This window comes from Homo sapiens, chromosome 3, assembly GCF_000001405.40.
Source record: "Homo sapiens chromosome 3, GRCh38.p14 Primary Assembly".
Lineage (NCBI taxonomy): Eukaryota > Metazoa > Chordata > Mammalia > Primates > Hominidae > Homo > Homo sapiens.
Window position 1 is genome coordinate 149,114,501 of NC_000003.12, and position 116,099 is coordinate 149,230,599.

General features: G+C 38.7%; 2 protein-coding genes and 1 long non-coding RNA gene across 15 annotated transcripts, besides 8 other annotated features; 2 read left to right on the top strand and 1 right to left on the bottom strand.

Annotated features, from left to right (window-relative positions):
* On the top strand, nucleotides 15,138-59,232 carry HPS3 (HPS3 biogenesis of lysosomal organelles complex 2 subunit 1). 5 transcript variants are annotated; one of them, NM_032383.5, is made up of 17 exons: nucleotides 15,138-15,440; nucleotides 25,504-25,998; nucleotides 26,517-26,688; nucleotides 26,795-26,880; nucleotides 30,854-31,046; nucleotides 36,099-36,180; nucleotides 38,994-39,148; nucleotides 40,607-40,715; nucleotides 42,850-43,031; nucleotides 44,166-44,346; nucleotides 45,546-45,779; nucleotides 47,648-47,833; nucleotides 48,190-48,378; nucleotides 49,342-49,449; nucleotides 52,534-52,740; nucleotides 53,393-53,483; nucleotides 57,595-59,232. In NM_032383.5, exons 1-17 carry the CDS (start codon nucleotides 15,224-15,226, stop codon nucleotides 57,720-57,722), a joined length of 3,015 nt encoding a protein of 1,004 aa, NP_115759.2. In that variant the 5' UTR covers nucleotides 15,138-15,223; the 3' UTR covers nucleotides 57,723-59,232. The 5 variants fall into 5 exon arrangements, 4 of the variants coding, with proteins under 4 accessions (NP_115759.2, NP_001295187.1, XP_047305020.1 ...); XR_001740328.3 differs by lacking the exon at nucleotides 57,595-59,232 and having other exon boundaries at nucleotides 52,565-52,740; NM_001308258.2 differs by lacking the exon at nucleotides 25,504-25,998.
* Nucleotides 15,139-15,398: an enhancer, noted in NCBI's record as "active region_20679". NCBI's record gives its function as "activates an Ori minimal core promoter by ATAC-STARR-seq in GM12878 lymphoblastoid cells {active_cell/tissue: GM12878}" and the evidence as "EXISTENCE:reporter gene assay evidence [ECO:0000049][PMID:35858748]".
* Nucleotides 15,139-15,679: a biological region, named in NCBI's record as "H3K27ac hESC enhancer GRCh37_chr3:148847467-148847966".
* Nucleotides 15,180-15,679: an enhancer, noted in NCBI's record as "H3K27ac hESC enhancer chr3:148847467-148847966 (GRCh37/hg19 assembly coordinates)". NCBI's record gives its function as "activates a minimal SCP1, AML or CMV promoter by ChIP-STARR-seq in primed H9 embryonic stem cells {active_cell/tissue: H9 hESC(primed)}" and the evidence as "EXISTENCE:reporter gene assay evidence [ECO:0000049][PMID:30033119]".
* CP (ceruloplasmin) lies at nucleotides 47,914-107,329 on the bottom strand. 9 transcript variants are annotated; one of them, XM_006713499.4, is made up of 20 exons: nucleotides 107,147-107,329; nucleotides 97,951-98,198; nucleotides 95,667-95,879; nucleotides 94,711-94,884; nucleotides 92,863-93,117; nucleotides 91,668-91,839; nucleotides 87,602-87,741; nucleotides 85,212-85,364; nucleotides 83,867-84,078; nucleotides 73,552-73,702; nucleotides 72,020-72,232; nucleotides 70,739-70,946; nucleotides 68,966-69,105; nucleotides 67,505-67,633; nucleotides 65,056-65,162; nucleotides 63,915-64,131; nucleotides 63,340-63,479; nucleotides 61,750-61,912; nucleotides 51,446-51,550; nucleotides 47,914-48,375 (listed from the first exon to the last, which is right to left on the bottom strand). In XM_006713499.4, exons 1-19 carry the CDS (start codon nucleotides 107,290-107,292, stop codon nucleotides 51,459-51,461), a joined length of 3,273 nt encoding a protein of 1,090 aa, XP_006713562.1. In that variant the 5' UTR covers nucleotides 107,293-107,329; the 3' UTR covers nucleotides 47,914-48,375; nucleotides 51,446-51,458. The 9 variants fall into 9 exon arrangements, 7 of the variants coding, with proteins under 7 accessions (XP_006713562.1, XP_011510737.1, NP_000087.2 ...); XM_011512435.3 differs by having other exon boundaries at nucleotides 61,738-61,912; XR_427361.4 differs by lacking the exon at nucleotides 61,750-61,912.
* Nucleotides 81,760-82,555: an enhancer, noted in NCBI's record as "OCT4-NANOG-H3K27ac hESC enhancer chr3:148914047-148914842 (GRCh37/hg19 assembly coordinates)". NCBI's record gives its function as "activates a minimal SCP1, AML or CMV promoter by ChIP-STARR-seq in naive and primed H9 embryonic stem cells {active_cell/tissue: H9 hESC(naive and primed)}" and the evidence as "EXISTENCE:reporter gene assay evidence [ECO:0000049][PMID:30033119]".
* Nucleotides 82,556-83,353: an enhancer, noted in NCBI's record as "OCT4-NANOG-H3K27ac-H3K4me1 hESC enhancer chr3:148914843-148915640 (GRCh37/hg19 assembly coordinates)". NCBI's record gives its function as "activates a minimal SCP1, AML or CMV promoter by ChIP-STARR-seq in naive and primed H9 embryonic stem cells {active_cell/tissue: H9 hESC(naive and primed)}" and the evidence as "EXISTENCE:reporter gene assay evidence [ECO:0000049][PMID:30033119]".
* Nucleotides 83,354-84,149: an enhancer, noted in NCBI's record as "OCT4-NANOG-H3K27ac-H3K4me1 hESC enhancer chr3:148915641-148916436 (GRCh37/hg19 assembly coordinates)". NCBI's record gives its function as "activates a minimal SCP1, AML or CMV promoter by ChIP-STARR-seq in primed H9 embryonic stem cells {active_cell/tissue: H9 hESC(primed)}" and the evidence as "EXISTENCE:reporter gene assay evidence [ECO:0000049][PMID:30033119]".
* Nucleotides 84,150-84,946: an enhancer, noted in NCBI's record as "OCT4-NANOG-H3K27ac hESC enhancer chr3:148916437-148917233 (GRCh37/hg19 assembly coordinates)". NCBI's record gives its function as "activates a minimal SCP1, AML or CMV promoter by ChIP-STARR-seq in primed H9 embryonic stem cells {active_cell/tissue: H9 hESC(primed)}" and the evidence as "EXISTENCE:reporter gene assay evidence [ECO:0000049][PMID:30033119]".
* Nucleotides 109,370-111,829, top strand: LOC101927942 (uncharacterized). Its single transcript, XR_241588.4, has 4 exons — nucleotides 109,370-109,816; nucleotides 110,497-110,550; nucleotides 110,849-110,876; nucleotides 111,508-111,829. It is a non-coding gene; the product is annotated as an uncharacterized LOC101927942 (long non-coding RNA).
* Nucleotides 110,723-110,792: an enhancer, noted in NCBI's record as "active region_20680". NCBI's record gives its function as "activates an Ori minimal core promoter by ATAC-STARR-seq in GM12878 lymphoblastoid cells {active_cell/tissue: GM12878}" and the evidence as "EXISTENCE:reporter gene assay evidence [ECO:0000049][PMID:35858748]".

Below are 116,099 nucleotides of genomic sequence, written 5' to 3' on the forward strand. Positions count from 1 at the left end.
TCCTGCAGATGGAAATTCCTTTAAAAATTTCCCAAATTGAGAGGAGCAGATCCTGCTGTCTGGGCCCACAAAGGACACTCACCTATTCATATGCATATGTCAGATTTCAAAGACTGTTCTTTGTAGGCAATCAGGCACATACTTGGGGCTGGCAGCCACAAGGCCATAGACAGACCAGAACTTAACCTCCAGCCAAAATTGGGCGGTCAGCTGATTAGGAGGTTTTCCAAGACTTCCTGGCCCCATAGCAGCTGAGCAATGCATTCCAGGTCAGGGAATGAAATCTGTTATTGAACAGGGGTTCAATCTAGGTCCTGATGCTCACCTCACAGAAAGCCAGTCACTGAGATGATTATTGCCAAGGTTCAAGAAGGCTTTCCCAAGGAAGAAAGCTTTCAGCAGTCACTGTCCAGGGAGATGGGAGATCAGTCTCAAATCTATATTCCTGACCCACTAAAATTAGGGCTTTATGTAGCAGGGAAGAAATGTAACAATGTGTTGGAAAACAGAAACTAGGGAGGGGTAATGAAACAAAATGAGGGGTCTGGATTCTAATTGCCTGCATGTGGTGATCTGGTGAGTTTCAGTTCTTTGATACTTTTTAAGTGGCCTGGAGATCTTCTCGGGAGGAAGGAACTCAGACAAACGAAATATAACTTTCAAGTTTTAAGACCAGAGGGTCAGTTTCTATGTTTATCCAAAAGAACTATTTATGGCAGAAGTCCCCAGCCCTGGAGTGGCAGGCTGGTACTGGTCCATGGCCTCTTAGGAATTGGGCCTGTGCACAGCAGGAGGTGAGCTGCAGGCAAGTGAGCATTATTACCACCTGAGCTCCGCCTCCTGTCAGATCTGTGGCAGCACTGGATTCTCACAGGAGCCCGATCCCTATTGTGAACTGTGCATGTGAGGGATCTAGGTTGCGTGCTCCTTATGAGAATGTAACTAATGCCTGATGATCTGAGGTGGAACAGTTTCATCCCAAAACCATGCCCCTCCCCAGCCTCCTGCCCTAGTCTGTGGAAAAACTGTCTTCTACGAAACTGGTCCCTGGTGCCAAAAAGGTTGGAGACCGCTGGTCTATGGGACTACTGGATCAGTTTCAATATCCCCCTCTCATCCCACCTCCATTTGCTCTCCCAATTTGTGTCCCTTCTTTTCTTACCTTCTTTGTGCCATTCCTTAGGCTTTTCCACTTAGAATTTGTGCTTTTACAAGAAACATAAAAATATCATTAGCACCCATTGTGGGTATTTTTAGACCTCCTTAAAATATTTCTGGAATTAAACCACTTAAATAACTTTTTTTTTTTTTTTAAACAGAGTCTCACTCTGTTGCCCAGGCTGGAGTGCAGTGGCATGATCTTGGCTCACTGCAACCTCCACCACCTCCTGGGCTCAAGTGATCCTCCCACCTCAGCCTCCCGAGTAGCTGGCACTGCTGGTACGTACCACCACACCTGGCTAATTTTTTGTATTTTTAAAAGAGACGGGGTTTCACTATGTTGGCCAGGCTTGTCTCGAACTCCTGACTTCAAGTGATCCACCTGCCTTGGCCTCCCAAAGTGCTGGGATTACAGGCGTGATCCACCGTGCCTGGCTAAAAATATTTGTTATTTAGATAACAAATATTTTGAATAGAAGATCACTGTAATTAGTATTTCACTGTAATAAGTTTTCATATCTTTTGGCTAAAGGAAGTTGTGAGGTGTTTTTTGGAATTTAAATCTAAAATTCTTTCTACTTGCCTTCCAATTCAAAATTTACTCATCTCTTAAAATGAACCCTAAATAATACTGTAATGTATTCTCTGAAGCTGGAGGTGGGAAAACCCAAGAATACCAGCTAAAGGACGAACTAATAAAAAATGAGGCCTATACTTGGCCTATCTAAAAAAGATTAAGCCAGAGGCATGATAAATGGTTAAAGTAAGACCCTCTAGGACTTAGCAAAATTAGGGAGTTCTTTTCTCTCCAGGGTAGACCACCCTTACATTTTTTTCCACCAAGACTATTTTATTGCAATATCTAAGATAGTACTGAATATTTTGTATTCAATTTTTCATTTAGTTATTTGAAAAGTATTTATTGGTCAGCTCCTATGTGACACAGCCTTTTCTACTAAACACTGGAGTTACAGAGGTGACAAGTAGCTGACAATCTAGCTTATTTGGGTAGGTCTTAGTACAGACTGATTCAGTTCCAGGCTGTCATTGGAAAATAGATTGGACTACCCCATTGAGAGTCACCTGGAAGAATACTTCAGAAGAATAAATGTTCTGGAGCTATAAGGTTCTCTCAAGGGTTAGTTGCATAGGAGAGTTCTGCTGAGTGGTAGCCTCCTTTCCTCCACTGCCCAATGCACGTCTATCTGTCTTTCCCCCTGACACCCCTGATACTTGTAAGGAAACAGCTTGGACCTCCAAGATATCTCTGGGAACGTACTGCAGTAACAGAGACCTTTTCTATTTAGAAAGGTTTCCTCCATGTGTGGATATTCCTCAGGGACCCAAAGCCTCATACAATCCCCAGAGAAAACCATTCCTGAGATTTATTGTGCTATAGGTCCCCCTAGAATTACCACATACGTAGGAGCTGGCCCAGAAGGAGTTGTGTTACTGAAGACTTAAGTTGCTTCTAAAAGGAAGGTCACCTCTTCTCTGCTCCATCTGGGGTCTCCTCTATACTCTTCTCCACTTTTGATTGTAATAAAACCATTAGTACAGTTGTGCCAATTATTAGTTTTTTCCTGGAGGTACTTCCCCATCACCCAGAAAGGAGAGAGCCTGATTTTTACTTCTCTCTCCCTGTGGGGATCCCAGGGAGATCCAGGACATCTAACCTTCTATCAAGGACGTGTGCTACAGACCCCGTGGAGTCTCTCATCAGCTTGGCCAACGAGAATCTGGCATTTACTGGGGAAGAAACCTACCTTCCTTTGCTCAGCCTGGCATTGGTTATGGCCTACTTCTGCCTCTGGGTCAGCCCCAGAAGAAAATAGGTTTTTGGTTTCTCTGCCATTTCCCAGTCCACCCTTCAACAACATGAGTATGTATGTTGACAGTTCTATGGTCAGAAGGAGGCTGTGAATGCTTGTTAATTTTTACACCATAATCTCCATTTCGACAGATGTTCCCGAAGTTCCATGTTTGCATTTTTAAAGCCTGGAAGATATATTTATTTCAACCCTTCTTTTTGCTTGCCTTTGTACAGTCATCCTGGGTTCCTCTTTTGTAAGTGGGCATCTCTTCTACAGATGCCATTATCAATAAACACAGTAGGATTCCTTTAGTACTTAAGGCTCATTCTTAAATTCCACATGCTCATAACAATTGAGTGGTCCATTTGTAAGGAGTTGTCTTTTAGAAATTAAGCCAAAAGAGGCTAAGCAGCTTGCACAAGAGCTCACCATGAAGAGGAACGGACCCTGAGGTGTATAAAGGGAGGAGTGAGGGGGCAAGGACCTAGTCTGTCATTCCAAGTCTAACACAACCTCTGCATTTATGTCTATCAGTGCATTGCATATTATGTGTGTTCACATGCATATGTTGTGCAAATGGCTGGAAATCTCCTTCAATTTATTTATTCAAATGAGATAGTTTATAAATAAGGGCATTCTGTGTAAGAAAAATGGGCAACACGTGTGTGAATTTCTCTATCCAATGAGTGGCACCCACCCTACCCCCAGGGAGGCCCAAAGTAATCTACCATCCCCCACCCAATCGATGACCATTTTTTTCCCCGGCCTATCTCCTAAATACATGTCGTTGCCATAATATCGTCTCCTCTCCATCTCCACTGGTTCCACTCTAGCCAAGATCACTATCATTTCTTCCAAGAATTCCTGACCCCAATGTCAGTCATTCCAATCTACCCTCCACAATGGAAATGGATTGTTTTAAAATCCAATTTTGAGCAGGTAAGACCTCTGCCTAGAGTTCTAATGTCTCCATACTGTCCTAGGCACACAGTCCAAGTTGCTCAGTCTGGCTTTGGGTGGCCCTTCTCCCTACTTCCACCTCTCTCCCTGTTATCCCTTTACTCTCCCCGGCAAAGGTTTGTTCTGTTAACTCCTCTCTGGTCCCTCGGCCTGTGATACCTCTCCCAGAGGCCTTGGGCCTGCTTGTACGCCTTGCCAGCTTCCACCTTACAGGTGCCCCAGATTTCTGCTCGAACTTCAGTGCCTCTGGATAACTTTCCCACCCATGTGCTTCTGCCCAAGGCAGCAATTGTAACATGATGTGTTGTTGGTTTGCTTGTTAGCCCTTTCCAGATTGTGAGCTCTGGATATACTAAGTCCCATGCCACAGTAAAGCCTTAACGACTCCCGACAGAGAGGCAAACGGAAGGGTAACAGTCGCACCCACCCCACCCCTGGTGGCACCAGGCCAGCCTTGGGGGATGGCCACATGTGCCCACGTGGCACAAGATCAGGCCCCAGCCTTGAGCACAGTGCAGATGCCGAGCAGGTCATGCGCATCCGGAGCACAAACACTACTATTTCCAGGGAGCTTCCAAAATGCACCCTCTTCATTCGGGACTACACTTCCCTGAAAGCTCCACAGGGCTTTGCTCTGGGTTTCAAAGCTTTTCTTTCATCCAGACTACAGAGGCCAGAATTAATCCATATCTTTCCCTTTGCCGAGGGAACCAAGGCAGCCCCCGCCGGCTTTCTCCTGGCGAAGGTGTCTGCGAAGCCTCTCTTAGACTTGACAGTTTGGCACCTCATGGTGTCAATAAAGTTCCAAAAATTGAGACTTTGGATGGAGTGGAAAAGGTAGGACTCTCCACTGCAGCTGCTGGATTCTCCTGTGTCAAGCAGAGGCAGGTGAATAGAAAGGGATAGGAGACCCTATCTATCCCCCAAGTCTTTGCCTGCTCACACTGGCTTGAAACGTTTCTTGTTCTTTAGGGGTCCCAGTGCCCTGGGAGCCACACCTTAGGCACCTGCTACACAAAATAAGGTAGGAGCAGTGCAGCCACTGGCTGTTCTCTGTCTCTAGGGAGGACACCTATATAGGGCCCCAGCCTTCCCTTTTCTCTTGCTCCTGGATCTTCAGTCCTCAAATTCCACTCAGTTCCTGCTTCAGGAACTATTTCTCCCAGTCTAGGTTCAAAGATCCCTTCCCACCAGCCTGAATCTTCAGCCTCTGCCCTCCAACTCTGATATCCTAGCTTCTTTCAGACTACTTTTCCTTTGGACTCTGGCATCATCCGTTGTTACTTCATATAGAGAATGTCACACCTCTGGTGTCCCATTAGTGTTAGTGCTACAAGTCAGCCAGGGGCTTTCAGAAGCCTACCTGGAAAGCATAGTTCTGTACTTGGGTCTCAGTTTCCCCACTTGGTATGAAGGCCCTTGGATTCAGGACAGAGAGAAAGAACGTGTGGAGATAAGTGGTCTTGGCAATTACCTTCATTGGGCCTTAGTCCTCTAATTTGTTAAATGGGAACCATTATCCTTAACCAGAAAAATCAGCCTATATTTTGTCCCCATCCATCAGATTTTCCTACCCAACAGTGCAACTTTTTCCTTCTACCAGGGGGGAAATCAAAATCCTAGGGTATATAGGAGAGGAACCACCATTACTATCCAGATACTCTGGCTAAGGTTAGTCATGCAGCTGTGTTTGGCAGTTGCAGGCATCAACCAGGGTCATGCTTGGGAGCTAGAAAAAAACCCCTGGAAGCTATTAGTGAATGGTGGTGTTCCTTATAATGGGAAGATGTGAAGATGAGGCCACTCTGGGGGAGGATGCCCTTGAGAGGAAGTGGAGGTAGGTGGACCAGTCAGGTTCCAGTTCCACAGCTATCAATTACTCTCTGGGTCTCCGTTTCGCCTTCTGTATGATATGTGTATGTAGGGGAGGGGTGTTTTGGGGAGGGGAGTGGTCATTGGCACCTTTTTCCTGTGTTAAGAGTGGTCCTACACCAAGAAAATTAGATTATTTGTTTAGGTTCTCATCAGACCTCCAGATGTCGCTATTGACTAACAGTATTCGTCTGAAGAGCTATTTAGTCTGTTTAGAACTTGAGGACATACTTACATATTTTTATACACATTAGTTAGAAAAGTGAAACAGCACCTTAGAGTAAGGGCTTCGATATAGTCAGTGCTCTAAGCACAGAAAAAAGGGGTCTATAAACTCAGCGGTTCCTAAACTTTGTTGCAAATTGGAATCTTTAAAAAATACTGACTTCTGTGTCTAGAAATTCTAAGAGGGGTTCTGTGTCAAGGATGCAATGAAAGATAGTGGTAGGAAAGCTTGGTTGGAGGTTGGAGAGAGACACAGGCCAGATAACACAGGGCCTCACAGGTCAACCTAAGAAATTTTACCTTTAATCTCAGTATCATGGGAAGCCACTGGGATGTTCTGAGTAGGCAAGTGGCACTATCTCTTTCTCCCGCTCTCTCATATTTTAAATTCTTGAACAAATATTTATTAAGTATCTACTATGTAGTTAGGTACATATAGTGAGCTTTACCTTTAAGTAGCAGTATAATTTGGAATAATTTTCTTAGTCATGTGTCTTGTGGTCTTTTAAAAAAATTCTACATATTTTAAGTATATAAATTTATCCTTATAGGTATATGCATGTAATGTTCAACATATGCATATACCTATAAACCCATCACCAAAATCAAGATACTGAACATATCCATCACTCCCAAAAGTTTATTTGTGCTCTTTTGTAATCTCTCCCCCTCTCTCACACCTCTGTCCCCCATTCGGACCCAGGCAGACTACTGCTTTCTGTTACTATAGATTAGTTTATATTTTCTAGAATTTCATATAAATGGAATTATATGGGATGAACTATTTTTTTGTCTGGCTTCTTTCACTCAGCATAATTATTTTGGGATCCATTTATGTTGTTGTGTATATCAATAGTTCATTCCTTTTTATTGCTGAGTAGTATTTCATCGTAGGGATAAAACACAATTTGTTTATCCATTCATCTGTTGATGAACATTTGGGTTGTTTCTGGTTTTTGACTATTACACATAAAGCTCCTATGAATATGTGTTCACAAGTCTTCTTAAAGACAAATGTTTTTACTTCTCTTGGGTAAATACCTAGGAGATGGAATGGTTGGATCATGTGGTAGGTGTATGGTATATGTTTAATGTTGTAATAAACTACCAAATAGTTTTTACAAGTTGTTGTACCTTTTGGATACCTACCAGTAGTGTATGAGAGCTCCAGTTGCTCCCCATACTCATCTACACTTAAGATAGTTAGTCCTTTTCATTTTAGTCATTATAAGTTTGTAGTGGTTTCTAATGGTGTTGTTGACTTGCATTTCTTAAATAATTAATGATGCTGAGCATCCATCCTTTCGTGTACTGATTTGCCACTATGTATCTTCTTTAGTGAAATATGTTTAAATCCTTTGCCCATTTAAAATTTTTTTTCCATTGTAGTGTTTAAAGACAGTTCTATGTATTTCTGGAAACAAGCAAATATTTTCTTCTGGTCTTGTCTTTTCATTCCCTTAGCAGTGTCTTTCAAGAAACAGAAATGTTCAATTTTAATGAAATCCAATACATATTATCCTATATATATATATATATATATATATATATATTTTTTTTTTTTTTTTTTTTTTTTTTTTTTTTTTTTTTTTTGGAGACGGAGTCTCGCTCTGTCACCCAGCTTGGAGTGCAGTGGCATGATCTCGGCTCACTGCAACCTTCACCTCCCAGGTTCAGGCAATTCTCCTGCCTCAGCCTCCCGAGTAGCTGGCATTACAGGCGCACACCGCCACGCCTGGGTGATTTTTTGTATTTTAGTAGAGACAAGGTTTCACCGTGTTGCCCATACTGGTCTTGGAACTTCTGAGCTCAGGCAATCCCCCTGCCTCGGCCTCCCAAAATGCTAGGATTACAGGCATGAGCCACCGCGCCTGGCCTATAATATATATCAATTTTTTTCTTCTCTGCATTGTATTTTTGGTGTTGTATCTAAGAAATTTTTGTCTTACTCAAAGTCACAAAGATTTTCTTTTATGTTTTCTTCTAAGAAGTTTTAGGTTTTACATTGTCTACTACCTATTTTGAGTTAATCTTTATATGGTGCAAAGTTTCAAAGTTTACTTTTTGCATATTGATTTTTAATTGTTTTCATGAATTACTTGAAAAGACTATCCTTATTACACTGAATTGCCTTTGTACCTTTGTCAAAAATAATGTCAATATATTTTTTATTAAATATAGTGAATTATATTGATTGATTTTTTCCAGATGTTAAGCTAACCTTGCATTTCTGGGGTAAACTCTTCTTTGTTAATATATTATTCTTCCTATATATTGTTAGATTTAATTTGATAACATTTATTTAGAATTTTTGCATCTGTTGAGGTACATTGGTTTATAGTTCTCTTTTCTTGTGATGACTTTGTTTGGCTTAGTCATCAGAGTAATGCTGGCCTCACAGAGTAAGTTGGGAAGTATTTTCTTTTTTAACATTTCCTGAAAGATTCTGTAGACTTGGTATTTTTTTTCTTCCTTAAATATTTGGTAAATGGATACATGAAATCGTCTGTAGGTATTAGTTTTCTTTTTGAGAAGGTTCTTAGCTACAAATACAATTTCTTAAATAGATACAGCTATTCAGATTATTTCTTTTTGAGTGAGCTTTGGTAGCTTGTGCTTTCAAGAGTTTTTGTCCATTTCATCTACTTTGTTCACTATATTAGCATAAAATTATTTATAATATTCCCTTATTATTGTTTTAATATCTGAAGAATCTTTAATGACGTCACCCTTCTCATTCCTGATACTTGTAATATGTATTTTTATTCTCTCTTTTTTTTCCCGATAAGTCTGGCTAGAGTTGTACCAATTTTATTGATCTTTTCAAAGAAACAGCTTTTGGTTTTATTGATTTTCTCCAGTGTTTTTCTGTATTTGGTTTCGCTGAACTCTGCTCTGAACTTTATTTCCTTTCTTTTGATTACATTGGGTTTAATTTAGTCTTCTTTACTCTAGTTTCTGTTTTTTAAATTTTTTCTTTTTAAAAATCATCTTCCCCCATTCTGAGATCACTTTCTTAAGGTAGAAGCTGAGGTAATTAATTTGAAGTCATTCATCTTTTCTAATGTAGGTGTTATGTTTTTTTGTTTTCATTTTCATTCAGTTCAAAATATTTTCTAATTTTCCATTTGGTTAATTCTTTGACCTATGGCTTCTTTAGAAGTATGCTATTTAGTTCTTACATATTTGGAGATTTTCCAGACATCTTTCTGTCATTAATTTGTAATTTCATTCATCATAGCATCTTCCTCAAATTGCATTGGTCTGGCCAGGTGCGGTGGCTCATGCCTGTAATCCCAGCACTTTGGGAGGCCGAGGCGGGCGGATCACCTGAGGTCAGGAGTTCAAGACCAGCCTGACCAACATGGAGAAACCCCATCTCTACTAAAAATACAAAACAGGGTGTGGTGGCACATGCCTGTAATCCCAGCTACTCAGGAGCCTGAGGCAGGAGAATTGCTTGAACCCAGGAGATGGAGATTGCGGTGAGCTGAGATTGTGCCATTGCACTCCATCCTGGACAACAAGATCGAAACTCTGTCTCAAACAAAAAAAAAAAATTGCATTGGTCTGATGTTTTCCTCATTATTAAATTCAGTTTATGCAATTTTAATAAAAGTATCTCAGAAATGATGCTGTATTCTTATTCCTTCCCATCACATGATACACAATTTCACTTTTTCCTATTGACTAATTCTGATTTTCTCCTTTTGGTAATTATACTGTCCTTTCCTCTGCCGGCAGTGAGAAACTTGCCTTCCACTCTTCTTAATATACTGTATTTACTGAACAGATCAACCCTCCATGCCAGGCTGCCCCTCTCACATGAACACCCTCCTCACCCTGCGCTGGCTCTGACATTCCATCCTGGGCCACTCCTTCCCCCTGCAGGGACACTCTCTGCACCCTGCTCAGGCTCTAACACCTCAAACAAGCCCACCCCACGTATGGATGCCCTCCTCGTCCTGCATGAGTGCTCTCCTCACTAATCAGGCTCTGACACACCATAGCAATGCCCTCTTCACCCACTGTGGCCTCTGACTCCCCACACTAGGCCATACCACCCCATCATGGATGCCCTTTTCATTACATTTGGCTCTGCCTCTTCACTTGCATGGCTTCCTCTTCCCCCAACTATGGTGATCTTACTTTACTCCACCTAATAGTTTAAAGATGAATTTTTTGGGTGATAGAGAAAAGGAGAGGGAAGAGAAGGTGCAGTACTTTTTAAAAAAGTCTCTGGCTATTCTATGGAGAATAGACTAGAGCGGGGCAAAGAGTACAGCAGAGAAACCAGTTAGAAGGCATTTGCTTAGGTAAGAAACAATGGTGACAGGGACTGGGATGGTAGTGGTGATAAGGTGAAAAGTGGTCAGATTCTAAAGGCAGAACAGACAGGACTTGCTGATGGATTGGATGTAGGGTGTGAGAGAAAAACATGGGTCAGCCAGGCACGGTGGCTCACGCCTGTAATCCCCGCACCTTGGGAGGCTGAGGTGGGCAGATCACCTGAGGTCAGGAGTTTGAGACTAGCCTGGCCAACATGGTGAAACCCCGTCTCTACTAAAAATACAAAAATTAGCTGGGCATGATGGCAGGTGCCTGTAATCTCAGCTACTCGAGAGGCTGAGGCAGGAGAATCGCTTGAACCCAGGAGGCAGAGGTTGCAGTGAACCAAGATCGCCCCATTGCACTCCAGCCTGGGGGACAAGAGTAAGACTGTCTCAAAAAAAAAAAAAAAAGCAAAGAAACAGGAAAAGGTGGGCCAATGATATTCCTGGGCTTTTGGCCTTTGGCCTAAGTGACTGGTGCTAGTTACCTAGTTAGGGAAGATAAGAGGTGGATGCAGGGCATGAAGGAATCAGAAGTTTAGTTTTGGACATCTTAAGTCTGAAAATGACAGAGAATAGAGATGTTAAATTGGTGACATAGTATGGATGTGTGCCCCCACCTAAATCTCATCTTGAATTGCAATCTTCAATGTTAGAGGTGGAGTCTGGTAGGAGATGATTGGACCACGGGGATGGATTTCTCATGCATGGTTTAGTACCCTCCCCTTGGTACTGTCCTCGTGACAGGGAGTGACTTCTTGAGAGATCTGGCTGTTTAAAAGTGTGTGGCACCTCTCTCCTCTCTCTCTTTTTTTCTGCTTGGGCCATGTGATATGCCTGCTCCCCCTTCACCTTCTATAATGATTGTAAGTTTCTTGAGACTTCCCCAGAAGCTGAGCAGATGCCAGCATCATGCTTCCTATGCAGCCTGCAAAACCGTGAGCCAATTAAACTTATTTTCTTTATAAATTACCCAGTCTCGGGTGTTTCTTTATAGCAATGTGAGAACAGCCTAACACAATTGGATATTCCAGGTCAGAGCTCAAGGAAGCTGAGAGCTAGAGATATAAATTCAGGGGTTCTTAGTATTTAGATAATTTTTAAAGTGATGGGATTGGTTGATTTCACTGAAAGAGTGAGTATAGATGGAGAGAACATATTCATCTAATTTTAGAGTTCAGAGAAAGGAGGGATAGGATCCAGTAAAGGAGACAGAGGAGGAAAATCAGAAGTGGACTGTCAGAAGCCCAGTGAAGAGAATGACTTAAGAAGAGAGAGTGATACAATGCTGCTGACGGGTCAAGATGAGAGCATTAGTTTTGGCAATGTGGGAGATCTTAAAGGCAAGGATACCCTCTAAATGCAGCAAGCCAGGAAAACTACAGAAGTGGCCTGCCTGTGCCACTTTGGCAAAGAAAACTAGGGAAGAGAGGGGAGAGAAGAGGAGGCTAGGGAAGAGAGAAGGAGGGCCATTTGGAGCTGTCGTTTCCACCTCCTTACACCCCACCAACTGCTCTATCTGAAGGCTGAGGGCTGGACACCTCAATGCTGGCACCTGATTTCCCCAAGTGCCTTGGGCTTCTCTGACAGTAGTGATGGTGTTGTTTAGAGATGCAGAAACCACTTCATCCATTGCTCTGAGAGAGTCACGTTCTATTCTTCAGGAAGCATGCTTACAACACCAACCTAATTTTTAAAAAATCTTTCAGAGGCCCCTTTTTTAAGATGCAAAAATAGGCCGGGCGCGGTGGCTCACGCCTGTAATCCCAGCACTTTGGGAGGCCGAGGCGGGCGGATCACGAGGTCAGGAGATCGAGACCATCCCGGCTAAAACGGTGAAACCCCGTCTCTACTAAAAATACAAAAAATTAGCCGGGCGTAGTGGCGGGCGCCTGTAGTCCCAGCTACTTGGGAGGCTGAGGCAGGAGAATGGCGTGAACCCGGGAGGCGGAGCTTGCAGTGAGCCGAGATTGCGCCACTGCACTCCAGCCTGGGCGACAGAGCGAGACTCCGTCTCAAAAAAAAAAAAAAAAAAAAAAAAAAAAAAAAAAAGATGCAAAAATAATGGAGCCACCTATGCAAATAGTGGTCAGCTACCTTTTGGGAATTCCTATACACTTTCCTTGTTTGTTTTTTGTGACTTTTCCAGAAAGAACTTTGAGGAAATAAAGAAATAAAAAATGAGAAGTAAATGGTATTTTGTGAGTGACTTTCTCAACACATTCTCTAAGACCAATGCAGATATCCCGAGGTACCTCACAGATGGGATAGGAAATCAGTGCTCCAGAGATCCAGAATCCTTCTTTTCTAGGCTGGTTGAGTAGAGCTCTTTGTCCATGTTGTTGCAGAACCATTTTTGTAGCCATCCCCAGTGGTGTTGTCACCTAGAAGAAACTTGGGGGAGCTTTTTACCCACATAGCACCCTCAATCTCCCCAGCAAATACAGCTTAAAGAAGTTCTAGGGCCAGGTGCAGTGACTCATGCCTGTAATCCTAGCACTTTGGGAGGCTGAGGTGAGAGTATCGCTTGAGTCCAGGAGTTCAAGATCAGCCTGGGCAATATAGTGAGACCCTATCTCTACAAAAATTTTAAAAATTAGCCAGGCATGGTGGTATGTGCCTATAGTTCCTGCTAATCTGGAGGCTGGGATGGGAGGATTGCTCGAGCTCAGGTGGTCAAGGGTACAGTGAGCCATGATCACACTGCTGCACTCCAGCCTGGGTGACAGAGCGAAACCCCATCTCTTTAAATAAGAAAGAAAAGAAAGAAAGAGAGAGAAAGGAGGGAAGGAAGGAAGAAAGTTCTCAAGACAACCCTTTTCAACAGAGTGCTACCCTAAGTGCATGTGCTATGGGCTAAATTGTGTCTTCCCCCCAAATTCATATGTTGAATCTGTAACCTCCAATACCTCAGAATGTGACTGTATATAGAGATAGGGCCTTTAAGAAATAATTAAGGTTAAATAAGATCATAAGGGTGGGTCCTAATCTAATATGGCTGGTATCTTTATAAGACAAGGGAAGGACACCAGGGATGCAGGCACACAGAGGAAAGACCATAGGAACACATAATAAAAAGGTAGTCATCTTCAAGCCAAGGAGAAGGGGCTTCAGGAGAAACCATACCTGCTGACATCTTATCTTGGACTTCTAGCCTCCAGACCTGTGAAAATGAAATATCTATTGTGTAAGCCACCCAGTCTGTGGTGTTTTGTTATGGCAGCCCTTGCAAACAAATGCAACCTCCCGCAAGGAATTGATGGTGTGCCATTGCTGCCCCTGCATTCGTAACAGGAATACAAGTGGGCAGCTCCTGCTCACAGCTCCTGACAAACGTGGAAACCAGACACATGCCCCACCTTCCCTTGGGTAGCATGTCTCTTCCCAAAGAATCTTAGATGAGTCAGGTGCAGTGACTACAGCAAGGAAGAAGACACTATCTCTAGGAAGGAATGGGGTTCCAGGTTTTGAGCAAATCTCACTTCTTTCTCCAAAACAGACATTCTTTTTATGCAGGTGAAATTACACTAAAGTTAATATCAGTCTTCATTAGGAGAAAATTGAATTAGGATAATTAAGTCTTGAAGAAGAAAATTAAGCCAAAAAGAATAATATGGCAGATACTTGTGGAAAGGAATCTTTTTTACTATTGATTTTGATATTTGCTCTTAAGTTTTGTATCTAGAACAAATAACTTGTGGACTATTAGTCTGGTTGTTTTCCATAGGAGCCTTCTGTGATTTTTTGCAGCCCTAGTTCCTGACCTGAGCTACCTCCATGTTTACTTCTCTAACTCACTGAGTTTGACGAACCTGTTGTTTCCCATTACTTAGAGGTACTTTATTCATCTGAAGGGCCTAGGAAAGGGAGGCAAGTTTAACTTCAATCCAATTGCATCTAATTTACAAATTCTGAACTGGAAACTGACTGAAGAAAATGTTGCACTTTCATTTATGTCCCTGTGTGCCTAAATAAAACAGCATCCCTCAATCCATGCTAACACATATATTTTCTAGGTGAACTGGACAAAGTTATACTACTTGTTTTATCTAAATCTGATTTTTTTAGAAAAGGGAAAGTGTTGCGATCGTGAACTCCACGTTGAGATGTCAGGAATAGATAATTTACTGCATAGTTTTAGGAGCACTGGACTGAAAGCCAGGGGATTTCCCTCCTAGTTCTTCTATCCTCTGGGGCTCAAACTAGTCTTTTGTCAAATGCCTACAAGATGAAGTCCATGGATTCTTTCTTTCAACAAATATCTTTTTGCCAAGCACGTTCAAGGCTTTGCTCTTTCCAGCTGAACTATTCTAGAATTTCCATTATTTTAAAGCAACTCTTCAGAGTGTTTAGCCCCGAGTTGCACCCCATTTCAGTTTTTGCAACCCCATCCTCCAGAAGCTCAGGGACTACTGAAGAGACATGAATAACGCTCCTCAAAGTAAGTACAAAATGTTACAAGATAGATGATGAATTGTCAGAACGTACTCAAAAGCCAAAACATACCGCCTGGCCCAAAGCAGTAAAAGACGAAAGGCAGGGACCCAGCGGTCCCCGCACCCACCGGCCACTGAGCATAGAGCAGTGGCAAGCTCGCGCGGCGGAGTGGGAGGCGCAGAGACCGAAAGCACTGCAGCGCCAGAGCGCGGGCTGACCAGGCTGGCGTGACCGCTTTCCCGACGCCTGCCACGCCCCGCGGCGGCCTCTTTAAGTAGCGGAGCCGCGGGCGGGGCCGGCTGGCGTTCACGTGACCCGGCGTCATTGGCTCGCTCGCGGAAGTAGTCCTACATTCGCGGTCAGCGCGGGGTCTCCGGGCGCCCTGCAGGGCGGGCAGGCTGTGCCATCCCGCCGGACGTCGGGATGGTGCAGCTGTACAACCTGCACCCGTTCGGGTCGCAGCAGGTGGTGCCCTGCAAGCTGGAGCCGGACCGGTTCTGTGGCGGGGGGCGTGACGCGCTTTTCGTGGCGGCGGGCTGCAAGGTGGAGGCGTTCGCGGTGGCCGGCCAGGAGCTGTGCCAGCCGCGGTGCGCCTTCTCCACGCTGGGCCGGGTGTTGCGCCTGGCCTACAGCGAGGCTGGTGAGTAATCTAGAGAGCCAGGGGCCGCCTGGGGTCCAGCTTGAGGCCTCCTAGCTAGCGGACCGAACGTCTGGGCTGTAGCTCTAGCTAGGGATGGGACTTCTTGCTTCCCGGAATTTGCCGGATGGTCTCCCTGGGTCTGGCCGCTGATTGCTTGAAGTCGCATTGAGCTATGCGGTTGTCGCGGCAAGCATAGGTATGAGCTTGCTTCTGTCGGGGCGGAGACGCTGACATCTCTTCGTCTTGGTTTTCTGCAGAAAGGCCTCTGGCTGGATTCCACTCATCTCGGATACTTAAGCAAACAACAACAAAAAACTCTTTAGTGCATCAGATTTCAAAGACTTACCAAAAAAACAAGTAGGAATAAGGAGACTAGTACTGTATCCCGGAACCTCCAAGTACTCCCAGCTTTAACAATTATTCCAACTCTTGGCAGTTCTTTCACATCTGTACCTCCATCTACTTCCGGTCGGTTTTTGAAAGCTCACATTATGTGTTGATTTTTAAATGTGTGTAAGTAGAACTCAGACTGCCCCCCTCTCTTCTCTTAAACATCTGTGGCCGGGCGCAGTGGCTCACGCCTGTAATCCCAACACTTTGGGAGGCTGAGGCAGGCGGATCACGATGTTAGGAGTTCGAGACCAGCCTGGTCAATTTATTGAAACCCCGTCTGTACTAAAAATACAAAAATTAGCCGGACGTGGTGGTGGGCGCCTGTAGTCTCAGCTACTTGGGAGGCTGAGGCAGGAGAATCGCTTGAACCGGGGAGGCGGAGATTGCCCCATTGCACTCCAGTTTAGGCGACAGAGTGAGACTCCGTCCCAAAACAAACAAAAACAAACAGTTGTAAGAGCAGCCGTTACTCTTTCACACCAGAAATGTGAAGCAATACCAAGGAAATACTGTGTGGGTGAATCCTATTTTAGAAAAATCCAACATTTAAAACTAGATCCCTTTTAGATTACAGAAGAATTTACCATATAATTCCTTTAATACACTTACCTTCGATTCATACTTTACAAGATGGGTGTAAAGTTCAGTATTTACGTTGCAAAAGCTGGTGGCTATGCTATTAATGAAGTGGAGAACTTGAACCTGGAAGATTGGAGATCTCTCTCTAATCCCTACCCCGCAGCTGGTTCGGTGTGAGTTTATAGAAACCTTGGGGTCTGAGTTTATGTTAAAAAAAAAAAAAAAAAACAAAAAGTTGAATAAATAGATCAGTGATATCCAGACCCTGGGATTTCGTGGCTCAATTAAAAACTGTGGGGTTACCATACATAGTATCTGACTGCTTATTTTGTCAAGTAAAGACATATACAGGCATACCTTGTTTTTTTTGCATTTCACTTTGTTGTACTTTGCCGATACTGCGTGTTTTTTTCTCCCCAATTGAAAGTTTGTGGCAACTCTGTGTGGAGCAAATCTACCAGTTCCATTTTTCACACTGCATGTGCTCACTACATGTCTCTTGAGTCACATTTTGATAGTTCTTGGCAATATTTCAAACTTTATCATAATTATTGTATCTATTACGGTGATCAGCAATCTTTGATGTTACTATTGTAGTAGTTTTGGGGTGCCATGAACTGTGCCCATGTGAGATGGTGAACTTAATTGATATGTGTTGTGTATGTTCTGATTACTGCTCTGATCGTCTCTGCCTGCTCAGGCTGCCCTAGGCCCTGAGACACAACAATATTGAAATCAGGCCAATTAATAACCCTACAATGTCTTCTAAATGTTCAAGTGACACTTGGACGTCTCTCACTTTAAATCAAAAGCTAGAAATGATTAAGCTTAGTGAGGAAGGCAGGCGTGTCAGAAGCTGAGATAGGCTGCACGGTAGGCCTCTTGGACCAAACACTTAGCCAAGTTGTGACTGCAAAGGAAAAGTTCTTGAAATTAAGTGTTACTCCAGTGAACACAAATGATTAGAAAGCCTTATTGCTGATAGGAAAAAAACTTTGCTCTAGGTAGAAGATCAAGCCAGCCAAAATACTCCCTTAAGCCCAGGCTTAATACAGAGCAAGGCCCTCTGTTCAACTCTGTGAATGCTGAGAGAGGTGAGGAAGCAGCAGAATAAAAGTTTAAAGCTAGCAGAGTTCAGCTCATGAGGTTTAAGGGAAGAAGCTGTCTCCATAATATAAAAGTGCAAGGTGAAACAGCAAGTGATGATGTAGAATCTGCAGCAAGTTATCCAGAAGTCCAGAAGATATAGCTAAGATGAGTTTATGGAGGCAGCTGTGCTAAACAACAGATTTTTTCAGTGTAGACAAAACAGTCTTAAATTGGAAGAAGATGCCATCTAGGACTTTCTTGGCTAGAGAGGAGAAGATAATGCCTGGCTTCAAAGAACAGGCTGACTCTTGTTAGGGGGTGATGCAGCTGGTGACTAAATTGAGGCCAGTTCTCATTTACCATTCTGAAAATCATAGGGCCCTTTTAAAAATTATGCTAAATCTACTCTGCCTGTGCTTTAGAATGAAAAAAGCCTGGGTGACAGCACAGCTGTTACAACATTGTTTACTGAATATTTTAAGCCCACTGTTTTGATCTACTGCTCAGAAAACAATATTCTTTTCAAAAGATTACTGCACATTGACAATGCACCTAGTCCCTCAAGACCTCTGATGGAGATGTAGAAGGAGATTGATGTTGTTTTTATGCCTGCTAACACAGCATCCATTCCGCAGCCCATGGATCAAGTAGTAATTTTGACTTTCAAGTCTCATTATTAAAGAAATACATTTGGTAAGGCTATAACTGCCACAGATAAGTGATTCTTCTGATGGATCTGGGCAAAATAAATTGAAAATCATCTGGAAAGAATTCACTCTTTCTAGATGCCATTAAAAACATTCAGGATTCATGGAAGGAGATCAGATACCAACATTAACAGGAGTTTGGAAGTAGTTGATTCCAACTCTCATGGATGACTTTGAGGGGTTCAAGACTTAGGTGGATGAAATAACAGTAGATGTAGTGGAAATAGCAAGAAAGCTAGAATTGGAAGTGGAGCCTGAAGATGTGTTGGAATTCCTGCAATCTTATGATCAAACTTGAATGGGTGAGGAGTTGCTTCTCATGGATGAACAAAGAAAGTGGTTTCTTGAGATGGAATTGTTTCTATTGAAGATGCTGGGAACATTGTTCAAAAGACAACGAAGATTTAGAATATTTCATAAACTTAGTTGATAAAGCAATGAGAAGGTTTGAAAAGATTAACTCCAATTTTGAAGTTCTGCTGTGGGTAAAATGCTATCAAATAGCATTGCATGCTCCAGAGAAATCTTTTGTGAAAGGAAGAGTCAATTGATGGAGCAAACTTAATTGTTTTATTTTTTTATTTTATTTTATTTTATTTTATTTTTTTGAGACAGAGCTTCACTCTTGTTGGCCAGGCTGGAGTGCAGTGGCGTGAACTCGGCTCACCACAACCTCCACCTCCCAGGTTTAAGCAATTCCCAGCCTCAGCCTCCCAAGTAGCTGGGGTTACAGGCATGCGCTACCACTTGTGGCGAATTTTGTATTTTTAGTAGAGATGGGGTTTCTCCATGGTTGGTCAGGCTGGTCTCAAACTCCCGACCTCAGGTGATCCACCCGCCTTGGCCTCACAAAGTGCTGGCATTACAGGTGTGAGCCACTGTGCCCGGCCCATTGTTGTCTTATTTTAAGGATTTGCCACAGCCACCCCAGCCTCCAGTGACCACCACCCTGATCAGTCAGCAGCCATCAGCATCGGGGCAAGACCCTTCACCAGTGAAAAGATATGTCTCGTTAAAGGCTTGGATGATCGTTAGCATTTTTTTTAGCAATAAAATATTTTTAGTTAAGGTATGTACATTGCTTTGTTTTTTTGTTTGTTTGTTTTTTAGGTATAATGCAATTTCACACCTAATAGACTATAATCTAGTACAAACATAACTTTTTTATGCACTGGGAAACCAAAAAATTTATGTGACTCTTTTTATTGCATTATTTGCTTTATTGCGGTGGTCTGGAAGCAATCCTCCAATATCTCTGGGATATGCCTGTGTTTTTTTTTAAAAAAAATGAAAAGCCTTACTATTTACTGTCATTATTTATAAAAGAAAAAACACTTAGCATCAAACATTGGATATCTTTAGCTTTGTGAACAACTTACTCTGCTGTCATTGGTTTTTTGTTTTTGTTTTTGCCTAATGACAACATTAGCAGGGGCCTGCACTGGGCCACGGACCTGTTTGAAAAACCTCTCATTAACTCTTTAAGTTCCCTTTCAGCAGGAATATTCCAATTTTGGTATTATAAAATCTGTCTTTAATGGTCATACCTGTTAAAATATTGGTAGTTTTCTCTACGTCACTCCTTTTAAGGCATAAGAGTTCTCACTTTCAAGAGTTCTACTGAGTAACAAACTCACCACTTTCAACTTTTATATGTGTGTGTGTGTGAGAGAGAGAAAGAAAGACAGGGACAGACAGGCATACACACAGACAGATAATATGTTTACATGATTTACTTCATTCTTCCAAGTGGATGTTTATTTTAGAATTTGGAGTGGCAGGTATTATGTAAACTTCTAGCTTTCTTACCTGTCGGATCCTTGGATGGCCACTACCTATGCATACGAATCACTTGGGGAGTTTTTAAAAATCTCTATGCCTGGGCCAAACCCTCAGAGATACAGTAGTAGTTTCCCTGGAGTGAGGACAGCATTGGGGTGAGTCAGATATTTAATCAGGGTTGAGAACCGCTGATCTAGAGCAGTACTGGCTGCAGGAGGCCATGAGTAGCATTGTAACCTCATTAACGAGGCCTTGAACAATAAAGATGTTTTTATAATCCAGTTGGCTGCCTTACAGCAGGTTCAAGAGTCATGTGGGATGGAATTAGCATCACGGGTCATGTAGCTCAAGGGTAAGTTTCAGTCCACAGCTTGAACTTCAACCCCTGGGTACAGCTCCTATTAATGCACCCACAAATGAACATAAATAGAGCTGACTCTGGCTATGATGGTATCCAGATAACTTGTTTTCCACTTCACAGCTTTTCCCTTTTGGCCCCTTCCTTCCATTCACAATAACTGGGACATGAGGATTCCGGCTCAATGCCCAGTGTCCTCCTCTGTAGCAAGTCTCCTCCTCAAAAATGGAAAGAATCTTACATCAGCCATCTATGTTTACTAAAAATGCTTTTCAGGTCTCTACTCAAGCAGAAAACATTTTCAGGTTAAAAAAAATCTCAAATTAGCTGAAAGTTTTTAAAATAAAATTTGGGGGTATTAGGGAGAAAGCAGGTAGAAATTTTGAAGGATGGGGACCTCTGACATCGTCATCAGTAAGGGAAAATAAATTTAGGCTTTGTGTGTGATACGGTTTGGCTGTGTCCTCAGCTAAAATCTCATCTTGAATTGTAGTCCCCATAACCCCCACGTGTCAAGGGCGGGACCAGGTGGAGGTAATTGGATCATGGGGACAGTTTCCCCCATGCTGTTTCTCATGATAGTGAATTCTCATGAGATCTGATGGTTTTTAAGTGTCTGGCATTTCCCCTACCCACACTTATTTTCTGTCCTGCCGCCCTGTGAAGAGGTGCCTTCCACCATGATTATAAGTTTTCTGAGGTCCCCCCAGCCATGCAGAACTGCGAGTCAATTAAACCTGTTTTCTTTATTACCCAGTCTCAGGTATTTGCTTGTAGCAGTAATGTGAAAATGGACTAATACAGTGTGTAAAGCAAAGAAGAGGGGAGACCTGAGAACTCCTCACTCCTGAAAGAGAAAGACCTGGTGGCCAGGGTTGAGTGCTGTATGGGGACCTTTGGTGGTAGACACTTGTTTATGGGGTGTCTAGGGGTGGTGGGGCATGGAGGATGCAGACCACAAGGCTGTAATTGCCTGGCCATTAGCACAAGTGTACTAAACCAGCCCCAGCCCATCTACCCCTCCCACAAGCCCTACTTTCTCTCAGTTTTCCTGGAGTCATAAAACATATTTAGATGCCTTATAAATTATTTCTGCCTTGTGATTCAATTTTGTCATAGGAGTACAGCCTTTGATCTGGTATTACTGTTAGCCATGTTTGTGATCTTGCTACATAAAAGGGAAAGTTTACTTATTTTTAAAAATCAGTAACTCTAAGCTCAAGAGTAAAAATGAGAATGATTTTTCAATGTACTTAATAAAGACAGAAGCTGAGCCTGGGCTACATAGTGAAACCCTGTTTCTACATATGTGTGTGTGTATATATATACACACACACATTATAATATATGTATATACATATATATATACACACACACACACAAATTAGCCAAGTGTGGTGGCTCACACCTGTAGTTCCACCTACTTGAGAGGCTGAGGTGGAAGGATCACTTGAGTCCGGGAGGTGGAGGTTGCAGTGAGCCAAGACAACTTGGGCAACGGAGCAAGACACTTAAATTTAAAAAAGGTAAAATGAGGCACTGCACACATAAAGCTTAAAAAATTTAGTTCCCTTCTCTTTTAAAGGGTTATAGCCTCCACAGACTCCTGTAGAGTTGTATTTCCCTTCTATCAGTTGGGGAAACAGCATTACTGGGCAAAGAACATAAACTTTTGAGCTAACCAGATCTAGGTTTGAGTCCCAGTTTCCTAATTTGTTCGTTGTGTTGCCTTGGACAAGTTACTTTGCTTGTCTGTGCTTCAGATTCCTGATGTATAAAATGAGGAGGGAGATTTGTATCTTAAAGGGCTGTTGTGAGAGTTAATTGAAGGAACTCTAAAGCTCTGATCATAAGGATTGTCAGGCAGGCACATTTAGCAAGTGCTGGATCATCATTTAAAGACCAGGTCATTAATCTGAAAGCACACAATACAACATGGACACTATCTACAATTTGCATACTATAAACATTAGTTAATATATGAATTTTATAGATGAAATGGGCATGTATTTATAGGTATATGAATAAAAAGGTTTTATTGTAATTAAATATTCTTAGTTTTAAAATTTATTTACTAAATTATGATACCAAAAGTATAGGCAACAGAAGAAAAATAGATAAACTAGACTTTATCAAAGTTAATGACTGTTGTATATCAAAAGACTCATCAACAGATTGAAAAGACAACATGGAATGGGAGAAAATATTTCCGAATCATATATCTCATAAGGGATTAATATCTAGAATATATACAATAAAGAACTCTTACAACTCAACAACAACCAAAAAAACTTGATTAAAAAATGGGCTAAGGACTTGAATAGACATTTCTACAAAGAAGAAAATACATAAACGGCAAAAAACATAAGAAAAGATGCTCAAAATCACTGATAATTAGGGAAATGCAAATCCAAACCACAGTGAGATAGCACCTCACACCCATTAGTATGCCTGTTATTAATAAAACAGAAATTAACGTGTTGGGGAGAATGTGGAGAAATTGGAACCCTTAAACGTTGCTGGTAGGAATGTAAAATAACACAGCCTATGTGGAAAACAATATGGCAGTTTCTCAAAACATTAAACATAGAATTACCATATGATCCAGCAATTCCACTTCTGGGTGTATACCCAAAATAATTGAAAGCAGGGACTTGAATGGATACATGCACACCAATGTTTGTAGCAAAATTATTCACAAGAGCCAAAAGGTGGAAACAGTCCAAGGATCCATTGACAAGTAAATGAGTAAATAAAATATATTGTATGAACATACAATAGAGTATTATTTGGCCTTAATGAAATTCTGATGCATGCCACAACCTGGATAAATCTTAGAGAAGTTATGCTAAGTGATACAAGCCTGATACAAAAGGAAAAATACTATATGGTTCAACTTACATGAGGTACCTAGAGTAGTCAAATTCATAGAGATAGTATAATGGTGGTCTCACCCTGGGGAGAGGGAGGAATAGGGAATTATTATTTAATCAGTGCAGAGTTTTTTAGTAGATGAAAAAGTTAGTTATAGAGATGGATGGTAGTGATGGTTGCATAGCAATGAGAAGATACCAGTGCCACTGATCTGTAGACTTAAAAATGGTGAAAATGTACATTTTATGTTGTGTGTATCGTACTACAATAAAAAAAATTTATTTATTTACTGGGGGAATTTTAGGAAGATGGAGGCCTCAACTTCATCCCAACTCTGTCCAAACTGCTTCCCTGGAAAAGTGAACAAACTTAGGGCACCTGCAGGATCTCTTTAGGCATTCTACGATCTCCAGGGAAAGAACAGGTTCAGGCTCCATCTCTGTGGCATAAAAAGAACCATCATCAGGAGAAAGCTTGCTACCTGTAGAAGTCAGGATCATTTTGGAGGAGGGAGCCTGGTCAGCCCAGTGAATGTCTGCAGAAAGGGGCAGCACCTGTTTGCTTGCCTCATAAGTACATGGGAAGTCAATGTAATGGCAGCATTTCAATTTCAATTCATCGGAAAAGGGCCAATTTGCTTAATAGTGTTAATATAATAGAGTCTACATTTGGAAGAAGTGACATTAGATCCTCTGACTTATCTCCTTCTTTACCCGCAAAATTCTAAAGATTAAAAATGTATATTTTCTAAACCTCCACTAAAATAGAAGAAAATATAGGAGCATATTTATGTAATTTGGAGGACATGGATGGGAACTCAGAAGGCAAGGAGGAAAAGATACATATAGTATACTCTAAATAAAAAGGGTATGGTAAAACATGCCATCAGCAAAGTCAAAATCAGAAAATAGACTCTAAAACCATTTACTATTTATAGACGACAAAAGGTTTATATCCCTTTTAAGTAGAGAGCTACAGTGTCATGATAAGAAAAACAAATGAACAACTTAATAAAAATTGGACATCATGCAGAAGAGAAACTATACATGGCTGATAAACGTAGGAAAAGATGGCCAGCTTTATAAAAAGGTCTAGGAAATGTAAATTATAATAGCCGTGAGAGTCCATGTTTCTCTCATTGTGTAGAGTCAGTGCTAGTGAGGATGTGGGGAAACAGGTGTGTTTAAGCACTGCTGCTGGTAACATGAATTTCTATTATCTAATTGATAGTAATTGGGCAATATTGAAATTTAAAATGCCCATGCCCTTTGGCCCAACATATCTCACTTTTGGGAATCTGTACCGTTAAAATAAATCCCCCAGTAAATAAATATATAGATATAAGCCTATGTATTACTATGAAACATAGTGGCAAAAAACCCTGGAAATATATTTGAATGCTTATCAGTAAGGGAATTATTGAATAAATTATGCGTATGTATGTACATATGGGATGTTGAACATATTGAAAAGGATGTTAGATATCCATGTATCAGCCTGGAGGGAGAGATTTATTAATAATTTTTAAAAGTTGCAGATTGTTAAATATATTTAATATGATTACATTTTAGTTTTTGTTCATTTTTAAAAAAGACAGAATACCTCTCTGTGATCTCTGTTTATATGAGAGAAAGGTGTTGAAAGGCACATACCAGGCTGTGTGTTAACATTGGGTCCTCAAGGGGGAGATCATTATGCTTTTCATTTTGCATCTCTTTACCACGTTACCATTTTGACTTCCCACAACCAATATATGTTTATAAGTTAAAACTTATACAATCAACAATTTAGAGAAAATTAACTTGGATCTGTATTTTCTTTGCTATTTCCAACTTTATCCTGTTTCTCAGACTTGTGACTTGTGGGAAGGAGAGGGTTTGAAATGTAAATTCTGCTAATCTGAGAATTCCTTAATGTATACCTAATTTTGGTGTCACCCTAATAGTGAATTCTGTGTCAGTAGAGCTTTGTTAGAACTGCAGATTTAGAGCTACAGTAAACACTTAATTTTACATTTTATTCCTTATATGAACTTTCTGTATGTTACATGGGCAATTAATAGGTTGTCTTAAGACACTCAGATGGGAGAGATTGCATTTCAGAACCTCAAAGCCTAATGTCAGTCAAAAATACACCTAAGATTTTGTTACTTAGGGTTTTATTCTATTCAGTCTTTAATTCGACCATTTGTGTTAGAATTCATTAATAGTACTCATGTCAGCAAGGGAGGTGGTTGTATTTCTAATTACAAATTCTCAGTATAATCTTCATTCCTTCTCAGGAGATTATTTGGTAGCAATTGAAGAGAAAAACAAAGCTACATTTCTACGTGCTTATGTGAACTGGAGAAATAAAAGGACTGAAAACTCTCGTGTGTGTATCCGAATGATTGGGCATAATGTGGAGGGACCATTCAGCAAAGCCTTCAGAGACCAGATGTACATTATTGAAATGCCGCTTTCGGAGGCCCCCTTGTGCATTTCCTGTTGCCCTGTGAAAGGAGACCTTCTCGTTGGCTGCACAAATAAATTAGTCTTATTTAGTTTGAAGTACCAGATCATTAATGAGGAATTCTCACTATTGGACTTTGAACGTTCTTTAATTATACACATAGATAATATCACTCCTGTTGAGGTTTCTTTTTGTGTTGGATATGTTGCTGTCATGTCAGACTTAGAAGTCTTAATCGTAAAACTGGAGTCAGGCCCTAAAAATGGAGAGAGAGTTCACCACCATCCACATAAGACCAACAATCGAATAAGACGGACAGAAGAAGGTAAATAATGAATTTGACTTGCTTTCTTGTTTTAGGAATATAGAAAACCTTCACCTTTGGCAGTCTGAAGGTCTGTGGTATATATGGTGCCCGGCCATGTTATTTATAGATTTAGTTATTCCTATTTCATGGGATTTGGTTTTATGATCTGGCTGTCCATAGCTTACTCTGTAGCATGTGAATATATTTATCAGTAGAAGTAATGGAACAACCACTGCTAGATGAGGGGCTTCTAGTCCTAGTCCTCATAGTTACTAGTTGAATGACCTTGGGTTAATAATACCATCTCTGAGTTTCAACATCCTCATTTGTAAAATGGGGATGATAATACCTACCCTGTTGTACTTTATCAGTTGTGGAGATTAAATGAGCAAGTGCTAAGTCTTTTCACAACCACAGTGCCTTGTAAATGTGTGCATATTATAAATAAATGAAATTACTATATGTCTAATTGGTGAGAGGATGTTGTAAAATCTAATTTTCATTCAAGCAGGACTGTTACATTTTATTTTTTTAAGGCATCAGTAATGAAATTTCACAGCTTGAGTCAGATGATTTTGTCATCTGCCAGAAGCCCCTGGAACTTCTTGGTGAAAAAAGTGAACAGTCTGGATTATCTGTTACACTGGAGTCTACGGGATTAGCTGATGAAAAAAGAAAATATTCCCACTTTCAGCACCTGCTCTATAGGTATTATAGTGCTTTTTTTTTTTTTACCAGCATTTTATGTATATATGCCTGCTTAAAGTACATGGAAGTTATATTTTTCCCTTTCTCTGTCTTTTTAAACCCACAGACGTTTTGCTCCTGATATTTCGTCCTATGTCTTGTCTGATGACATCAAGCTACATTCCCTCCAGCTGCTACCCATTTACCAGACCGGTAAGCATGACAGTGCAGGAGTGCGACAGTGCAGCAAGGTGAAAATGCTCTGTCTGGGCTGGGAGTGAAGACCCATGTGGGTAATAGGTTTGGTGGTTTGGTTCTTCCACTGGAGTCTCCTTGTGGCCCTTTAACAAAGTTTTTTTTTTTGTTTTTTTTTTTTTTTTTTTTTGAGACTGAGTCTCGCTTTATTGCCAGTCTGGAGTGCAGTGGTGCGATCTCGGCTCACTGCAACTTCTACTTCCTGGGTTCAAGTGATTCTCCTGCCTCAGCCTCCCGAGTAGCTGGGACTACAGGCGCCCGCCACCAAGCCCGGCTAAATTTTTTTGTATTTTTAGCAGAGACGGGGTTTCACCATGTTGGGCAGGATGGTCTCGATCTCCTGACTTTGTGATCTGCCTGTGTTGGCCTCCCAAAGTGCTAGGATTACAGGCATGAGCCACCACACCCGACCTCTATTTTATTATTATTTATTATTTTTTTTCTTGAGACAGAGTTTTGCTCTTGTTGTCCAGGCTGGAGTGCAATGGTATGATCTTGGCTCACTGCAACCTCCACCTCCCGGGTTCAAGTGATTCTCCTGCCTCAGACTCCCGAGTAGCTGGGATTACAGGAATGCCCCACCACGCCCAGCTAATTTTGTATTTTTAGTAGAGATGGGGTTTCTCCATGTTGGTCAGGCTGGTCTCGAACTCCCGACCTCATTGATCCGCCCACCTCGGCCTCCCAAAGTGCTGGGATTACAGGTGTGAGCCACCACACCCGGCCCAAAATCCTTAGCAAATACCTATGAGTACTAGAAAGGGAAGTCATACCTGCTAGGAGAAGCCATGGAGAAGGCATGACAGACTGAACTCATTTCCCTTTTTGAAATGGCCTCTAGGCCCAAAAAGGAAATTGGAGACCTGTTAGAGCCAAGGTATGTGTGGGTTCTAGCTGGGTATTTGGCCAAGCTTCTTATGATTGGCTTGTGAATTAGGTGTAAAAATGTGGACTGAATGGAAAATAATTTAGAGCAGTTGTTTTCAACCCTGCCACACAATGGGCTTACCTGAATGCTTTTTAAGATATTGATACTCAGGCTCTACATGCAAGATATCAGTTACAGGGCCTGGGCATTAGTATTTTTTAAAAACTCCCCAAGAGTCTAATGGGCACCATGATTGAGAATCACTAATAGGCCCTGCACTCAGTTCTGGCCTGATTAACATCTTTAGATGTTATCTAGAGAAAGATACAAATATTATTCCGATTAAATGTGTTTCTAACCTTCATTTTTTTTTCTTTTAGTAAATATTTATTGAGTACCTACTATGTTGAGCATTGTGCTGAATACTAGGGAACTAACAGTGAGTGAAGTGCTTGCTCTTACGGAGCTAATTGTCTAGTGGGGGAAGGGAGACATTCGAATAACGGCAGATTCACAGTTGTACCCTGAAATGAGTGATCTGTGGTAAACCTCCCTGTGACAGCCTATAACAAAAGACCCTGACCTCATCTTGAGGTCAGGGAAGGCTTCCTGAGAAAGAGGATCTGAAGGGCGAATTGGACTCACTTGGGAATAGGGTTGGGTTGGTGCAGGGGAGGGGAAGAGAGCCTTCCAGGCAGAAGCAGCAGCAAAGGCTCTGTTGCAGAGGGAGGATCACATCTGAGAAACTGAGAGAAGCAAAACTAAGGGGGCTGCAGTGAGACAGGGCTGGAGACCAGACAGGGCCAATAGCCATATTAGAGGGTCAGCTAAAGATCCAGTGAGCTTCCCATAGCACTTGGAATAAAAACTCCAAATCCATTCCATGGCGTATATGACCTTAACTCTAAGCCCATCGTGTCCCACTCTCACCCTGCTTACTATTCTTCATCCATAGTGGCCTTTCCCTCTTCCTTAGAGACGCCACAGGCACGCTTATCTAAGACCTATTATTTGCTCTTCTTGTGCGTAGGGTACTCCTCTCAGCCTTGTGTGACTGGTGCATTTAAGTCATTCAGTTCGCAGCTGAAGTGTAACTTCATGACGGAGGACTTCTCTGACCTCTCAATTTAAAATATCCCTTCTCCACTCACACTGGAGTTTACTTGTTTACTCTCCATCCCAATCCCCATCACTAGAATGAAGGCTCTGTGAAAGCAGTTACGTTGTTTTGAACACTGTTGTATCCCTAGAATCTGGAACAGCAGCACTTAGTAGGTACCTGATGAATGCTGACTGAATAGACGAATGGATGGGTCATATGTATTTGAGCTGGGCCGTAATGGATGATAGAGATTTTGGAAAGATATTACATAATGGGAACCAACATTATATGAGGTGTAAAATTATGTGTATTTGGAGATTCGTGAGCAGTTCTCTTTGGCCAGAGCACAGATATATGTTAAAAAAGAATAGGGAGAAAAAAACTGGACAGTTGACTTTCAGCCAAATATGGAGAGTACAGAATTGGACTTCTGCTATTAATTGGTGTCCTTCAAGGGTGTCAGTCAGGGTACTTGTTAAACAACTTTGGTTATGAAAAATTACAGCCACATGTAGATAGAAAATAGTGCAGTGAACCCCCACGTACCCATCAAACAGCTTCAACAGTGTTGCTCCATGCTACATTATTTTGATGCACATCCCGGAGTTCATACCATTGCATTCATAAATATTTCAACATATGTCTCTAAAAGTATTCTTTTACTTAAACCCAAAATGCTATTTCACATTATAAAAAATTTGTTGCCGGGTGCGGTGGTTCACGCCTGTAATCCCAGCACTTTGGGAGGCTGAGGTGGGTGGATCACAAGGTTGGGAGTTCGAGACCAGCCTGGCCAATATGGCGAAACCCCGTCTCTACTAGAAAAAAAAAAAAAAAAAAATTAGCCAGGCATGGTGGTGGGCGCCTGTAGTCCCAGCTACCTGGGAGGCCGAGGCAGGAGAATCGTTTGAACCCGGGAGGTGGAGGTTGCAGTGAGCCGAGATCGTGCCACTGCACTCCAGCCTGGGTGACAGAGTGAGACTCCGTCTCAAAAAATAAAAATAAAAAAAATTTTGTTGATACCACCAGATATCCAGTAAGTGTTCACATTTCTCTAATTGACTAAAAAACTTCTGTAATTCATTTGTTTGAATCATATTCCAAATAAAGTTCATACATTGCAATTGATTGCTATGTCTTTTAAGGCTCTTTTAATATCTAGGCTTTCCTTCCTCTCTTTTCTTTGCATCTTATTTAACAAGAAATTAGACTCTTTACTGTAAAATTTCCAACAATCTGAATTTTGCTAAGTGAATCCTTACGTGTCATTTAACATGTTTCTCTGTCCACTGTATTTCCATTTGAGTTGGTAGATGGAAATCTATGCTGTTTAGTATGGTAGCCATTAGTCACATGCCGCTATTAAGCACTTGAAATATGACTAGTCTGAATTGAGATATGGCATAAGTATAAAATACACACTAGGTTTTGAAGACTAAGTACAAAAATGTATATAATATTAATTTTTGTGTTTATTGCTTCTTGAAATGGTAATATTTTTGATATGTTGGGTTAATACAATATTATTAAAATTTTACTTGTTTCTTTTTACTTTTAAAAATGTGATTACTAGAAATCTAGTAATTGCAGATGTGGCTCACATATTTCTATCAACATTGCTGGTCTATACTCAGGCTTGCTCAGATTATTTATTATTCTTTTTATTATTTTGAAACCCAAGTAGTGTTGAGCTCTGCCAGTGGACTCTTTTTGTGATGTTAACAGCCATTGATGATCATTACTTAGATCTGTTAATTTAGTAGGGGTTGTACAATGCCGATATTCTAATTATATTACTCCTTTTTTATTTCTTACCAACATTCTTCTATAAAGAGCAACTTCCCCTTTGCAACTCTTTGGTTACCCACTGATACAGTTTGCATAGCAAAGTCAATATATGATTATTTCCCCCTTTATTTACTGGTTTCATGGTGTTTTATTTCTTTCATTTTTGCATGCAGGTTCTCTTACATCTGATGGAAAAAATTTGTCTCAGGAAAAAGAATTGCTGAGTCTCTTTTGCTTTTTCTCCTTACCTCATGTGGGCTATCTCTACATGGTTGTCAAATCTGTTGAATTGATGTCAGTCTACCAGTATCCTGAAAAGTCTCAGCAGGCAGTACTCACGCCACAATTTTTGCACGTCATTACAAGGTACTGTTAGAGGGTCACTTGCTGGCCTGTGAGTCACTTATTTGTAAATTTTTGAGGTACTTCCTAAATCTGTGAGAATTGTGTGAACTAGCATAGAGTACTATAAATGCATGAGTTACATGTCATTGTAAGTCTGTCTTTTGATGACCCATACCTGCCTTTTCAATGTCAAAGATTTAGACTCTGGTTTTGTCTTTGTTTGTTTCCCTAGACTGGATAGGGGTCCCTGTAAGGAAGTATAAGGTTCTTCATAAAGGAAGACTTTCATAGGGAGTTTTAATGAAAAGTCAATGCAGCCAGTCAGAGCGTCTCTTTAAGTTTCTTTTTAGATTTCCTAAATTTTTTTTCTCACTGCTACCATATTTTTCTAGTATAAATTGAGTTATTTATAATAGTTTAGAACTGTGAAGGGGCCAGAGAGATGATCTGATTCTCTCCTTGATTGGCACAGATAGGGAAGTTGTTACAGAGAGGTTAGAATTGGCCAAAGTCATGTGCTAATTGGTGGCAGATGTGTTGAGTTGCCTTCCCCTATTATGCTGGCATGTAAACTGGGTTCACAAGCAGTAGCTTGATTTCATTTCCTTTTAATCTCAGCAGCATATGATGGTTTTGGTTCTATTTCCTGTTTTTTGAGCTTAGATTATGTTCAGGGCACTTCCTTGTGCCCTCTGACCATGCAACTGTGAATAAGATACACCAACCACTTTCTAAAGCAACAATAGAAGAGAAGGTTAGAGAGACACACAAGAGTCACAGACACTAGGAGATTTGCGAAAAATGTCTTAAGACCTCATGAAAGTGCCATTGACATTGGGAGGAGGGAAGTTACTTCTGGCTAAGTTGTATGGGGAAGTTGTGGATAGCTGATTGTGTTTGAAGTGAAGCATGAAAGCTAGCTAGAATTTTGGTAGATGAAGATTGAAAGAGATGTGCATTATAGATTGAAGGAAGACTATAAACAAAAACTGTATCAAGTTTTTAGGAACATCCAAAAATTAATTGCACAGGACAGAGATCACCCCACCACTGAGTGGTAGTATCACAATCTCTAGCAGGTGCTGGAGATTCCAAACTGCATAGAACCAATCTGGAGATTCTGATATCCACTCTTAGTGGTTGCACTCCCTTCTCCACCTGATTTCTGGCTTAAGGAGAAATGCTGCTGATGGCAGTGTGTTTCTTAAGTGAACAATGTGGAGGTAGCTACTCTTTCCAGTGTCCAAAGTGTTGTGTAGTGATGTTCTTTAAATATGAAGAAGCTGAAAAGTAGACAGGTGGTGAAAACAGTGCTTGAAAAGAGAGCTCAAGGATTTGAAAATTAAACTAAGGACTTTTTTTTAAAGTTTTAACCAGAGAAAGTAATATGATCAGAACATTGTTTTAGGAAAATTAATGGTGGCTGTTGTGGAAGATGGATTGAACATAGATAAATAAGCTATTGGAATAGTTCAGGCAAGGATATTAAGGGGCGGTATTCAGGCATGGTAGTGTTAATGAAAGGAGAAGGGAGGATGCATGGGAGAGGCTTCAGTGGGAAAGTTAAAAGACTTGTCTGATGGGATAATGGGGATGTAGGAGGCATGAAAAATCCCACCAAGGTTTTGCCTGCTTTTATGAAACAATGGAGGCTGGTGAAATGTGGGGCAAAAGAGATGTTTGGTTTAGACATTTGAGTTTGAGATGCTTATAGATTATCAAGACATAATGCTAAGTAGGCTTTTGGACACATAGAACTGTAGATTAGGGTAAAGAGGAAAGCTTAGAAGTTTTACTACCGCCAAAAAAAAAGTTGATTATTAAAGTAGTGAGAGTATGTAGATAGTGAAAAGTTATTAAAGAATTAAACTCTGGTGAAGGTCTTGCTCAGCAAGCAAGAGGAGAAAGACAAAGATTTTTAAGGATGCAGAAGAATCTAGGAAACTATACCATCTCAGAAACAATGGAAAAAGGGAAAAGAAAGGAATATACTAATTTCTGTCCCATCATATAGATGTAAAAGACTATCCATCTTTTTCCCATCTGATTGCATATACTTGAAGTACACTGAGAATTTAGTGAGTGGACCCACTAAATCTGTTGCCCCATCTCTCTTATTTATAAGTTATGTACATATTTGGAGTGTAGAGCCCTGAAAGCATTATATTATGGGTTTGAATGGACTTGTAATGCGTGGGTTTTGACTGCCTCCAGACAGGACATTTTTGAGCTTTTCTTATTATCAGCACTAAAGGAGACTGACATCATTAACTTCACTGTGAAACCATTAGACATTAGAATAGCAGTTGTTTTATGTAAATTCAGATTCTTAATAAGAATCTCCACTCCTGTTTTTCAAATCAAATCGGAGTTTCTCTTTTGTTGCCCAGGCTGGAGTGCAATGGCGCGGTCTCAGCTCACTGCAACCTCTGCCTCCCGGGTTTAAGCAATTCTCCTGCCTCAACCTCCCAAGTCGCTGGGATTATAGGCACCTGCCGCCATGCCCGACTAATTTTTTTGTATTTTTAGTAGAGATGGGGTTTCACCATGTTGGCCAAGCTGGTCTCCAACTCCTAACCTCAGATGATCCACCCGCCACGGCCTCCCAAAGTGCTGGGATTACAGATGTGAGCTACTGCGCCCGGCCCATCTTTTTTATTTTACCCGATAGATAAATGTTTCAAAATCTCTTGTCCCATAAGGTGGTCTTGAAAAGTTTCTGGAAGATAGGTATACGCCTAAAGAAAGCAATAGAGATTTTTTTAAGAAGCAAAGAACAAAATAAAATCATGTAAAATGCCAACTTTATAGAAACGTGTAAGTAGGAAAGCCCCCCATGAAATCCTATTCTCCCAGAGTTAAGCATATCAAGACTTTTTTTTTTTTTTTTTTTTTGAGATGGAGTGTCGCTCTGTCGCCCAGGTTGGAGTGCAGTGGCGTGATCTCAGCTCACTGCAACCTCCACCTCCCTGGTTCAAGCAATTCCCCTGCCTCAGCCTCCTGAGTAGCTGGGGTTACAGGTGCCCATCACCATGCCCGGCTAATTTTTTTGTATTTTTAGTAGAGGCGGGGTTTCACCATGTTGGCCAGACTGGTCTGGAACTCCAGACCTCAGGCAATTCGCCCACCTCAGCCTCCCAAAGTGCTGGGATTACAGGCATGAGCCACCATGCCCGGCCATTTTTTTTTTTTTGTTGTTGTTTTTACAATGCATGTACTACTATGCCTTATTTATTACAGAAATTGATCATGCTCTGTCCACTGTTCAGCAACTTGCTATTTTACATAGCAGCATATCTTGGACATCTTTCAATGCCAGCACATTTCAGTTTATTCTTTCTCTAGTATACATTTCTGCTTAGGATTCCAACAGTAGCCAATAGACTGGATTCCTACAGGTGGAGGTAAGTCAGGGAACCCTGCCTTTTTTTTTTTTTTTTTTTTTTGAGACAGAATCTCACTCTGTCACCCAGGCTGGAGTGCAGTGGCACGATCTTGGCTCACTGCAAGCTCCGCCTCCCGGGTTCATGCCATTCTCCTGCCTCAGCCTCCCGAGTAGCTAAGACTACAGGCGCCCACCACCACGCCCAGCTAATTTTTTTTTTTTTTTTGTATTTTTAGTAGAGACGGGGTTTCACTGTGTTAGCCAGGGTGGTCTCGATCTCCTGACCTCATGATCCGCCTGTCTCGGCCTCCCAAAATGCTGGGATTACAGGCTTGAGCCACCACGCCTGGCCGAAACCCTGCCTTTTTATCTCTAAAATCTAAAGGCTATTTGTTTTTGCGGTCATAGCTATTCTCATCTGTCCTTCCGGTCCCACTGCAGGTGCTTTTTTGCTTCCCTCTCTCTCAGTTTACTTCCCAAGGTTGCTAACTCTACTCCAGATTTGTAAGTGGTAGTGCTACTGTCCTAGTTATTGTCAGGACTCCAGAGGTCATTTCCTAGAACGTTGCAGAGATAGACAGAGATGGCTGAGGCTGAAGTGGAAGCACCAGCAGATGGAGAGAGGCCTGACTACCTCTTAAATTGTGCTAAGCCTCCTAACTGAAAATATCAGAATGCCTTTTTTTATGAGGACATTTTTTAAATTTAATATTACTGTTAGGTTTGCTTTAGTCTTTTTTTTTATTTTAAAGAGTTCGTTTTTACTTCTCCCACTTTCTAGTTTTTTTAAAAAGGGAGGGAGAAGGAAGGAATAAAAATATCAATTTCTGTCCCGTCACATAATGGAACAGAAATATACATCATTGTGTAGCAATTTCTAAGTTAATTAACTGTTTTTAATGTCAATATTCGAGGGTTGACCTAGATAACAACCACAGATGACAACCAGGCATCTATTGTGCACTTACTGTGGAGTCCCTAGGTCCTTTTTGTATGCAGAAGCAGCCTGGAGTTGTGGAAAGAGGTAGAGGAGTGTGAGGGGTCAGGAGACCTGGGATCTAATTGGCTCTACTCTCCAGAGAGGCGGTGGACCAGTCATGAACCTTTCATGCCCCAATCTTTAAAACAAGCTGCTGGACTAGGTAATTCTGAAGATGCCTTCAGATGGTCTCTCATTTTCAATTCGACCATTGGATTTGAGTTTGCATAGTCTGTGTTGTCCAGCATAATCCAGGATGGATTTCATCATGAGGTGGTTGAGGAAGAACAACAGTTAAGAAATGGATTTTACTCTTGGTTTTGATAGACACCCATCTGTACCTTGGGCAGGTACTGGGGGCATCATTTGTCTGTAAAATGAAGATACTGACCCAGATCCATGGTTCCTAACTAGGGATGCACATCAGAGTCACATATGGAGTTTTGTAGAAATGTACACGTCCAGATTCAGCCCCTAGAGATTGCGATTCACTAGGGGTGTTATGGGGACCAGTTGTATATTTTTAAAAACACACCACAGGGATTCTGAGGCATTCCTCTTATTGAGAAGAAGTTTAACTTGGCAATATTTGACAAATACTTGACTGTCACCCCTGCCCATTGCCCTGTTTGCCTGTGAAACCCTCCCTGCTGTGGGTATGTTGGTTCTTGGCCTCACTTTGCTCAGCAGCCTGTGTCTTCCTCCTCAGTAACAACCTGCAGTGTTTCACTGTGCGGTGCAGTGCGGCGGCAGCTCGTGAGGAGGACCCGTACATGGACACCACCCTGAAGGTAAGAACTGGCTTATGAAGATAGTGAAACCTTAAGATCACAAGGGAGCACATGAATACTCGTAGATTTGCTCTCAGACCTAAGCTAGGCAAGAACAAAAGAGCTTAAGGTTGTCTAATGTATTGAATTAGAACTTTTGGATGTAAAATAGTGAGGATTTTGTGATTCATGGCTTAGTTGACAGTTTTTAAGATTGCTTTGCAAACATTTCACTCCGAATTGATTTAGTGCATAGTTTTTAAAGTTTGGTAAAGAATATAAAAAGTGTGAACTGAGAGCAGTTCACAACTACTGTATGCTACAATTTTATTTTTTATTTTTTTGATTTTAACTTTTAATTTTTTCGAGGCAGGGTCTTGCTCTGTCACCCAGGCTGGAGGGCAGTGGCAAAGTCATAGATCACTGCAGCCTCGAACTCCTGGACTCAAGTGATCCTGCCACCTCAGCCCCTCAAGTAGCTGGGACTACAGGTGTGCACCACCATGCCCTGCTGATTCTTTTTGTATTATTATTATTATTATTATTTTTTTTTCTGCAGAGACAGGTTTTGCCGTGTCGCCCAGGCTGGTCTTGAACTTCTGGGCCCAAGCGATCTGCCTGCCTCAGCCTCCCAAAATGGTGGGATTACAGGCATGAACCACCATGCCTGGCCCAATTGTATTTTACTAAATGGAAATACTGGTGGCAGTTTTACAGAGCTGTTAACAAAACAGTCCAGAAATCAATATACTTAAGAGCACAAAATTGAATACGATGCATTAAAATGATTTATTTATACTATTATCAGCTATGCCTGTAATTCTGTATTTTATAAGCCTTTGATAACCTTCTATACTTAATCGAAGAGTTAATGGTTATGGTAGATCAATAATCTCATTTTTAGTGAGAAGTAAAGTGCTTGGTTTCTAAAAAAAAAAAAAAAAAAAAAAAAAAAAAGCCTCTTGACCACAGAATAAATGTAGGCATTATTATGTTGAGATTCGGTGTTTTCTGACTTTGAATTTCTGTTCTCAGAAATACACTGATCATTTACATTATATTGATCTATGTTATTTTACTTCTGAAGTATAAGCTATTTGAATTGGATATTTGTTAGGAATATACATGCTGCAAGAAGCTCCCAAATTATCATGCTCTGTGTTTCAAAAATTGGTTTATATCTGTCTGGAAACTGGAATACCTTTTTCCAGAAGGATAAGCCTTCAGTAATGGTGGTTATCTTAACAAGCCAGCCCCGACTTAGTGCCTAATGTGTCTGAGATACTCTTTCACGGTCACTGTCACCCAAACTGTGTCATATGATAGTGTTTTATGGCAAGCATGGTCTCTGAGTTCCTAGTGACCCTTTTTAATGGCCTGCCTGTGGTTTTCTGTTGCTGACCAGGCTTACTGCCTGCTGTCAGCCTCTTGGGAAACCAGAACCACAGATTTCCTGTGCCTTTGTTTGTATAAGATACACACATGGCCTTTTTGAGAGATTACTTTAAAATCAGGATTATTTCCTTTGTAAAAATAGAAAAGTAACAGATTAAAAAAATAAAACTTCCATTCTTTGTCCTCTTCTTTCCCCTCCTTGCGTTTTCAAACCTCAGAAAGACATAGGCTTATATAGGGGTGATGGTGTAATTTAAAGTACCTAATAGATTGAAGTAGGATCAATGTACCTTTGGAAAAAAAATAATTCCATGTATTTTCAGAGTCTTATAAAAGGCAGAATGAAGGAACAAGGAAGAGACAAAGGGGAGGGATAAGGAGAGGTGGGCATCTGGTGGAGGTATGCTGCCCTTGAGGCCAGTGGAGGTAGGAGGGGGAAGGCATAATCACACCTCACGGTTCCTCCTTTCCTGGGACTCCACCAGTTCTGAAGCCCTAGGTGCCAGTTAAACAAGCACACGTTTAGCCCACCTGCTGACTCAGGCTTTGGAGCTGTGATGTCTGAAAAAAGTTTCACAACCTCAAGAGTCTGGTTGAAAGTGCTTGTGGTCTGTCTCCTTTTCCTCTGAGATTCTGACTCCTCAGCACTAACCAAGCCACCTTAACTATTTTTACATGGAGGTAACAATGAAGATGACCTCAGAATCAAAACAGCATGCATGGACAAGAAGGCAGGGTCCTGGCAGCATCATTTTGTGAGCTCCCAGAATAGAGCTCTTCCATTAGTTTTCTTATTCATTCTACTTGAATTAATGGTCCTTTACAAGAGCAAAAGGCTGGCTCCTCTAGTTTACCTGACATGTCCCAGCCTGTCCGCCATTCCAGGCACTATTCGTACCTAACAGACTAACAGTCAGGGGCCATCGGAACATACAAGCATTTCTTTCACACACACATCCGCAAAGAAACCATTTTATGTACTCTACAAGCAGTAGAATGTCCTTTCATAGTGTCTGGTTTTTCCTAAAAACCCCATTTGGGCGTACCCCCAACCATCCTGCTAGTTGTGGGGGTTTCCCTGGGTGGCAGAGTACCAGCTTCATCTCCTGGAGGTATCTGTGGAGCCACTCTGTGGGGCACACACACAAGTTCCTGCAGCTGTGGGACCCTCTTTCCGTATTTATTCAATCAATCAATAACTGAGTTTGTTGGCTGAGTAGCTCTATGGAATACACTATTGGTTACATAGGTTTAGATAACCTCTTCTGTTAAGAATAGGAATCTGGGTTGGTCTTTTGTTTGTTTGTTTGTTTTTTGGTGGTGGTGGGTATGGGATGGTGGCAGCAGAAGAGATTTGATCAAATAAACTGACTGATTTTTGAAGATTGAAGTGCATGTACCTTTATTTCTTGCTTAAATATGTGATTTTCCTTTACTAGGCTTGCCCACCTGTCAGTATGGATGTCTGTGCTTTAAGAATACAGCTTTTCATAGGCTTGAAAGCCATCTGTCACTTTAAAAACCACATCATACTTTTGACTAAAGCAGAACCTGAAGCCATTCCAGAGAGAAGACAGTCACCCAAGAGGCTTCTGTAAGCATCCCCTTGCCCCAGGCATTCCTGCCAGTTTCTGGAATGAGTTGTAACTGGTATATTTTGTGTTTATCTTTTTTCAAATCATAACTTGGAATGATCAAATGGCTTTTTTATGGTGGTCTTTTTCCAGAGAAAGAAAAGAAGGTTCTAACAATCTCTGTAATACACTTTATAACTGACCTGGAAACTTTTAGGAGAAAATGGATTATAAAATAGTTTCAGTAAAAATCAAAGGTGTTTTAGATTAGTTAAAGGCCATGCTTTTCTGTGTAATTAATGAGAAAGACTGAGCCTATAATGCTAATTGAAACTACAGGACTTTTTACTGTCTTTCTTCTTTGACCCTTTCAGTTGTTACATTTTTATCTAAAATTATTTTCTGATATTATGAAAGAAATTAATAATGTATGTCTTACCTTAAAGCACATTTATGATCTATAGATATGTGCTCATGTATCTGAAAATAAAGTTGTATTTTGATAACATTCATCTCTTGTTATTTATTAGGTTTCTGCTTTCCCATTGTTTAGAATAGAATGCTTAATTCCAGACTAGTTATGCTTCTATTTGATGTTTTCCTACTTAGTGGTAGAGAATGCAATCTAATTTCTCTAAGGAAAATTTAATCAAGAAAGAAATCTCTTCAGGGAGTGAAGCATATAGTGTATTTCATATCAAACATGGGTTATTTTTAACATAGATTTTTACTTTTTCAAATTGTTAGTGGCTGTGCTTTGTTGCATCAACAGGAATCAGAGGTTGACTTTGGTAACTGATCACTTTGAGTGTACACAGAGTGGTCTGGGGCTGACTGATCCTAAAAGCTTTCTGGGGAGAGGAAAAGCAGTTTGTAGTCTTGCACATTTGACATTCTAATAGTATAATTTTTTAAATGATGTTTTAAAAATTCTAATTCATTTGAAAATTCATTTGATAAACAATTATAAAAGATTGTACACTAAAGAAAATGTATCACATAGTGAAAGCAAGAGATAAGATAGTGCTTTAAGCAGACTTAACAGTTTTATGTGTCTTCATCATATTCTCAGCAGCCATGATGTTGCTTCTGCTTAGATTTGTGGCTCAGGGCATGCTAGACTCATGAAAGTCAAATGCAGAAAAGAGCCTGGGTATAGGGACTTCCGCAGTCAAGGATCTTTTCCTCTTGATGGGACTTGCCTGTTCTTTGAACTTACTGCTCATTTGAGAATACTTGCAGAGTGAATTGGAAGCAGTTGGTTTATCATTACATGAAAATTACAGAATATTAAATGCAGTTAGCCTATGTAGTATTGTGAACTAATATTCCATAGAAATAGAGTGTACAGTTAATCACTGAGGAAAATAGTAAATGAAAATGATTTTATAGTTATTTTATATCCAATATTTACCATTTACAACTACCATTTATTAATAATGTCATTTTAAAATTCTTGTCCTTTGTTTTGCTTTTAGTTCGAGAAAAGATACCAGTGTTAAAATCAAAATACCTCCTGTAGCTGAGGCTGGGTGGAATTTGTATATTGTGAATACGATCTCACCAGTGCAGCTGTACAAAGAGATGGTACTCTTTTCAAACTTCTGATTCTTGTTTGTAGATATTTAGAGTGAAATTAATGATCAGAAATTGATTCTAATTATCATACATTCAGGATGCCACAGCCATTCAGCTTCCTGGCTCTGTCTGACAGTGGAATGTATATCTCTCTCTGCCTCCTCATTGTTACAGCTTCTGACATCCGAGGAACCAGTAGAAATTCCCTTCACTAGCATAAGACTCCCTTATTCATACCCACTCTCCTAAGAAGATCGATTGGCCAATCTGAACATAGTCTTTGACCTTAATTTGAACTCTAGCAAAGATAGCTAAGAAATGGAGCAAATAAATAAATAAATAAATAAATCTAGGATTATGTATCCCTGTCCCACTCTTCTTATTTAGAAATGTTAGCACATTGTCCCAGGGCACCACAGCTACTGCAGCATTGTCCTGGGGGGAGGGACCCAGAGGGAGCATCCTTACTGATCTAAGAGTGACAGCTTCCTACTCATCCCTGGCAATTATTTTAACTCTTTATTTTGAAACAATTTCAAACTTACAGAAAAGTTGCAAGAATAAGTATATTCTTCCCAACCCTTTGGGAGGCTGAGGCAGGTGAGTTGCTTGAGGCCAGGAGTTCGAGACTAGCCTGGGTAACATAGTGAGATCCCATCTGTACAAAAAATTAAAAAATTAGCCAGTTGTGGTGGCACATACCTGTAGTCCTAGCTACTTTGGAAGCTAAGATGGGAAGATCACTTGAGCCCAGGAGTTCAAGGCCACAATGAGCTATGGTCGTACCACTGCACTCCAGCTTGGGTGACACAGCAAGACCCTGACTCTTTTGACTCTTTTTTAAAAAAGAAGAATATTCTATATATTCCCATTCCCCACACAGATTTCTCCACAGTCAACATTTTACCCTATTTGCTTCTCTCTCTCTTTTATGCACTCTGTGCTTTCTGTGCACACAGATATACATACACTGTTTTCTGATTCTTCTTCGGGAGGTAAACTGCATACATCAGTCTTTTGCCCCTAAGTACTTCAGCGTATATTTTCTAAGAATAAGGATACTCTCTTGCATACCAGAATACAGTAGTATGCTTTAATAAATTTAACATTGACACAGTGCTTTATCTGGTTTATGGTTCATAGTCTAATTTTGTCAACTGACCCAATGGCTTGATAGCATTTCCCCTTCTCCAGTTCAAGACCCAGTCTAGGATCAGGTAGTGTGTTTAACTATGATGTCTCTTTAGCCTCCTTTGAAGCTGGAATATTTCTATAGCCTTTCATTATGTTTTATGACATGAGCATTTTTGAAAAATATAATTTTCCCCTCTACTTTTTTTTTGAGAGTATTCCTTATTTAGGGTTTGCTTTTTTTTTTTTAATGGTTAGATTCAGATTATGCATTTTCAGCCAGAATATTGCATAGGTGATTTTTGTGTTAAGGGTATCACATCTGGAGGCACATGCTGTTCATCTACCCCTCTTTGGTGATGTTAATTTTTGGTCATCAGGTCAAGGTGTTGCCTGATTTGTCCCTGCCAATAATTTAATGCCAATTATTATATTAGCTGTGCCCTGTCTTTTCAGTCTTGCTTAATTGAAAGTCTTCGTTTAGGTGATTTGACCGCTAGAGTCTGAATATATTGATTGAGTCAGATTAGCTAGTGATAATTTTTATGAGCCCTCTATGAGTTATGGAAATAGATGTAGTAGAGCCTAAACTTACCAATCAAAACTAAAATAAGGGAAGAATACTCAGTCTAAATTTGAGAAAGAATTAAATCACAATTTTTTGAAGTTTATTTCAAATATTAACATGTTCACTAGTCTTACTGAGATCAAATTGTTGCTAAGTTTACAGTATTATTAGTATTACAGTATTATTTGGACCTCTGTAATGATTAGAGCTGTTTAACAAGGTATTATTTATAATCATGTATGTATTAAACTGGCTCATAGATGGTGGGAAAAAAGCCCTACAGCTAAGCCCTTGTCAGAATGGTGAATAACCATTTTGTTTACTTTTAGGGTTTAATATGTCCAAATGTTAACTTTACTAACAAAATATATAAATGTTTTTAAGAACTCAGGAACTTTTGAGAGTCTCTCTTCAGCAACATTAGTGTTTGTCTTTTTTGTTTAGGTAGACTATAGCAATACCTATAAGACTGTCAAAACCCAGAGCTGCATTCACCTTCTCAGTGAGGCTCATCTGTTAGTGCGAGCTGCCCTGATGGATGCCAGTCAGCTGGAACCTGGAGAGAAGGCAGAGCTTTTGGAAGCATTTAAGGAAAGCTGTGGGCACCTTGGGGACTGTTACAGCAGGTGGGTGACACCTCTTGGAACCTTGTTACAGAAGTCATCTTGAACTTTGGGTACACTTGTTAGCTTTTCCATCTCTGGTAGTTACCTGATAAATGGGAAGGTGGTTCATTTATTCCCTTCTTCCACAAGCATTTGTTGAGCACATACTCTGTTAGGCACTGTGCTAGGCTTAAACATACAAAAATGAATGTGACCCATTTCCTGCTCTCAAGGAGTCACAGTTTAGAAGATGAGCAGTAAGTCTCAAGTTTGTGATTTTCCCACCATTTAACTTAGGACTTTGACATTTTTCTCAAGCTTTGAAAATCCCTGACATTAAAAACATATATTTTGTTAGTAAAGTTAACACTTGGACATATTAAACCCTAAAAGTAAACAAAGTGGTTGTTTTCCATTCTGACAAGGGCTTAGCTGAAGGACTTTTTTCCCACCATCTATGAGCCAGTTTAATACATACATGATTATAAATACTACCTTGTTAAACAGCTCTAATCATTAGAGAGGTATGACTAGTTTATTGTCTGCTACCTTAAGGGAGAGCTGCCAGTTGGACAGTCTGTGATTTTGATCTCAGTAGTCAGTGCTTTTATGATATCAGAAAGGGACACTGGTATGAATAATGTTTTTATTTTTGAGAGTAATGTTTACAAATTTTTTTGCATATGATTGTTTTCAGACTTACTTGATCCACATGAATGGTTAAAAATTAATAAAACAGACTTTTCCTCCTATAAACACCATTATTTTAGAGTCCGATCATGAATATTAGAATTAACTTAAATTGTTGTTTTTGTTTCTATTATGAGCAGGCAAAAAGAAACTGCATTAATTAGAAGTTTGTAAGATAAAACTTAGGAGTTTGTTTCAGTTACTAATGGCAGTAGAAAAGCATTTTGGAATTTCTATCTTCTGGAAAGCATGATATATTCTGTTATAGAATGTTTTAGATATCCAGGTTTAAAAATTCCAAATTTGACTAGGCATGGTGGCTTACACCTGGAATCCCAGCACTTTGGGAGGCTGAGGTAGGATAATCACTTGAGGTCAGGAGTTTGAAATCAGTCTGGGCAACATAGTGAGACCCCGTCTTTAAAAAAGTGACAAATTTGAGGTTTTTCATTTCCTTCCCTTTAGGCTTGACTCCCAGCATTCTCATCTCACCTTGCCATACTATAAGATGTCTGGTTTGTCTATGGCTGAAGTTCTGGCCCGCACGGACTGGACAGTAGAGGATGGATTACAGAAATACGAGAGAGGATTAATCTTTTACATTAATCATTCACTTTATGAAAACCTGGATGAAGAATTAAATGAAGTGATTATAGTTTTCTGTTTTCTATCTAATATTTTTAACATTTCATTTTAATGGTTTATTTTATGTAGTACTGTTTAGAAGTCAGATTCCAAATATTTTTCTTCTTTGATACTCTTTTTCTAAAAAAGTAATGTGACCTTTTCTTCATTAATGAAGATAGAATTATAGCTTGGAAAAGAACTTATGGATAATCTTCTCATACTTTCTCATTATACAGACAGGGACATGTGGTCTGTTGTAGTCTCAACACCTGCCCAGTGACAGTAGCATGTCCTCAGTAGAGCTACACAGAATGCGGGCCTTGCCTTCCATCTTCTCATCTGCAGTCCTTCCCGCAACCCTAATTGTCCCTTACTCCTTGTGTCCTAAACTTCACTTATAAAACTCTGACCTTAGGCCAGTGACCTAAAGACATTATTAAGGATTATTTTTAGGGCTGGGCACAGTGGCTAGTATCTGTAATTCCAACACTTTGGGAGGTTGAGGTGGGAGGATCACTTGAAGCCAGAAGTTTGAGACCAGCCTAGGCAATATAGCAAGATCCCATCTCTACAGAAAATTAAAAAATTAGCTAGGCTTGGTGGCATACACCTGTAGTTCCAGCTACTCAGGAGGCTGAGGCAGGAGGATCGCTTGAGCCCAGGAGTTTGAGGCTACAGTGAGCCACAATTACACCACTGCATTCCAGGCTGGGCAATACAGAAAAACCCTGTCTTAGAGAGAAAAAAGAAACGATAACCCCTCATGTATTTTATACATAGTTGGATGCAAATATGCCACATTAGAAATTGTGGTATCAAATGTTTTAAGGTTTTGAAATGAAATTTTCTCATACAAATTACTTAATTGGGTATATTTTGAACTAAATAGTAGTTTTTATGATGGATTTTTATTGTCATTCAATCAAATGTTTATTTTCTTCTTCTGAAGTGTTAAAATTAGAAACGCTGGCCATAACCTGGTACATATTTTCATTGCTTTTTCTTCCTTATAATCAGCAAAGATCACTTCAGGTTATCTCAGGCCTCCCATGTATTAGTATCAGTTTTTGTCTTTTTAAAATTAAAACATAATACTATAATTTTATCTTACTTGGAATGTTTGTGTCTTGGCTTTTTGCACATATGTTTTGCTGATTTTGTTGCTTTCTTCTGGCTGACTGACCTTTTATTCCTTTTATTCCTTCGTGCTCACCAAAGGAATTAGCAGCAAAAGTGGTTCAGATGTTTTATGTGGCTGAGCCAAAGCAAGTGCCCCATATTCTCTGTAGTCCTTCTATGAAGAATATTAATCCTTTAACTGCCATGAGCTATCTAAGGAAGCTGGATACTTCTGGGTTTTCATCGATCTTAGTGACATTGACCAAGGCAGCAGTGGCTCTGAAAATGGGAGATCTTGACATGCACAGAAATGAAATGAAAAGCCATTCAGAGGTATGGAGCTCTGCCCGGTGCTAACAGAAGGCTGAAATAGGACCTGGTAATCCTGAAGTGTTTAGCTGTCTTCTGGCTTCTTTCTAGCTTATATATTCTTGGTTGTAATGGAAAACAGACAATATTAGAAACAAAGTGATCCAAATGGGACTTCGGATCTGGCAAATGAAAAATAAATAAGACTGATAAATGACAGCAGTGGATATACAAAGACTTCAACTTAGTGTCAAGTGCGTTCAGAGCACTGAGCTTGGTACTAAAGAACAGGCTCTGCTCCGAGGGGACGATGTGATCTGGCATGAGGGATATGGTGTGTGCACTGGAAAAGCAGAGTAGTATGTATTTAAGAACAGCAAAGGGGATATTAGCCATGAGCTTTAGGAGTCTAGTAGTTGCAGAAATAGCCCCCGCTTGGGAAAATCACAGATTAAGAGGATTGGACATTTGAATGGTATACCAAGAAACACAGGCTTTCCCTTGGAAAAGAGGTCATTTAGGGACACTACCAAAGGTGTTAATCATTTAAGCGAAGAAAATAGGAGGTAGTGTAATTGAACACTTATTATTTACCAGGCCTATTCTAAGCTCCTTGCATATATCATTTAATTCTTAATACTGCTATAGGGTAGGAGTATTATACAAATGAGGAAATTAAGACACAGAGAGGTTAAGTAACTCATCAGGATCACACAGCAGTTAAGTTGTAGAGCCAGAATTGAATCGGGCAGCCTGATTTCAGAATCTGTGCTCCTGCACTGTTTTCTTGCCAGACTGGCCAAAGCCCACAGTATGACTTGGGTTGCTAAAAAAGGAAGAACGTAAGTGCTTTATCACTATACAAATGACATGCTTTGTTATGATGAGGAGAGCAAGTCAACATCGGAATGTCTTCTGTTTTGAAGAGTAGAATTCTAGAAAAATGAATTTTATCTTCATAATTTTGAAAAAACTTAAGATATATTAGTCATCACTTGGTATTTATGGGAGATTGGTTTCAGAACCTTCTACAGTTACCAACATCCACAGAAGCTAAAGTTGCTTATATAAAGTGGCATAGTATTTGCATATAACGTATCTACTTTCTCCAATATACTTCAAATCATCTCTATATTACTTATAATACCTAATATAATGTCAACTGCTATGCACATAGTTGTTAATACTGCATTGTTTAGGGAATAATAATAAAATCTGTACATGTTCAGAACAGAAGCAGTTCCCCCACACCCTTTTTTTTTTTTTTTTTTTTTTTGAGAGCCTCGTTCTGTGGCCCAGGCTGGAGTGCAGTGGCGCAATCTCAGCTTACTGCAACCTCCACCTCCCAGGTTCAAGCGATTCTCCTGCCTCAGCCTCCCAAGTAGCTGGGATTACAGGTGTGTACCACCATGCTTGGCTAATTTTTGTATTTTTAGTAGAGATGGGGTTTTACCATGTTGGCCAGGCTGGTCTCGAACTCCTGACCTCAAGTGATCTGCCCTCCTTGGCCTTCCAAAGTGCTGGGATTACAGGTGTGAGCTACTGCACTCAGCCATCCCGAATATTTTTGATCTGTGGTTGGTTGAATCCATGGGTGTGGAACCCACGAATACAGAAAATTGACTGCATTTTCAAATCAAGTAGACCTAAATATAAAGCTCTCTACAAAAAATAGGACACCTTGATTCTTAGTTAAATGTTAGTAACTTCTGTAAGACAGTCAGTGGTGTCCTTTGGATAAGAACTAGCCTTTATAGTCAAAGAAAAAATTGTGATTAAATTATTAATAGCTTAACCATGCATTGTGAATGCACTAGCATGTTTAGTATTTCTAAAATGGACAATCTAAATACAATGTACCTTTTGTTCCTAAATTTCTTTCTTATCTGAAGATGAAGTTGGTATGTGGCTTCATTCTGGAACCTCGGCTGTTGATTCAACAGAGAAAGGGACAGATTGTTCCAACCGAGCTTGCACTTCACTTGAAGGAAACTCAGCCTGGATTGCTTGTGGCTTCAGTTCTGGGCTTGCAGAAGAACAACAAAATTGGAATTGAAGAAGCAGATTCCTTTTTTAAGGTTTGTCACTTTGAAAATGTGATTTTTCTGGATGGCCTCATTAAATTGGTGGTGGGGAGGGACAGAATAAGAGAAGTGAGTTTTTCATTTGTTTGTTTATTGAAAAAACAGACATACATAATCAGTTTATAAGATAAAAGTACTAATTAAAAGACTATATCTGTAGAAACTTTATTTGTACATCCTAGAATCTGTTTCCTTTTAAAAATGTCTAAATTTGCTTTTGCCATGGCGCTAATGCTAATGGTAAATTATTGATTGCGTGGCCCATGTGATGCTGTGATATTCAGCCCAGCTGTCGCTTTATCAGTGCTATATTTATCTGGAATATAGAGGCTCCTTTTACTGTTTTTAAGGTGCTTTGTGCTAAGGATGAAGATACAATTCCTCAGCTCTTGGTAGACTTTTGGGAAGCTCAGCTAGTGGCATGTCTCCCAGATGTGGTACTTCAGGAACTCTTTTTCAAACTCACATCACAGTACATCTGGAGATTGTCTAAGAGGCAGCCTCCTGACACCACACCATTGCGAACATCGGAGGATCTGGTAAGATAATGGAATAATACCTTAAATTTAACTCATGCATTGCCCATTACAAAAACATACCTTATTTTTAATAACTTATTATAAAATCTAACCTAGTTTTCTATTACCAGGTATCTTATTTATGCAGGAGTTAAAAATACACTTAAAATTTGTCTTTAACTGAAGTGGCCTACATTTTAAATAATTTTGTACTCTAAAGAATGTCCTCTACTTATTAATGTCCCTCACTTAATTGCAGTGGTAGCTCAGTTGCCAAAGCATGGAGAAAGGGACTTCTTCCAGAACATCACCTCATCTGTCCTTCCTCAGCAGAGGATCATTAAGTGGAACATAAGAGAGAAGACATCTGCAGACCTCCTTGGTGGGAGAGGAACTGCAGAAGGCTGTGGGAGGGAGACTGCCTTAGTGGGCCCCCATTTCCTGTCTGTTGCACATACAGGAGCTGTTCTGTGGCACTTGAGGCAGCCAGTAACAACTCTTTCTACCCTTCTTGCTACCGTTCTTGCTCCTAGCCCATTTCTGTCCTAGCTCATTAGCCATGGCTAATGGAGGGTTAAGTGGAGAAGTTACCAGCTTCTTGAATAAGCAGGGCTTCTTGGGGATTGTCTTGAGAATTTATGAAAGATATTTTGCCTTCTAAAGAAAGTAGTATTAATAAAAATTATTTCCAATATTCTTTTTAGGTATAATTGGCTTAAATGCAGTATTGCTCTTTTTGCTAGAAAGTGCCTCTTTGGAGTATTTACATTTTAAAATATAAGGAAATATTTAGTGTAGAAGCAAGCAAGACTGAAATATTTTCCAGGGGAAAAATTCTTAAAAACTTTCCTTCCCATTCCCAGGAAAGTATATACCTAATTCTATGACATGGCAGAGAATTAATGATTGCTTTGCTCTTTGTGGAATGGATAAGCAAGCTTTTGTTGTTATATTTTGTTTATGAGAAATTCTTTTATGTTTTAGATAAATGCCTGTAGTCATTATGGCTTAATTTATCCATGGGTTCACGTCGTAATATCATCTGATTCTTTAGCTGATAAAAATTATACAGAAGATCTTTCAAAATTACAGGTAAGTAAAAATACCTCCTTTTCTTATGAAATTGCATATTACAATATAGTGTAAGATTAAATTTGCTGAGACCCCAGGTGTCCTGTTAATCTAGAATGTAGAATTTTGAGGGACAAAATCCATAGTTAGGCATACTCAGGAGACTTGGAGGGAATGCCTGCCTCTGCCTGAAACTGATGATGGTTGGAACACCTGTGCTGAGCGGCTGGTTTTGTTGTAGGTGGATGAACGAACTTCACCAAGTCTCCTGGCTGATTTCCTCATTTTCAGGATGGGCTTGAAAACACTTTGTGAAATGAAAGTGTGGCAAATGTTTAGTGGTGTTTTTATTGATGTAGTTTGTTTTTGTTAGTGTTGACTTACACATTTTAGGTCTCTAACCCAAGCCAGGCACTGCTATTTCTCTTATAGGAAACAGGTCAAAGTAGTTAGTTTATCCAGCTCCTGAAAAGGATTTTTCAGAAATGAGGGGGATGATTAGAGAATGTGGATCATCCTTTAATAATTCTGACTGCAACAGTGTTTTGGCTGGCAGTGAGAATTAAAGTCCACATTTGACTTGGTGGATCAGGCTGGGCCACATGAGCATATGATTTTATTTAATGTAGTTCAGTGGCCCAAAGAACGAATATAATTCCCACATCTGTTTTCTTTGGTCTTCCCAGTGTAGGTGCTAACATACAAAACTTAAGATTTCCTATTAAGAATTCTGAGTTTCAAGTCACTCTTGAAAAATTTAGCAGCTCCGTTAACCCAAGGCCCTCATTGCTTCTGACCTGAGGGTTGGGGCTGACCCGCAGCCCCTCCTTGGGCAGTGCTCACACTGTCCTCCCGCACAGTTATCATCTTTGTGGCATCCTGACCCAAATGCTGAGTGTCTGTTTTCCTTATCCTAGCTGCCCTCATGCATCTTCATCATTTGATTGGCCTCTTTAGGCTTTTGAATTTGCAATACCTCATTTACACTATGGGAACTACACTATAAGTGTAGTTGTTACTTAGTGTCAAATTGGGAATGGGGCTTAGAGGAGGGAAGCTGAAGAGGCCATATTGCTTAGACTCAGCCTTCAGGTGGGGCTGTGGTGTTCCCAGAGATGGCATTATTTATGTGCTTCTTTAAAAAATAACCAAAGAAGATTCTTCTTGTCTCTTGTCTCTAGTACTATTGTGATACAAAGGCTTCTGAGGGGCTAGCCTCAGATTTTGTTCATTTCACGAATATTGCTTGAGCATGTGCTGTAGATGTATGGGGAGCATTGGACAAGACAGATGGAGCTTTGCCTTCCTAGATCATACACACTAATTACATATTTAAAATTGTAATTGGAATAAGTGCTATTAAATTTTCCCTGATAAAGCTTTAAAGCATATTTATAATCATTGCTTGAAAAAGTATAATTCAGTGATCTTTTAAAATTTGTTTTAAAATATTTTAAAAGGAAAATATTTGCTATTAAAGGAGGAAAATCTTTGCTATTAAAGGAGCAAAATCTTTGCTGTTGAAGGAGAAACATAGTCTGCCTAAACTTTTATAATTTTTTTTTTTAGAGAGACAGTCTCACTCTATTGCCCAGATTGGAGTGCAGTGGCAGTCATGGCTCACTGTAACCTCCAACTCCTGGGCTCAAGCAAGCCTCCCACCTCGGGTTCCCAAAGTTCTGGGATTACAGGTGTGAGTCACTGCACCTGACCTTACTTTCAAACTTCTTGATTACATGGATAAAACTAAGTAAAAGTTCATGGGTAGTTGAAGTTATGACTACTTTCATTTCAGTCATAATTTGGTACACATGCTTTGCTCCTTCCTACTGCCCCCACTCCCTTCCCCATTATCTGGATTAGTCAAGAGTTAAATATAGAGGTAATCTATTTTCTCCCATGTTGGGAGACCTTTTGAGTGAGAGATTATCAACCTTATTTCATCTCTGCCATCTGATTGTCAGGAAATTATTCACATGAATAATTTATTAAACTTGCAGGAAGAAAAGGTACCAACCTTATTCTCCTGGTCATTCCTTGGTAGATATTTGGAATAAAATAATCACACTGACTGTGATTGGGTAGATCACATTCCATATTCTCCTGTGAGTCTCAGAAGATGCTGTAGCAAAAAGGGTACAGGGACAAGAAAATTAGGACATGACCATCTCATCTTTATCCTGGAGAAAGGGAAAGTGGAGATTATTTTGGTGGTAGAATCAAAAGTAGTATTTATAGTTTAATTGCTTGAAGTAAATATTGGTAAAGTTGTAAATTCTGAGATAATACTGCTCCCTGTTATTCATCTTGTGACAAAGTGGTATTGATAACAATGATTAGTTCTAAACAATCACTTTAGTCTTATTAAGTGTTAAATTTTATTTTTGCATATGTATGTAGCACATGCTTATAGAAAATTTGGAAACTACAGGAAGGGGTGTAAAGAAAACAAAGAGTAGGCTTTGTTGTCCCATCCTGTGTGCTGTTTCAAATTGCCATGCTCTTCCGACAGTATTTCTGTATGTGCATTTACCTATGTAGATTTTATAAAACTGATCATGTTCAGAATATAATTTTGTATTGAAATTTTTTTACTCATTTTATCATAAACTTTTTTTATTAACTAGCCTTTGAAAACATAGTTTTGATGGCTGTGTAATGTTCCATTATCTGAGTGTGCCATATGTATTTACTCATCCTTTGTTGTTAAACATGTAGATTACTTCTAAATTTTCAATATTGCGAATACTCTTGCGGTGAACATCATTGGACGTAAATCTTTAACCACAATGTTGATTATTCTCTTAGGATAGAGTCCTAAAGAATGCCCATTGGTTTTAATTTGCAGTCCACACAAAGCAAATAAAATCATGTTATTTAAAAATGATTGCTTTCTATTAAAGAGATCTTTAAACTAGAGGTAGTTTCAAGATTATATTATACTTAGATTTATTAAATAAGGACCACGTGCATGTGCTCTAATATGGCATTCTTTCTATTTTATTTTTGGCAAGTGAGGTTTAGTCTTAAGAAATTGAATTCTGCATGTTGTGTTTTAGTTTTTGAGGTGCCTCATTTCATAACATTTCACTTTTCTGTTCATAGTCTCTTATATGTGGTCCTTCATTTGACATAGCTTCCATTATTCCGTTCTTGGAGCCACTTTCAGAAGACACTATTGCCGGCCTCAGTGTCCATGTTCTGTGTCGTACACGCTTGAAAGAGTATGAACAGTGCATAGACATACTGTTAGAGAGATGCCCGGAGGCAGTCATTCCATATGCTAATCATGAACTGAAAGAAGAGAACCGGGTATGCTTTTTCAGATTATGTTTTTAGGCTTGATCAGTGATAATCAGATCTGATAACCTCATTTCCTTTCCTGCAAAATGGGGACAATTTATGCTAATCCAACATCATAAGGCTGTGTGGGTCCATTGAGCATATATGTTTAATATGTTACGTGTTTTGAGTACTATTAAATGCTGTTAAAATATATGGAGATGGTATATTATCATCATTAAACATCTTTTGTTTGGAGATGAAGTAGTTGATTACCTGAAGATTTGGGAACAGTGTATGATGGGAAAATATTTTCTCTGCCATACGGTTTTTAGTTTAGAAATTAGAAGAATTTTGGACCTTAGTTCTTTTTTTTCTTCATTCCTTCCTTCTTGCCACATAGGAGATGATAACGGGATATGTCTGTTACTTCTTGAAAATAGCCATGTACATATGTACAATATATGTATTACTGGGTTTTCAAGTTACGAACCTGACTTTTACGTTATAGTTAAGGCAGAAGACTGGCTGCTGATATAACTTATGTTATAACAAAGTTAGCTGCCTTAGACAAAATGATGTATTTTTGCTCTGTGCTTTCCTGCACAATCTTCTTATTCTCCTTTGAAATCTGAGAATAAAATGCATCAAACTAAAATTTATTCATTTTTTCCTAAGATAGACTCTGTGGTGGAAAAAACTGTTGCCTGAACTTTGTCAGAGAATAAAATGTGGTGGAGAGAAGTATCAACTCTACCTGTCATCATTAAAAGGTAAAATGATTTTTTTTTTGCTTGATTATAAACTTAAGTTTCAGTTTTAAATTTGGTGAAGCCTTCTTAAGTATTTTCATGTGATTCTCAAGTGAAACCGAGGGCCTTTCAGAACCATCTGGGGAGCTTATTTTCAGCATTCACGTACCCTCCCCTTGACATTTGATATTGATTTATCTCCTAGTCACAGAACTGATGTTCTTTTAACTTAATCCTTTCAAACACTTAACAAATTATCACAGTCATAGAAAATGACAGCATCAGTGTTTTAAAATGTGAGTAGTCATTAAGGCAATTACATCTTTTATCAATGATCAGAGTACTTAATTTACTTCATGTAGGAAGTTAAGATCATTACTATTAAACATAATTATAAGCAAGTATTGATGAATAACAACCTCAAGGATTTAAAAGTTGAGTATCTAAATTGTACCGTATTTTACAGCATAGTAGTTATTTGAATTTTCATAATTCATAATCATAAATCTTGGTAGATATGTAATCTGTTTCTATACTGCTGTGTGTTAATATAATTAGTTGTTTTCCCAATGACAAAGGGTATGGGTATATCAATTGCAGAGCACATAAAATATTAGAAATTGACAGTGTTGAAATTGTGTTTTCCAGCCAAGACAGTTGATTTTTAAAATGTAAGGCCGAGTCAGTGGCCACTGGAGATTATTTTTCTGAAGATCCCCCTTTAATTAAAGCTGTATGCTTGTGATTGGGAAGGGAAAGGGGGAACTTTATTCTCTGTCCTACCCGTCTCCCTGATTGCTTTAGGTTTTCAGAAGATGGAAGTGTCAGATGTCTGATTACTTTGCCCCACTTGCATACACTTTACATAATTTATCACTGACTGTTTGTGTTAGTGGAGCACTTTCCAGTACAGACATCCCACATCTTTACACCTCAGCATCATCATTATCTTAATCAGAAGACTCTTTCTTCATCCTTTTCTGATCCACATCCACACACTCCACCCCAACTCACCCATAATCATTCCTCCAAATGTTGCATTTTTCTCTGTCTTCAAAATATATTTGTGTGCATACGTGTGTGTGTGTGTGTGTGTATGGCTAATGAGACTAAGTGCCATGTGTGATTTACCTTTATTAGACTGTAATACCTCAAGAGCTGGCATAGTGTTTTATTCATTTTTTCAAGCTACACATTCCTCACCAGCAATATGCCTCTCCTATAGGAAGCATTCTGTAACTGTTCATTGATTAGAAAGGGAGACAGCTGAAGAACTTTAGGTTCGTTTCACAGAAGGGTGTTTTCTTAACAGTTGTACACTGAAAAGAGCCCTGTACTGGGATCTGGAGAATTGGAACTGAGTTCCAGGTTTGCCACTTACTAAGTGTCCGAGAGCAACCCAGTTTTCTAATGTCGTGAGACTAAATGAGAAGTTCAGGACTGAATCAAAAGTTAAATGTTAGGCAAAATTGCAAGAGGGAGAGGTTGGAGATGAAGCTCAGGGACTTACATGCTTAGGAGTTTGGATTTCTTATCTCTCTAATACAGCATTTTTCAACCTTGGTAATTGTCCGTGTGCGTGGGGGTTTCCCCTGTGCATTTTAGGATATTAAACAGTATCCCTGGTCTCTACTCATTAGATGCCAATACTACTGCCTCAGTTATAACAAACAAAAATGTCTCCAGATGTTGCCAGATGTCCCCTGTGGGACAAAATTTTCCTGGTTGACAACTGCCACACTAATGCAGAACCATTAAAATGGGTTAGTGGATGGGTTGGTTGTTTTAGGGAAATATTCAGTACTGTTTTTGTAATGAACCAGGCTTATTTTTTAAAATTCTGGTACTGTGGTAAATTACAAAAATTAAATTTAAAAATCATTTAAAATCCCACCATCCAGAAATTTTCAACCTTTGACAAATATTTTCTAGACATGCTGGAAGATTTTAAGGGTACAGGTTTACATTTAGATATATCATTTATATGTAACTTGTAGATTTAGGTAGCTGGTGAGTGGAGTAGAGCAAGTAATTTTAACCTTCTCTTAGCCTCAATTTTCCCAACCCTAAATCAGGCCTAATACCCATTAGTTTACCCTATTTGGGATGGGGCTTGGATTAAATAAATAAAAACCTCAAAGGATTCTAGAAGGAATTAAAGAGAAGTTATACATGAAAGTGCTTTATTAATTTTTAAAGTACTCTGTGAATTTAAGATATTGACCTTCTTGGAGTGATAACCTGTATTAGCCCCTCCTTATTTGGGAGAAGAGGAGAATTGGGAAGTGGTGAGATTTTTGTTGACTCTATAACAACTCCACACTAGCTCTCCAACTCAGTTTTTTTGTTTCTGAGATGCTACTTACAGGCTCCACATTTAGGTAAGTAAACTGCTTTGATAGGAAAACATCAATAATTCATATTTTTCACATACATTTTGCAAGCTAGTTAGTAGTTGCTGTTTATTAAGGTCTGATTTTATGTCAGATGTGCATCATTGTATTTTAGCTTAATTTTCACGGGAACTGTGGAAGCTAGCAGACAGTACCACTACATTATAAATGAGGAACCTAGGACTTGGAAGATTAAGTGACTTTCTTAAAGCCACTCGGTGAGTTGGTGGAAGAGTCTGGATCTCTTCCCAAGTCTGTCTGGATTCCAGAACTAGGAATCTTTTCTATAAACCATTGCTGCTTTATTCATTAACTCTTTAGCAACAAAGGCAGTTCATTCTTTTGTGTAAAGAAAAATTTAGGTTGCTGTATATTGGACAGATGACTTTGGAATGGATCTTATATTTCACTTACTCTGCAAATAGAGTAAGCGATGGGCATGCAACGATCACACAGGGAATGGCACTGACATGTGGATAGAAGATGTAAGACCAAGTGGATGTTTATTGGGAACATTGTTCATAACTGTCACCCTTCTATTCCGGGAGAGGGCAGCATGTATCTGTTAAGAAGCTGTAGAATCATAAAGTTGCATTTTTTTTAATGTATGTTACATTCCTTAATATTTAAAATGTTCACTGGGGCCAGGTGCGGTGGCTCACGCCGGTAATCCCAGTGCTTTGGGAGGCCAAGGCAGGCGGATCATGAGGTCAAGAGATCGAGACCATCCTGGCCAACATGGTGAAACCCTGTCTCTACTAAAAATACAAAAATTAGCTGGACGTGGTGGTGCGCACCTGTAGTCCCAGCTATTTGGGAGGCTGAGGCAGGAGAATCTCTTGGACCCAGGAGGCAGAGGTTGCAGTGAGCTGAGATCGCACCACTGCACTCCAGCATGGTGACAGAGCGAGACTCCGTCTCAAAAAAAAAAAATATATTGTTCATTAGAACACCATTGCAGTTTGGGGGAAAAGGAAGTAAATGGTCGTGAAAACAGATTTGTGCTTATTAACAACATGAAATGTTACGTTAGGAACTAATACGGGAAAACATTGGTGTTTCTTATCCTATCAATCTTTATAAATTAGCTTAGTATAGACATAGCATTAAAAAGAATATTCAAATGATTGTACTTTTCTTTAGAGGATAGTAGAAATTGATTGCAAAATAATATAGTAATTCAGCAATGAAATAATAAATCCAAATTTCATGTGGCTGATATAAAATAACCTTCAAAGGATTCTAGTAAGGAAAAATAAGTTACAACCATAAAGAAGCCTATGGATTTAAGAGACTGATTTTTTTCTTTGAAGTTATAACATTTTGTTACCTGAACTGGCTTCTTTTTTTTTTTTTTTTTTTGTCCTGAGATGGAGTCTTGCTCTGTCACCTAGGCTGGAGTGCAGTGGTGCAATCTCAACTCACTGCAACTTCTGCCTCAAGGGTTCAAGCAATTCTCCCGCCTCAGCCTCCTGAGTAGCTAGGATTACAGGTGTGCGCCACCATGCCCGGCTAATTTTTTTGTATTTTTAGTAGAGACAGGGTTTCACCATGTTGGCCAGACTGGTCTTGAACTCCTGACCTCGTGATCTGCCCACCTCGGCCTCCCAAAGTGCTGGGATTACAGGCGTGAGCCACCACGCCTGGCCTGAACTGGCTTCTAATTGGTTGGTTAAGTAAGAAGAGATTGAATGAAAGACAGACTTTCAATTCTAATTCAGATATTCTTTTCTACACAGAAACATTGTCAATTGTTGCTGTGGAACTAGAACTGAAGGATTTCATGAATGTTCTCCCAGAAGATGGTACTGCAACATTTTTCTTGCCATATCTTCTCTATTGCAGTCGAAAGAAACCATTGACTTAAAGGTATCATTTGAAAAATACCATAATGGCATTTGAGACTGAATTTCTAAAAATTGAATGCCAAAGTACAAGTAGAGGAGTTTTTTATTTTATATATCACACACACACACACACACACACACACACACACACACATATATGATACAAATGCTTTCAGGCTGCTTACCTTACCGTGTAGTGGTAACTATTCACTTCTTAATTTATGACCTCAATCAATTTAATTGTCTAGAATGTAAAAAGTCTTTAAGACATAAGAATTCCTCAAAGAAGCCATACATTTTTTAAGGTGGGGATTGACTTTTATTCCAAGGAACAACATCAGTTCACTGTTGTTGGAGACATGACAATCATTTTCATCCCAAGAACACTTTAAGGAAACATTTTACAAGTATGCTTGAAAGAATGTCACTAACTGGTCCAGAATTTTATCTTCTTGATTTTTCCAGATTTCTCTATGTTTTTGAGAAAGATGTTAATGTTTTGCCATGGTAAAAGATTTCAAACCTCATTTTTTTTGTTCCTTTTCTTGTTACTTTTAAGAAAACTCATGCTCTGTTTCTCTGAATCAAATGAAGTAGAAGTTTACAAAGCTAACTTTCTTCTTGTCTAGCTATTAACATGATTTGTCAAATGCATGTTTTTTTCAGCCAAAGCCTTGTTTCCATTTTTGTTGATGTGTACTCTTGCTCTTTTAGCTAGAGTGTATGTGAAAATAAAGAAATACATCATTGTATTCACAACCATGTGTCTTCATTTATAACTTTTTGTTTAAAAAATTTTTAGTTCAAGTTTAGTTCATTGATATTATCCTCTGAATGCAGTTAAGGCTGGGCAGAAATTCTACTCATGTGACATCTGCCACAGGTCTATTTTGAAGCTTTTCTTCTAATGGCAATGTTTGTCCTTACCAGGATTTAATCTATAGAATTGTCTCTCAACTCTGCTTTTCTCCAGTTCCAGATAACGTCCTTAAGACCATCTGTTCAGGGGTTCACAAAACTCAAATTTGTGTCATTCTATTTTATTTATTTTATTTTTTATTTCCTTCCCTCATACCTTGCCCATTCCCTCTGAATATTAGGTGTGATGTCAACAGCATGTTAGAAGGATCAATGGGAAGGCAATGATTGAAAACATTTCAATGAACCTTAATAGTGTTCCTTTGAGGAGCACCCAGGAGAATATCTGGTCATAGATCTTTTTTTAAATGCAGTTTTATAAAACCCTAACAGCGGTGATATCATTAGACTGTATGAATCAGTTTTATTACCTAGTGTACAAGTGTCAGTCATGTATCATTATATAGTCTGTTGATCTTTCCATTTGCAAAAAATTAATAGTTTTCCCCCACAAATGTACAAAGTTGTATGCTTCCAGTCTTCTTTTAATGTTTATAGTCATTCCAAAGTAACATTCTATTTTACACTTTCACATACATTGTTATGAATCATTGGTTTTTCTCTTTTTTCCACTTATCACCAATTTATTTCATTCAGCCAGATTTGGTGTCTATAGAAAAAGAAATTTTAAGACCATTATTAAAAATAATATATGGTTAGAAATTAGTAGATGGTTCTTTAAATGTATTCCAATTTTTAATGTTACTTTACTCCTGATTCATTTATATTTTTCTGCTTTTTATATGTTTAAAAATCTCTCATTCTATTGCTGCTTTATTTAAAGAAAGATTACTTTCTTCCCTACAAGATCTTTATTAATTGTAAAGGGAAAATGAATAACTTTACAATGGAGACACCTGGCAGACACCATCTTAACCAAAGCTTGAAGTTAACATAACCAGTAATAGAACTGATCAATATCTTGTGCCTCCTGATATGGTGTACTAAGAAAAACACAACATCATGCCATGATAGTCTTGCCAAAAGTGCATAACCTAAATCTAATCATAAGGAAACATTAGACAAACTCAAATTGAAGGACATTCTACAAAGTGCCCTTTATTAAGGAATTATTCAGAGTAAAGGAGACTTAAAAGACATGGCAACAATGCAGTACATGATCCGGGATTTTCTTTTTCTGTAAAGAACATGATTAGGATTATTAGCGAAATTTGAAGATCTCTAGTTTTTAAATCATTGTTGCTTTTCTAATTTCGATCATTGTATTGTGGTCATGTACAAGAATATTCTTGTTTTTAGGAAAGATAGTTGTATGTGTATCTATACACGTCTGTGTGTGTACATATAGAGGGTGAGCATGAGAGGGAGATAGGGAAAAGAATGAGAAAGCCAATGTGGCTACGCACATCATTAATATTTGGGGAATCTGGGTGAAAGGTATATGGGAATCTGAAATTATGTCAAAAAAGTTTCAAAAGTTTCTCTTCATTGAATTAATATGTTGTTATACATTCAGTAAGCAAACTATTGTATTGGATTTGGGTACTTAGCTAGAAATACAGAATATATAGTCCCTGCCTGTAAGAAATTTAAAGCTAAGCAGGCTTTTCTAAGACTCATAATTAATGTAAACTTGCTCAAAGCTTTATTGGACTTATTTAAAGATGATTCAGACTGATAAACATGGCCACTGATTTTATGGGCCAAAGATAGTTCAAACTATCTTTTTTTATTCAGTCTGCTGCTTTCAGTCTCATGCAATACCTTTTCTCTTTGCAAAAGTCAAATTTCTCTTTAATTTTTTATCTAGTGTTGATTTTTACTTCATATTTGCTATTTGTTCTGTAATTTTTACTATAGCTTTAAAAACTATCTCGCCTTTCTTAACCAAGCAGTAATCTCCCTCTTCTTTCACGGTTGTTACACAGGAGGAATCTTCTCTGTGGCTGTGTGTGTAGGGTTACCCTGTAGTGCCATACTCTGCATGCCAGGCATTTGCACACATGAATTCCCCAAATGCCTCCATGTTACTTACTCACCATTATTTTTTTGAGCAAGACCATCCTTTTGTGTGGTTTACATGCAACCACATGTAACCACATGGTTGCAAGTGTTATTTAAAGACTAAAGTTTTCTTTCTCATATTTGGCTCTCTTCACTTTGTTCAAGTTATTGGCGTTAAATTTAGTGGCTTGTCTGTTAGAGTCTTTGATATTCTAGTGTTATCAGTGACTGCTCTAATAAAAAGGGCATTAATGGAAATAGTTTTTCATGATGTAAGTTGTTTGTGTAAGACCCAGGAGCAGAAATTAAAACTTTCCATTTGCACTAAAGGTTAACCTTTCAGGGCTTTTTAAATCTTCAAATATATTTACATTTATATTTTCTTCATTTGTATGTTCCCTTTTTCCCCATTTTAGGGAGGAAAGACATAGATTGGTTTTCTTTACATAATTTCCTCCCTTTGAATTTACCATTTCTAATTACAACAATCCTCAACTCGAAAGACCCAGGAAAGACCAAAGCCTGCAGCCACAGTGCAGGAATCTTACCAAAAAAACTGTTCATTTTTCTCCATTTTAAGTGTGTGTGTGTGTGTGTGTGTGTGTACCTACACATGGGGAGGGTTATTGCAGGGGTTGGGGAGCAGTGCATTTAAATTTTGTTTCTTCCCTGGATCTTTCACAAACAATTATCGGTAAGGTTCCTCCTTCCCCTTGGAAGCACAGAAAAGACACTGCCTATTTGAAATTATATTATTTGGGGTTGTCTTGGGCTTCTCTTACATGGAGGTGCCACCTAGAAAAAAAATTGTTTTTTGTTAAGAAAGAAATTAGATTCTAAATGTGTCTTATGTAAATAATGGTTTGTTTCTTGGTAAATAACATGACTACTCCCTTATATCAGCTTTAAGTATAATTACACATTTGTATTAACTTAGAAATGACTGGTGCTGTTACAAGTACTGGCTGTCAGGAAATGAGCAGTATCCCTCACCATTTAGCAGGAAAAAAATCCTGTTTGGAGGTAGAGAAGGAAGAAATCAGGGCAGCAGATTCACAAATGCTTCATATTGATGCATCATATTGGGGGAAGTATTTAGGCAAAGTAGTTCCTTTAGTTATATCTTTTATATATGGCTTCTAGAATTACTACCTGGATATTCACCTTCATTTTGTAGAACGGTGTAAGTGGTTTCCATTCCAGCATGAATGTGGTCGGTCACATGGCAGTGGAGTAACCAAATTCCAGGTGTTCTTGGAAACATTTCTAGGGTTTGGTATGTTCCAGGGAAAATGTCAAAGACATCAGAACTATAAACTCCCCTGTGCTTAATTAGAAAAATGACAAATAATGTATAATATTGTATATGAGAGTTCACTCATGTCATTTGTTAATGTTCAGCTCAGGGATATTGAAAAAATGGATAAATCTGTTTTTAAAAAATCGAGCTCGTTTCTGTGTTTAATACAAATGGTAAAATGTGGTTTTTGTATTCCTAATAAGTCTTTGGTATCCACATCAAGTGGGTGTGAAAGAAAGATGTGATGAGAATGAATTCATCAATCAGGACTACCTACAAACCTCCTGTACCTTGATTCTGGTTTGCCTGTTTGTCATAGCACTTAAGCTACACAAAAGGAACTCAGCTGTGGCCCCATTTCAGCCCTAGCCTCACTTTTGCCTGAATCTGTCCTAGCTTGTCTGAAGCTTTAAGTCAAGGTAAATAATAAAGGAAGCAGAAAAGGAGGCTGATGAAAACGACAAAAACCAGAGGCACTTCAGGGAGTCTCGGCTGGAAACAGTAGTTGGGTGACAATAGTCTATTTCTGCAAGGATAGAATTGAAAGCCCACTAAGAATACAATATATCTATGTAAAACAAAATGCAGGTAACAAAACAGGCTTTCTGCAGTATGCTTTTTGATAACTTCTGCCTTTTCTAAATTAGCCCAAAGCATAAGGAAAAAGCATTTCCAGGAGGGCCACTGGCTTCTGCTGAAATCAGTACTGAGAAAGAATAGAAGTAAGATTGAGATGTACAGACCAGTTGCTTGTCACCTAACTGATCTTGCTCACCATGGGCCATTTAAGATACAGAACTTAGAACAGGCAGGGCAAGGGTTATAATAAAGTCTTGTTGTGGTCTCTACTCTCATCCATCATTATGTGAACATTCCTACCCTCTTTGTTAGCAATTCCGCTCAGTTGCCTTAATCAGGAATCTGAGCAGAACTCCATGAAAATTCAGTTAAAAATGCAAATCCTAGGAAGAGCTCAATGTGTAACAAAGGCTAGTGTGTCAATTGAAATTGCTGTGCCTTATATAGGCATCCCTCAGTATCTATGGAGGATTGGTTTCAGGAATGCCCCCATACCAAAATCCATGGATGCTCAAGTCCCTTATATAAAATGGCATATTTCCATTTAACTTATGCACATCCTTCCATATACTTTAAATCATCTCTAGATTATTATAATACCTAATACAGTGCCTACATATCATTTCATTTGCATGGATTCAACATAGTACTCAGTGCAGCAGATCCAAGTTTTGCTTTTTGGAACTTAGTGGAATTATTTTTTCCTGAATATTTTCAATCCATGATTGAATCCTGGGTGGGGAATCCACGGATATGAAGCACCGGCTGTACTCTTTGCAGCTTTTTTTCATAAGTCTCTCTGAGAAAATATTTTCTTCACTTGTATTAAAACATTTTCAAACAGAGCAAGAGTAATTGCCATGGATAGCTCTTACCTTGTATTGGAAGCTATGGCCGTGAAAATGTACAGTGTGTAAGTCTATTTCATTGCCCATTCCCATCAGATACCAGTTGACTTCATCTCCCACGTGCATTGTGAGGCCTTGTAGGTTTCCAAACATTCTTCCATTAATAGCTAGGGAAAGCATATGGTTTTATGTTACTTTTCAGGATATTTTAAACCAATAGCTATTTCAAAGAAAATATGATTATTAGGTTAATGTAAAGAATCTTTTTGATGTAATAGGACTTATTTTACTACAAATGAGAGAAATGGATACTTTAAAGTCAATAATATCACATTGCTTTTCTAGGCACTTTGCACCAAAAGCCTTAATCTTAGTTTTGGATTATTTCAAAGGAAATGAGATTTTGGAATTGGAAAATAAATTAGCAAATGATTTTGAACATAGTCCCCTTTTTGTTTTGAACAGGATTCTACCTGACATACAAAGTGAGGCAGAAGTGGTTTATTTTAAGACAAAACAAATGAATGGTCTCCAAAATAATTTTATTTGAAAGAGAAAATGATAAAAAAGTAGAAAAATTGTTTTAGAATAATGTGACATACCATGCATTTTATTGCTTTCTATGAATTCCTCATCATCTTTGTTTACTTTCTCGGGGTGATCAGAGTATGTTTTGATGTTGTCATCTAAGTACCAAGATTCATTCTCATCAAAAACTAGAAACAGAAGGGCAAATTCCAGTTTCCTTCTGGGATTGAATACTTTCAAGTAAGGTCTTCGACAAACAATCAGGGGGCCAATTAATCCACTGTAGAGGTCCTGGAAACAAGAAAAATCTTCAGTAACCCTTGTGAATTAGGTCAGGATTTCAGAGAACTGAGACTTTGCACCCAGGGCCTCAGGAATTTTGGAGAGACCAATTGAAGTAACAGACTTTGCCCAATGTGGTACTGCCAATTTAGTAACTTTTCACTTGAAGTAGTTAAATTGGAACAATGGTGAGTAGTAGGTAGGTCATGTGGGTGATGCTGACATAACAGAAATGTCTGCAGAGGCAAAAATTAGCTCAGCTAATGAGCAGTGATTTTAAAAGAATCCCAAATGAACAGTGTTGGTTTGTTCCATAAACTCATGAACTCTTGAGTGTGAGCCAAGCGCTATGGCAGTCCCTAAAAATCCATAGATGAATGAAATGTGTAATAATAAATAGGACCACAAATACCAGATTTACTCATTTGTTTGAGCCAGAACACTGAATTATCAAGGAGCTACTTCCCCCGGCTCACTCAGGCACTTCACCCACCTATCTATAACCGACTCCATTTCTTTTCTCCCTCCTTACAGTAGAGGTCCTTGAAATTTGCCTCACGTATTACAACGGCCTCCCAACCTCCAGTCTCTTCCCCCTCCAAGCCTTCCTTCATTCCACCAGAATGAAGGATCTGAAATGCAAATATACTGCCATTCTTGGTCAATTTTTCAGTGGCTACCTGTGACCCACAAGACAAAAATCTAAACTTCCCAAATATCTTGAAAGGCCTTTGAGCTGTATCATATTAGGAAATGTTAGATTTTTGTCTTGTGTGTCATAGGTAGCAGCATAGTTGCTAAAGTAGATTGCAAACAGTTTATTTTCCTAGGATTTTAACGTAGAATTGGACCACAGGAAAACACTAACCTTGTCTTCCTTCAATTGTGTGTCTATTTTGGGAAGTGTCACAAAACAAATGATTTGTATTTTACCTTAACTTGATCCACAGTTGAATAATAAGCCCATGGAATACAAGCAGAATCCTCTGTTCCAGCTCCAGATCTTTCTGGGATTTTCCATACGTAAGTGAGAGTTTCACCTAAATTCATCAAGTGTTAATGGATCTGGTTGTATTTGGTTTATATTGTACACACACACACACACACACACACACACACACACACACAGCCTTGATAACTAGGACCCAGGAACTGGAAATGTCAGTGTAATTAGTTTTTAAAAATTGTGGTACTCAAGATTGTTTTCAGGAATTTAGTTTTAAGATGAACTGGAAGACAAAATTTTGTCATTTTTTGGGTTAATTTTAAATTAGCTATAACCCACTTGCCATACCACAAAGCTAGGAGGTGTGTACTTCAATATTACAATTTGAAAAAACTTTGCAACCAATCTCTTCTTAGCTTGAAGTGTGTTTTCCTAATATACTTTTTTCTCTTCAGATACCAAGTGATTTTTCCCCAGTGGCTGGCACCTTTCCCGTAATCTCTGCATGTGTGTATCTGGACTATTTTGTGTAATTCCCTCAGCTTCAGCATTGGCTTCCTTTCCTTGTCCTCTCTCATGATCATCCTTAGTGAGCTCATGATTCCTGGCGAGGAGCCGTTAGACCTCTTGATCTCATGAGTCACCGACTTGACACAGTTATGTTTACCTCCCCCTCCAGTCCATCTCATTCTATCACACCATGTGCTGTTTTGTCACTACTCCCACATACAGGACATAACCACACCCTCGGCCTTGGCATTTTGAAGACGACCAGTTGCTTCACCCTCCTGCTTTGCCAAGGCTCTTACCCTTTTCCCATGTGCTCTAGGCTTTTCTCCAGTCTGATCTGCGTTTCCATTCACCTCAGGGCTTCCTGTGCAACTGCTCACAGGCCTCAACTTTTGGCCATGCCCACTCACCAATCCCAGCCACACTCATTTTCCATCCCATTTATTTAGACCACACCATTACATATTCATGCTATCACACTAACCTGCCAGAGTCCAACAGACATTCACTAGAGAATCAAGCAAGACAACAGAGATGGTCTCAAGTGATGTGGTAGACGTCTTACTTTTTCTTCAAGCCTCAGTCTGAGCTGTTCCTATGTCCTCACCCTTTTTCTAAGCAGAAAATTTCACTAGAATATAAAGTATTGATTCACCACCTGCACATATTACTGTCTGGCCATCTCTGCTTTTACTTATTCTCATAAGCTGCAAAATAACATTTTCTTCTCTTTTCCACACCCCTTTACAACCTGCTCTTCCACCAGTGGTCAGTGCCCAAAACCTTGGGGTCATGCTTGACTCCTCTCTTCCCTAACACTCCCTAGTGCCCATTTTCCAGCAGGTCCTTTTAGTACCACCTTTAAAATGGAACCAGAATATGATAACATCTCACCACTTCAGCCGCTTCCACCATATTCCAAATCTCGATGATGATGATGATGATGATGATTTTACCCAGATTATTGCAGTGGTCCTTAACTGACCCCAGATTCTGTCCTTGCCCCCTTAGGGTCACTTAACCACACATCACCAACAGCCCCTTAAAAGGTGTCCATCAGAACATCAGTCTTAAATCTCGAGTCTGAGGTCCTCCCTACTCCATCTGGCCCCTGCTCTCCCTGGATCTCATCTCTAGCATTCTGTCCCTTGTGTGCTTTTCTTTAGCCTCTGGCTGCCTTGCTGCTGCTCACACACACCAGGCATTGCTCCTGTCTTCGGGGCCTAGAATCAATTCGTGCACAATTACCTGAATTTCATTACTTCTCAAACTTTAGGTGTTTTCAGCAATGCCACCTCCTCAAGGAAGCCCTCCTGACCTCTCTACCTAAAATAGCACCCTTGCTACACCCTGCTAAGTTATTGAGAAATAGTATTTTCCTGGAAGCCAACTTTACAACTAATAGAAGAAAAATATGGTTCTTATTAAAGAAAATGCTCACCTATGTATATAATCTGTTCAAGATTTTACTCTATGTTTATTAAAGAAACATTTGATGATCTCCTAATATATGCCAGATACTGTACTAGATAGGGGGAATTTAGAGTTCCAAGTGGCAGCCTCTGGCCCTTAGAACCACATGTGCTAGAGACAGGCATGGGAACATCCAGCCACATATGGTGTGGTAGATGCCATTTGAGCTGTGTTCTAGCTGAGCGAGGAGACAGCATCTCTCTGATTCACGCTTGAGGATTCATAGATGTCTACTACCTTCAGGTTTTTCTCTTAAGCTCTCCTGTGGACTTTTTTTTTTAGTACAAGCATGTGCATGTACTTGCATACACACAGACACCTCCTTGCATCCCCTCTTCACAACTACCTCCCTTTTCACTTTCTTGGTCCAGACTCTCTATGATGAGAGTAATCTGTGGAAAGGCTGTACAGCCTGTTAAAATGCACCACCCCCACCCCCGCCCCCGTGAGTACCTGGTAATGTTGGAGTAACTGTAGAACTCTCTGTTTGTACCCCATGGGCATGTATTGAGTAGGGCCTTGTGGCCATGTTTTTAAAGATAATTTTGACTTTGTCTCCAACATCTGCATGAAGTTGTGGACCTGGCAAAAGTGAAGAGGAAGAGTGTCCAATCAGAAGGTCTAACTTAGTAATAAAAGCAAAGATCAGCAAAGATAACTTGTTTCTCTCCCCCATGGGTTTGTGGTATAATACTCTTGGATTTATACTGCGTCCCAGGGAATTTGGAATCAATACACTGGAAATAAAAATGGAGACCATTTGTTTATCTCTTAAGAGTTCTAGGGGAGGTTTGGCCTGAAAGTCCTTTGCAGAGTACCGGTCTAATCATGGTGGGTTGGATATCTGGCCAGGAGTCATTTATACCCCTCTCATTTCTACCCTTTATCCAATCTTAGCTTGTCTCTTGTCTGGTAGGATTTTTGTGCTCCAGCAACAATGCCATTTTGCCTTGGTGTCTTAGTCTAGGGGTTGAGGATAACCAAGCCTCAGGGGAATGCTGACAGTATGGGAACACAGTGGGGTGGGGATGGGAGTGGGGGTCCCTGCAATTGATAGTTTTAAAGAAATGTCTCAAGACCAGTGTTGCTCGAGTTCTAGACATTCTGTCTTAAAGTGAGTCCTAAAAAATTGAAGGCAGCTTTGCCCCTGCTTTGTGCGTGGTATCATTTTTTCTTTTATTTCCTGTTGTAATTAATTTCCTTTTGTATATTTCTTCTTGTAATTAATCATTTATATTTTAATTTTAAAAGTAAATAGCTGTAATTTGAGAGGAATGGGTAGGATAATGGGGATAAATTGGTTAAGAATTTTATTAGGGCCAGGTGTAGTGCCTCACGCCTGTAATCCCAGCACTTTGGAAGGCTGAGGTGGGCGGATCACTTGAGGCCAGGAGTTTGAGACCAGCCTGGCCAACATGGTGAAACCTCATCTCTACTAAAAATACAAAAATTAGCCAGGCGTGGTGGCCCATCCCTGTAGTCCCAGCTACTTGGGAGGCTAAGGTGGGAGACTCACTTGAGCACAGGAGCGGCAGGTTGCAGTGAGCTGAAATCACACCACTACACACCATCCTGGGCGACAGAGTGAGACTCTGTCAAAAAACAGAATTTCATTAGAAAATAGTTTCTGGGAACTTCACTAAAACTACAGGCATCAATTTGATAAAATATATATAATTTCATCAGTATACGGGACAATACATAGTTTCCAAGAGAAATAAGTAATATTTTACTATGTCATATTATTTAATAAACATCAGTCTTATTTCATTAGATAACTAATTTTTAAATTTTTATTTGAACAACTTTGATATATGAACCAAGAAAATGAAACCCATAGACATGAATTGACGGTTACTGCAGGTAGCATCACATCATTAACCCACACCTGATAAACTGGAGATATTAACATACCTAGAATTCCCAGATGTTCTTCTTCAGCTTTTCTCTCCACTGGAACACGGAATGTGCTATCAGTATACTGCCGATACACAACTTTCTTGTACTTTGAGCCTATGTAAAACTCTCCCTTATCTAAAAATGCATTTGAAACACTTAAAAAAAAAAACAACTAAGGTTAGTATTTGTCTTAATGAAAATGTAACTTAAGTTTTAAACTTTAAATTTTGAATAAAAATATAGTTTTTATTAGAGTAATTATAGTAGTTTTAAATCATCACTCTTCTATCCAAGTAGGAATGCATAATAAGACTTTAAAAGTCTGTGTGGTAGAAAGCATACCTAGCCATCTGAGTGCAGCCATCTGAGTCCTGGCCTCTACCCTGCCACTAGTGAAAATTTCCTCCAGCTAGTCACTGCCTATTGGAACCTCAGTTTTTTCATCCCTCAAATGAGATATTTGAACAGATCATCTCTAAGATTACTTTATAGCTCTAAAATTTTATGAGTCCAATATTTCTGATTTATAGGAACTGAAATGGACATCTTTTCCCAGGCATTCCCTTTTCACTTACTTCTTTTTTTTTTTTTTTTTTTTTTTTTTTTGAGGAGTCTTGCTCTGTCGCCCAGGCTGGAGTGCAGTGGCGTGATCTCCGCTCACTGCAAGCTCTGCCTCCCGGGTTCACGCCATTCTCCTGCTTCAGCCTCCGAGTAGCTGGGACTACAAGCGCCCGCCACCATGCCCAGCTAATTTTTTGTATTTTTTAGTAGAGACGGGGTTTCACCATGTTAGCCAGGATGGTCTCCATCCCCTGACCTCGTGATCCGCCCGCCTCGGCCTCCCAAAGTGCTGGGATTACAGACGTGAGCCACCGCGCCCGGCCAGTTTTCACTTACTTCTAATGGCAGCTGTAGCCTTTTAACCATTTTACCCCAATTACAAAATAAAAGTTTACTCCTTTACACTGCAAACTATACTCACTACTGCTGTCAAACAGGTAACCACTGCCTAGCCACAGGTCACCAGTTGTGCTATGCACCCTGGATCTGAACACCTGCCCACCCCAATCTCTCAGATCATCTCCATGTGGTCAGCGCATGATGTAAGTGGGATGATGGAGAGGAAAGTGCTTGGAAAAGTATGAAGAAAGGGCTAACTAGAAGTGATGAGAGATGCTGCTCTAAATTAATGTTTCTGAAGCTCTAATCATCCTCTACTTATATCTATTCATACAGAATTTATTTTGTACTTTTCCATGATGGACATGTTACTGGTAATTTTGTGCCATATTTTCCTGTAAGTTCTTAGAGGATAGAGACTATATCTATCATCTTCAAGCATTTAAAATATTCCATACGTAACGGTTTTAAGGATGTGAAATGACCGATTGTTAGACTAACAATGAAAACTCTGAAGGAAAAATAAGCAACAAACAGTTGCTAAGGGGAGTAATATTTCTGCTCTGAATTTGGGCATTAACTTTTGTTAAGTTTGAATATAAATGACAACATGAGGGCACATGAATGTGAGAAGACACTCCAGTAGAAAAGAAAGCAAGACTCCAAAGGATCAAAGAAGATAAATGGAAATTTTCCCTTAAGGAAATTGAGAGAAGCGGAAATGAATAAGGACAAGTTCCTAGGAAGTGTTTTGTTGTTGTTGTTGTTGTTGTTGTTATTGTTTAATGCAACTTTTTTTTTTTTCTAAAATTTGGTGTAATTCTTACTTCTCTGAAAAGGAAACCTAAAATTACTGCTGAAATTGGGAATCAGAGTCTGGAGAATTACTTCTGCTCTTGTAAATGATGCAGCTCCTTTTCCCACTCCCTTTGTGGGGAATAATCCCATTCCACCTCCACTGCTGCGATATAGTATGTCCTCTCTCCCAGGTAGAAGGTGGAATCCTCAGACTGCCGCCTGCATTGGTTCACAGTATATTTTTGCTTCATGCCGCCTGTGTAATGATCAGTTGTAAGGCATTCAACATTAAAAGTCCCTGGAGTGGTAAATAAGAAAACATGTCACTTCTTTGCTAGTGCCCTCTGGGGCTCTCCACCTTCCTCAGAATTAATGCTGAAGTCCTTATCATGGCCTCAGGTGATCTAGCTTTCCACACCTTCTGCTCACCCTGCTCCATCCATCCTTTTGCTGTTCTTAGAGCAGATCAAGTGTGTGCCTGCCTTGGGAACTTTGCACTTGCTGTTTCCTCTGCCTTCTCCCCAAAATATCCTCATGGTTCACACCCTCATTTTATTCTCGTCTCTCCTTAAGTAGCACCTCCTGAGAGAATCTTGACCCTTTCCCCTCTCAGTCACCATCCCCTTCCTCTGCCTTATTTTTCTTTGTGTACTTATAATCACTTGACATATATGTATTAATATACTTGCTTGTTGTCTGTCTCCCTGCATTAGAATTTCAGCAGCATGAGACATCTTATCTCTTTTGTTCATTGTTGTATTTACATTTGTTGAAGGAAGGAAAGCGTGACACTGGGGTGGTCTTAAGTTTCAGTGGCATATGATAAACCAAATGAAGCCTGAAACAAGCTAGCATATTTTCACATTTTGATTAAAATTCTTTCTCTTCAGTTGTAGTTTGTTTTACTCGTTCAGAGCCAGGTCTGTAGATGTCTCTGAATTTGCATGGCTACAATGCTAGCATAGAATATTCACTTGCAACCAACAAGCCAACACTACATCTAGGCTACAGAGACATGATGAAAAGTTTAGGTGCAGAATATTTATGGGAGTCATTCCCCTTCTAGTCTGATTTTCCAGCTATCTTTAAAAGGACCATAATCTAAAAAGGGATCATCTTGAGGAGCCTATGGAAGTGGAGAAAACCACACCATGTTCTTTTACTCCACATTGTCCTCAGTAACTAGGAAACAGACCTATCTGGTACATACTTCAGCTGATAGTGGCCTAGACTTGCTCTTTCAAAGATAGGAAGGGCACTTCAGAGGCTTGGGGAAGGGATAAGTTTATCACCCAACACATTCTGCTACAGGATTTTAAACCAAAACTACACAAATCCATCCAATAGAGACTTGGCTTTAAGTAAATATACCCTCTGTGTCAGGCCACATGTGGAGCGTAAGACTTGTTTGAGGGAAGAGGTTTGCTGTGTCTCTCCGTTCTCCTCTCCACAGATATGTGTTTCCTGAAAAGTATATTCCATGTACATCGGCCTCATTTCCGGCGCTGAATAAGTACCACACGACCGAATCTCCTTTGCACATAGTGAGACCCGGCTGATTCCCATACATGAATCCATTCATGGCTGTAAAAGTTGGGAAATAACATTTTGGAAGTGGTTTAGATTCTACTACATGACAACCTCACAGACTTTCCAGGACCAACTTTGTTTTTTTAATTTTTAAAAGACCTATTCAGGCTTGCCCACGCTTTATGTGTCAGGAGTATCCTTGCAACTCCTTGTGGTTCCTGGCATTTCAGAGCAGCCGCTGGCTGAAAGGAGCAGAGCTGAATGCATAGTTCTTGTTCTATGCTAGTGTCCCTAGCAACCTGGGAATCCCACTGCTCTTCCTGGCTAAAACAATGATTCTGTTATTTCCAGTTCTTTAAGTGATTATATTTGTGAGCACCCAAATCTGCGAATTATAACAGCTTTTCCTGTGCACCATATACTGGGAGTGTGTTGCTGTTCTAGATTTAAAAAAAAAAGTCTCTAATTCATCTTGAATAACAGGAAAGGTCATATGTAGGAGGTTTTTTCTTTATCTTGTGTATTTAATTATTTTTGATGATTAATATTCTCAATGCTTCCAAATATACAAAAATGCAGAATCAAAAGAAATATTTTAAAGATTGTGGGTAGCGTGACTAGTACCTAGCTTAAAAAAAAATCAGTTTGTAACACAACTTTACATGTTTTTCTTCTATTGGCTACAATAATTTTTACTGATGTCCATTAGTGGTGTGGGCCTTTTGAATAATGAACTCACTGTCTCTGAGCTCTAACCACTTTTTAGAATTACACTAGGTATTTAAAAAAATCTGGTATTAGACTTAAATAAAAATCTCTGGGGGTATTCCAGGGCACTGGTCATTTTTTAAAAGCCCCCAGTTGATTCTAATGTGCAGTCAAGGGTTAGAATCATTGAGGGCTGAGATCATATCTTTCTGCATATTGAATAATCAAATGAGCCTGTCATTTTTGAGCCAAAATGAGAAAAGCATCTGATCCAGTAGTTTTCAAACTGTAGCGTTCATCAGAATCATCTGCAGAGTTTGTTGAAAACAGATTGCCGGGATCCATCTCCAAAGTTTCGGACTTTGTAGGTCAGGGTAGGGGTCTAAGAATTTGCATTTCTAAGTCCCTCAGTGATGCTGAGGCTGCTGATATAGGGACCACACTTTAAGGACCATTCATGTAATTGACATATCTTGAATTAAGTGAAATAATGGATAACTGACAGACACATCAAATAACCAGTGAGATTACCTTCAGGACACTATTGTAATCGTTTATTGAAAAAATAATCAATGAGCAAAGCTCTTCACATTTTGTTTAGTTAAAAGCATTACATATGCAGTACTAAAATAACTTGGTAGATTGGTGGATGATGCAGTACTTACAGTGCATTTTATTAGATTCCTGAAAGTCTTCATCTTCCTTATCCACCTGATCAGGTGCAGTTGTAAACATTCTAATATTATCTTCCAGGAGTAAACTCTCATTCTCATCAAATACTGTAGGAAACAAATAGAATTCCTTGTCTACATCTTTCTGTAAATCAAAACAAAATGAGATGGAGACAGAATGAATAAAGCAGAAGACTTCCATGTGCACAATACTATTTATGCACAAACACACCTAAAGGAAAGAATGAGAACAGAAGTTTCTGTTGCTCTTTGTAAACTAGGGTTCCTGAAATATTTCAGTTCACCACCAGAGCTTTCTTTGGTATCTGTTTAGTGGATTTGTGGTTCAATATGGTAATCTGAGTCTCTCTCTGCATCTAAAAGTTCTAACTCTACCTTCCTGCCCACATTGTGCATACCAATTGAAGCCTCCAAAAAAAAAAAAAAAAAAAAAAAAAAAAAGTTAAAATAGGAAAGAATATGGGTCTGTGCTGGAAATCAGGGAAGATTTCACATTCATGAAAACCGGAAGAATTCCTGTAAGGCAGAGCAGGATGGAAGCAGATTTGAGGAAGAAATCATCCCAGATGAAGAAATAACCTCCCAATGAATTCGAACAGAGATTCAAACAATCTCCAGCCAGCTGTTCAAACATTATCACCTCCTCCCACTTCTCCCAGTGGAAAAAACAAAAAAAAAGGAGCAGAAGTGCATCTGGTCTATGAAATGATTCAGTAGTTCAGAAGAAGGCAGTCAAAGGAATCAAAGCAAATGAGCCCCTGAGAATAAGTGACTCTTAAAGGAGAGAATACTTTAGAGATTATTGCCTGTCTTTCCCTTAAGATCAGTCCTTCAGATACATGATAAGGTGATTATCAAATTGAAAAAAATCAAACTAAAGCAAAGACCTGAAGGTTAGATCCTTCAGAGAACTGAAACTATGATGAAGGGGATCTAAAGAAAGCTCCCATAAATCAGAGGAGAGCATTTGAAGGTGAAAAATATACACATTGTAATAATTTTAGAAAGAAGTTATAAAAGGAAGAGGCACAATCATAAGAAATACTAGTGGAAGTGTTTGCCACCACAAAGGGAAAAGACTAGAGGATTCAGATTCAAAAGCTTCCTGAAAACAAGACAAAATTACAAAATTAGTAATGGAGATCTGTACTAAAAATGTCCTGGTAAATGTTCCATTTAAAAATGTTATGAAAGGCCAGGCGTGGTAGCTCACGCCTGTAATCCCAGCACTTTGGGAGGCCAAGGCATGTGGATCACGAGGTCAGGAGATCGAGACCATCCTGGCTAACATGTGAAACCCCGTCTCTACTAAAAATACAAAAAAAATTAGCCGGGTGTGATGGCGGGCTCCTGTAGTCCCAGCTACTTGGGAGGCTGAGGCAGGAGAATGGCGTGAACCCAGGAGGTGGAGCTTGCAGTGAGCCAAGATCGAGCCACTGCACTCCAGCCTGGGTAACAGAGCGAGACTCTATCTCAAAAAAAAAAAAAAAAAGTTATGAAACGAAAAAATCAGGTTGACATTAAAATTATCAAGTATAATAAATGCCAGAAGAAGATGAAGTAGCATTTATCTTTTTGAGAAGAAAATATTATGATACAAAAATGTAACACCAGGTAAAGAACAACAAAAGTCATTTTCAGATGTATAAGGATTCCAACAGGGACTGGTACAATCACCTGTATACTGATCGACAGAGAAAACGTCAATGAAATATTTTCAGGTCATGTTTTCTGATCATAATGCAATAAAATTAAAAATTACTAGTCAAGGACAAAAAGTAAAAAAAGAATGTCATTTTTGATCCAAATAACTTAGATCGAAGAGAAAATAAAAATGAAATACTGAGATTTGGTAAGTAATGTCTGTGAGCATGCTGTAAAGAAAAATGTATAGAATGTAACTACACATATAAACTAAGAATCTGAAAAGCTTTTTATCTTAAGACTAAATAAAAATAAATCTAAATATCTGAAAAAATTTTAAAATTAGTTACAGAGAAAAATTAACAAAGACAAAAGCATAAATTAAGAAATTTAACACAGGTAAAATGATTAAATCCAAAAATATATTATGTGAAAAGACCAGAGAAATATAAATCTCTGGCAAGTCTAATAAAAAAGGTGGAGAGAACCAAAAAAATACCACATTAGAAATGAGAAAGGAATATAACCACATATATAGGGGAGAAAAATGTAAATCATTATATGCAATTAATGTGATCTACTGACTTAGAAAGAAGTGCCTGACTGGACTAGTACTCATGGATGAAATAAAATAGTGATTAAAAACATAAACAGGCTGGGTGCGGTGGCTCACACTTGTAATCCCAGCACTTTGGGAGACCGAGGCAGGCAGATCACTTGAGGCCAGAAGGTTGCAACCAGCCTGGCCAACATGGTGAAACCCCATCTCTACTAAAAATACAAAAATTAGCCAGGTGTGGTGGCAGGCGCCTGTAGTCCCAGCTACTCAGGAGGCTGAGGCACAAGAATCACTTGAACCCAGCAGGTGGAGGTTGCAGTGAGCTGAGATCACACCACTGCACTCCAGCCTGGGCGACAGAGGAAGACTCTGTCTAAAAAAAAAAAAAAAAAAAAAAGGAGGGGGGGAACCCCATAAACAACAAAACTACTCCTTTTTAAAAGTCAAAATAATTTTTAAGGCAGTTTCTTTCAACTCTCTAGGGAGCAGATGGTTCCCAAATATTTAAACTATTCCTAGTTTATTTAATAAAGATAGTATAACCATGGATATTAATATCTGAAAAAGCAAGCAAAAGCTAAACTAATTTCATTTATAAGCTTAAATGAGAAATTCTAAATCAAACACAGTCAAATTCAGCCCACCAATATATTAAAGAAAAATTCACCATACTTAAGTGTTGTTCTCCCCCAGAGTGCAAGGATAGTTTAACATTAGAAAGTCTTTAATGTAGCTGGTCATATTTATTTGTAGTTGATCACATTACAGGAGAAAGACTATATAATGATTTCAAGAAAATCTAAAAAGAAATTTTTGTAAAATATGACATTCTGGCATTAGCTCTTCCCTTTGCTTTCCTCTCAGATCTTTGCAAGGCTGCCTTTTTGAAATTTAGGTATCACATTAAATATTATCTCCACATTATCTGAACTAGAATTTCTGTTCACTATCTCATTACGCTATTTTTTTTTTTTTTTTTTTTGCAGAACTGCTCACTTTCTGAAGTTATCTATTTCATTTTCTTTTGTTTGCTTATCTTCATCTCCTTTCCTCCCATTCCCCTCCTTCCTCCCATATACACTAGAATAAAAACCTATCAGAGCAGGAAACTTATTTGTCTTATTTACCAGTGAATTCTGTGCCTAGCACAGGATGTTTTTGGAGCAGCTCAAGTGATTTGTTTTAAAAACACTCAGTGTAAAAGTAGAATAAAGCACAACCACTAGCCAATTCATACTTAGTGGTAAAATAAACAGAGATGTTCTCATTAAGATCAGACACAAACAAGGCTACTGGCTATTCCACTATTGTTTAATATTATTTTTAATATTCTACCCATCATAATAAGGCAAGAAAATAGAATAAATTTGCTGGCGATGAGAATTAGCATTATTTATAGATAATATAGAACCTATATGAATCAGTTGGAAATTATTTGAACTAAGAAATGAATATTTAAGATGTCCAGCTCCAAAATAAATGTTAAGCAATTAACAGCTGTTTCTATAATGACAATATGCAATTAAAAAATACCGTGTTATGCATAATATTAAGAAAAACAGGAATTCAATGAGAAACATGCAGGACGAATATGAAAAAGACTATAAGAATTTACTGAATAATTAAAAAGACAACTTGAATTAAAGGGCTCCTGAGTGAAAGACTAACTATAGCTAAGAGATGAATTCTCTCCAACTAAAGCTATTCATTTAATGTAATAATAATAAAAACTACCAATGGCAGTTTTTTAGTTTAACAAAATTATATTAAAATTGATCTAGAATAATGTATATGTGAGGGTATCTAAGAATAAAAAGGGAAAATAATTCTTTTCAGTAATGGATGAACATGTTCTGACATGTATTTAAAACTTTACAAGCTGCAATAATAAAAACAATGTGGTACAGGTACTGGCACAGATAGGTCACACGGTAAACTAGGAAACCTAGAAAAATGATCCAGATATATTTAAGATTTACAATATGTTAAAGGTGACACTTCAAATCAGTGAGTAAAGAATAGATTTGTTAATATATAATGCTCAGATAATCTAATAGTTGTTTAGAAAAGATAAAACTTAGAGCCTTAGAGCCCTACTCACCAAACTGAAAATGTGTTACAAGTAGCATTTTTAAGATACTGACTAAACTGTAGATGAATATTTACTTACCTATAGAATAGAAAATAATTTTCTAAGTATGATACAAAAGGCAAAAAAAAAAGAATTGATAATTTGGCTATGTAACACTGAAAACAGCTATATTGTCACAGGCAAACAAACAAAAAAGTAAAAACACTCAACTGTAAGCAATAATGGAATATGAAAAAACACACACAAAAAAGAAAAAGACCTGCATTATACATAACAAAGATAATATGTATGTAGTATACACACACACACATATATATATTATATGGCTTAATATATAGATATTTTATGGATTAATAATTGAAAATGAATATCTGCCGTCACCAAGAAATTGACTGAAGAAGTACAAATGGTCAATAAACATTATTAATTAAACTATAAATTTAAATGAGAATGAGGTGCAGTAATTGACCTATGCCGTTTGTAAAAATTTAAAACTAAGTATTAGTAAAACGGCAGAGAACAGCCTCTCTCCTACACTTTACGCAGTGATTTTCAAACTTTTCTATTGCAACCACATAAGAAGTACATTTCATGTTGTGATCCTGTATACACACACACACACACACACACACGCATACACTCCAGAAAAGAAATTTCTTTAACCCTTACTTGTCCTTACTGTATGTGGTATACTCTGACATTGTCTCTTCTTTCCCACTTGATACTTCAAAAAATTCTAGTCGCTAGTTACAACCGACTAAATGGGTCATGATCTACAGTTTGAAAAATACTACTTTATGAAGAGCAGTTTGACAAGCACATAAGTTGTGCCTGGCCTGTGACCTAGAAATTTAAGTCCCAAGATTTGTTCCCATGAAGTAAAAATGGGCATATCCTACTGTTTAGTTAAAACAAAAAATAGTATGTCAAATACACCCAGTTCATAATTGTAAAAAATTGCAAACCATCTAAATGTTTGACAGTAGGGAACTGACTGAATAAATTATGGTGCATTCAGATCATGAAATACTTTGCAGTCATTCAGAATAAGGCTGAAGTTTTTTTAATGATATAGAAGGATAATCATAATATGTTTAAGTGTATAAAGCAAATTGCAAACAATATATGCAATTGTGATCCCTTTTTTGTGTTGAGACTATTTTCTTCTTTTACCTCCATATATTTTCATAATTTTCACAGTGTTCATGAAATATTTTCATATTAAAATGATATTTTTTTAAAAAGAATAGTTATAAAGGTCAGGAACTTGCTTTAGAAATTGATTGACTTCACATTGTGTTGTATGCATTTAGACAAGATAACCATTCCTTGTCAGCTTAATACATTTTAGCTTACCCAGGGCTTTAACCTATATTCATTCCATTTGTTTCTTTCAAAAAGAAAGAATGCAACCCATCAAGATGCGTCAGTAGGGCAGGTATCATCTCCATTTTACTGATGATTCAGATGGGCATGAGAAATATTAAATAACTAATCTGTAGCCACATGGCTAGTAACTGAGAAAGCCAGGATGAGGACTTCTGATGCCTCTGTAGGCCTTCCTGTGTTGTGATTTCTTCATTTGCAAAATGAAGATAATGAAATATGCAGAAGGTAAATCTCATTTTAAATCTCAACTCATTGAGCATCAGTTCTTTGTCCACAAAATGGGCATAAAAATACATAGCCTCTCGTGTTGTTGCAAAGGTCAAATAAGGTAACATGTCTGACAGTACCTGGAGAGAGTTTAATAAACATTAGTCTTGTTTTATTCCTTCCAAAGTAAGCACAAGATCAAGAATAGGAATCTAAAAGTAGAAAACCTTTTTTTTTTCAATTACATATTTAAAATTTTTTATTTTTTATTTTTTATTTTTTTTTTTGAGACAGAGTCTGGCTTTGTCCCCCAGGTTAGAGTGCAGTGATGCAATCTCTGCTCACACCAACCTCCGCCTCCCGGGTTCAAGCAATTCTTGTGCCTCAGCCTCCTGAGTAGCTGGGATTACAGACATGCACCAGCACACCTGGCTAATTTTTGTAATTTTAGTAGAGACGGGGTTTCACCATGTTGGCCAGTCTGGTCTGAAACTCTTGACCTCAAGTGATCCACTGACCTCAGCCTCTTAAAGTGCTGGGATTACAGGTATGAACCACCACACCCAGCCACATACTTAAAATGTTAAGTGATGGTATTACCATTTACAAAGGCCAAATAAAAATAAAACATCTCAGCGTAATCTTAAAAAAAAATCCAAGATCCATATAAGAGGAACTATAAAATACTCTTGAAAAACACAAAAGTAGACTTGAACAAATGGAAAGACATACGTTCTTATGTAGGATGACTCAACTTCGTGATTATGTCTGTACTCCCTACTTTAACTTATACATTTGAAACAATCCCAATAAAACACTATCAAGCCTTTTTTCTGGATCTAGATAAGTTTTTCTAAGGTTCAGTAGAAAGAATAAGGAAGCAAAAATAGCCATTAAAATGATGGAAAAGAAGAGAAATGAGACATAGCTATAGCCATGAAACATATTAAAGGGCTCTCCTAATAAAGCAGTATGGTATTGGTGCAAGAATAAAGACCAGCAGAACAGCATAGAAAATCTAGAAATAGACTCACTTATATATAAATATTTTAGTAGATGATAAAGGCAGCATTTCAATCAATGCAGCAAAGTTTAGCTTTTTTGTGGGTAACTAGATAGCCATACAGAAAAAAGATAAATATGATCCGCTCCTCGACTGTATCATTTATTTCCTATCAGATTTGTGAAAATCCCCAAATTTGACAATATAGTTTGTAATAACGCTGTGGAAACACAGATGATCTCATGTATACCTTCTGGAAATACAAACTGGCACAACTACAGAGGGGGATTTGGCAATATTTCACAAAACTGTATAAGCATTTAGCTTTTGTCCCAACAATACAATTTCTAGGAATTTATCACAAAGGTATGCTGGCAAAATACAAAGAGACATGAACAAGGCTAACAAAGCTGTACATTGTTTTGTATTTGTGAAGGCAAAGACTAGAAACAACCCAAACACTTGTCAAATAAGGGACTGATTGTATAAACTGTAGCATGTCCACACATCAGAGTAATATATACTATGCAAAGAAATGAGGAATGAGCAATATTTCCAAACAATACTATGAAGAGATGTTCAGATTCTATTGTGAAGTGAAAAAAGCAAAGATATGAATACACACACGTTTGTTTATTTAAAAATGGAAGAATAGGCAGAGGCAGGCGGATCACGAGGTTAGGAGATCAAGACCATCCTGGCTAACACGGTGAAACCCGTCTCTACTAAAAATACAAAACAAAATTAGCTGGGCGTGGTGGCGGGCGCCTGTAGTCCCAGCTACTCAGGAGGCTGAGGCAGAAGAATGGTGTGAACCCAGGAGGTGGGGCTTGCAGTGAGCTGAGATCATGCCACTGCACTCCAGCCTGGTTGACAGAGCGAGACACCGTCTCAAAAAAAAAAAAAAAGAATAAACTATAAAGCCAAAAAAAAAGGTAACTATGTGAGGTATGAGTATTTTACATAAAATAATATTACAGTTTTAAAAGCAATTTCTGAAACAGAGAAGTACAATGAATTAACCCGTATATCCAGTGGTGGCAAAACTATGTGGAGAAGAACTATTCCAAGTGATTTTAGATATGTAATTTGTCTAAAAATCTCTAGTGGGATCTACCCTAATGACAAAAAGAGTGGCAAACAAATCTTAAACTGTTTTCAGTAATCATATTGTTGATTGTAGTGTTGTAATTGTGATTCTGAGACTGTTGTATGTATATTGTGGGATGAATCAAATGAATATGTTGGTGTCGTGGAAAAAATAAGATTTTTCAGTGCAGTTTAAGGCAGATACAAATATAAGATTGATGCAGTTAATAACAAACCAAAAAATCTGTAGACTCAAATTTGAATAGAAAGTATAAGTATGAAATCATGATGAATTTATCTGAAAAGTTTTTTCCCATTTTCTTCCACTGAAAAGGCCCAGAAACAATTGTTTGCCCAATAGCAACAAGCAACTCTAGTGCCCACATTGTGGTTCCAAATCCTCACCAAAAAAAACAAAAAACAAAAAACAGGCTTTTGGGAACAAATGGTTAGTTTCAGTTCTGGCTCCGAAAATGTGCAAAATGAGCCTGGTGTCTCGTTATACTAGAAAGCAAAGAATCTTCAAAGACTACTATGATGTAAAAATAAAGGAGTCAACCTGAACAAGTCCTTCAGTGTCAAAAAGGATACTTTGAACATCAGTAGGAATAATGGCAGTGAATTGTAACACACCACATATGCTTAAATCCACGAGTGCACAATGCTACTTAAAAGTAAAAAAAAATTGAGAAGCCTTTGATTAATTTGAAACTTATAAATATAGGGAATGAATCAAGTATTTGTCATTGTCAGGCCTCTGAGCCCAAGCCAAGCCATCGCATCCCCTGTGACTTGCACGTATACGCCCAGATGGCCTGAAGTAACTGAAGAATCACAAAAGAAGTGAATATGCCCTGCCCCACCTTAACTGATGACATTCCACCACAAAAGAAATGTAAATGGCCGGTCTTTGCCTTAACTGATGACATTACCTTGTGAAAGTCCTTCTCCTGGCTCATCCTGGCTCAAAAAGCACCCCCACTGAGCACCTTGCGACCCCCACTCCTGCCTGCCAGAGAACAAACCCCCTTTGACTGTAATTTTCCTTTACCTACCCAAATCCTATAAAACGGCCCCACACTTATCTCCCTTCGCTGACTCTCTTTTCGGACTCAGCCCGCCTGCACCCGGGTGAAATAAACAGCCATGTTGCTCACACAAAGCCTGTTTGGTGGTCTCTTCACATGGACGCGCATGAAAGTCATACTCTTTCTATATACTGTGTACCTCAGGGTAACCAAATAATTCATTAAGAAGTTCCTGTTTATAGAGAAGTATGCCAGCTAATAAAGAAAGGAAGATGGAATTAGAATATTACTATTATGCAACACTGATTAGTTTATGAATCTAGGAAACCATCATCAGTAGCTGATAACATCCCCAGTTAAGGGACAACTATAAATTATGTACTCCCTGACAGAAGTGCCCAGTACCACATTTGAAGCAGTCTTGAAAAAAAAAAAATCTGAATTAGATCAAACTTTTAGATGTAACTACTAGTTATAGGAAATAAAAGCAGAGAGAAAGAAACATGTTTTAGCGATCCCCAACATTTTTGGCACCAGGGACCGGTTTCACGGAAGACATTTTTTCTACAAAAACTTGGGAAAGGGGGGTGGTTTCTGGATGAAACTATTCTACCTCAGATCATCAGGCATAAATTCTGATAAGGAACGTGCAACCTAGACCCCTCACATGCACAGTTCACAATAGGATTTGCGCTCGTATGAGAATCTGTTGCCGCCACTGATCTGACAGGAGGCAGAGCTCAGGAGATAATGCTTGCTTGCCTGCTGCTCACTTCCTGCTGTGCAGCCCAGTTCCTGACAGACCACCTAACAGGCTCACCTCCTGCTGTGTGGCCCATGGGGGTGTGTGTGGGGGATGTTGGGGACCCCTGTGTTAAATGATACCATACGATAAAAAGTAAAATCAAGACATGGGAAATTTCTACAGGACCAATGACTCTTGCAACAGAAAAATTGCAAGTAAACAATCTTAGGAAACATATAAATTGATTGTAATATGTGTAATTGTTTGGATACTGATCCAAACAACAGACCTAAAAAGTCAGTTGGGGAAATGTGAACATTGATTGGCTATTTGATAACTTTAAAGAGTTATGATGTGTGTTATTATTATTTTAAGGTGTGATAATTGTGGGCATTTTTAAAGAAGTCCTTATCTTTTAAAGGTATATACTAAAGTATTTTTGGAGATAATGATGAGGTTAGATATTTCTATTTCTGTCAAATGATCATTTTCAAAGAGATTGAACAATTTTTTTTTCCCCAGTTGGACTTACCTGTCTCCCATTTGCATGTAAACTTCCTTTCTTGCATATTTTCATTGGCCCAATAAGCCCAGTGAATATATCTTTAGTGGGTTCCACAGCAGAATAATACATCTTAGCTAGACACACAGGATCTGCATTAGTGGGTCCTACTTCTTTGGGGACAGTCCATTCATAGGTGAATGTTTCTGTGGGTGCCACATGGGAGGCTGAAGGAGGCACACCTGTGAGAAAGGTCACATTAGAGAGGTGAAGTGTGCTTTCTAACGTGGTCATTTGAGCCACAAAGTAGACTAAGTTTAGTCTAGAATAGCCCACTTCTGAGTTCTTTGTTATAAATTAGAATGGAATCCCACTTATGCTCTGGTGTCAGATAACAGACCGATGTGATTGCATCCAGATAGACTCTTCTAAACCTCCTCCTGGGAGTGGTGCCCCTCTTTGTGCTCACACATCTTCCGGGAATGTCCCTAGCACCTTTCATGTTGTATTGCGTGTATTTCTCTCGAACAGAGCTTAACTTTCTTGAAGGCAAGCACTGTCTCTACATTTCTATCAGCTAGAACAATGCCGGCAATACAGTGAAATCGATGCATTTTCTATTGAATAAAATGGAACTGAAAATTACATTCCATTCCATAATTGTAGAACTGAAAGAACTTTGCAGGTGATCCTATTTAAATCTTTCAAATTTACATTTGAATAACCTGTTCACAGTCACACTGCAAGTGGTAGCAAAGTCACTAGTCTTCACTGGTCCTTCTTGATGTGTAAAAATAGTCAAAAAATCCACATAATGAAATATTTTATATCATTAAAATTATGTTTATAAAACCCTTGTAATGCTAAGAGAACAAACTCCGATTATGAAATTAAAATAACATTTATTTGCTATGATCTCAACCGTATTTAAAATATATATTATATGTATACAGATGAAAATGGAAGAATTATATAAAAATATAAGAGCGATTGCTTATAGAACTATGGATAATTAGTATTTTTTGCTACCTTTCTATATTTTTCAAATATTCTAAAGTGAACATCGAACATTCTTATAAGAACTTTTTTAAAAATTAAAAATCACCCAAGGTACTCCAGAAATGTATAATTGATACAACCCAACTAAATTACTATCAGGATTGTCAATAATCATCCAATTAAGGCAGGACAAAATTCCGTAAACCAATTGGAGGTAGGAGAAGGGGTTTATTTGTTTCCTGGCATGATGCCTAGAAATGATATATGAGCGGTTTCCTTGGGAGTTCCTGCCTTCAGTTTTTGCAGCATACTGTCAGTGACCAGTACAGTGGGTTATTAAACATTGTTGATTTGTTACACAGTGCTGTATACTCACTTCTGCTCTGGGGGTTGTAATTTGGGGAATAGTATGTGCCCTCGTTGTTCTTATTGAATCTCACCCCAATCGGCTCAATACTGAGGGGATATGCTCCTTTGTTATGGAAGGTTACTCTGATGGTGTCTCCCACCTCTGCCCAAATGACAGGACCTGGGAACAAAGAGAGAATTATTATCCTTCCTTGGTATGTAACATGCAGAATGTATAAGATAGTTATCTTCTTTGACTGTGTTCTCTGGCAAGAACTACTAGGAGCAACACGCTTATTTGTGGTGAATGGAAAGCTTGGTTTTTGAGAAGTCCATAATCAATCTGATATGTCGAGGTTGGAAGGAGAGAAGGGCTTTTTAATTCAACTTCAGATTAATGAAATTGATTATCATTTTTGTACAAGTCAGTTAGTAAGCTTTACACATCTACAAAAACTATTCAGAATGTTGAGACTCCTCAGCCTAATCTTCTGTTGGCTGGAGGTGTGTCATTTGTCCCAAGAGTTAGGTGCTATAAACTCTGACCACCCAAAGCAGATAAGTTGAATTGTTTTGGATGTGAAGGATAACACTGTTTTGGATTTTCCATGACCAAAATTAATGATTACCAATTATAGAATAAAAATATATATTTTACATAAATATTTTATGTAATATACAAAATGACATTTATAGAGAGTTTCCTATCTGTTCTTCTGAGTGTATGTCTATTAACTGATTTAATCCCTATACCAACTTTAATAACTATTGTTCCCATTTTACAGAAGGGAGCAGGGACAGACAGTGAGTATTTTCTTTTTTTCTTTTTCTTTTTTTGAGATGGAGTCTCATTCTGTTGCCTAGGCTGGAGTGCAGTGGCATGATCTTGGCTAACTGCAACCTCTGCCTCCCAGGTTCAAGTGATTCTTCTGTCGCAGCCTCCCAGTAGCTGGGATTACAGGCACTCGCCACCACGCCATTCTCATTTTTGTACTTTTTTTTTTTTTAGTAGAGATGGGGTTTCGCCATGTTGACCAGGCTAGTCTCGAACTCCTGACCTAAGTGATCTGCCTGCCTCGGCCTCCCAAAATGCTGGGAATACAGGCATGAGCCACCGCGCCCAGCCAAGTTGAGTAACTTTCAAAGGTCACACAGCTAATGTATGCACTGTGTACTCACAAAAAAACAGCTTTTTATAAGGGCCTCCAATTCTTGTAATACCTTGTTCAAAAAGTATTATACCTCTGAGTCACCGCTAGGAAAAAAAAAAGTGAAGAACCAGGACAATCTGAATCCATACTCTGTTTGCTCACCCACTGTTATTCTGCCTGCGTGCCTTGGCGAGAACAGGTCTCTGGACTCTGGCTGGGGGCAGCCTGCGGAGGGCTCTAGGACAGATCCTGCTTGTTTCATTAGTAGCCTGGGATTGATTGATTGATTGATTGATTGATTGATTTTGAGACGGAGTCTCGCTCTGTCACCCAGGCTGGAGTGCAGTGGCAAGATCTCAGCTCACTGTAAGCTCCGCCTCCCGAGTTCACGCCATTCTCCTGCCTCAGCCTCCAGAGTAACTAGGACAGGCACCCGCCACCACGCCCGGCTAATTTTTTTTGTATTTTTAGTAGAGACTGGTTTCACCGTGTTAGCCAGGATGGTCTCGATCTCCTGACCTCGTGATCCGCCCGCCTCGGCCTCCCAAAGTGCTGAGATTACAGGCGTGAGCCACCACGCCTGGCCCTAGCCTGGGTTTTATTTCTAAGGGAACACATCTTTAACTAAGTGCAGAGGCTCACAACTTAGTTATCTATTTAAACCAAGTCACATAAACACACAACACACAATTCCCCTTACCTCTTTGAAGAAAAAAATAACCATTTGAAGTCAGGTCAGCATGGGTTTTTGTTTGTTTGTTTGTTTTGTTTTTTGAGATGTAGTCTCGCTCTGTCTCCCAGGCTGGAGTGCAGTGGCACGATCTTGACTCACTGCAACCTCCGCCTCCCGGGTTCAAGCGATTCTCATGCCTCAGCATCGAGGCACAAGAAACTGGGATTACAGGTACGTGCCACCACGCCCTGCTAATTTTTGTATTTTTAGTAAAGATGGGGTTTCACCATGTTGTCCAAGCTGGTCTCAAACTCCTTACCCAAGTGATCTGCCCGCCTCAGCCTCCCAAAGTGCTGAGATTACAGGGGTGAGCTACCACTCCCGGCCGTCAGCAGGGCTTTTAATGATGAAAATTTACCATTGGTAATTTACATTTGGAAAAGTACTTAGCTGCTGCATTTTATTGTTTTATCTTCCACACGCCTACTTAACACATAGAAATCATGCAGTAGGTCCTGAAGTTACTATTCTTTCTGAGGTTGATGTAGCCCATGGGAAGAGTAAACCAGCCATATATATTCTGCAAGAACTCACCCAGGATGCCAAGATGCTCTTCTTCAGGGCCTCTCTCCTTTCGATTTGTGAAGGAGGCATCTGTGTACTCACGATAAACCAGCTTTTTATAAGAGCCTCCAATTCTTGTGGTACCTTGTTCAAAAAACACCGCTGAGTCACTGCAGGGGGAAAAAAGTGTTTAATGCTGGGGTTGAAGTAGAACAGAAAGCAGGTATTCACTTAAGGTGCTAATTGAAGAGAAAAATTCTGACCAGTGCTTAGAGATGAATATTATCCATGATTTATAGCAATCCGTACCAGTTACTCAAACAAAGCAGACAGTTCCAGTCCACTCATAGAAGGATGGTCAGTTAAGAAGTAGAGAATCATGGAGGATGTTTATTTTTTCAAGTGAAGAGAAAATTTTCAGAAGGGCCCCTTCAACCCCTTGACAAAGGATTCTACCATAGAATCTTTTTATCAAATTGTGAAATGTTTAAAAACACAGTGGCTAGTTTTTTGTTGTTGTTGTTGTTGTTTGTCTTTTTTTTTTTTTTTTTTTTTGACATGGAGTCTCGCTCTGTCACCCAGGCTGGAGTGCAGTGGCACATATCAGCTCACTGCAAGCTTTGCCTCCTGGGTTCACGCCATTCTCCTGCCTCAGCCTCCCGAGTAGCTGGGACTACAGGCGCCTGCCACCATGCCTGGCTAATTTTTTGTATTTCTTTAGTAGAGACAGGGTTTCAACATGTTAGCCAGGATGGTCTCGATCTCCTGACCTCATGATCTGCCCGCCTCGGCCTCCCAAAGTGCTGGGATTACAGGCATGAGCCACCATGCCTGGCCTTTTTTTTTTTTTTTTCAGGTGGAGTCTCACTCTGTTGCCCAGGCTGGAGTGCAGTGGTGCCATCTCAGCTCACTGCAACCTCCACCTCTCAGGTTCAAGCAATTCTCCTGCCTCAGCCTCCCGAGTAGCTGGGACTACAGGCGCCCGCCACAACGCCCGGCTAATTTTTTGTATTTTTAGTAGAGACGGGGTTTCACCGTGTTAGCCAGGATGGTCTCGATCTCCTGACCTCAGTGATCCGCCCGTCTCGGCTTTGCAAAGTACTGAGATTACAGGCGTAAGCCACTGCGCCCGGCCCCAGTGGCTACTCTTTATTGTGTATTAGCACTGGCCAGCTGCTCGGGAGCTTTTATTTATTTATTTTTTGTTTTTGGAGCAGAGTCTCGCTCTCTTGCCCAAGCTGGAGTGCCGTGGTGTGATCTTGGCTCACTGCAAACTCTGCCTCTCTGGTTCAAGTGATTCTCATACCTCAGCCTCCTGAATAACTGGGATTACAGGCATATGCCACCATGCTCAGCTAATTTTTTGGTTTTTAATAGAGACGGGGCTTTGGTATGTTGGCCAGGCTGGTCTCGCACTCCTGGCCTCAAGTGATCCACCCGCTTTGGCCTCCCAAAGTGCTGGGATTACAGGCATGAGCCACGGCGCTTGGCCAGGAGCTTTTGTTTATTAGCTGAAACTCACATGACATCGCAACAAAGTTGGTATTATTCTCCCTATTTTGCAAACGAAGAAATTAAATTTCAGAAAGGTAATTATTTGACTTGCGCAAAGCCACCTCATTCATCATTTCTTTCACTTGACAAATGCATCAAACACCTGCTCTTTGCTGGGAATCCTGCTATGTGTTGATGACTTAACCATAAGCAAGGTGGACTCTTCCTTGTCCACGTGGACCTTACATCTGGCAGAGAAGACAGGCCATGAACCCATCAATATAATACAGTGTAATAAGCACAGGGTATTATGGAGCATTTCTTTGAGGTTGGGGAAAGTGCAGTGAAGAGGCCACAAAGACATTCCAGAGGAAGTGATTACTCAAAACTACCTAAAGGGGAAGTAGAGTTAGCAAGATGAAGTGTGTGTGTAGCGCAGAGACTAGGGCAGGTGTATACAAAGAGGAAACTGCTTATGAGCAGGCTTAGAGAAAAGAGCGAGCATGCCATGTTCTAGAAAATATGGCAGAAGCATAGCATGCAAGACAGGGCAGAGGAGTGAAGAATGAGGCTTAGATAGATGGGAGATAAGCAGTAGGACCTAGTTAAGGTTTCAGCCTTCCATCCCAGGGCAGTGAGAAGCATTTGAAAGATTTAAGCATTCAGGATTAGCATTTTAGGAGGATCCCTCTGGCAGATGTTTGGAGAATGTGTTGGAAAATACAAGACTGCAGTAGGGAGACCAGTCAGGAGCCTGCTTTTCTAATCTCAGTGAGAGGCAGAGATGAGTTCATAGGTATTGGCAAAGAAGATGGAGAGAAGTAGACAGCCTTCAGAGATAGTTTCTATAAAACAAGGCAGTACTTGATGAGGAGAGGAGTTTGAATAGCCTCATCCATGTGGGGGTGTCACTAAGAAGTTTGAAATGCAATCTGAAATTCACTAGATCCTCCTGAGTTGGAGACGCAGCGTTGGGAGTAATCACATGTAGGTGTCAGTGTAGCATGGGACTTAAATCTCTGCTTCAGGAGTCACAGGTCTGGGCTGAGCAAGTCCTAGCTATCCATTTATTGTGTGATGTTGGATGAATTACTTAACCTTTCCAAGGAGGGTATTTTTAATATGGATGGCAAACAGGGCTTCTCTGAGGAAGTGATATATGAGTAAAGACTTGGAGCAGGGGAGTGGCATCATCTCATTGACATTTTTGAAAGATCACAGTACTGCTTTGTAAAAAATCGATAGTAGAAAAGGAAGACAAACAGAAAGAATGACTGGGAGGCTGTGGAAGTCATTCAGACATGTACAAAGAGTAGCTTGTGTACATCAAAGGACACTATCAAGAAAGTGAAAGACAACCTATAGAATGCCAGAAAATATTTGCAAATAACTGATAAGGAATTAATATCCTGAATATATAAAGAACTCCTACAGGTCAACAACAACAACAACACAAATCCCACTTCAAAAATGGCTGAAGGACTTAAATAGACATTTATCTGAAGAAGATACACAAATGACCAAAAAGTACATGAAAAGATCCTCAACATTACTAGTCATTAAGAAAATGCAAATCACAACCACTATGAAATATCACTTATGCTCATTAGGATGGTTATTATTAAAAAAAAAAACAAAACAGAAAATAACAAGTGTTGATGAGAATGTGAAGAAATTGAAACCCCTGTACATTGCTGATGAGCCTGTAAAATGGTGCAGTTGCTATGGAGAACAGTAATGTGGTTCCTCAAAAAATTAAAAATAGAATTACCATTTCTATTAATTATTTTGCATATCCAGCTAGAAGCGGAATCGCTTCTAGCTGGATATGCAAAATAATTAAAAGCAGAGATTTGAACAGTGATATTTGTATAACAATTGTTCATAGCAACATTAGTCACAATAGCCAAAAGGTGGAAATGACCCAAATGTTTATCAACAGATGAATGAATAAACAAAATATGGTATATACATACAATGAAGCATTATTCAGCCTTAAAGAGGAATGAAATTCTGATGCATGCTACAACATGAACAAATCTTAAAACATTATGCTAAGTGATATAAAAGACACAAAAGAACCAATATTGTATGATTCCACTTGTATGAGTTGCCTAGAATAGGAAAACTCATAGAGACAGAAAGTAGAATCGAGCTTATCAGGGGGTGGAGAAAGAGTGGAAGAAGGTTGTTATTGTTTAAAGGGTTCAGAGTTTTCATTTGGGATGATAAAAAAAAAGTTCTGGAAATGGATAGTGGTGACGGCTATGCAATAGTGTAACTGTACTTAATGCTGCTGAATCGTACAGTGCCACGTTTTCTGAAATGGGAAGCAAATTAATTGATTTATCTAATAGTATTCAGTGTTTTCTTAGGACTTTGTCAAGCATTTGATAACTTTTGAACCCATCTTTTTTCATGGACTCAAAACTCATAGTTCTCAAGCTCAGACTCTTACATCAAATACCTTAATAAATATTTAGCAGTCTAGTTACTCAATTTCAGATACCAATTAAAATTTTAATTGCTGAATTAGCCTTTTGTAGTTCCTTTGTGCGGGGGAGAGCATATTTTGAAATAGTACTCTTTTTTTGTAAATTACCTTCCAGGTGCTGTTAAGTTTTCTTTAGTGAAGATGTCTATACCAGAGGGAGCATAGTTCCAGATGATTTCCTCAGCGGCAATGTAGTAGTGTCTAACATGCTTCCCACGGATATTATCCTTTGATGAAGACTTGTTACACTCCTGGACCTGGAAAAAGGCTTGCAAACCGGCTGAAATGAAACAGAAAGAGGCATTGATTAATGAAGACAATGTTTCTCTCTCCTATTGCCCTGTAAACACTGCTCGGGTGATGACAAGTAGAAATTGAAGGAATAGACAGATAGCAACAGTACTATAAACTAGGGCAGACAGCTGTAAATAAATTAATGATGGAAAACTCAAGTTTAAAACAGATATACTTTGTTTTTTATGTACATACAGCATAGAGATATTAAGCATATATGTTTTCAAAATATGGTACCAGTTTCTGTGGGGTTTCACTTGGTAGTTCTTTCAATGAGAGAAAAAGAACAAATCTGTAGATAAGCAGAGAAGAGAGGCTTTGACATATTTTAAGGGGTTGCATTGGGTGGAGGAGGAGGTACAAGGAGGAGGTACCAAATGAGCTTATATTATTGCTGTCTTGTACAAGATGGTTGTGCATCTGCTGTGCTGGGCCTTCTGTGGCCCAGAGCATATTTGATAAAAGCAATTATATTTGCACGTCAAAGTAAAATATCTGAACTCCTATGTTAAACTTAATTTATTCAGTAGACCAATATTAAAAACTAATATTTTTCAAGAACAAGGAATGTTTTTATTGCCTAAGTTAAAGAGATAAAGGAAGGATTTATCGAGTTAAACTAAGGGATGGCCAGGCTCAAATAAAGAACAAAGTTAATTATACTTGACAGAAATAAGTCGAAAAACAGGGTGCTTTCCAGTGCAACATACAATTTTTCTGGATGTTACAACACTGGTATATTTTACAAAGCTGAGTAAGTATATATAGTACTATACTTTCAGGGCCAGTTGTTCTTTCCAAAAACTAATATATTTTCAAATTTCATTACTTTATAATATTCCTGTCTTACAGTCTTTTTTTATTACATTATTATATATACCATCATAGGGATAAAACTAAGATGCCAGTTCAAAGCTCAGATTATTTCAAAGATATTTAGCTTTTAGATTCTGATTCCCAGTAACCACCTTTTTCAGCTGACTGCTAATTTCAGGTAAAGATGTCCTACCTTTCAGATGGTTTAGATTCTGACAGCTGAGCATCCATTCTCCAGGGTTCTGGGCCACCATATAAGCATCAAACAGGGTAGCAGGAAAGAGGTTGATTGTGTCAATACGGTAGTTCTTGTTAGTCAGTGCTTGCCCGTGAAAGAAAGCTGCGTGCACATCAACTTCATTACCCATACCAAAAAGGTACCATTTTACTCTGTCTTCAGCACACATGGAGAGTCCTGGGAGACTTCCAAAAGTGTATCCATTCACAGCTGTAAGTCAAGAGCAGAGTTTGTGACTAAGAGTCATTAATGCTTGAGATAGTGAGAGTTACCTCTATATAAATAGAATCAATTTGGAATGGCAAATATCTGGCACACATGCTGGTATTCTTGCCCCCTATACTCATGTCAGACATTGCTAATCAATCACAGCACTCTTTCATTTTGGAACTGAATTCAGCCTGAGGATTCTTATCAATACCATATTAACAGATGAACACAATACTGAAGATAAAACCTATTTGCTGTCTTTGTTATAAACTGTACACATTGTGTGTGTGTGTAAATACAGAGGTGTGCATATATACATACATATAAACAAAACACACATAGAATTAATAGAAAAAAGATTGAATATTAGTATTCAATCAGTTATTCATCATGTTGGTAGTATGGATGTTTTTGCTTGTCAGAAAATTTCCAATTTTCTACCATAAATTTATTTTGTAAAAAGTACATAAGAATAGCTTTTTTTTAAAGATTGCAAGACAAAATTTTTAAGATTGGAAGAGATATGAAGGAGGGAAAAAATGTAGAAGGGCAGCAGGGACAGAGCCACAAAGACCTAAAAGTTCATAGGCAAGGTGGCCTGAAACCCTCAGAAGAAACTTATGGTCACTGTTCAAACTGGGTGGCCCTAAAAATTTCCCAAGTGGAAATTAGTTCTGGGAAGAATCCTGAGTGCACCACATGTAACACTGGTACCAAATCAAACCTGCTCAGGCTAGAATTTTGAGTATCTTTTTATAACAACTATTTTTGTTAGTACACAACAGAGACAGGATTAAAGTATGGAAAGAGGACCTTCCACCCAGATATAAGTAAAAGTTGGAAACAAAATCTGTACTTTGTTAACTAGTTTATTTTTCTACTTTGGTAGTATCGTTATTTTTGTGCTCTCGGTTTCTGAGTACAGGTTATTTTGAAGAAGTTAAACACAAACAAATAAACGAAAATATCTACTTATTGGTCTAGTTGTTGTTAAGGGACTCTGTTTCTCATGCAAATTATGAGAAATAGATAATCTTACTAAGCTCATTATTTTGTGTCTGAGAATTAAGAAAAAGTCTAAACTGTAAAAAAAGCATTTCTAGAAAAGTAAAGTGAACTGAAATGTAGAAACGAATGATGCAGACTAAGGGGCCCAGTGAGGGCAACATAGTATGTAAAACGAATACCTTTCAGAACTCGTGGTTTGAACTATTTTCTTAAATATAGTTAGATGCTTTAAAATATAATATGGTTTTAAGCATTTAGTTTAATAATTTGGAGCTGCCTCAAATAATTTTTAGAATGAGTCTAGTGGATAAATAAATATATTAATGTCACATACATATGCATTAAACCATAATTGATGCTTTATCCTTACCAGTTGGGGAACAAGTTTGGTGTATCTGGCTTTACCTGGCTTAGAGTTTTTATTCTGACTTACTTAGCTGAATATCAAATTGCACATCCAATATGCTTTGTTATAAGGACCACAGACTAGACACACAGTACTTATTTATGTGAGGGAATAAGCTTAGCAGAATTAATGGATCAAGGGAAAAAAAAGTAAAGTTAACATGTCTGCTGTAATCTTACAATACATTCTGTTACTCTCCTGGAAGTCTTCGTTGTCTTTGTCAACTTTCTCTGGTTCTGAGCAGTAGGTTTTAATGTTGTCTTCTAGGTACCAGCTGAAATTTTCATCCACCACAGAAAACATCACCACAAATTCTCGGTCAATATGTTTTTCTTTTTCTTTATCTAGAGAATCTGGAGTTAAAGTTACTATTTTAGCAAGACTAAACTTTTAGCATGTATTTTGATTTATGTTTTCAGGTGATTTATAGTTTTTAAAAATGTTAGTATTTATTTTTTCGAATAAATCACAAGTCTGGACCAGTCACTCCTGTTTTACAGACAGAAACACTCAGGGAATTTTTATGATCAGTATCTGGTGCTTGGAAGACACTCCTGTGTCTGGATGTCCACTGACCACATAACTATTAAATGCTTTTTGGCAAATGGGAAGATTGGAATTCAAAGTTGTGCGTCTATTTTCTGGTGCATATAGCCACAAACAGAGACAAGTCTTTACAGGTAACGATTGTTCAAGTTAGAATTGTATTTCAGGCTCTTGAGCTCCGTTGTCTTTTTCATGATGTTAGAAATAAATACTATGATATTATGTTTACCAATATAGTATGAGTAACTACAGATCTATCACCGTGGAGTGCCCTTTTGGTAGTCACATTTGGTAAAGTCATATGTCTCTTCAGCACCACTGTTGGAAGTTAGATACAGCAAACTGAACCCTGAGAGAATATATTTCTTTCACATTACCTTCATTGGCATTTTCCCCGTAGGAATGCTTGTTCTATTTATCCCTTCTTCTCCTAGTCCTGCCTGGCTCTTCCCTTCCTTTTTTTCTACTTACCACCTCTCTACCTTACCTGCTCAATCTCAGCACAGAAGACTTGATTTCTTTTTAAAAGACAAACTGCCCTGCCCCTGTCTTTTGGTCATATAGCATGTGCAATAAGGAGAAGATGTACCTTTTTTACAGATTATTAAAGGTCCGATGAGTCCTGAGGCAATATCTTTTGGAGCATCAATGTGGGAATGGTAAATCCTAGTCACACAATTGCCATCTCCTTCCCCAGGACTTTGTTCTTCAGTGGCAAGCAACATGTATGTATACTGCTCTCCTGGATATACTTTGTCATCTGCTCTTTGAAAATCTGTGGTGTTATCAGGGTAGATGGCCCCTAGGAAGCAACATGCAATGAAGGTGCAAAGTGAATGTGTTTGAACTTAAATGAGAGAATAGATAGTCCATTAATTCATTCAGCAAACATTTATTAAACATCTACTATGTGATCCTTGGGGATGTGTTATCCTATTTGGACACAGGAAAATGAAAGGCTAATGGCTAGGGTGTGTAGAAGCTTCACAGACATTTTTATTATTTTTTTATATTTGATTGGGTTTTCAGAGAGCATAATGACTTTTTGTTTGCAATGTAAAGAACTCGGGTCATGGTATGGGAGTCTGAGCAAAAAGGCTACCCTCTTCTAAATTCAAAACTTCTTATATGATCTCAGATTTTTGCCCACGAAGTAACCATAAAATTAAAAACATTTCTACTCTCAATTTTGGAAATTTCCAAACACACACAAAGGTTGAGAGAAGAAAATGCTGAACCTCTGTGTACCCATCAAACCAGCTTTAACAATGATCGACTCAAGGCCAACCTTGTTTCATCTGTACCCCCACACACTCTTATCCCCAGTATCATCAAATTATTTTAAAGCACGTCTCAGACATCATATTCCATTCATAAATACTTGAGTATGTATCTCTAAAAGATAGGAACCCTTTTTTTCTTCTAACAAAACCACAGTTCCATTACCATACCTTTAAAATGAATGGTAATTCCCTAGTAAGCCATGAAATCATTAAAAAGAAATAGGATGGCAGTCAGCCTTTTATGCTATGAATGTAATTTATCCCTAAACAACAACAAAAACAAAAAAAGTCAACACATTCACTTTCTAAACCAATATCTCTTTTAATAAGACAACTAATAATGAATCAAATCTAATTTTAAATTAATTTCCCTATTCGATCATTATAATTTCAATGAACTGTAGCATGACTTCAGCATTTTTGCTTATGATAGCAGCTGATAGTTATTGAGGTATTACTATGTATTCTTATTATCTCTATTTTATAGATGAGGAAACTGAAGCTGAAAGAACTTAAGTAATTTGTCCAAGGTCACTCAAACAGTGAAAGGCAAGGCTGGGGCTCAGACCTTTGTCTATTAATTTCAAAGCCCTTGCTTTTCATCACTACAAAATACCACCTTTTTTACCATCATTGTTAAGGACTAAGAATGAGATCACAGGCACCAAACCTTATCTTTGTTTTTCAGGTACTATTTTCAAGGCTTCCAAGTCCTACATTCAAATGACTTTTTCAGTTAATTGTGTCTCATATGTGACTACAGTCATCCAGGCATATGTACCATTTGACTGACATGAGACTACTTATGCCACCTTAGCTGGGGCAGAGTTTATATAAAGTTAGGATGGGAGGTAACAACAGCACAGTATGTTTACATGTAGGAACTTCAAAGATAAGGCAATCCACATCTTGAGTCCTTCTTTCTCTTCCCTCTGGATTTTGCCTCTTCTAGGCTCTGATGCACTTTGTCCATTTCTCTTATTCTATTTGGCCAGAAAGGACTGGGCTCTGGGAAAGAAGCTCCAGCTCTCTCTGACTCTCACTGAGTCCACCTAGAAATTCTCTCACATTCACACTTTCCACGAAAGAGCACAACCAAGAGAAACATGCCATTATTATATGGAAACAAAGTACCTATTAATAAAATAGTTGGCCGGGTGCAGTGACTCACGCCTGTAATCCCAGCACTTTGGGAGGCTGAGGCGGGCAGATCAGGAGGTCAGGAGATCAAGACCATCCTGGCTAACACGGTGAAACCCCGTCTCTACTAAAAATGCAAAAAAAAAATAAAAATAAAAAAGTTTGCCAGGCATGGTAGTGGGCGCCTGTAGTCCCAGCTACTCGGGAGGCTGAGGCAGGAGAATGGCTTGAACCCCGGATGCGGTGCTTGCAGTGATCCGAGGTCGTGCCACTGCACTCCAGCCTGGGTGACAGAAGTCAAAAAAAATTAAAAAAAAATAAAAAAAAAATAGTTAAGAGCTGAATGGCAGTTATATGTCTTATCCAGGAGAGAAGTCCACAATTTTAGAAGCTAAAAGGCACTTCTACTGAAAAGTAAGAGGAAATTCCAGCTACATGAGCTGAACTTACCCTCATGTTCCTTATAGTAAGTTATTCCATGTGAATGAAAGGTGTAGGGCCTAGAGGCAAGGTTTTTTAAGTGTACATAAACTTTATCTCCAGTTTCAGCTTTGATAATAGGGCCTAAAAACCCAAGCCAGACCGGTTTTTCTATAGTTGTCCTAAAGGTTTCATCTGTGTACTGAAGATAAAGGGCCTTCTTATATAGTCTCCCAATTCTATCTGGGCCATTTTGAAGATAGATATTGGAATGTTCCCTGCAAAGAAAAACAAGACAACTCTATCAGAAGCCATCATTTCTAGGGATGACATTATCATTATAATTTAATAACATTATAATTAGAGAAATTAATGAGCACATCACATTGAATGTTTGCCTGTTGTAGGGATGCCTCCAAAATTGAAGTGGAGGGCTGGTAGTTAGCCCTGTTATTTTAATGATGTGAGGCTTTCCATATCAGGTATATGTCAGAGAACCATCTGCGAAGGCATCATAGAAATGTAGTGCATCTTACTGAAGTATTTTCTCCATGATTTTTATATTAAGACACAGGCATATTATGTAATGGAATAGAATACAAAATTAAGTTGAAATATTAAAATAAAGCAGTTAATTAAGACATTTTTTCACTTCTACCTCTCTTAGCTACTGGAAAAATTTGAGTTTATAATTAATCAATCTGGATATTTGAGACTTCAAAGTATGTGTGTGTATATTTATATATTTTTTTCCTTAAAGTAAGATTAATAAAGCTAAATTAATTCTTTTATATTTCTTTTAACAGCACTAAATCAAAGCTAGAGTTGTTGATGCATGCAATGTGTGTGGTTTTTAAATTACTTTTGAATTTAAATAATCCCTGTGTTTTTTAATCCCTCACTAGTACAGATACTTAACATTGAATGTTTGTATTCTAGTGAATGTCCATTAATAGTTGCTTAAAACTTTCTTTAAAATATCAGTGAGGTAAATAGCAATCTGGAAAAGAAAAGATGGAAAGAAAGTAAATTTGGTTTGAATTAATTTCTTGTGTTATCAACCTTAACTGAAGGCTTATATAGCCCAGTGGGATCTATTCATGGGCAACATCATGTTGCCATTTGGCAGGACCCACTTAGATTCTGGCCTTTGGCAAGCCCCTCCACAACCAAGGCTCTTCCATTTGAATAAAAACTGCTCATCATCATGGGTGTGTGTGTGTGTGTGTGTGTGTGTGTGTGTGTGTGTGTGTTGCCTTCTTTCATCTTATTGATCTTTGATACTTTACCAATTTCTACTCAACATTTGTGGGGCCGAGTAATCTGACTGAGGAATAAGTTTTGTCTTGTTTCCTCAGTTGTAAGCTCACTGGTAAAAGTGAGATATATTTTTCTTTCCCTTCTTTAAGACAAGAGCAGAGCTTGTGTGAGAGCTCTGGACTTTCACTGCTACAGAATTTAAAGATGTGGTTTTTCAAAAGTCTAAGGCCTGATGTTTCTTAAGTCTGAATATGCACAGGAATCTACTGATGAACTTAGTGAAATGCAAACTCCTGGGACACAACTCCATTGATTCTGATTCTGTGGGTCTGGGGCAGGGCCCAGGTATCTGCATTATTAACCAACACACTGGTGTGTTTTGATGAGATAGTCTGCTCTGGGGCCCTGGGTAACCTGTGTTGAAGAGGCTCTAAGGTTGAAGATTAAGAGAGCTGCCCAATCCCAGAAGCAGTGGGATTCCTGATACCATGAGACAGAAAGGTAGAAAACTCGGTTTCCAGGTCATACCTGGAAGTGGCAGGACCTCTGCGGTGGAGGCTATATAGATTAAGCCTGAGTGCTGGGGCCAGGTACCATGGCCACTTGGCAATGGTCCTGGTGGCTGAGTTTGGGCAGAGTGAGCAGGTGTTGAAAATAAGAGTCACCATTCTCTGGATTGATCAAGGAATTTCTATGATGAGCGTTTCCTCCTAGTCACTACCATATACCAATACACTGGGAATACCAATTTTCCTGAATTGTATAAACCCGAATTCCCAAAGAAGATAAAATTATTCACTAAAAAAATGACTGAGATGATGTTTCCCTGTCCATCCCCTGTCCTGGTGGGAGGGCTAAGCTAGAAGTTAGAAAAATAAAGTGTCATTATTTGCAGCCTGTGTGGAGCAGCAAAACTGTGAGTATACCCTCATTTTTTCTATTTGTTTTCACTTTCTAATTGTTTGTTGCCATTTCCCAATTTGTTAAAGCAAAATAGGAAAAGATTGGGAGAGACTTCATGGACACAGGTAGGCATGGGAAAAGGGCAAGACACTGGGGTGAACTCTGTCCCTAAACCCATAGCAAGGAATGCACAGAAAGAGTCTTAATAAATATATGTCTTAACAACAGCAAAATTGTTGCATCAAAGACTACTAAGTTTAAAAGCAGAGAGTCATTCAGTCCATATGACTGAGAGGAGGTCAATAAGAGTGCAATTTCAGTTAGGTACACAACTGCAGCTGCAAAGTCTACAGTACAAAGGTACAATTCCACTCTGGTCCCACCGGAACCCTGGACCAATCAATCTCACAGAGACTTGTCTAAGCCCCAGGGTAAATTTTCTTAAGAGTCTGAACACACTTTTATTTCTGAGAGATTGATTTGATAATATTTGGAGACTTTACTCCATGCTTTACCATGTCCTATTGGTACACATCTTACATAGGCCAAAGTTAAAAGTTAGCCCTCAAATTCTTAAGGCTTCATTTAAATAAAATGTTTCTTTATATTTTCTGAATGTAAATACACTTTGGCATACATCATGTCCTATTTTGATAAACTATAGCAGGCTTTGTCAAAATGATTTTATTGCATTGAAATGCTCCTGTATTAATCATTTCCTAAAATAGGAAGAGCATTGCCATAAACAAATACCTAAGACCAAGACCAAGACCTATATTGCCTAGGCTTTGTAACTAATTTTTCTAGGCAAAGTTTTTTGGGGGGGTTAAAATTGCTTTTAAAATTATTGATCTGAAGGTATAACATATCTAGGCGTTTTAACATCTGAAATTCCTTTTATACACATTGCAATATGCAAACTGCTTTTTGCATCTTGCCTTTTATTGTGAAAAAAACTGTCTTAACCAAACTGGAAAATATTTTACACTGTGTGACACTTTGGGAGAAGTCTATTTGTTTATGCTTTGTCTCCAAATAAACATTAAAAGGTCATTAGGGGCTCTCTATTTAATTTCGACAGCACAGCTTGAGGACAAAGGGCCAGTTACTGGAAGCTTGCAGGAAGTTTGCCAGTTAGATATTCAGCCACAAGAATCTATTATAGCTGTTCTTTCAACCAAATAATTCACATTTAATTGTAGTTCTTCCTGTTGACAACTGTAGTATGTTCCTTTCTACTCATTACTGTAGACATATCTCCCTTCAAGTAATCAATCACATTCTCTCTTTTTAGCCCCTTATTTAAAAAAAGAAAAGCCCGCTCCTATAATTTCTGGTAGTCTTAGACCCAGAAATGAGTTTTTAATAGTAGCATAACTATTTTTTAGTATTGCTTTGGTAAGATATTAATAATGCTATTCCCTCCCATAAATTTAGAATTCACTCAAGTGATCTTGGTTTATGCTTAGACGTGGTTCCCAAAACTTGGGTATTATAGGTGAAAAGTTTCTGGATTTTTGACTTCATTAATTGAGACATATATTTTTTATTGCTGCATAACAAATTATCACAAAGTAGGTTAAAACAACACCCATTTATAATCTCACTATTCTATGGGTCAGAGTCTGGCATGGTGTGGCTGGGTTCACTGCCTCAGGCATCACCAAGCTGAAATCAAGGGGCTGCTGAGCTGAGTACTTATCTGAGGCTCTGTGGAGAAATCTGCCTAGCTCATTTGGGTTATTGCCAGAATTCAGTTCAGTGGGGTCATAGAATTAAAATCCTTGTTTGCTTGCTGGCTATGGGCCGAGAGCCTCTCCCAGTTTCTTAAGGTCACCCGTATGCCCTCCTAGGTGGCCCCTTTCATCTTCAAGTCAGCTTCAGTGTGTGGACTCTTCAGATAATCTCACTGACTAAAACATAAATCATGAGAGTGATGTCTCATCCTGTTCACAGGTTCTGGAGATTTAGGATAGGATTTCTTCTGGGAGCCACTTTGGAAATGCTGCCTACCATAAACAAGAATCATAAGGAAAACAGTCAAAAATTAACTGCTGCAAGAATATGGCAGAGACTCAACCTAGGTATATATAACACAAATTCAAGTGATTTGCCGGTTCTAACCAGCCTTCCTCCACTGGCGCAGCATGAATGCAGTACCTAGTGAATTTTCTTTTGTCTGTGTTCTCAGGAGAAATAGGAACTTGATAATAAATGGAATTTGGTCAGTGTGAAATGTTAGTCACTTAATTAGCTCTTCCATACAAGCTGTCTTGTGTGAAGTGTTTGGAAGTGTACTGCACTAGCTATTGCTTGCTTTTTTTTTTTTTTTTTTGAGATGGAATCTTGCTCTGTCGCCCAGGCTATAATGTAACGGCGTGATCTCGGCTCACTGCAACCTCCACCTCCTGGGTTCAAGCAACTCTCCTGCCTTGGCCTCCTGAGTAGCTGGGACTACAGGCGCACGCCACCACACCTAGCTAATTTTTGTATTTTTAGTAGAGACGGGATTTCACCATGTTGGCCAGGCTGGTCTCAAACTCCTGACCTTGTGATCCACCTGCCTTGGCCTCCCAAAGTGCTGGGATTACAGGTGTGAGCCACCACGCCCAGCCCTATTGCTTGCTATTTTTTATTTGGCAACCTTGGAGAATGAGTCATTTAAAGTAAATTTTCCAGAAAATTTTAGCTAGTAATTGTACCTATTTAAGAATCATTTAAAAATTTAAAAATCATTTTTGAAGGGATGCTATATAACTTGGGAGGCCACTAGGCTGAGACAACATCAGCGCCTTGGGTTCCTACGTAAGCAAACCAAAACCCAATTCAATGTAGTAAACAGTAAAATGAAACTTCGAATCTGTAACTAGAGACTTTACCAATCAGAAGCCGCCAACTAACATCTAACTAGGGAGTCTCCACTTTAACCAGTCTAATATCTATTTCTTAGTCTGAGAATACGTTATAAAAGTTTCCTCCCTGCCCAGAGGAGCATTGACAGAACTGCTTGTGGTCTTAGGGCACCCAATTGCTGTGGCTGAATGCTTGAATAAACTTGTTAAACTTTCAATATGCCCAAGTTTATCTTTTAATAGGGGTAAAATGAATGTCATTAGTGCAAGCTTTTTCTTTAAAAATATTTTATTTGCTTCCCTGTTTTCCTAAACAGCGGATATAATGGAAAAAAAGTAACTTTTTTGATAACAATAGTGAAATGAACACTTATTGAATACTTATTATATCCTGATCACTCAAGATCATAATTATAGTAATTATGATTACCGTAAGGTGGAATGTTCTTTGTTGTCTAGTTTTTTGGTCAGGATTTGAGCTGTTATTTCTTCTTGGTCATTAGGCCTGCTTATAGTGACATCTTCACTGTACCATTTGTTTTGGAAACCTCTAATGGAATGAAAAACCCGGTAATAATGTTTGTAAGAACTGTATGTTAAGAAAGTTGCCAAGCCTGAGTGAGAGCCTATGAAGTCAAGTATAAAAGAGTTTTGTGATGGCCGTTCGTATACTTAAAAAAATTTTCACTTATTTCCAGCTTCCTAGAGGTCATCAGAAAAAAAAGTAATCTGAAGATAAGAGAATTACTATAATTTTTGCTATTATATAGTCAATTAATTCAGTAAATAATTAACTAATGCCTACTATGGACCCAGAACACACTATTGTGTTTACTAATTGTTTTTATATGTATGTCATTTATTTTAATTTGAATATATATAACTTAGGATCAGGAATTATCTCTTATAAAGTCTTTAACTACTTACTGATGTGTTGAAGTGACAGATAAGGCACTGACCCAAGTAAATAGCAGTACTGAGTATAAGGAAATTATTTTCCACTTCACTCTTTTAGAAATAAATATTATTGGCATTAATACCAGAGAAGTAAACTTTATTTTTTTAGTCCCCCCCAAAACCTATACATTTTTCTCTTTTAATATCTGCCAGTGTTTTCAGTTGCACTAACCCTGCATATAATCCCCTCAGGTGACTTTTCTATCTTATTCTGTTACCTGATTTGTTCTATAGCATGAATCTCTCCACATGAGGAGCAAGGAAAAGTTTTTACAATACAGTCTATGATTTTTCCTATCTTCCTATGTATCTTTTATTTACTCATTTAAACTTATTCAGAAATATTTATTTAGTGTCTCCTATATTCTAGGTACTAGTGACCAAGCACTAGTACTTGCATATGCATATACTAGTACTCTCAATGCATATTTTCCTGTTCATCATCCCAGACCTTCAAGATCAACATTCAGCTTAAACTCGATTCTTTACCTAAAATTCATATTACACTCTTTCACATCTTATTCTTCAGCCCATTTATTTCCACTCCTTTTTAGTCATCATACGATAAGAAGTGCCAACCATGTCTTGTGATACTCCATCATCCTTCACTGACTGGGCTAAACATGCTGCAAATCTGGGACAAAGAAGGGACCAAAAGGTTGCTATCTGCACACATCTATGCAAAAAGTTTAGCATAGTATTGGCAAAATTGCTGAAGCTGTATTCAAAATTCACTGGTAAGATATATGGGGGAAAAAAATCACAGAGAAAGCAGTCCCACCTAGAGTTTGCAAAACTGTAGCATATTGTTGAAGCCAGAGGAGATGTTAAAGTCACAGGACAATAACAAAAAGAGAGGTGGACTTTGCAACTAGAAGATGCTCCATTTTTCCTTTTAAGGAGCCTTAAGTATCTCTATTAAGTATACTTTTTAAGTAACTGATATGGTTTGGCTGTGTCCCCACCCAAATCTCACCTTGAATTGTAATAATCCCCACATGTCAAGGGAGGGGGCCAGGTGGAGGTAACTGAATCATGGATGTGGTTTCCCCCATATTGTTCTCATGGTAGTGAATAAGTCTCATGAGATCTGATGGTTTTATAAATGAGAGTTCCCCTGCACAAGCTCTTTCTTGGCTGCTGCCATGTAAGACGTGCCTTTGCTCCTCCTTTGCCTTCTGCCATGATTGTGAGGCCTTCCCAGCCATGTGGAACTGTAAGTTCATTAAACCTCTTTTTCTTTATAAATTACCCAGTCTTGAGTATGTCTTTATTAGCAGTGTAAGAACAGACTAATACAGTAAATTGGTACCTGGAGTGGGGCACTACTGTAAAGGTACCCAAAAATGTGAAAGTGACTTTGGAATTGGGTAGCAGGCAGAGGCTGGAATAGTTTGGAGGGCTCAGAAGAAGATAGCAAGATGTGGGAAAGTTTGGAACTTCCTAGAGACTTGGAGGGCTCAGATGACAGGAAGGTATGGGAAAGTTTGCAATGTAAGACATGCCTTTGCTCCTCCTTTGCCTTCCACCATGATTGTGAGGCCTCCCCAGTCATGTGGAACTGTGAGTCCATTAAACCTCTTTTTCTTTATAAATTACTCAGTCTTGAGTATGTCTCTATTAGCAGCATAAGAAGAGACTAATATAGTCACAATGGGGTAAACAGGCTTATACTCATTGGGTAGCTTCCCTGGCACAGACAGGCCACAGGAGTAATTAAAAACAAAGGAATTTCCTCCGCCCCCATTCACCAAATTCTAAACAAACTCCTTCACTCTTCTACTCCCTGATTTTTAGAATTAAAGATTTTTTTTTGAAGCATATTCAGGGCAATGTCTTGCACTTAGTTTATGCCTGATAAAGCTGATTTGATTTTTGATCACGAACAATGGCAGAGTGGTGGTGAGTGGGGGCATAGAGAAGGATAGTATTTTTATTTTTTTAATGTGTCTGACTTTTTCCTTGGAAATAAAAACCACATATAATTTATATTATATTTAATCAAGAAAATACTGAATCCATGCAAAATAATGTTTCTGGTGAAGCTGTAAAAATATGTCATATTCCTTAGAAGATAATACCACCTTAAAACCAGGTTAAAAAAGAAATAATTACAAGATGTATTAGTTTTATTTACAACCACTTATCTTCAGGTCAGAAACTTTCTTTATTGTATATTATTAAATTCATAATATAATAATTGGATATTAGTATCTGTTATGTATTTATTTTTATGGTGAAAAATTTCAACTTTACATAATGTTAAAGAAAATAGTATATACTCATCAATAAGATTCAATAATTACAAACTTCGGCATCCTTATTTAGCTGTTTTTTAAAGATATAATCTTGGCAGCTGATGGTCATTGGGCTTGTTTGTGTTTTATTACCACTGAAATACATTTTAATGTAGTGAATATTGATTTTGAATTCCAAGTTCCCATTTGGTGGTTAATGTTTAATTAACATCATTAAAAGTGAAGACCTCAGTATAGATAAACTTCTGTACAAAAAACTTCAAGGAGAACTAAACTTTTTGTTTTACTGTGTAGTGAATATTGCTTTCAATAAGGGGATTTTCCAACTGAAAAATGAAGACATTTAAGTTACATGGAGCTTTTTGAGGACCATCCTAATAAGTACCTGACATTTTTTTATGCACATATGTGCCAAGCATTGTACTAAGAGCTTTACATGCACCCGCTCTTTAAATAACCCTATGAGCTATGCTTATTATCCTCATTTTACAAATTAGGACCCTGAAGCTGTGAAAGATTAACCTACTTAACTGTCTGGAGTCTCTCAATAAATATCAGGCAGGATCTTATTTGCTAAAATTGTATTTTATTTCTATAAGTGATGTTTTGAAAGATATAAAAAAATTTTATGCCTATCATGAATAACCATTAAATGGTGCAATAAACATAACATTGTATACAGTAATTGTTTAAATGAAAGAACTTCTGCATAAACACATAAAAAGACAGATTCCTAATCGGAGATGCAGTTACGACCATGGGAGGTAGTAAGATGTGAACACAGATCCCCAGGAACAACAGGAAAGAAGCAGGGTAGTCCACCAAATAAAAAATATACAGGAATATAAAGGAGATTGATTCAAGTGTCTTGGGTTTCAAGCCCACATTTTGCAGTTTCTGTATATAAGAAATTTTAAAAATATTTCATCTTATTGGCTCTATCCTTTAAAAATAACTTAAAATTTTGGTCTATAAACAATAAAAATAGTGACTTACGTGTCAACAGAAATAAGTTTCTTTTCCCCATGGTCAGAGGCATAATCCCAAGTCGTTTCAATAATTCCAATGTAATAATGCTTTTCTTTCGCCCAGGCTGGGGTACTACATAAAAACAGAAAAATACCAAGTATCAAAATCTTCATTTTTTTCCCCTTCTTGGAGCCTGAGAAGAAATGAAGTAAAATCAGGAGCAGGCAATTTTATAAATAAGACTTTCTTCCTTATTTGCTTGATTGACACAATTTAGTGTTGCACAAGAGTAAATTGTTTCATTAAAGCAAATATTTTCCAATTCAGTTAAGTTCTCGTAAACCACCAAAAAAACAGTTCTTGGTTGCCAGGCTTCTCTGACTGAAAATAAAAAGTCAACAGTTATTGTTGGAGGCATTAGGGTGTGCATAACTCTGTGCCTTTTTCCATTCATTGTGTAAATTCCAGGAGGGCAGAGAACGTGTCTAAATGCTCCCTTTGTTCCTCTGACAATATGTCACAGCACAGTGTCCTGCAAACAGTGCACTTTTAGTAAATCAGGATAAGAATTATGTAAAATGAATCAAAACATGTAGCTTTTTACTACAGTCATTCTTAATGACAGGGATACGTTCTGAGAAATGCATTGTTAGGCTATTTTGTCATTGTGTGACTATCACAGAGTGTACTTACACAGACTTATATGATATAGCCTACTATACATCTAGGTAGGCTATATGGTATACCTATTGCTCCTAGGCTACAAACCTGTACAGTCTATAACTATGCTGAATGCTATAGACAATTGTAACACAATGATATTTCTGTATCTATACATATGCAAACATAGAAAATGTACAGTAAAAATATGTTATTATAATCTTATGGGACCACCATCACATATGCAGTTTGTCATTTACTCAAACATTATTATGTGGTGCATGACTATTTCTAAAAGTCTAACAAATGATTAATTGCAGCTTTATGATATGAAACATGATATCTAGCATGCCAAATTTAAGTAAACAAAAATAAGAATTTAATTTGGAAGAATTTATCTGTTTTATGAGCTTGGACCAAATCTGCATAAAAACTTTACCAGATCATTCTGTATTGCTATATGCAAATAACTAGCAGAGCCTAACAGGGGCTAATAACTTTGTTTTAATCATCAAATAAACAAACCATAACTAAACCTGTCTTCAGAGGCAAAGATTAGTCTTAGTAAATAGAAAGTACCCCAGTTTATCATTAGACTGAAATTTTTCTCTTTGAAGTGGATATGAATTTTAAGGTGGAAGACTTTTTCTTAAAACCCTGTTTTTAGTCAGGAAGTATATGTCTAAAAGTATGAAATGGCTTTTTTTTTTAGCTGAAGAAAATCCTGATAACAGTTGACACTTTGTGTTAGTATAATTTTTTTTCTCTCAAATACCTCAAAACGTTGTGTATTTGCTGAAGGCCACTTGTTGAAATAGATTGGTATAGAAGAAAGCATGCGATATTTGAACAATTCCTTCATTTAGGAAATATTATTGAATGAGCCAAGTTCTGTTCTACTCACTGGGAATACAGCAGTCTGTGCCAAGTTCTGTTCTACTCACTGGGAATACCGCAGAGAACAAAACACCTACCATCATGCAACTTACATTCTACTTGGGGAAACTGAAAATATAAAAATGAAAAATGAAATACACAATATTAGTGGTGAATGCTATGGAGAAAAATAAAGCAGAGAAGGAGAATAAGGAGTGCTAGGGAAAAATCTGATGCTACCAAATGACCTCAAGTAAGATACTTCAGCCCAGCTTCAGTTTCCTCATCTGAAAATCTCAGGTTAATTGAAATGACCTATGTTAAGGCAGACAGTGGAGGAGCTTCTCTCACCAGCTGGTAATAATCTTAACTAAATGGCTTGGTACAGAAAACTGAATCATGTTGCCCAGGATGCCCCAAGGCCTCCTTCTAGGACTGCCTTGAACAATTGTGCCGTCATGTCCACTGAGAGGACTGACGAAGGACTAAAATCTTGCTCAGATGCCACCGGCCATACCCTGTGCCTTGCAAGAAGCTGCTTTTCCCCTAATGGTCCACACAGACGGGGGGCATTTTTCAGCCGTTTATCCTCCCCAGGGCATGGAGAAGGGGGACAGTTCTTTTTCTAATTGGCATGAAGCCACGATGTGAACCAGCAACTGTCTCAGCCATTTGCTTTTCATTTTTCACTCAGTGCTCAAACTCAGCCCCAATCTTGTGCATGGAAAGATGTTGATCAGAGCACCGTAACCATGCCCAGAGTCACTTGTTTCAGCAAATTGTACCAACCAACCATCCAACAAACAAACCTGTTCAAATAGTTGCTGAGGGTTCCAGAATGTATGCATAGCACACCCCTCATATTGGTGGTGAAATGAAATGGTTAAACAGTAACACTGTGACCAGTGCCCTTGTGAACGTTTTATGGTGTAATGCAAAAAAGGTCATGCAGTCCGTATTTCTGTTCTGTTTTGTGGTAGTTACTCTTCTCATCAAAAGGCATGTGGCAGGAAGTGGGGAGAATTCTCTGAGCCTTAGGACTATTTAAATAGGAGGGAGAGGGGCCGGGCGGAGTGGCTCACGCCTGTAATCCCAGCACTTTGGGAGGCCGAGGCAGGTGGATCACGAGGTCAGGAGATGGAGACCATCCTGGCTAACACGGTGAGACCCCGACTCTACTAAAAATACAAAAAAAAAAAAAAAAAAAAAAAAATTAGCCAGGCGTGGTGGCGGGCACCTGTAGTCCCAGCTACTCGGGAGGCTGAGGCAGGAGAATGGCGTGAACCCGGAAGGTGGAACTTGCGGTGAGCCGAGATCGCGCCATTGCACTCTAGCCTGGGCGACAGAAGAAGACTCTGTCTCAAAAAATAAAAAATAAATAAATAATAAATAAATAAACAGTAAAAATAAACAGGAGGGAGAAGGCACTGGGAGCTAATAAGCTCAGCCATTGGCAGAGTCATTTTGCACTGCAAACTTCATTACAGTGATTCCAGAGATAGTACTTAAAAATGAACTTTGGATAATGTTCCAATTGAGAGTTTTCTGTACTCAAGAAATGTACCACAACAGCACAGACTGGGGTTAGACAAGAAGGAGCAGAGGGGCACCAGAAGAAGCCTAGGAAACTTAGAGCATTGCAAGAAAGAGAGGAATCTAGACTGCCAAACAGCCTGTCCTCTTAGCTGTGCTTGTCAAAAGGTTTTTACCTCAGAATCCCAGGGTATATCTTGGTTATAAACAACTAGTATATGTCTAAGTTAACAGCTTAGTAACCTGAGTACAGTTATGTAGCAGAAGTTTTAATCATTTTCCACATTTTCTTTTTTTGTCGTCTTAAGGATTTCTGGACTGGGTGAATCTTATCTGCATTTGGCAATCATGATTCTGAGACTGTGAGTGGCTAACGTCAAGGAAGCAGCCTCCTTTACAGAACAACCCTTCTGTTTATTTCTGTCTGGCAGGATGCAATCTCTCTTTACTGCCGCTATTCCTGTATATACCTTCTAGTTTCATTTTTTGCTGACCCTTGAGAACTGGCTCTTAACCCCTACTCCATGCCAACAGAATTATTAGGAAATCATCGAGAACTGTCCTTCACTTTGTGACAGCAGGAGACTCTAAGTACAAAATAGCAGGTCACTCTGACTATGACCAATCGGACAGATAACCACGCTGCTTTCTTTTTCACAGGAAATTGTGTAACTCTGGAATTTTAGAGGTGAGTGTGGTCACGTACAGACTTTGCTAATGAGTACACCGACTTGCCCTAGCACAGTGTGAGCATTGCTGATCCTATTCTCCCCTATCAGTCAGGTCATAACTGTTTAGGAAATGATCTCTCAGATAGTTCTTCAGTCATGCCACCATCCCCCTTTGGCTGCCCATTAATGGGTCACGGCCCTATTCATCAGCTCCTGGGATGTAAAATGGTCTCAGGCAAGGGAAGAGAGAAAGCCCAGACTCTAACATACAGAAAGCCTTAACATACAGTAGTACTATGGGAAAGAGACTTTAAAAAAAATGGCATAAGTATTTAGCTGAATCCTTCATGCTTGTTCTCTCACTACCTTGACTGTTATAGAAATCAAAGCATGTGATTTATCAAAAATGAAATAGAACCACAATAATATAATTATAATTTTTAAGAAGATTAAAGAACAACCCTTTTTAAAGGAATAACTTAATTCACTACTTTGACTACATAGAAATTTAATGCATGACTTTCTTGAAACGCTCTTCTCTCATAACACCCCTGGCCCATTTTCTCCTGTTTTGACACCATGTGAGGGTTATATACACTGCATAGCTCTCAACACTCTGATTTGTGTCCTGGTCTTAATTTACAAAAGGTGACTGCGTGACAATTCTGAGAGGCCAATGCCAATGAGAGAAAAGTTTACTGCTACTCATGATGGCGCCCCTGGAAGCAGAAGACACAGCACGCTATAGAGGGCCATGTGGGAAAGCACTGGAGTAGCTCCAGGCCGGGCTTGCCAGTCTCTCTGCACTCTGGAAGGAGTTTGCCTGGGTTGGGGTTGTCCCTTGGTAGATTCCAAACCTTCATTTTGTCAATTTACTTAAAGGTGACTGGGTTTAAAGGGGCTGACTGATTGTAAATAACTTGGAGAATAAATCAATATTCATTAATAAAGTTAAATAATTCACGTAAAATTAAAGTATAATAGGCATAATTTATATTATTGGTTTTTTTTTCAATTTAGGGGCATTCGCTCCTTCTTTATAGATTCACTCAGAAAATTGTATTATGGAACACAGTTTCATTCATAAGTATAGAGTTTGAGCGAAAGGGTAGATATTCTTTTCTGTAAATTAATTTTAATTTGTACTTTAAGTTCTAGGGTACATGTGCAGGATGTGCAGGTTTGTTACATAGGTAAACGTGTGCCATGGTGGTTTGCCGCACCTATCAACCCATCATCTAGGTATTAAGCCTAGCATGCATTAGCTATCTTTCCCAATGCTCTCCCTCCCCATCACCCCACCCCCCGACAGGCCCCAGTATGTGTTGTTCCCCTCCCTGTGCCCATGTGTTTTCTTGTTCAGCTCCCACTTATAAGTGAGAGCATGCGGTGCTTGTTTTTCTACTCCTGCATTAGTTTGCTGAGGATAATGGCTTCCAGTTCCATCCATGTCCCTGCAGAGGACATGATCTCGTATGCAAAAGGGAAGATACTGTTAAAGCATGTTTCTTTTCTTTTTTCTTTGACATTTTAAAAATTAACATGATTTCTGTCTAAATACTGGGTACTCATTATTAGAATAAGAGGACCTTCCAACAGCTGTGCAGGGGACATTCCATTGACACATTCTTAGTCTTTGACTCTCTTCTGTTAAGAATTCATACAGATTACTACCCTTCCATTCAAATCCATTTGCTAAATCATACTTTGCCCACCTGATAAGTCAAAGTTTGGAACTGTGTTCTTAAATGAATGAATGAATGAATTAAACATTATTCTTGGTGAAATTTGGGCAATATCTTTTGCTGTTTCTTAAAAAATGTTCTAGTTTTATCAGCATCTTTGAAAGTCTCAGACTTGAATGTTTCTATGGAAGGAGTTAGCTGCACCCATATTTCATAAGTTCTTCATAGTTTTAATATCAAATAATGAGGTATTATTGCTAATGTTGTCTGATGTTATAATAGCATTATTACTATATTAGTATTATTATTATTTTTTGAGACAGAGTCTTGCTCTGTCGCCAGGCTGGAGTGCAGTGGCATGATCTCAGTTCACTGCAGCCTCTGCCTCCTGGGTTCAAGTGATTCTCCAGCCTCAGCCTCCTGAGTAGCTGGGACTACAGGCATGCGCTACCACGCCTGGCTAAATTTTTTATTTTTAGTAGAGACGAGGTTTCACCATGTTGGCCAGGATGATCTCCATCTCTTGACCTCGTGATCCTCCTGCCTCAGCCTCCCAAAGTGCTGGAGTTACACCTGGCCACTATATTACTTTTTTAAAGGTTTTTTATGCCGGAGATACATATCGGAGTATTTTGGAGTGAAATGATATAATGTCAGGAATTTGCTTGATTACACTCCAGGTTTTCATGTACCGCCCACACAGCTAAGAAGCTAGAAAGTAAAAACATGAACTCTGTTGTTTAACCAAGCTCTGATTTCAAGTATTCTTACTTACTGTCTAAAGCAAAGGCTGTTAGCCAACCCACAAGACATTTCTAACCCAGTCTCCCTTGTTCCTTTCATGATAGAGGCTACAAAAGTTCTTTTCCAGTCTCCTTTGCAGTTAGGAGTAGCCAGATAATAATGGTTTTGACCAATAAGAAAAAGGCAGAAATTGGCTGTTGTCTCTTCAGATGTGACTGATACTCCCCCTTTTTCCATCTTCTCTGCCTTCAATGTGGATGTAACATGTGGAGCTGCAGCAACCATTTTGCAACCGTGAGGCAACAATTATGGGGAAAAGGCCAAGAGGGTTAAAGACACTGGCCCTCATGTCATCAAATTGCTAAGCCAGGCTGGGTACAGTGGCTCATGCCTGTAACCCCAGCACTTTGGGAGGCCGAGGTGGGTGGATCACTTGAGGCCAGGAGTTCAAGACCAGCCTGGCCAACAAGGTGAAACCCTGTCTCTACTAAAAATACAAAAATCAGCCAGATGTGGTGGTGCAGGCCTGTAGTCCCAGCTACTGGGGAGGCTAAGGCAGGAGAATTGCTTGAACCAGGGAGGTGGAGGTTACAGTGAGGCAAGATCGTGCCAATGCACTCCAGCCTGGGCAACAGAGTGAGATTCTGTCTTAAAATGTTGCTAAACCAATCCTAGCAGCCACTTATCTCCAAACTTTGTTTATGATATAAGACAAATAGCACTGATAATTCTCTCTTAGCTGGGTTTTCTGTTGCTTATAGAACACATCCTAACTGGTTAGTACTGCCAGATACAAGCTCAGAGCTTGAGTCCCCCCCCTTTTTTTTTTGTTCTGGAAAACTGAAAATTATATATTCTGTAATCTATCATCTTCCAATCCTAAGGCACAATATAATATATAGATTTACATTTCAAAGATTGATTTAAATGGTTACCCATGCTATAAGAATTTCATTTCTTAAAGTTTTACAAATGTTGCAGTCTATGGTAAAGTCTTGGGTTGCATACATTTGGTACTTTTTATAACTGAGCAAGACTTTGCTGTTGCTGTCTTTGTCTCTCCTACCTACCCCCACTGCATTTGTTAAAAGCCTTATTACATCACTCACAGGCACAATACAGACACCACTTCAGGGTCAATTTATGAAAATAAGAAGCAGCTCTCACACAAAATTTACTAAGAAAACTTTTATTTCAAACTAGTTTTCCTGGTACATTGTCATGAAAGTCTTTAGCTGGTTCCTCCCAGACTCCTTGGTCCCTGGAGTTTTCCTTCTTTGGCAGCTTTACCTTGGCTTGTAAGCTTGTCAATATTCATATCATATCAAATATTTATGCTGTAGAAAAGGAAGTTTCAAAAATAGGTAATATTATATAATAGCATGCAGTTCTAAGTTAAAATACTAAGCTAAAATGATTACATACATTTAAGGAATAAATACAAAATTTATATTAGTCTTGGGAACATCCTTAAAATAACTACCATCACTTTTGCCACAAAAAGTTTACTTATCAATAGCAACATCAATATCACCCTTCTGTGGGAACAGATGACCTGTAAATCCAATCCAATTTGACTTTATATTCTTTGAAATGCAAAATCTACTTTTCCAAAGAAAGAATGTTAGCAATGGGGGATTTATTTCATGGACAGCGCACCAAAGTCTCTTTTACTAAGAATGTACATGAACACTGATAGGAATAAGGGTAGTGATTATTAGAATTGTATCAATAATGATATTATTGACATTAATAGGATGTTGTAGGTAAAAATTATATCGGTGGCTAATCAGTTTTTGGTTTTGTTGACAAATGTAGTCCTGATATTGAGAGAAGATTCTGAGAAACTGTTCATGCTGACTCTCCTTTGTCTGCTTCAGAGGTTCTGCTCCATCAGCCCTGCAAGAAGCCCCACAGAGAAAATATTCACATAACTTGAGAGCTGCATGGTATGTTTTAAATAGTGTACAATATATATGTTCAATAGTTTTCCTAATTTTGAAAGTAATTTAAACTTTACAGAAACCTTGGAAGAAACAGATTACTAGTGAGATTTATTATTTCTTAATAAATATCTTCTTATTATTTTCTTAATAAATCTCACGAATAATTTCACTACGTAGAGAGAGTCATCAGTAACATCTCATAAAATTTCTATTCAGTCTTCATATACATATTTCAGATACTATTTTGTAGACTGCATTTTTTGCCACCCAATATGATATTATAAGCATTTACTCATTAAAAATTTTAAGACATGATTTTTGAAGTTGGATATTTTAGATGATATGTTGCAGTTTTTTACACACATTACAGTATATCATTTGCTTGTTTTCAGTTTTCCATTAGCATAAAATAATGTGGTGATACATATTTTTCTGCCTTGTTGATAATTTTCTGAGATCAAATGCCAGGTGGAAATACTGAGTCAAAATATGGGGATCATGATTTAGATTCCTGCAAGATCTGCAGAACCAATTAACACATCCACCAAAGTATATGCAATGCACCCTATCTCACCACACTGCTATTGATGCTATCATTAAAAATAGATAAATATTTGCCAACATATACTCAAAAAGGTATTTTATTGTTGCTTAAATGTGATTTTGAAGTGATTTGATTATTGGCAAGTTTGGATATTTTTATAGGTTCAAAAGATATTTGTTTTTGATCTTCTATGAATTGTCTGTTTATACCTTATATGTATATCTTATGTGAATCTGGAAATTACATTTAACTCTAGAGTATATTTTATCAGATCATGAAAAGTTATCTGAGTTTTACAAAGAAAATAAAACTAGAGTATCT

Coding starts and splice junctions, on each gene's coding strand:
- HPS3 (NM_032383.5), top strand. CDS start 15,224: ATGGTGCAGCTGTACAACCTGCACCCGTTCGGGTCGCAGCAGGTGGTG. Junction 43,032..44,165: donor CTTGGGGACTGTTACAGCAG/GTGGGTGACACC, acceptor CCTTCCCTTTAG/GCTTGACTCCCAGCATTCTC. Junction 49,450..52,533: donor AAGATCTTTCAAAATTACAG/GTAAGTAAAAAT, acceptor TTCTGTTCATAG/TCTCTTATATGTGGTCCTTC.
- CP (XM_011512435.3), bottom strand. CDS start 107,292: ATGAAGATTTTGATACTTGGTATTTTTCTGTTTTTATGTAGTACCCCA. Junction 87,742..91,667: donor AACTTAACAGCACCTGGAAG/GTAATTTACAAA, acceptor TTCCCCCTGCAG/TGACTCAGCGGTGTTTTTTG. Junction 65,163..67,504: donor AGTTACTCCAACATTACCAG/GTACTCACGGGG, acceptor TGATGAATTTAG/GTGAAACTCTCACTTACGTA.